This window comes from Pangasianodon hypophthalmus, chromosome 14 (assembly GCF_027358585.1).
Source record: "Pangasianodon hypophthalmus isolate fPanHyp1 chromosome 14, fPanHyp1.pri, whole genome shotgun sequence".
Taxonomy (NCBI): domain Eukaryota; kingdom Metazoa; phylum Chordata; class Actinopteri; order Siluriformes; family Pangasiidae; genus Pangasianodon; species Pangasianodon hypophthalmus.
In genome coordinates, this window is record NC_069723.1 from 2,662,113 (window position 1) to 2,806,291 (window position 144,179).

Here is a 144,179-nt window from a genome sequence, read left to right on the forward strand (position 1 = left end):
AAAGCAACAAAGTTAATGCGGAAAGCAGCAACGCTAATGCGGAAAGCAACAATGTTGATGCGGAAAGCAGAATCGTTAATGCGGAAAGTGGCAACGTTAATGCGGAAAGCAGCAACATTAATGCCGAAAGCAACAACGTTAATGCAGTAAGCAGCAACGTTAATGCGGAAAACGACAACGTTAATACGAAAAGCGACGACGTTAATGCGGAAAGCGACAACGTTAATGCGGTAAGCAACAACGTTAACAACGAAAGAGACGTTAATGCGGAAAACGACAACGCTATTGCGGAAAGCAACAAAGTTAATGCGGAAAGCAGCAACGCTAATGCGGAAAGCAACAATGTTGATGCGGAAAGCAGAATCGTTAATGCGGAAAGCAGCAACATTAATGCGGAAAGCAACAAAGTTAATGCGGACAGCAACAACGTTAATGCAGAAAGTAACAAAGTTAATGCAGAAAGCGACAACGTAAATGCGGAAAGTGACAAAGTTAATGCAGAAAGCGACAACGTAAATGCGGAAAGCAACAAAGTTAATGCGGAAAGCAGCAACGCTAATGCGGAAAGCAACAATGTTGATGCGGAAAGCAGAATCGTTAATGCGGAAAGTGGCAACGTTAATGCGGAAAGCAGCAACATTAATGCGGAAAGCAACAAAGTTAATGCGGAAAGCAACAACGTTAATGCAGAAAGCAACAAAGTTAATGCAGAAAGCGACAACGTAAATGCGGAAAGTGACAAAGTTAATGCGGAAAGCAACAACGTTAATGCGGAAAGCGGCAACGTTAATATGGTACATACAGTAACATTAATGCGAAGCATAATGTTAATGGGAACAACAACTTTTAGGCAGAACAAAAACATGTTAAGGCAGAACACAATGATGTTAAAGCAGAACCATGGTGGTGTTTCTGCTGAAATCAGATCATTTGCGCATATTTAGTGTTAATGAGGAAAACAGCAACATCAGTGCGGAACAGAACAATAATTAACGGAAACACAAATACATCAAGGCAGAACATAACATTGTGCTCACGCTTCCCACTAGACTGGTACACCGGTGCAAGGAATATTCCTTTAGTTCGTAATCACTTACAGTACATATATGTTACTGACATATATAAAATAAAATATACACAATAAAATATCCAAATATTACAGTACAGTAGTCCTAAATTGTAAATCTGGAATTTAAAACATGTAGCGTGGTTAAGGCTTGAGGTCAGAGAAAGTTCATAATGTCTTTTTGGAGTCGTTTGCCCAAAAAGTTTGGGAATCCCTGCATTAATACCTGTCTTGGATTCACACTCCTGTGTCACTGATACATCTCTTAAATCATAAAAAGTAAATTGTTAGTAATTCAGAATAAACATTCATCATTCATGGACATTTACTCTTCCCTCTGTCATTTAGATAAAATTCCTTTATACCTCAATTACCACCAATGCTTTTCTTTAGGCTTTACATCATAGATTAAGTGAACACCAGACTTGTGTTTTGTTATTTTATTCAACTTAATACAGAAGAATTACAATTTAACACGTCTTAACTGGTTTGTGTGTCATTGGCGCCCTCTGGTGGACAACAGATGATATTTCATGTGTAGTTTTTTTTCGCCACCAGATGTCGCCATTTCCTCACAAATACAGCAGGTCTGTAGCTCACTGCTTTTGTCATCTCGCCTGTTTCAGTTGGAAATGTCACCTGTCTCCTACAAAACAAAGAAAAATACTTTCAGACCACACAAAATTAAGCATGTAATGAAAATATTTTCTAGGCCAATACATAAAAGTGGCTCACATCAGCAATGTGGGATTTTCAAGCCGAAGTCACACCTCCGTTTGCAAATTTACTCCCATTAACAACAATTAAACACACACACACACACACCTACCTTATGTTAAATAAAGTTAAATTTAATATTGTGGAAAGTGCATGAAATAAGTTAGTCCCTGCTTTCACTTGCGTCGTAGTAGCCAACTGGTCGTTCCCTCACCAGCTTCTCCTTTTGTGAAGCATCTACTTGTTAAAATTAAAATTTTACAGTAAAGTTGGACAATAAAAGCATTTCAGATCTTTGCATTGCTGTGTCTGGGGTGTCTTGCTGCGTAGACGGTTTTGGATCCTCTGCAACAAGGGAGTTTGCTATGGAAAAGCGACGCTTTCTCTCTCATACAGAAAGCACCCAGTAACCTCACAGGCCATTTTTCTCACCTGTGGCCTGTAACATATTTATTTGTCTGCTGTCCAGATTCTGATCTGCTAACATGTGGACAGAGGTGCTCCTAATTCAGTGGATGGTATATGGCCGTGACAGAGCAGCCTCATTGCTAATTTGGCTAAGTATGTTTCCCAGGTAGTTTACGCCAATGGGCTCTCTAGAGTACCACAAAGACATGGTGTCCATCTCACTCTGAGGTTTGTGACAAGGATGGAGGTAGAAAGATGTTGCATTGTGGTGGGTTTCTCAAAATTTTGATCATTTACTTTATATTTATAGATACAGTTGGGGTCGCCATGGCAAATTATTGATCCGAGTATTTTGATTTGGCACAGTTTTTACGCCAGATGCCCTTCCTGGTGCAACCTTCCCCAATTTTTATCCAGGCTTGGGACCAGCACTGGATTGCACTGTCTTGCGCAACCCCAGTGGCTGGGGTTGGGACCCTGGCCAGGGGATCCAGAGATCAATATATATACTAATATAATATAATAAACACTGTTAATTCAAACTATTTACATGGCCATCATCTGGGACAGGAGGCATTGGGGCCTTGTTGAAGGTCAGTGGTTCAAGAGGAAAAGGTGGACGTTGGCTCCAGACGTCCAGCACAGCAGCTTGTCCCAAAGTATTCAGTCAGATGTTGATGGCATGGGCAGGATGCCCGAAAACCAGATTCCTGAGCAAGGGACGACACGTGGGACGCCCTGAACATCACCCAAAAACAAAAGGAGTAAAACGTATGGGTTTATTTTTTTTCTCAGTGTAACCAAGTAAGAGTACTTTTGTATATTGCAATAATACTCAAGTAGAGTGTAAATACAGAATAATACATTAATATAGTAACGATGTACAGTTATTAAAAAGATAAGCATTTGTTTGATTTTACAGAATCACACTGGTTGGATTTTATAGCATTTGAGAGTGAACAGGTTTTCTTCTTCCGCTCTCTGAATCCTGTGATCCGAAAGTGTTTATGCAGGACAGGAAAAAGCGGGACGCGTTGGAGTCTGGATGCTATCTGCTGGTAGCTTTAAGACATTACAGACTTCCGCATTTCTTGAATGACATTCATTGCCATTATGTTCGAGATAAAGTACTAACAGTAAAACATATTTATTTATTTATTTATATTTATGTTAGATTTATGCTTTACATGTACACAATTATTATATCTGTATTTAAATGTGCTTATAACTAGTCTAGACATCAATTGTTTTCAGATCAAACATACCGATATACTTTCCCTAATCCACTCTGTAGGTTAAATAAAGTTTCAAATTGACAAAATAATTATGTAAATGTTTGCAAATGTCAGCTTGCTAGATAAAGACTGCTATTAAATACGCCTCTCCATATTTCTGAACCTGCATGGACATGCTGTTATCTATAAACAGATTAAAAATCAATCTTAGCTCCATCTTAAATCCGAATCGCCGTTTTTGGAAAATATTAATTTTTGCTGAACGGAACGGAATATTGTTCCTCAAAGACACTAATTTTGCAAAATGTGAAGAATGTGAGATTTTGATTGACGTTTTGGCATTCCTCTGACCTTTGACCCTTTGCTCTCACCCATGACAAAAACCCAGCTGAGACCTGTGATTGCTGCTTGCGAAACTTCCTCTCTCCTCTGGTGATTTGACCTCTGAGAGATGCGTGACCTCTGACCCCGATCCACACACCAATCGGAGGTCTGCGTGAATTTGGGAAGCCAATCAGCGTGCAGAGTCTACAAACTGAGTAATATTACATAACCAGAGACAGAATGTGACATCAGACGGGAATTAATAAAATAATGCAGAAAGGTTTGTGCATTAACACACCACACACACACACACACACACACACACAGAGTCTGTCAACGACGGACAACATGAAGACACAAAACAAATACTGAAATTCCAGGACTTTCAAGCAACAGCTGTCCCCTTTGACACACACACACACAGACACACACACACACACAGACACACACACACACACACACTTTTAGCCTCTAGGTGTTTCTCTCCTTTCTTTCTCTGTCTCTCTCTCAAGCACTCCTAATTGGCCACACACTGAGTAATGTGACCAATGGGCTGCTGTGCTGGCGTTCTTCTGTGTGTGCCTGTGTCAGTGTGTATGTGTGTGTGTGTGTGTGTGTGTGTGTGTGTGTGTGCGTGCGTGTGTGTGTGTGTGTGTGTGTCAGGAGCTGATCAGGGTATCTCAGGCTCCCCTTGTCCTGTACAGAAGAGTTTTTGGAAGACTCTGACTCGTGTTACACTTGGACCTACAATTCTATAAAAGTTTAGACTTTCGACTTGTTGGACAAAAGAAAGACGAGCGTCCAGAGGAGACCAGCGAGGTGAGAGACACGATCTCGCAATACATTTACAATGGTGGAGGAGAACTTACGTCAAAATAGAAATAACTTTATGAAATATGAAGTATGAACGTACTGAGAAACTTTATGAAGTTTTAAACTATTGCACCAAAACAAAACGTTAAGAAATTGAAAGTATACGCATATGTTATAAAATTAGCATGAGTTCCTTTTAGAAAAAAAAGTGCTTATAACAATTTTAAAAAAAAGTATGTGGAAGAAAGTTTAACTATGTGTAAAAGTGCAGATAACTCAAAAACGCCTGAACAATAAGTATTCAAAGATTAAGAGAAATGTCTTGCAGTTGTAACTCTCGAATCAATTAAAGAAAAATTTTAAATGGTTAGAAATGTTCCAAAAAATTGAAGCAGAGCTCAAAATTTCTCAAAGCTGTAGTATTTATAAGTAAAAAAAAAAATCTCTAGTAGTCAAACCAGTACTCAAACAATTAGTTTAAAAGAAAAGTATAATATAGTAAAATATTGTCTAGTAAAAACAGTAAGTCTCAGTGAAAAAGATGGCATCTTAAAGCATATGTATATTTTGTTATCTAATTGTATTTTATCTATATTTGATTTATTATGTCTATAACAATGAAACAAACCCTTAAAGAACAAATGAAACTTTTCACATTTGTAAAATGTAAAGTATTAAATGTTATAACTGAATATTATAATCACATACTGTGATCAATGCAGCATATGGGGTCCTAGGTTCAAGTACTTAAATACAAATAAATATTACACACCGATGTGTAACGTTAACACTCAACTGCGCATTAACATACATACTGAACTTAATATTAAGTTGAATATTAAGTTAAAAGCTAATGTTTTGTTCTTGTAGTTCACTTGAACTGTAAATGTTCTGTTTATGAAACTAAACCAAAGACAGAAATGTACTGAAATGTTAAGAAACTTTATGAAAACATGTAAGATTTGAATTGAATACTGCTTAAGAATCAATATTATCTAAAAAAAAGTTAATTTTATGTTGACACTTAATTGGAATTTAAAAAAGTATAACACAAGTATGAATGTTACATCCTGACTAGTTATCAATATAATTTCAACTTTATAGCAATACTTTATAGAAATAATGGAATCCTGCCAGCCAATCAAGAATGAGTATTTTCCCTAACTATGATATCTATCTTAGATGGGGGAATGTTTTGTTAATCAATCTCAGTTTGTAATGTACATCCGGCAATCTTTGAAACTGGCATGAGTTCAAGTTTTTTCTTTTTTTTGTCGACAAGCACGCACGTGTTTAGTTAAGTATTAAGATTAAATAGTGAGTGGTTTGAGTGGTTTGAGTGGTTTCCCCACTTGCAGTTCACTCAGGTGTGAAATGTGCAGTTTATTGAGCTGAACCAAAATAATGACGTATGTTAGCTAAATATAGTGGTGTCTGAAAGGAAGGGTGGAGGAGGAAATGTCAATAATGTAATCAGGAAATCAAAAAATGACACGTATATAAATCTATAAAACAAATATTCAAAAATTGATCAATTCTCAAAAACATTGTGTAAGTAAATATGCTAACTTTTCCAAACTGTAGTACAAATACAAGTACAAAAATATGACATATATGGCACAAAGTTATTATATATACATACATACATACATACATACATATACACACACACACACACACACAAACATATATATATGATCTGTATCTGCATGATTTTATGCATTGTGCTGCTGCCACATGATTGGCTGATTAGATAATTACATGAATTAGCAGGTGTACAGGTGTTCCTATTAAAGTGGATGGCGAGTGTATACAGCATACAAGAGAAGTGAGTTCTGTTAGTGTATCAACTCTCAATAATCGAATTATTTCCACGTTGACAAGTTGAGTATTTCTTCTTATGCACAATCAAAAACAAATACAAATACCAGAAAGACTAGATTGAAAATACAGACTCCAATGTAGAAACTCAGTGCAACAAAAGTGAATACACCTGTGATCACTGACACACAAGTTAGAAAACCTGTGATCATTGAAACAAAATTGAGTACATTTGTGAACATGGTTATAAAATGACCTGTGAACACCAGAACTTTCTCAGTTTTTGAATTATGGGCTTTATGTGGAATTATGGGCTTCCACATGGAAAAGAGTTAGCAGAGGAATTGAAAAATCTGATTGTGTCACTTCGCAAAGATGGAAAAGGATACCAGAAGATTGGTGACCAACTAAAAATCAGTCTAAACACAATTGGGATTAGTAACAGTAATCAGGAGGTATAGAATGAGCCATAGCACCACTTCAGTGGCAAGTGCTTCAGACTTGGTGTAAGAGTTATCAATGGAAATCGAAGTTCCTGTGACAGTTCAGGACATTGAATAACGTCAACCTCTATGGATAGCGTCCAAGAAAAAAAAAAAAACCTTGCTCGCTCTTGAGAACGAAGCTGCAAGATTAAACTTTGCCAAAGAACCTGAAAAGAAACCTGATGAATATTGGAAGTACATTCTTTGGTCAGATGAGACCAAGATCAATTCGTTGGGCTCAGGTTGTGTCCAGGGTGTTTGGCGTGAACCTGGCCAGGACTACCACAGTGAATACATAGTCCTGACAGTGAAGCACAGAGGTGGGAGTGTGATGATACGGAGCTGCATGAGTGCAGAAGGTGTTGGGGAGATGACATTTATAGATGGCACCATGAAGGCCTGTGGATATACCAAAATACTGGCTGAGAAGATGACTCCCAGTCTCCAGAAGCTTGGCAGAAGAGGAATATTCCAGCATGATGATCCAAAAGCACACTGCCAATATCACGCAAGAGTTTCTAAAGAAGAAAAAAAGTTAAACCTAAAAAGTGACCTGGCCAAATATGCCGCCTGACTTGAATCCAACAGAACGCCTTTGAGGTATTTTGAGGAGAAATGTAGAGCAACACACCCCTTCCAGCAAAGAGCAGCTGGAACAATTTGTCATTTCTCCAGAAATTTGTGCAACACTGGTATCCTCCATACCGAGGAGGATTGAGTCTGTCATCAATAATAAAGTTAGACATACGAAGTATTGAAAAAATAAATGATTTGAATCTCAGAAATGAAAGGTGTATTGACTTTTGCTGCATTGACTTCCTACTGCGGGGCCTGTATTTTTAATATAATACCTCGAAACTGTAAGTAAAGCAAATACCCGACTGTTCAACTTAAAAGTAATCCAATTACTGTAAAGTGCTATAATTTTTGGCATATCAATCCTACCTGCTTTTGTTTTTCTTTTTATTTGCCTTACTGACATTTATTTAATTGCACCTGTTGAACATGAAGCAAGTGAAACAAGAGTTTCTGGTTTTTAAGCTCAAGTTAAATTTGGACTTCTTTCAAACATGTCTTAAACATCCTGTTGGTTTGGAACACTCTATTCCCAAATCTGAAGGCGTGGATTCATTTTCAAGTACAGCAGCTCTGACAGTAGTTCTTCCTGTATTTCTTGCTGTGATTGTGTAATTACTATACACTGATGTGCTTGATTATCTACGTTATCATTTCTATAGTAACAGCTCATTCACATCGACTTACATGGCAGCATATAATAATAAACTGACGAAGAAGAATTGTTATTTAACAAAGAAAAACATTGATATGGTGAAGCTTTCTGTACGAAGATGTTTATTTGAACATTGATGGAAGGAGTCTCCAGTTTCAGCGCTTTGTAACAGTCATGCAGGACAGAGTAGTTTCTATTTGCGATTTCTCAATAATGTAACATGCTGCGTTTTTTTTTAAAAATTTATTATTATTAACTTCTAGAGAGAAAAAAGTTAATAATTATAAATTTTAAAAAAACTGGCGAAGGAATGACTGTTTAGAGCTGCTATGACGTTAACGATAACTTGTCTCATTGACGTTCCGCAACATTAAACGGATAAAAAAAAGTATGTTATACATTAATGAATTCCAAACGTGACAAGAATCTTGACAAGTTGCTGTGGTATAAGAGGAATAAAACACTTCGGAGTGTGCTGTTATAGGAAACTAAATGACTTTAGGGTGGTAACAGTGACCCTGCTTTGCATGGGGCCACATCACGCTACCATGTCATGGATTATTTTCCTATAACAGCACATCCCCAAAGTTATAGAAGTTTAGTTTCTTGATGTCTCTTTGTCTTTAGTATGAACATTTCATAGTTCGTAGTATTTCATAATATTTCATAGTAGTAGTCGAGTGGTGATTAGTTAACCAATGATCTGTGAATGTAGTGTGAAAGTTGTGAGTGTGTAAATTGGTGTATGTAAAGATGCATATTCAGATTCGTAGCTTCAGGAAATTGTGAAATTTACTAAATTACAAGCCCACTTGCAGATCTGATTAAAGACTAAATCCCATTAAGGACTATCTGATTAAAGACTGATTAAGGACTAAATCCCATTGTTGCATTCAGGTATAAAACACCTTCATATCTAAGGATAAAGGGGCGACTGTCTTTCCCACGCTACAGTAACTAATCACGTTTGATAAATAGGTTACGAAGATCAGTCAGTAGATCAGGCAGTATTGACTACCATTGTGTGTTTAAAAGAGCACCTACAGGAGCGACTCTTCAGGCTAAAGGTGAAAATGCATGTGTGTGTGTGTGTGTGTGTGAGAATCGCATGTGTGTCTGTTGCCTAGAATTTTATAACTTTACTCCAATTTATTTCAGAATATCAGGTTTATGTGTTGTATATAAGTCTATATTTTGATTTTCTTTTCTTGTTCCTAGGTCTACACAGTGAATAAACATGCGTTTATATTTATAATTATAAACTAATTTTTATAATTAGTTATAGGATATACTCAGTACAGTTCCCAAGATTTTACTGTTGCACTTAATTCAGGGAAAGACTGATCACGCACAACCCGATTATCCTACAGGTATACTGTATATGCAGTCATTTTCTTAAAATGATATCAAATCCATCTCATAAACTATGATAAGAGTTAAAACTCTAATTAGACTAAATGTGAACTGTCTGAATTTTGATATTAGTGAGCAACTGTGAATGGTGGGAATGTTTTTAAAATGTAGTACAAAAAAATAACATTAAAAAAGGTAGTACAAGGTCATTTTCTTTGCATAATGTAATAATAATAATAATAATAATAATAATAATAATAACAGAAGTAAGGTAGGGCAATGGTACATCATGGTACGGCAATATAACTGCAAATGTTTTAAATCTAATTGTTAGAATGTATTGTGTGTGTGTGTGTGTGTGTGTGTGTGTGTGTGTGTGTGTGTGTCTGTGTAGGTGGTAATTGTTTGACATATTTTTAAAGAGTGTATAGAAATTCTCACTTGGCCAGAGGAAAGAAATTTCCTCATGACTGACCACACACACACACACACACACACACACACACACAATCACACCATCTAAGACAAACCACTGATCCCCAGGGCAAGAATTCTGCATGTGTGTGTGTGTGTGTGTGTGTGTGTGTGTGTGGGAGACACTCACATGGTCTGCTGAAAGACAATGACCACTTTGTGTGTAATAAGTGGTACAGTAATTTATAGATAATACCTTTAAAGATGAGCATTTCAAACCAATACTGGAACATACACACACACACACACACACACACACACACACACACACAGCCAATTCAGATAGACACCTGCAGCCCAAAGTTTCCATTCACGCTCAGGGTAACAGCCATAATAGTGAATCGGTGACTAAACAACACACACACACAAACCTGTATTATAATCCTGCATTATACATTACACACGCTAAAATAAATGTATCACTATGAGTTCATGCAAAACACACACACACACACATGCACACACACATGCACACACACACTAATATATGCTTTAACATATACATCACTATCTATTAATGTAGAACACACAGACAGACACACACTATTACTGATTCATGTGTAGAACACATACTAGCATGCACTCTCTCTCTCAAACACACACACACACGCACACAGATCATTCATATAGAACACAAACACCTTTAGATAAGGGTTCATAAGAAGATTTAATAAAGCACATCTGTAGATTTGTATTGTAAGAAATAAAACTCGAGGCATGCTGTTATAGAAAAATAATCCACAACAGGATGGTGTGATACAGCCTGACTCGAATCGGACTTACTGTTACCACCCCAAAGCGGATTATCTTCCTATAACGGCACGTCCTGAAGTGTTTTATTCCCTGGAAAATGACAGCAATTTGTCAGTGATTAAAACTGTTAATTTCTTAATGAATGACACATTGTGCTTTTATCCATTTATAGTTATATTTATCATTGTGGGACGTTAGTTGAAGTTAATAAGACAAAAATAGCTTTGTAACAGCTTGTCATGTTACAGAGAAACCACAAAGCGTAAACTCTCTGGTATAAAGCATCCTGACTGTTACAAAGCGTTGACACTGGAGACTCCTTTCAAAAAAATATTTAAAAAAAAAACTTACAGAAATTTTTACAAAATCAATTATTATTTATTTTACAACATCAGTTATTATGCAATTATTATTATTTTTCTTCTTTTTCATAAATAACACCACAATTTTAAATTTGTTTATTATTAGACTTAGATTATGTGACGTGTCGACATTACACGTGCTGTAAAAACAATAACGTATTAGAATGAGCGCATTAATATAAACCTGTGATTTGATTACTGTCAGAGCTGCTGTTATAGAAAATGAATCAACACCTTCTGACGTATCAGATTTGAAAATTCAGCCCATCATTTTATTAACTTATTAACTAATAAATAATGTAGCCTAACAATGGATCAAATATTATAACATACAATAATGAAAAAAGATGTGATAGAATAGATCAGACGTATAGATTGGACAGAGGTCTAACAGTATAGAGCGAATACTTGTCCGGCATCATGCCTCAGAGGCCTACAGATTTACACGAGTCCATTTTGCCGTGATTTTTCCACGCTAAGCGAGTTCCATGCTGTATGGCCCAGCAGGCGACCCGGGTAAACATTAGCTCAGCTGCGTGTGTCTGACAGATGCCGAGGAGCAGGGTCAGTCGTTTCGCTCTTTTTTTTCTACCCTTTTTTCCATCCGTCACTCTCGGCTCGCCTCCACAGGCCCTGCAAGAGGGACTACTCGGAAACCAGGCTTGAGAACTGTCGAGCGCAAGCAGCAAATTGTTCAGGAACACACAAGAAGTAATAAAACTCAACAACATGCTTAGCAAATGTTAGAGAGAGCTGGAACAGGGTCAGCAAACGCGCTCGTAATGCTGTACACAGTGGTCAAATTGTGAAAACAGTTTAAGGGGGGGATGACGGGTTCAAACTGTGAGGGACCCACCGGACTTACCATGGCAGACATCAAAAAAGTCTAGCTGCATGAGAAAATAATGAAGCGATCACTTCCACTGCAGGTTTATATTAATGCGCTCGTTCTAACGTTATCGTTTCCGTAGTAACAATTTACTCAACATAAACTGAATAAACATGTGCGTATCCGTTGATATGGTGAAGTTTTCGTTAAGGAGAAGTAAAGCTGTTAAACTTCAAGAGAGGAAGAAAAGAAGAGGCAGGTGAGAGAACGACTGTTTATAGCTGCTGTAACGTAAGTGAGAACAGGAACGAACTTGTTTTGCGGATGTTCCACAACGTTAAAAGTAGCTATAGCGGATAATATTCAGCTTCGTCGTTGTGTGACGCAGTACGATGCAAAGCAGAGTCTTTTACCACCCCAAAGTTCATTATGTTACTATAACAACGTGTGTTTTATTACTCTTATACCACAACAGTTTGCAAGCAATTGGATTTTATTACTAATAAAACATCACATCCTACTTATTATCAACTTATAGTTACATTTTAACGTTATGTCTCCGAAACAAATTAGTTCCTGTTATCATTTACATTATAGCAGCTATAAAGAGTCATTGATTATTTTTCATTATTGTGTTGTGTTTTATTCCTTACTTGAGTTTTCCTAAATTAACATTATTTACTGCACCATAAACTTCAGCCTTGATAAATAATGTAATGTAAGTAACAAAGGCATTTAGCACGTATTATTTAACATATATTTAATGAAATACACAGGCATTGGAAAATGTTTATACAACCCATGTACAGCAATTTGCAAAAATGAAGTGACAGCATGTTTCTAAATGTCGATCATTTACTGAACTCTGGTCTCCTGGAGTAAATATTGCAACTTTCTTCAGGCTCTGTTCTGAATTTTGTCAGTTAACAACCACAAACGTGTTCATGAAGGTGTTCATATTGTTCATATCTTATCTTTGAGTCAAGTAATGCAAATGCTAGTTACTTTGTTATCGTTATTTATGGTGTATTAATGCAGAAGTTCATGGTTAAACATGTTAAATTGCATCATTTAAGGGAAGCTTTAACTGTTATCTTCACACCTTAAGTGATAAAATGATGTTATTTTAAGGGAGAACTAAAAGGAAGATAGCAGGTTTGCACATATAATTCGTAATATATGAAGCTCAGCTTAGCACTCTATACTAAAAAAACTTTCAACTTTAATATCTACTCAAGTCACTTCTTGAAAACACATTGTAGCACTGTAAAGACATTTTTGTGGAATAACAAGTGATTTTAAGTTATAACTCAAAAGGTATGAGGAAAACATGACTCATAAAAAGTAGAGAAATTCATACATATAAAGATAAGAAGCTATTTCAAAAGTCCCGCCCCCTTATTTATCTCGAGCCGTCCAATTGGGCCCACCCCCTCAAAACATAGTAGTAGAAAGATGTTTCATAATCAGGCATAAAAAAAATTCGGTGATCATAAATATTGATTTGTAACTGCACAATGGATTTGTAGGTATAATAAGAAGACTGGACTTAAAAATCTGTCACTTTCACGGATCACAAACGAATTCGTAAACTGGACTTCCGTAAAAATGAGTTCAAATAAGTGTCGATAACAGCTATATGAGTGGTGTGTGTGTGTGTGTGTGTGTGTGTGTGTAAAATCTGTAAATTAGAAATTGACAGATTTAAAGGTAAAAAAGATATATTACGAAGCCCCGCCCCCTCATTTATCTGGAGTCATCCAGTTGGCCCCACCCCCCACAACATTAGAGTAGTGAGATGTTTCATAATCAGTCATAAACATAATCAAGGATTCGTAAATGCATACGAATGTAGCCGTACTCACGAAACTTTCAGAGTTACGCATTTATGAATTGAAGCGTACGTGTCTTATTGTTGCATTTCCAAACTACTTAAAAGAATTGTAGTGAAATAATAAAATAATAGATTCTGGATTCTTCAGTCACGTTATATGATCGTAGATCAGATTTCAGATCAAGGCCAATTTTTCAAGTTGTGTTCTTTCTAAAAAAATTCAGTGGGCGTGACTTTGACGTACTAGCTACATGAGTGCTGTGTGTGTATCTTGTGTGCAGTAACTTGCTGAGTAACAGCAGACTTGCTGAGTCACATATGTTACGGCGTCTCAAACACACACACACACACACACACACACACACAGGCACACATGCAAAGAGCCAGCATTGGTATTCTTAGCACACACAAACAGCACCGGATACACTCAGTGTGTGTGTGTGTGTGTGTGTGTGTGTGTGTGTGTGTGTGTGTGTGTGAGTGAGTATATTAGGCTCCCTCTGCAGGACTTGAACAAAAACTTTGTAACGGTCCATTTGGAAGGAGAAATTCTGAGGGCCATAAACATCCTCTCTTCTGTTTTCAGGTGACACAAATGTGACATACTTTTAATAGTTAGTTTCTTTTTTTTTTTTTTTTGGTGGGGTGAAAGGGGGCGGGGTTTCACACTGGGCCTCGTCGTCCAATGAGAATGAGCGAATTTGTTAAATAGTGCTGTGATGGTTGATACGTAGAGATACACTGAGTTACAGAGTTACAGTGCATCCCTATATAAAGTGGACAGAGAGGACTGAGGCACGAGTGTATGTGTGTGTGTGTGTGTGTGTGTGTGCGTCCCTGCACTGGCAAAACACAGAGACACTCCAGCGTACTGAAGGTATTTATTTATTTTTTTATTATTAACACTTTCATCATAGAATGTCAGAAATCTAGTTGTTTCTAGAATATTACAGAGTTCTTCAGATGTTTTCACTGAATTAAGTTTAAAATGATTTTTTGAAGGATGAATGAAATGTGTGATTGATCAGTGCTGACAGGTTGAGCGCTACTGTGTAAGAGCAGAGAGAGAGAGAGAGAGAGAGAGAGAGAGAGAGAGAGAGAGAGAGAGACGGCACAGGGAGAAAAGGTCAAGAAAAAAGAAAAACAAAGTTTGACAGAGAAAGGAAGAAAGATAGGAAAACAGAGAGAATGAGAGAGAGATTGACAGAAAGGGGACGTGATGTGGAAGAGAAACAGGAAGACAGACAAAGAAATAAAAGAAAGAGAATAAGAATTGGTAGGGAGTAAGAAAGCCAGCCATTGGGACAGGGCAAAAAAGAGGAAGTAAAAGAGTCAGAAAGACAAATAGAGACGTGCAGTGAAAGCTGAAAGAAAGCATAAATGAAGAGAGAGAACCTGTAGGATGTGTCAAGGAAAGAAGAGCAGGAAAAAAGGAGAAGAAGACAGAGGACGTAGAAATGGAGAGCAAACGAATGAATGAATTTGTATAGACAAAAATTGTAAAAAGATACAGCTGGGGGGTGGCAGGAAAAAAACAGAGAGAGAAAAAAAGAGAGAAGAACAGAAATAGGAAAGACAGAAATCACAGGAAATGTAAAGAAAAGAAGAGAGGAAAAAGAAAGAAGAGAATGAAGGGGAGAGCCAGTGAGAGGGTTAAGACAGGAGACACTGGGAAGGAAGGAAAGAAATAAAGTAAAAAAGGAAAGAAATGAAGAAGTGAGAGAACAGAGAGAGAGAGATCTTCTGTCACCCTGCAGCTAGTGTGTCACATGAAGGACTGTACATGAGACACACACACACACACACACACACACCTGCTTGCTCCCCTCTCTCAGCAGTCTCAGCTCTCTGTCTATCGCCCTCAGGGCATCATGGGCGTTTTGTGTGAAAGTTAGAAAGAGAGAGAGAGAGAGAGAGAGAGAGAGAATGACGAAGAATGGATGGATATTCCTGAGTAGTGCATTGTGTATAACTGTGAAGTGTGTGTGTTCAAGTCAGTGTGTATAAAAGTGAAGTGTGTGTGTGTGTGTGTGTGTGTTCAGGTCAGTGTGTATCTGATACCTCATGATATGTACATGTGTACTAGTTATACTGTTAGTACTATACTGGCTATACTATACTAAACTCTACTATATTAAGCTGGTTATATTACACTATACTGTATTAAACTGGTTATACAGTACTGGTCATATTACGCTATACTGTACTATACTGTACTATACTATACTATACTATACTATACTATACTATTCTATATTGCTTATACTAGTTATATTATACTAAATTAAACTGTACTATACTGGTTATACTGTAGTATGCTATACGGTTATATTACACTACACTATACTATACTATACTATACTATACTATACTGATTATTCTATATCATACTGGTTATATTACACTATACTATACTATACTATGCTATTCTATATTGTTTGTACTAGTTATATTATACTAAATTGTACTGTATTAAACTGGTTATACTGTAGTATACCATACGGTTATATTACACTATACTATACTATACTATACTATACTATACTGATTATTCTATACCATACTGGTTATATTACACTATACTATACTATACTATATTGTTTATACTAGTTATATTATAATAAATTATACTGTATTAAACTGGTTATACTGTAGTATACTATACTGGGTACACTATACCATACTGGTTATATTACACTATACTGCACTATACTATACTATACTATACTATACTATACTATACTATACTATTATATATTGTTTATACTAGTTATATTATACTAAATTGTACTGTACTGTAGTGGTTATACTATAGTATACCATAGTGGTTATATTACACTATACTATACTATACTATACTATACTATACTATACTGATTATTCTATATCATACTGGTTATATTACACTATACTATACTATACTATACTATATTGTTTATACTAGTTATATTATAATAAATTATACTGTATTAAACTGGTTATACTGTAGTATACTATACTGGGTACACTATACCATACTGGTTATATTACACTATACTGCACTATACTATACTATACTATACTATACTATACTATACTATACTATACTATACTATACTATACTATTCTATATTGTTTATACTAGTTATATTATACTAAATTGTACTGTATTGTACTGGTTATACTATAGTATACCATAGTGGTTATATTACACTATACTATACTATACTATACTGTACTACACAGTTTATACTGATTATACTATTCTAAACTATATGACATTGATGCTGTCCAGGTACTGTGGTATTGTGAAACGTGACACTGGTTTATACCGGTTCAGTTTATCATATCGTTACATATCCCGTTGATTTGCATGCAGCATACATGTTCCTGTAGAGCAATTTATATCAAGCTATTTATGGCTTTGCTTGTTTTACACACACACACACACACACTGCCATAGGTATTTCCTCCATAAGATGCATCATGGGATCTTCACATGATGTTTAGACCTTAAGCAAACACACACACACACACACACACACACACACACACACACACACACACACAAATACACACACAAAACAACTTCTTTCTCTCTCTGTCTCTCTGTCTCTGTCTCTGTCTCTCTCTCTCTCTCTCTCTCTCTCTCTCTCTGTCTGTCAGTTAAATTCAGCATAACTTTATTGGCCAAAGGATCTAGAACAAAGCAGAGACACTGTCCTTCTTTCTCTCTATCTGTCTGTCTGTCTGTTCACTCTATTCTTGTCTCACTCTCTCAATTTCTGTCTCACTCCTGTCTTTCAGATAAAAACACAGCTTTCAGTACAAATCACTTCTGCAGTGTTACACTCCAATGTCCCAATTATTGTAGAGAAAAGAGATTAAATTTTACGCATGCACACCCACCCACCCACGCACGCACGCACACACGCACACACACTCAGACAGACACACACACACACACACACACACACACACACACACATGCTGGAAAACATCACTAATTAAATTACCTGCTGATCACAGAAGTGCAGAACCATCTCCTTCTCACTCGCTCTCACTCTCTCTGTCTCTTCAGGAAATTAATTTTAGTTATATTCTATTATCATCATTTAAATTTTTAAGAATGCAGCAGAACTGATTGCTGACACATTTGTGTTAAAGTTAACCTGGAGAATGAGTTTCAGTTTTTTCTAGATTTTCCGTTGCCATCATCAGACTCTATTGTAATGTGATCAATGTTACAGTGGAAAACTTTATTATACATTTTTATAATACTAAATACATCACGTTGGTGCAATATGAAAAGTGCTCACATAATGGGAAAAAAAAGATTGAGATAATGAAAAAAAATTGCTAATATTGTGATCTTAATATTATGTAATATGTTTAAGTATTTACATTATTTTTAATAATTATAATGTGAAAATATCTCATATTTAATGTAAAATGTTAGTATGAAAAATCCAAAAAACTTAATTTACAGTGACATTTATATTATATATTATAATTTTATATATAGTTTAAATATATTATAATATTAATGCAAGCAAAAAAAATCAAGTGGGGAAAAATCAACTTATTATAATGTTAAAAATGTTTCATTAGTACAGTATGCAAAATAATGTGGAAAAAAAGGTTGAGTTAATATATTGGAAGAATGCTAGTATTATTTAATGTTAGTATAATGTGAAATACATTACAAAAATGATATAAAATGGTTTACAATGAAATTCATATAAGATATAATTAAATTAATATAATGCAAACATAATTAAACATTAGTTATTGAATGTGAGAAATGTGTACTTTATGCACCATTTTTGAAGAACGGTTCCTTTCAACAAGTCAAGTTTAGACAATATTCTAGCAGTTTCTGATGTGTTCTTGTCATCCGTGTCGTCCTCTTTGAAGACGTAAAGCTTTAAGTAGACGCAGTGATGCTGAACGCCGTGATACCGGGTTGTGCTTGCTATCATACTCTGAGTTTACTGTATCGTTACAGCTCTTTAATTTGCACACAGCGTTGTTATACAAAAGCTTTTTTTTTGTGAGGAAAAAAAAACTGTTTGCTTTAACACCTGTAGGTGTGAAATGTTGCAGAAATGATTGGAAGTGAAGTCTCACAGCAGAACATGGTGAAAATGAGCAGGGGCAGGGTCATGAAGAATGTGTTTTCATTGTCAAACTCTTTTTGCCGGTCTTGACACAGTGAGGGTCTGTTTAGGTTTCCTGTCTCTTAGATTTTTCTCCTGAGACAAAACACCAAAGTAATTTTAGTGATTAGTATTTGAATATGTGAAAATGTTATTTATTGATTACAGCTCAGGTCAATACAGTCATAACATCGAAACTGTGTTGAAAAACTCACACCCACCCTCTGGGTCCTGGACCTTCTAACCAGCAGAACTCATTTAGCCTGAATCGGCCACCACACCTCCAGCATACAGACTGTAAGCATAGGGAACCCCCAGGGCTGTGTATTAAGTCCTAAGCTCTAGACTTTCTTCATATACGACTATGTTGCCTCCCAGAACCACACCGCATCATCAAACTCGCAGATAATTCTCACTGGGGATGATGAGACAGCGTATTGAAGAGACGTGGCTGATCTGCTGGTGTGGTGCCAGCAGAACGACAATAACTGGAGAAGTGGAAAGGATGAACACCTTCAAATTCCTTGGTGTTCCCATCAGTGAAGATCTCGTCTGGTCCTACAACATGACACACCTATAATAAGAAACATCTGTACTTCCTGAGCAGGCTAAAGATATTTGACGTGCCTGCCCAGGAACTTCTACAGAGGTACCATTGAGAGCATTCTCACCAGTGGCTTCACAGTCTGGTTTGGAAGCTGCTCGGCTCTTCATCGAGAACGTAGAACTGCTCAAACTATCGCAGGAGCAGCCTAAACATCACTGGAGGACATTTATAACACCAGGGTCACCATGATATAGCATTATGGATTGACAGGCCATCAGGCTTGTTAATGACTGTCACACACTGCCACTAACGATACACAATATCGCTTTTACTGTACACGTTTACCGCAACTGTTTTTTTTATTTTTTATTACGCTATAGCCTACCTACCTCATATTAGTACTTGTAGTATATATCATATCATATCATACTTGTAATATACAGTATATCACACTCCACCTTACAGTGCAACACTTTCTGTACAGTGTTGATGGTTTATCGGAAGGAATGCAGAACTTCCTTGTACAGTGTAACTGCCTGTTTTATTGCGCATATGACAAACTCTCAAGTTCACTGTTAAGATTTTAGTAGCGATCTCAACAAAGTCGTACACTGAATGACAAGATCTGAGAACAAATATAAGCATACAAGCATACTAATGTATATTTTACACTATTATGACTAAGTATATTTGAAAAGAAGTGCACTAGTATACTTTTTACATGCTCATATTTGTAAGCCCACCTGAAGAGAAGTACTCTAGGTGCCAAATAACCTATTAGTTTACAGTTAGGAGTATTAATATGAGTATGAAACATATGATTCTAGTAAGCAGATTCAAGGTTTGCTTATTTAAGGTCCCCATTAAAATAGTTTTTCATGTGAGCAAGCTTCAATCCAGTTTACAAATCTGTCCAGAATACATTTTTATCAACCGGTTGTGATTCAGATTTTCGCACCATGTGGTTTAGACAAACTCGTTGACCTTATTTTCTTAAATCTGTCAGGTCCAAATCATCATCTTCATCACCCCCTACCCTCCCCGTTGGCATGGCAACCAGCAGCTCATCATCACCGCTAATGAAAACCAAACCTCAGCAGCAGAGATTGGTCAGCAAGGATGGGCGGAGTCTTATGCGCAGCCCTGCCTCCGGTGTACGGGAAACATGGATCGGGGCGTTTAAGGACATGTGGGGGGCGTGGCTTTCCCTGCGTTGGCGATGGGTGGTGTTAGCATTCTGTGGTTCCTTCCTCCTCCACTGGCTTCTCTTTGCTGTACTGTGGTATGTCTTGGCACGTGCCAATGGTGATTTGGGCGTGGACCATGACAACCCGCCACCCGGGCATACACTGTGCGTCAAATATGTCACGGGTTTCACTGCCGCCTTCTCGTTCGCCCTGGAGACCCAGCTGACCATCGGATATGGGACCATGTACCCCAACGCCGATTGCCCCACCGCCATTGCCCTTCTTGCCCTGCAGATGCTGCTGGGGCTCATGCTTGAGGCCTTCATCACTGGTACGTCTTTTTCAAATTATATTCTATAAACAAGTTTGAATGATTTAGATTTTTTCAGTGTAATGTTGCTTTTTAGGATTGTTGGATGGTACTGTGTGTGACATCATACTCTGCGTTCAATTTTCTGTCATTAGAAAGTCATTGTTGTAATAATGTTAATATCCAAAATGAACTTCTTTTAAAGTGAGTATCAGAATAAAATTATATAACTCATATTTTCATTATTTCTGAAAATAAGTTCTGTTAAAATTATATGTATTGAACAATGCATGTTTATAGACATTTAAAATACATTTTAAGTATAAAAGTTTGCAAAAAAACAGTCTATTTTTCCTAACTTTGCTGGATAATTGATCATTGATATTGTTAAATATTAAGAAAAACCTCTAGGTATTGAATAACTGTACATACACTGTAACTTATTTAAACATTACAGCTAGCTTATAACCCGCAACACCAATATAAACAAAAACCATGCACGGATTCTGTGTAAATGAGTTAATCAGAGACTTTTCTCAGTGACTCAACATGTGTTTGTCAGAAAACGTGGAAGTTTAAGTTTAAACTTGGCTCATGGCTTTTGTGCAACAAGCAAATCTCTTCTATTTAAATTAAGGCAATAGATGTGTTGAGTTTTATGAAACGTGTAAACCAACGGCTGCTGAACAGAGAGATCAAATAAATTCAGGCTAATCAACAAGAAAATTTGACTTCAAATAAAAAGAAAATTAAATAAAATCTTAATAAATGAAATGAAATTTGATATATATGTAAATGTGTAAAAGTGTAAAGTGTCTGATGTGAATATTACCTGAAGATCTTGACCTGTATCTGCATGATTATATGCATTGCACTGCTGCGACGTGATTGGCTTTTTGGATAATTGCTTAAATGATCAGGTGTATAGATGTTCCTATTGAAAACTTGTTTTAAAGCAAATTAATTTTTCCCCCCTTCCTTTATTTTTCTTCTCTCTCTCAGGTGCATTTGTGGCTAAATTCTCTCGTCCACAGAAGCGCTGCAGTGGAATCTTGTTCAGCCCTAAAGCCGTGGTGTGTGAAGTCGATGGTCAACGTTGCCTAATGTTCCGTGTGTGTAACCTGCTCTCGAGGCCGCTGGTTGACGTATGTGTGAGTGCCGTGCTCTATGAGGAACAGGACGATCACACAATCCGCCAAACCGCCCTGGATTTCCTGTTGGATGGCTTGGGCTCGCGACCTTGCCCCCTCTTCCTGTCACCTTTGACCTTTCTCCACCCCTTGACCCCAGACAGCCCGCTGATTCGTGCCATGCCCCCTTCAGGCCAGTCACAGTTTGAGCTGGTTGTGTTTCTTTCTGCTTCCCAGGAGGGCACTGGATCCGCCTACCAGAAGAGGACGTCCTACTTGGCTGACGAGATCCAATATGGCCGCCGTTTCACCAAAGCGGTCCTGCACGGAGAACGGCGGAACAGCGCTCAGGCCATGCGCTATTTCGACACGCACATTTGCCCACTTATGGGACCCAACACGTACAGCAACTCTCGGGACAAGGAGTGTGTGGTACAGGTCAACGGCGACGGTAACGATGCAATGGAATAGCTGTGTGTGTGTGTGTGTGTGTGTGTGTGTGTGTCGTCCATTTTTCCTCATCCAATCTGTGCACATGAAAGGGCATTTCACTTGAGAACAACACTCATATAACTCTTACATATCATTCCATTAATGCTAATCACTAACTAGAACTTGGTCAGATGCTAATCGCTAGCTAGTCCCTGTCTAGTTGCTAATCACTAGCTAGAATCTGACTGAATCCTAATCAAATTTCAAAACATCAATTTAAAAAAACTCTTATTTCACTCAATGGAGAAATTCTGTACTAATTGACAGACACGAAATTGCTAGGAGGACCCAAATGGATGCTAATCAAGAGCATGGACGCAACCAGGCACTAAACACAAGCTAAGTTCTACCTAGCTAATCATTTACAGTGATGACTTTCTTCAAGTTTTTTTCACACATCGTAAAGATACACAGTGAAACCAACAGCGTTTTATTCAACATCACAGTCTGATTTCTCAGATGTACCCCCTGCAACAGCCAGAAACTATACCATTTTGCATTTTCCCTTCTCCGAAATGCATCAACTTTGAAAATAAGCTCCTTCATGGAATCGAGATTCAGAATGGAGAGAAAGCTGGAGCCACCTTCAAGGACTGGATTTGAGCAACACTGTTCTTCTGAATCCACATCACACCATCCGGACTTGAAAACGAAGGAATAGCATAAAACGGGGATGAACATTTACTGAAATATGTGAAGTTTTGAGAATTAACGATAATAAGCGATGATTTTAGAGTACACTGATGATAGCTAAACACTAAATACTACTGCTTACAGGCTATAAATTAGCATCAAGGTGCCAGGTGATTGTGGTATCAATTAGCAAAATAGCATTAAAATATTAAAGCTTGGAAATATGCAGAATTGTATTAGCTAGCCACTTGAGGAAATGGGATCGCAGGTATATTTTTTTTCGTGGGGATTTTTTTTTTTTTTTTGTAAAATTCACAAAAACCTAAGCAACATGCTTAACTTTGAGTAATTAGATCAATTCTTTCTAAAAGTAAATAATTATACATGACACTAAGTGCTAATATACCATGCTATTATTAACACATAAGCTAAGAACACTGTAGTGAATTTTATTTTTTATTTTTTTCCCATTTACTCAAGTGGCGAAGCCTGGAAAGTTTGTTTTAGTTAGAAACCAAAGTCACATGAGACATTTTTTCCCACATGAAGGACGAGCAATTAATGGAATCTGCACCTAGCTCTGCATGATTATACTGATAGTCGCACACTGTATATTATTTTTTATTTTCCTATTAAAACCTAGATAACACTGTGCATTATTAAAGTACTTATCTTCTCTGAGGCTTTGCTCTGAAGGATTTTTATGAGCAGAGGTAAATCGTTAGGGTGTTATTTTTTTTTTTTTTCTCTTTAAGTAATCAAGCTAATATATCCTGTAAATCAGAAATCAGAGATTTTTATATCAGTATTGGTTATGTGTGTAAAACGTTATGATCCCTAAGATCTTTTTTTTTTCTTTCGTACCAAATGGAAGACGTTTTTAAACACCGACTACTGTTTGTACATTAAACTGTGTGGAAGGGCCTGTGTGGACTGTGAAAGAAGTACCATCATTTTGTAACATATAACATGAAATATGAATTAAATAATATTCTTTAAAAAAAAATGCATTTTAACAAGTTTTTTTGCTTTTTTTTTTTTTTTTTTTTTTTTTTTTTTACTGCTTAGCACCAAATGGAAAATAGAACTACATGATGTTTGATTTCGTCCCCATTCGCTGTCCAGAAGACAATACAATATAATAGATATATGTACTTATATATGCAGCGTGATCAGTCATGATGCATCATCTTCATCCATGTCAGCTTGGTGTAATATTTCCCAGCAGCGTCATGCAATTCTGTCCTCAATGGCCTTCCATAACACACAACACCAGTGATGGGCAAACTACAGCTCCAGCTAGTTTTACCCACTTGTTAAGGGCAAAAGGAAATTATTCAGTATTCAGTATTCACCACTTTTCACTTGTGAGCTGCTAATTTTAGTACTTCTCCTCATTCTTACCACTAGATGCTGCACAACTCTACACTAATTCATTCTCTGGAGAATAAGGATTGGAATTTTTTTATTTTCCCAACAAAAACAGCCAGGGGAACCTGTGTGAACGGTTGACGGAACAACTGTTATAACACGAGTGATGAGTGATAAGCAAGATGTGTTGTTGTTAATAAATAAAAAATTGCTGTTGTTGGCAAATCACTGTGGCATAAGAGATTTTATAATAAGACTTTCGAATAATTGTTTTAGGAAAAACAATCCATTTTGAAGTGGTAACAGTGATTATATTCATATAACACCACAACACTAAGTGATTTATTCTTTAATTATAACATTCTATCCAAACATGAGGGGAAAATAGAGAGAGAGAGAGAGAGAGAGAGAGAGAGAGAGTGTGTGTGTGTGTGTGTGTGTGTGTGTGTGTGTCTTCTTAACTTTGGCCTTATTGGCTTTCCATAATGCCACTCAAGTAATTAGCATTGAGCTGAGCTATATTTATCTGAAAAGTCATATATTCATAGTTTGAAGATCTACACATTACTCACAAGAAGTAACGGTGTGTTATAATTCATTATGATGTTCATTATAAAAGTGTCACTTTTTGTCTCAAAACAACACCTTAATAAGTTTTATTCAATTTTATCCCAAATTGGTGCCGTAACTCACGTAAACACTAAAACACTTTACAGCAGGAGTGTGTTCAGGACACTTGACGCCTTAGTTTTAATAACAGAATGACATGCTGGATCCACTGAGAGTTTAAGTGTTAAGCATTTTCAAAATGGCCAACGCTGTGAGCAAGAACAGCGGGTTAAAAACGTCAAGGCGGCCATTTTGTGTTGTGAAATCGGTAAGTGTTCCTGTTGGGAATGTTCTGGCAGCTCGGTGACGTGAAGTAATCTTGCTTTTACACTTATTTTACATTGTTACTGTCCTACAAACATCCAGGAAGGGATATTCTAACATGAAAAACGATTAACGTGGTTTAATTTACTAATACAACATCCAGGGAAAACCAATAGGTTTACGTTAAACGTTTTCACCCCATAGAAAACTGTTATAAATAAAACGCTTAATGTGACTTAATATATTAAGACAGTGATATTGGAGGACCAAATTCAGTACGCAATTGTTCACAATATCAGCTGATGAACCCAGAATCTGAACGCAACAGCAAAGTTTCACGTTAAGCGTTTTCTTTATAACGGTTTTCTATGCGAAAACTTAATGCTTAACGTGCAATTTAGCGTGTCGCGTTCCTATTCTGGGTTCATCAGCTAGCCTGACTGCTTATCAGTAGAGCGGAATAAGATTTTAATGTTTTTTGTTGTTGTTTTTTACTCATTGAGCCCACCCACATTTCCACCCATGCACACAAAGCTCCGCCCCAAAAACTTATGGTGGTTGCTAATGCTAACTAGAGTTATCATTAGCAAGGGATGTCATGACATCATTTCAAGCGCACTCAGATATTCAACTGCTTGAAAGCCAAGTTACAACTCTGTAAACGTGCAATAATTTCTGAGGATGCAAAAGGGTTTTGGGGGTGTGGCTTTAAAATGACAGACAAAAGGCCAATCCAAATATGAACAAACATTCCGGACCGGAAGACAGGTTTCCAAACTGGGATTTTTTTCCTATTTTTTTTTTATCCATTTCTACATAATTTTCTACATTATTTGTATTAGTAAGAAATGAAAAATATTGACTAATGCACCTTTAATGGAGGAGTCTAAGAATTGGTTACTCTGTGTGTGTGTGTGTGTGTGTGTGTGTGTGTGTGTGTGTGTGTGTGTGTGTGTGTGTGTGTGTGCTATAATTAAGATAAAGCCCTTCTAGTGGTGTGTCTGCACTTGAGTGCATTTACACATTCTGAAGTGTTCACTCATTTAATAACGGATTTTATTATTAATGGAATTTAACACATATGCTAATGTAAAAAAAAGAACATTAAAATTAAGATTAAAAAATTAAATTACAATACGAAATATGGTCATGATTTAAAAAAAAAAAAAAACAACCTAAAAACAACTTTCTAAAAAAAAAAAAAAAATCAAAGTGACCACATATTTCCCTTCATTTCTAAACCTAAAGTGACATGAAGTCGCTCATCATGCGGCCCACTTTAAATATTCATACATTACACCTGTATATATATTTATTTATTATTCATTAATATTGTTATTTACTAAATTACTCTCTTATATTAAACATTATTTCAAAAATAGAGCTAGTCAGAGTAAAATAGGAAGCTCACACGGTTAAAGCTGTGTGTGTGTGTGCGTGAGCTACTTTAGCTACAGTTACAGTGAGGCTTTACAGCTGTGCTTCTGTATTCATCAGTAGGAGGTACAGTGTGCGTGTGTGTGTGTGTGTGTGTGTGTGTGTGTGTGTGTGTGTGTGTGTGTGTGTTCAGGAGCAGAATGCAGATTGCAGCTCTTTGAAGGCAGCCCGTCGTTGTTTCCTCTCCTCCTCCATCCTCTGCTTCTCCTCTTTCTCCTCCCGGAGCTCCGCCTCAAACTTACTGCGTACTGACAGCACCTGAGCCTGTAACACACACACACACACGTGCACACACACACACACACACACACACACACACACACACACACGACATTTAACACAAACTATATACCCATATTACACATTATATGCACACACACAAACACACACACATTCCCAAAAGCTTCACTCTACTGCCATTAGATGGCGACACACACACATTACATGAAGCCTCACCAATGAAAACAGACACACACAGACACACACAGACACACACAGACACACACAGACACACACAGACACACACAGACACACACAGACCACCACTAGAGGGAGCCAGATGGTTGGACTGAACCTCAGTGAATCATCACTTAAAATGAGGTCAAGGGACACAAGAAACAGAACATGAACACGAACACGAACACACACACACACACACACACACACACACACCTTGGCCTCAAAGAAGTCACGTGCTCCCTTCACGCCCTCGTTGGACACGTTGATCTCTGAGAGACGAGCGAGTGCCATAAGAGGGTCGTCATCCTGCAGCTCCCCAGCTGCTGCTCTCCTAAAGATCAGGAGGAACTGAGAGAGAGAAAGAGAGACGGATAGATAGAGAAAAACAGGAAGAGAGACAGAGAGAAATATTTGTTTTGTTTATCTGGTTATTTTTATATGGGCTCTATTTTCATGCTGGCACAAAAATAACTTGCTAGTTTTTTTTTCCTTTCTCACCAGATATAAGGGTGTGATATAAGGACTTCAACGCATTCTCAAATCTCAAATCTGATTGGTCAGAAGGTGATGATTAATTTGCCATGACAGCAGCTCTGACTGTAGCGCAGCTGCAGATCACAGGTTTGTACTAATTTATACATAAATGCATAAATTTACACAGGGACTTGCATGGCCGGATGCTCCACATAACCTAAGCCTAATAATAAATCGATCTAAACAACAGTGTTTTTATTTACCAAAAAAAAAAAACGTGTAATGGTGAATTTTTCTGTAAAGAAGCGTTTACTTAGTATTCATGGAAGGAGTCTCCAGTGTCAGAGATAAAGCTATAACTAAATTTTCTAATATATGGGAGAATCTTGGAGGATGGAGAACTTGGTGCTTTTGTGATTAAACTTTCAACTTTAAACAGTTGAAAGTATGACGTGACAGTTATTAATATATTTTAAAATTTATTTCATCGTTGATGAATTACTGTAGTTCAATTTAGGATGTGCTGTTATAGAAAAATAATCTACTTTGGTGTAGTAACAGTGACTCCGCTTCATCACACCACCCCAAAATTGATGATTTTCCTGAAACAGCATGACACAGAGTGTTTCATTCTTCAAACCTAAATATCTATTTTATCTTTAAAAATATAACAACTTGAGTGACCTTAACCAATCAGACAGACAGCGAGAGACGAACTGAGTCAATTGAGAGCCTAATTGTGAATGCTGATTTCATGGTGATCTTAGATAAAGAGACTGTGTGTGTGTGTGTGTGTGTGTGTGTGTAATCTTATCCATATGGAATGCCTCAGTCACTGGAGAAACTGAGCGGAGTCCGACACACAACAGAGCCACTGTGCTCCACACACAGCTGCCCTTATCACCTGTCCGAGTGTGTGTGTGTGTGTGTGTGTGTGTGTGTGTGTGTGTGTGGAGGACTTTACAGCGCTTTTGTGTGGACCACATTTCCCCCCTCACAGATTGTTCAGATGTTCAGCTGAGTGGTACATGGCAAAATTCAGATCCCAAACATGTCTTATCTCATCAGCTACATTTAGGTTGAAAAGGAGCATCATGTAAATTTTTTGCTTTCAAATACACAGTGTCGTCTTTTTGAACGCAGCCCTGGTGTGTTCTCCTCCTCGGTTTGGTTCTTTAGGCAGGTGAGAAACTCAGCAATCACACTCGGGTGTGGAACAAAACTGAGTGAGGTAGTCTCAGTTCTTTTCCATCTCGACTCTAGTGCGATTCGTTTGCAGTGAGAAAGCGATTCATCTCTGAATCGACTCGAGAGCGGGAAGTGAATCAAACTTGCCCTGTGTTTGGGGTCGCAGCATTTGGTTTGTAGATGCGAGCTGTAAACTGAGCCAAAGGACAGAGCTGTAGTACCAGAATTCCCTAGGTTCTGGAGATTTGGAGTGATGAAATAAAAAAACATATTAAACTACTTATTCGTATAAATATGTAATCATTTATTTAGTGCCAGATCTTTCTCCATGTTCAGGTGATTTTTTTGCAATTTCTGCATCCACTTGGTAAAGTTTTGTTTAGCTTCTTTTTTGATGGATCAATGAAGGAGTTTTATGAAGACTTTCAGCCATATACATCTTTCACCCAACTTTTTTTTTTACTTTTCGGTTCATTTAATTATATGCATTGTTAATCTAAACCAAGGCGAACAGCAAACGAACCAAAAGTATCAATTTGACTCTGATTCGGACTCGACAAATGGACTAAAAGGTGTGAAAGCACTCAAAGATATTCTCCAAATAGCTGATTATAACACACACACACACACACACACCTACCTCTCTGTAGCTGAGCTTGCCATCATAGTCTTCGTCCACCTCACGGATCATGTTCTTCAGGCCGATGTGAGTCTGTGGAGCACCCAGCTTCTCCATCATCATCTTCAGCTCCATCAGATCGATGTAACCGTCCTTCCCTGAGTCAAATCTAACACACACACACACACACACACTTATGATAGGACTTCCAAGAAGAGGAGGCCCGAATACTAGTTTACGTCCATGTCAAATGATTGTGTCATGAAATAAAGTGTGAAGTTAAGGTACGTTATCTGTAGCTATGAATTACGCTACGTTCACGCTAGCAAGTCACAACGCATCTGGTTCTTCTTCTGTTTTGGAACAAGCAACATCTGGATTGAGATTTTCTCAATGGTGTGCAAATTAAGTACGACTTGGTAAAGTCATCTTATCCCATCATATACAACCTCGATTAAATGTGTACAGAGACATTATGAAGAAAAATTAAGCTTGGAAAGAAGTATCAGAGATCGTTGGTGCAACTGTTAAGTTTACGTAGCTTGTGCATTAGCTTGCTTTGCTAGTATGAAGCCTAGCATGTAACATCTTTTCAAAAAACTACTCTAAACAGGCCACACCTACAAGCGACAACATTATCAGTAGCTTCACACTCACAAGAGACAAGCAACACGAGCGACTTGTTGCCAGTTAGTGGCTAGCATATTAAGTTAGCGTTCTACATGTCTGTCATCACGCTTTAGCAGAGTGCTGACTTTCTGCCTATTAGCCAGTTACTATGCAGCCTAGCCCAAAGTCAGGACTGAGGCTAATAAGCTAACTTGTATTTGATCATTCAAGTCTTTTATAGGAACAACGTACAAATGCGAGGACAAAAGAAATGAGACAGATGTATCGGGAACGTCAACATTTTCTTCAGATGTGTTTATTAGTTGCGAAGGAAAGACTCCATAGTAAGAACACTTCTGTCAAAGTAATTTGAAGGTTGCTTACAAGAAGACGGGAGTGTAGGGAGAGCTGAAGTGAGGAATTTTAATATCACATTGTCAAGGAAATGATGGGGGAGAGAGAGAGAGAGAGGCACAGACACAGACAGAGAAACAGAGACAGACAGACAGAGATAGAGCGAGACAGAGAGAGAGAGAGAGACACAGAGATAAACAGAGAGACAGACAGAGACAGACAGAGAGAGAGAGAGACAGAGAGAGACAGAGAGAGACACAGACAGAGAGAGTGATGCTATTTTGGTTTAACTGATTTAATCTTTTAAAAGAAAGTAGGAGGTAATTTACACACACACACACACACACACACACACACTTAACAGACTGTCTCACATCTTCACTCTTGTATAGTGTTTCTAATCTCATTGTGTCTGGATTTAACCATCAACCCATCCATCAATCAAACAGAACCAGCCAATCCAATCACGCAATGTTAAGTTAAACCCCGCCCACTCATATCAAATCAGGGTGTATCTCTCTCTCTCACACACACACAGCTATACTGCTGATCAAAACAACTGAGCCCAGTACAACACACAGAGTCCAAAGAACGTCAACCAGACAGTGTGTGTGTGTGTGTGTGTGTGTGTGTGTGTGTGTGTGTGTGTGTGTGTTTTCTTTCTCATTGTGCTCTTTGGTTTCCTCTGGTATTTTTAGATACCAAGGATTGGGGCAGTGAGCCGGCCTTCAGTCAAACTCACACACACACACACATACACACACACATAAGGTCCTTTTATTGACTTGACCCTTGCATTTGGCCCAGTAACAAAAAAGGAAATCTTTTGGCTTTCTGGGTTTTTTTTTTTATAAGAATGCTGTGTTTTTTTGTAAACAAAAAAATTCTTGCTAATCTTAAAGCTAATCATTGGTTCCATAAAAATAGAAAAAACATAAAGTCAGGCGATTATCAGCCGTCATGTTGTTTTTGGAGAGAAAGCAGCGCCTCAGTGGACAGCTAAAATTAGCCAGCGCGCTACTTTGTTGTTTGCGAGTGATAAGCCACATTATGTTGACTACTCTTTGCAAACTGCTAGTTGTTTACAAGTTGTGCTAGCTTGTTACAGAATATTATTATATACTCAAAAACAACAAGTAGCACCTCCAAATACCTCAACTGACCAATCAGAATTCAGAATCAGAGACAAAGAGAGAGAGAGAGAGAGAGAGAGAGAGAGAGAGAGGTGAAAAGAATAATAAAGGAGGAGAAGGAGGGTGAGGTTGGCATGTCGGCACCCACTGCATGCCAAATGCATTCCAGCACAACACACACACAAACACACACTCCATAAACATGATGGTACACAAGGGCGAAAGAGACCATGGAGACCATGGAGACCCAGGAGACATAAAGCAAGGAGGAATCTGGGACAGAGAGTGTGTGTGTGTGTGTGTGTGTATATGTGTGTGTGTGGTAATGGCTAATGAGAAAGAGATAACTGTGGTCTGAATGCCGAGATGGTCTTCTTGACTCGAGGTATATATACTTCAGCTCTGTGTGTGTGTGTGTGTGTGTGTGTGTGTGTGAGAATGAGTGAGTGACCTGGTTTCCTTTTATCGATGACACAGATTTCCTCTCTGGCTTAATGAGTGTGGAACCAGACTGAAGTGGGTCATCTTAAACACTTTTCTCCCTTCCTTTATTACTCCATTTTTTCCCTTTTTTCCTCCCTTAGTCCCTTTTCTTTTCTTTTTCTGTATCTGTCAGTTCTACCGAAGGAGGTTTGGCCTCTGTGCTTGTCAGTCCCAGTGAAGGAGGCGTGGCCTCTGTGCTTGTCACTCCCAGTGAAGGAGGCGTGGCCTCTGTGTCTGTCAGCCCCATAGGGAAGTATTGAGTCCACACTAGAGATGTGTGTTTGGAGCTGTGTTTTTAAAACCCTAAACCCACACACTCCCACAGAAGCTCAGACCACACCCTCCCACAGAAGCTCAGACCACACCCACACCCTCCCACAGAAGCTCAGACCACACCCACACCCTCCCACAGAAGCTCAGACTACACCCTCCCACAGAAGCTCAGACCACACCCACACCCTCCCACAGAAGCTCAGACTACACCCTCCCACAGAAGCTCAGACCACACCCACACCCTCCCACAGAAGCTTAGGCCACACCCTCCCACAGAAGCTCAGGCCACACCCACACCCTCCCACAGACACTTAGACCACACCCTCCCACAGAAGCTCAGGCCACACCCTCCCACAGACACTCAGGCCATACCCTCCCACGGAAGCTCAGGCCACACCCTCCCACGGAAGCTCAGGCCACACCCTCCCACGGAAGCTCAGGCCACACCCACACCCTCTTGCACTGTAAGTAGAATAAAAACAACTAAAATAGAGAATTCATGGTGGCTTTGTTCCTCTGTATCCCAAGTTGTTTACTTCTGCATGACTGGAAAAACATCCCACGCCCATAGTTCTGTTACTGCGTCCTGCTGGAAACTAGACCCAGTGCATACGTCTAGTGTATACTTCATCACGGTCACTCACACTCACACACACACACAAAGCTGACATTGTTAGTGCCAGTGGGGATGCAGGACTTCGGCAAAGTGGCCCCTTGTGCTGCTGTAATGAGGCCGAGAGCCAGAGAGAGAGAGAGAGAGAGAGAGACAGAGAGAGAGAGCCAGAGAGAGAGGGAGAGAGAGACAGAGAGAGAGAGCCAGAGAGAGAGAGAGAGAGAGAGAGACAGAGAGAGAGAGCCAGAGAGAGAGAGAGAGAGAGAGAGAGACAGAGAGAGAGAGACAGTGCAGCAGCAAGGTTAGGATTGAATCAGCTCCATTAGTGTGTGATGTCACACCTTTCATCAAACATAATTCTCACACACACACTCACTCACACACACACACACACACACACTCACACACACACTCACACACACACTCACACACACACTCACACACACACTCACACACACACTCACACACACTGCAAAATCATTGCAGGGATTTCAGAGACCTTGTGTCCTTCACTCTCTTTCTTTCTCTCTCTTTCCCGTCTTTACTATTTCTCTCTCTCTCTTTTATCTGTTTATCTCTTTCCCCCTTTACTGTTTCTCTGCATCTCTCTATTTTTGTATCTGTCACTCTCTCTCTCCCCCTCTTTACTCTTTCTCAGTCTCTCTTACTCTGTCCATCTCTCTCATTTTGGATCTATGGATGATGGACCTTTCACTCGTCTATTATTCTCTCTCTCTCTCACACACACACACACACACGTCACTCTTGTGACAGATTGACACATTTTCATTCACAGAATTTAATTAAATGAATGTGTGTGTGAGAGAGAATTAGGCCGGACGCGGCGCACGCGCGCGCTCACCTCTTGAACATCTCCTCCATCTGTTTGATCTGTTTGCGCGTGAACTCCTTGAACTCGGTGTACGGGTTGAACACCTTCATCATCTGTCTGGGCCTCGCGCCGCCTCCGTCGATCTCCAGCCTGCGGTTGAGCTTCTCCGCGAGCTCGGTCGTGCACGAGTCTTCGTTAGCGGCGGCCGCGTCCTCGCTCTCGCCCTCGCGCCGCGGCTCGGTGACGGTCCTCGCCGGGCTCATTGCCGGGCTCATCGCCGGGCTCTCCGCCGGGCTCTCGGGCCGCTCCGTGGCGTCCAGCCTGCGCTGCAGTTTCCGCGCGAGCTCCTCTGACGCCATCGCGGGGGTCCGGTGAACTGCGGCGGTGCTGTCTTGGCGATCAGCTGTCGGTGACGAGGCCAGGCTCCGGTGCCTCGAGGAGAGAGGGATAGAGGGAGAGGGAGAGAGAGAGAGAGGGAGAGAGAGAGGAGGGGCGGGGCTGCACGCGGCATCACAGTCCGGTTTATATCGGGATGCTCGCAAGCTGCATGGCTGTGTTGCCAGCTCCACGGTTTTTCCGCAGACAAGCTGCAGAGTTTTGCAGATCTAAAGAATAAAACACTTGGGGGTGTGCTGTAACAGGAAAATAATCCACGACAGGGTGAACGTTACCTATAACATCATGTCATGAGGTGTTTTATTCCTCTTATACCACAGCACACACGTGTCAACGATTACAATATTTAATTTATTAAAGAACGACACTTCATGCTTTTTTATAGTCATTTTTTCATAGTTTTTCATGCTCATTTATAGTTACATCTAATGTTAATAAAGCAAGCCAGCTCCTGTTCTCACTTACGTTATACCAAAGATAAACAGTGTTTCCATCACCAACCTTTCTTCTCTCTCTCTCTCTCTCTCTCTCTCTTTCCTTGATATTAATAAAACAAACAAAACAAAAATAACAATCACGTTACCAAGAAAGCGCAAAGCGTAAAAACACCTCTGTCCTCTTAAAAAGCACTGGCACTGGAGACTCCTTCCGAAATATTCTTACAAAGAACTTCACCATATCTTACCATATCGATGACACGTTTTTCTTCCTTAAACAACTTTAATTTAAACTTTAATTTGTTTATTATTAACATAATCTAAGGTCGCGTTAGACTATGTGGTGCGTCCACAACACACGTCCCTGTGAACCAACTGATAGAAACCTGTTAGAGCTGCTGTTATAGAAAACTCATATAAAGTCAAATCTATTTTAACTGATTGAATGTATTTATTTATGGGTCGGTGAAATGATATCTGAATTCACATGGGTACACTTTATTCATGACCATACAAGGAGCTCTAATAGGAAAAGAAAACATTTTTGGATCTTGGTGATAATATAGTGTTTTGGTAGATATCCTTATTTCCTCATGCTCACTTTGAAGAAGAGCTTTTTTTTATGCCATTTACTGCACAAGCTGATTTCTGGATCAGAAGCAGAAGGTGGTAATTTTCTTTAATCGTAGATCTATCGTTAGAGGATCTTCTTCGTATAATCTTAATGTAATGTTACCATCTGTCAGAATCCAGCCAAGATTTTATGAGAATCATCTCATACAGTGTGACAAGTGATAATCTTAAAAGTCTTAAGTAGACTTTGTAGTAAGTCTTTACTACAGACTACTTTTTTTTTTATGCCTCAGATCTGGCAACCCTACTGAACAAACTGAAATGTCGCTTTCTGAATGGATTTGTTTAAACTGAATGATATTGGCTTATTTTCATATTGAAGCTTTCTGCAAGGTCAATAATAAGGCAGGACACTGATTAACTGCTTCAACAAGAGTGTAAATTAGTTGTGTTTAACTCATTTAATCCCATCATGCAGAATTGTAAGTGGAAATTTTGATCTGAGGTTTTGTTGTTGTTGTTATTGTTGTTGTTGTTTTTCCTAAAGGCAAGTGAAAATTCAATTATAAATTAAATGATGGGTAATACTTTATGTGAGATAATATCAGATGACCAAACCCAAGCACAGAACTGAGAAAATATACATAAATAGGCTATATAATTCAGATACAGCTGACACATTTGGTACATATAGAATATTTTAAGAGTCTATTATTTTATTATGATATTTTATTAAGATTTGTATTATCCTTTATATGCTTCACTGGAAAAAAATGTAGATAGATGTTGATCTGGTTCCACCATTTAGGCATTATTAATATTTATCTGCAAAAGGCATACAAGTAACAGTATGGGTTTAATTGTTTGAGTCTGTGGTTTCAAAAAATATATATTTTTGAAAAGGTATTCAGTTTTTTCCAAATAAAATTCATAAGAAGTTTTAGGAAAATTGGTTAGTCAGCGTTATGCACCTGGACTGATATGCAAAAGTATTAGGATTTCTGAGGCATACGATATAACAAACAAACAAACAAACAAATAGATTGATGGATGGATGGATAGACAGATTAGTAACATGTTGAGAAATAAAAACAAAGAATAAAGATGATGCGTTGGCCGGGAATCGAACCCGGGTCAACTGCTTGGAAGGCAGCTATGCTAACCACTATACCACCAACGCTTGAGACTATTAGCTAACCACGTCGCTTAAAACAGTGTTCTTAAAACAGAGAGCCTCCATTAATATTTATTTATTTAATCACTTTTTGTGAATATTCCGTGAATATTTGTGAAGGCTGAGCTACAAAACAGCTAACATTTCCACTATAACTGAATGCCTCGAGACTTATTCTGAGTTAGCCTACAGATTAGCTGTTGCTGTGGCAGCTGTTTCACCACAACGACTACCGGAAAATCACAACATATCACATATAATCACAAATGTGTAGTAAACAGAACATCTTTTAGACCTTAGTGAACACAATCGTGTAAATATGTAATACTTTAATATTTAATACTACAATCCATGCAGTAGTGTATTGAAAGTGCATCCGTTTTTCGTATTATCGGGTTATTCTGTTATAATTTTGGGATTAAGCTTCATTAACTGCTACCTAAAACACTTCTAAGAATATTTACCATAACTATAAAATCTGAAATTAGGCTGTTTTTATAAATAAATCATGACTTCCTCAAGAGTTATTACGAGATACGCTACAGAATTAGCTGTAATGCTGTTACTTAGCTAACTAGCTAACAACAACAACAAACTGTCATTAATAGCAAAGTGTTAATTAAGAATCACAAATTTAACTATATCACCATTTTCTGGTGAGTTATGGTTAGCCAGCTAACTAGTGCAAAAAAAAAAAAAACTGTCAATAAATGTAAATTGTTCACAAATTTAATTGTACAAGCAACACATTGTAAGTTATTGTAAGTCTTAATTCACAGTTAACTACTATATTAGCAATTAGCATCTACCTAAAACATTTTAAACCATTCACTGTATATTTTGCTAGTTATCAAAAAAAAAGTCATAAATTAGATTTTGTAACAGCTAGCTACAGCACTAATTGCCGAAAAAAAGCTGTCATTAAAACAAAAGTGTTCATTATTTGGCAAGAAATATAGTGTATAGTGTAAGTATAGTATAGGATTCTTGTTTGTTTGTTTGTTTGTTTGTTTGTCACTGGATTTAGTGAATGATTTTGTTTCTAAACACAAGTAAGAAGTGATTAAATGCCCCCTTTTTTTGCCTCAATAATGCAAAACTAGCGTCGGTTTGGACGTTAATCAGTAAAGAAAATCTTAGCACTCTTATCTCGAATCTATACTTAAGTAATTTTGTTACTCCTATCAAGTCTATCAGGTCAAGGAAGAATACCAGCATACTGTTACTATAGAAACGATAACATATTAGCACAACGTCTATGCTGACTTTGACACACGGTGCAAACGTTTGCGTCATCGTGGTCCTTAGAGAGGGATTCGTACTCGCTCCGTAGAGAAAGCGGAATAATTGCTGATGTTAATCTTGCGACTGCTGACTTACATTCTTCCATTTTGTCTTGACGCACATGTGAGGAGATTGTCATGTGTCCTGGTCGGGCCTTAGAGTAGATCATAGATGCCAGAATAACCTTAAGAACTGGGGGGTTGGTCACACACGTGTGTGTGTGTGTGTGTGTGTGTGTGTGTGTGTGTGTGTGTGTCGATATGATATCTTGGATACGCTCTTGTACATGGGATGACCTGGTTTAATAACAAATTTTTGATATCTGAATTCACTGAGTATCACAAAGTAAAATAAATAATTGGCATAAAATATGTAATACCTACATTTTATTTGTAAATAGATTTAAAACGAGTTATTCCGTCTGTTCCTAACTGTTTCCTTTGTGTCTGTTTCCCGACTCCTCTTGATAGAAATTATAGAATTTTGTCAGGATGTAAATAGTTTCGTGTAAATGGTGCCGTGACCGAAGACGTCTTTTTTTTTCTATAAGGCAATGTTATAAACTCTTATTTTCTATCCTGATAAAACTCTATTCTCTATTCTCTTCCTTCATGTAACATGTGGATATGCAAATGAGCACGACGATTCGATGAATATGCAAACAAAACCATGACGTCATCTGGCGCCTCCTAAACCCCTTTTGAGAGCATGCATTAGTGAGTTTCCCCTGAAAAGAGGCGATTGTTTACACCGAGTTTAAATAATCTCAAATAAATCTGGAATGTGATGTTCAAAAACTTGATTGGATTTGAGTGGTCAGGTGTCCACAAACTTTTGGCCATACAGTGTATTAGAAGTGTGTAGGTATTTTATATTTGTAGCTTTTATAAACGTTTTTATGCTGGTTTTTTTTATCTCAGAAGGTTACCAGCGCTGGGAAAATGGAAATAGCAGTAAAGCGCCATCTAGTGTTCACAATAAAGAGAAAACCGTGAACGTGTTCGAGTCAGGTTTTAGGACCAAATTTCACAAGTAAGAGCCACAACATTACTGCATTGTTGCTTTGAAATACTTTATAGGCATTGTATCTTTTTTATCTTTTGCTGTAGTGCTTATTTTGGTTATATTTTCTTATATTTCTATAAATATTTCCAGAGCGTATTACATGGCTCGTTGGTCTAGGGGTATGATTCTCGCTTAGGGTGCGAGAGGTCCCGGGTTCAAATCCCGGACGAGCCCAAATGTTTTTCTTTTCCTCCTTCTAACAATAATAACAACAACAACAACAAAAGTATAAATATACGCTGATTCGTCATATTGAGTGAAAACAAAGTTATTTTCAGCGCTTTTAATGTCACTTACAAATAAATAATTACAGTCCAAATGCTTTACAGGAAAAAGTTTGGTGTAAATGTATTAACTTATGACTTTAAAAAAAATAATAATAAATGAGATGTACATTTAAACCTTTTTTTTTAATAACAGGGGCTAAATATCCAGTGGCATTGTGCACTACATGTGCAATGTGACATGTAATAATCTAACCCTGAAGGCTGCTTCCCATTTAAAAGCATTATTATTATAATTTGAGTGAGATTTTGAGATGTTTATCATTTTATGAGTCTAACAGGCTAAACTAGCTTCCCAGTAATTAGCCATTTGGTAAGATATTAGGAAACAGTAAACACTGTTTAACTTGCACTTACCAGCATAAATTCCAGCCTTTTCCAGTTTTGTGGGTCATTTATCTTTATTAAGTTGTTTTATTTGTACAGATCCAGTTGCTCATGCAGACAGATGGAAAGATTTGTAGACAGTAAAACACTATCTGGTGTTATCTATAACTGGTGTCTGAAGTTTGCTGCTTTAGTTTTATTCCTGATGCTACAAGGCTAGTAAAGCTAACAGGTAAGAGAAGGGCATAACCTAAATAATCACAAAAACTTTCATTTTATTAATCAAACGCATACAATCTAAAAAAAATGGGGTTATTTATGAGTAACGCAAAGCATGCTGGGTAGGGGATGGTACCAGATATATTGATCAGAATTCATTTTCATTATTATTATTATTATTTATCATTATTATTCTGTAGCTAGTATGTGGGCAATGACTGTTTCTTTCAACATCAACAACAACAACAACAAAATTAAAAGCTGATTTGTCAAATTGAGTAAAAAAGTTATTTTCAGGGCTTTTAATAACACTAAAAAAAGCCTCATAGAACAACAGTGACTTCAAAAAATAATAATAAACCGTATTTGTAATGTACTTGTACTTAGTAAAGACAGATGAGGTGCACATTTAAACCTTTTTTTTTTAATTACGGGGCTAAACTTTTTTTCGCATGTAGTTTGCCCTGACATTCAGTGTTAGCCTGCTGACAGAAAGTACTGTATTTGGTGTTATTTGAGGTGTTTGTTTTGGGGAAAGTGTCTGGCATCAGCAGTATTTGTTCCACATAACCGATGACCTTTGAGACAGAGATTTACATGAAGAAAGTCTAATGAGTATTGTAACAAGCAAATCAAGGCGGAAAAGCGTTTGACCCCGACGTGATTTGAACACGCAACCTTCTGATCTGGAGTCAGACGCGCTACCGTTGCGCCACGAGGTCTCACGGGAAGAGTATGCAACAAAACCTGTATACCACAATAACACAGCGCAGATGTCCTCGCGCTAATACAGAGCCACTTGACCAGTTTGTTTGTGCGTCGTTTCACGGCAGTTAAACGTTACATAACTGACACGATCAGCTGTTTCAGCGCGAGACCTCGTGGCGCAACGGTAGCGCGTCTGACTCCAGATCAGAAGGTTGCGTGTTCAAATCACGTCGGGGTCAAAACTTTTTCGGATTACAGTCTGTTTTTTTTTTGTATTTGCAAACTTCGTTTTATTCTCCTTTGTATCATTTTGGTTTATGAAAAGATTCCCATTATTGTGCAATAAAAAAATCACATTAATTATTCAGTGCGTTTAAACTCGTATGTCTAATCCAAATATATCTCAACATACTTGCACAGTGACAATGAAGGTATTTTATCTAATCTGCAATTTAAACCTTATTCACTTTAGCAAGTGGCAAGTCACGTGTGCTGCTTGTGGGCGTGGCCTGTTCAGCATTTTCTTAGTTCCAATGAGAAATACAGTACTGTGTAAAAGTCTTTTTTTTTTGTTTAGTACAAATTTTGTTATAGATTTTTATTTTATGACTTCTACATTATTGATTCAGTACAAAAACAAACAGTTTTCCAGCACAAATGAACACAGAACTGTATATACAAGAAAAAGCTATATATCTTCTAAATCTAACTAGTTAAACACAAATTAAACAATTTACCAAACAGTGTGAAAACTGGTTGTTTGATTTACATTACATGCTACACTTTGTACTAACTTCAGTAGCAGATTAGCAAAGTAATCTAACTAGCTTGTACTAGCTATATACACTAATCATGCTACTTATAATGTCTCTCTACACATTTAACAAGAGGTCATATATGACAAGATAAGATGAAACCATGGTTATAAGTTCGTTGTTGCTTGGTAGTGTGAACGTAGTGTGAACGTAGTGTTAGCGTGTCCTGGATGATCTTTTCTGTTAACAGTTAATTGAGTTGGAATGAATTGTGTTGAGGTACATCCACATGGAATTGACCAAAATCGTATTAATTTACGTAAATCTACACGGCACGCCCTCCCTACAAATCGCAGAAGAAATCGTACCTTTATCGTTAACACAACGTGGATTTGCTGACTAAGCTAACTCCAGCTAAATGTAAGTTAACTAACTGCTAGAATATTTTAAGGCTATTGAGAAAAATATTCCAAGAATACATCACTGCTAGCGAATTAAGCTACCTACTCAAATTAAAGCATGTTTCATACTTTCTGACAAAAAGTACGGTAGCAAAAAGTTATTTGAGGCGAAAATATGGCTGAATTTGTCTTCTTGTATTATATAATACAAATCAGAATTTTTTGAAAGAAAATGTTAAAGATTAAATTCTCACATAATATTTACAGTTAACATTAACCTCATTTACGTAACTATATTACGTGCTAGGTTACTTGTAGCTAGTTAAAAATTACCTCGTGATCTCTGTAACATTATTTCAGATTACCTGCTAGCACTGGAGTCAAGTCAATCCCAGTCCTTCGCTTGATATCCGTCCCTCAGGATTACAGCAAAACAAAGATTAACTCGGGAGACACAGGATTTAAGGGTTTTAATAACAGATTTCCATATACAAACTTGATATTGTGATGTCGATTGCCACTTCATTGGTCTCAGGCATTACTGTGTAACCGTGTTAAATGCACACATACTCAGAAATAAAATCGCATGCTTATGGAAGTCGCATTGAAAGATAAGCGACGTTAAAGAATGGGCCATCGCCTGCAAGAGAGTCTTTCAGTGTACAGATTTAGGCATTGTCGTTGTTGAAATAGTGGTATATACTTTCTTACACGCGGCTGTTAGGACGCACACACACCAACGATAGATGGCAGCCATTTTTTTTCCAGATTACCAGCATACTCGCGTAATGAAATGGTTTTTGCTCAGGCAATAGCATTTTTGTCTTGTGCTAAAACACTCAACAAGGCTACAACATACACTAAATGATTTGGTCCGCTGCCTTTTGCGTGTTAGTAAACAGGGATGCACTGATTTAATTTCTTCAACTGAATATGAGAGAGGATCGTAGACCGAACTTCATGTGACATCACCACTAACTTAACTTGCTGCGTAACATAAAATACTGGTTTAATTTACACAATACAAAAGTTATCCTATTGATAGTAAGATAGCTAGAGCTCATTTTATATATTTACACAGCAAAATAGCCGGCCTAACACTAGCTTGCATGGAAGTGTACCTAGCTAGCTTCGTTAGAGCAGTGCTGTGTTTAGGTAGCTAGTTAACGTAGTGTTGCTAAACTATAATACTGAGTAAGTTATACCAGAAATTTATGCTAAGCAGTATGTCAAACTGAAGTTATCCAAAAGAAAGAGCAGTGGTGATGTTACATGATCAAATTTGCAATTGGCTGATAAAATTATACTTAAGTTTATACAAACAGCAAAATCAAAACATGCAGAAAAGATCAGTGCATCCCTGCTAATAAAGATACTTTTTGTGTAGTATGATAGCTATAGAAAGAAAAAAATATATTTAAAAAAAAAAAAAAAAAAAAAAAAAAAAAAGACCCCAAACTGTTCAAAAAATTGAAATTTAAAAAAAAGAAAGAAAAAAAAAAAACAACAATACAAAAGCACACAATGTAAATCAAGGATTAAAACACTGGTCACATTAGAAAATCCCACAACTTGTCTTTTCAGCAGGTAGGAATGATAACGGATAGAGAAAAAGTGCATCCCTTGCTTCAGTAGCTTAACGTAGCTTGGGCAACGCTTAAAAAATGAATCTAGTCCTGCATTCAAATACTGCTTTTAAACACGCCCTCGTCGACGCCCCCTTTCCATGTCTCCATCGATGAATCTCTGCTGTCATCTCAAGGACCGCTTGGTTACTGTTCGCCTGTTAGATGAAGAATCGAGTCAGCGTAAAACCATGCGATACCATCTCAAGCTAAGATACGGTTTCGGACGCAGACCTGCCAACCTCCAAGAGCAATAATTAGTAGTCTGGGAATGCGTGGATGGAATAAAAATGCCATAAACATTTGGCTGCCAAAAAAAAAAATAATCTTTTTGTTTTCATTCAAAATTTTCAGTTTTTTTTTTTTTCCCCCCAGTCGCCAAAATTTCGGTACATCTCTAATAAAATCTCTACTTAACAGATATTAGCTATATAGTTGTCTAATGTTAGCTAAGACAAATATACATTGATAGATCTCATAAATGAGTGAGCGTGCCGCATCTTTCAAGTGGGAAATTTGAGTCAAGAAGAGACTACCAGCCAAAATATTACTAATTTGAGATGGGGGAAGGGGCGGAGCTTCCAGGTGTGTCAGTTAATATAGGAGAGTTCAAAACACCTATGCGATTGTCAATCATTTCCTACTCCGATATTCATATATCGATTGGCTCATCTGGTGTTTTTATTTGGGCGGGGCTGCTCTTTTGGTGTATTTTTGAGTGATAATTCATAACAGCATATTCTGGTGTTAAAATGCAGAAGGCTGGCAGGTCTGATAATGGAGTTCAATCAAAATGGTGGACAAATCTGTTTATAAATGTAAAAAGCAAAGCTGATAGAGCTTAGTTACTTCGCCTTGTTAGCTAGTTAGTATGCTGAAGGATATACTGAGCGCATACAACTCCAAGCAAATCATTTAAGCCACATTATTCTTGCTGTCAATGTCAAGCGTGTTTCTGTTTAATTATTTGTTTCCCATTATCCACTCAATATTGACAGTTGGCGACACACACGATGAAGGCGTGTTAAACAGCATTCAAATGCAGAGAAGCTTTCTAGCTAAGTGTTTATCTTTTTGTTGGAAATCTTAGTTTCATAATTACATAACCTAGATCAGCAGCTGTTCTGGTGACTGTGGTGGTCCTCCCTACAGAGCTGGTCTGCTACCTAGCTAAGCTAAGATATTGAATGTAGCTAAGCTAAGATCAAATAGCAGGCTAGTTTGGTAGTTTGCTTCTGCCATGCTTTAAAACAAAGTACTAAGTCAAACCACTTAAATGAACACAGGTTTTTCAATACCTTAAACATTATTACTTAAACCTTATCTTTATACCAAAACATTACAAGCATAACCAAGACAGCTAGTTATCTCAGCACTTGAGCTTGGGGGTCCTCAAGAAAAAGTCCTTTAATAAGAATGATAATGGGGAAACCACCACAGTCAGAGTTACACTAATCCAAAATCAGTTAGACAGTAGGATAGTTCCACATTCCTCAAATGATTATGAATTTTGTCTGAAATTCTTATGTTTTCCAACTCGCTAGCTCAAACATTCAACCTTCTGGAAAACCTTCTGCACTGGTCTAATCGGCTAAAACTCAAATTGTCAAATTGTGCAAATTCTTGCAAGAGGCATAGCAGGTAAGACAAATGCTGCCTACTAGATGCTACAGTAGATAAATATGTTACTGAACTACAGTGACAAGTATCTTTCTTAGGTTAGCTAGCCTAATTAGCTAGCGAAATATCTTGTGTTCAACAAGGCAAGGGTTTTGCGAAGCCTAGTTTAATTCACTGAAGGACTTAAAACGTTGATTTTTGTCCACCAGCAATCAAAAAAACTGGAGTTAGCAACTTCAAGAAAGCTTAGCTTTGAGAAAGCTTGTAAAAACACTTCATTTTTGCTTTGGCTATTCACCAAACTTAAGCTAGTAGCATTTTAGCTCAGTACGTTGACCTTGTTAAACATGGAACTCTTTAAGACTGTGTTCACTAAGGGTCAGGAAACCCTAGCTGTCTGAGAAAAAGGCGAAATCTCAGTTCAGGCTAAAGGGAATGCAGCTACTTCATCAAATCCCAATGATTGGCCTTAACAGCATAGGTAGCACTAGCATACAGAAACGCTAAATCTTTAGATCCCCTATGTTTCACAAACATAACATTCAAACGCAACTGTTACTATGTACAATATAGGATTTTCATATATTAATTATTTGAGTTTGTTATTTCAATACATTTTGTCCTCTGCCTTTATAGAGTATTCTGAATATGTACAATATAAATTACTACAGTTTCAATGATAAAATAAATAAATAAGATACAATGGCCGTGGCATCTGCAGCGTTTTTTTTTTTCCCCCTCCCCTCTTGGCAAGGGGGCGATGGAATGAATGTCTCAGTCTCCTTTCCATCAAAGGAAAAGTGAAATGAACATAGTGGGAAGCTGATATGGAAGATAAGAGTATGTACATTTGTGTGGTTCGTGCCACCGTCTTTGTATATTTGTCTTCAGATAAGCTGCATGTGTGTATTTTGTGTTTGTGTGGTTATGAAGATGAGACGGGGTAACAACAGTGGTGACACTGTGCCAGACCAACTCCAGGCCTCAAGGACAGGAAGGCAAGCCTCTGAAAACAGGAAGCGTCAGTGCAGGTGAGTGTGGAAAAAAATTTGCTGCCGGCTATACCACCGTTCCACTGGGTGAGTTTCCGTTTTGTGTCGATAATGGTTGAGAAGAATGCTGCAACAAGAAGAGGACAAATAAAAATTCAGGGGAAAAAAAAAAAAAAAAAAAAAAAAAAAAAAAAAAATCAGCTTCCATTTACAGATACCATCCTTACACCTGGTCATTTCATGCAGCTTGAATATCGCAATTACATTTGCATAAATCCAGATTAAACAAGTTTAAGTCATAAGATGATTTTAGTCGTATTGTTATACAAATTTAATTCATCTGTGTCTCCAAGCCACATGCTTCCCAACATAAGACCTCCATGCCCACCATTTTATTATGGAATGCAAGTAAACACAAGAAACTGCTTATTCACAATAAGGGTATGTGGACTAGGTGTTGCAGCCTTCTTCTAAAGACTGACTGGAAAACACAACATGCTAAATTGCAAATTTGAAAACCACAACCCCTTTTTGCATAGAACAAATGGAAGCAAGGGGCAAGACGCTGGTTATGAGTGTACTGATTTGCATATTACAAATGATACAACAATCAAACGGTAATCTGTCTAACCGCAGACACATTTGACTACAAGTCTACTTGGATGTGGTCAAAATCTTACCAAGATCCTACCAATCTAAACAAGAGACATGACGCAACCAGGCATAAATGGGATCCAAAATGTCTCCATCTTTTTGCAAAATGTCAACCAAGGTCATTTGTTTTTTTTTTCCCCTGATCCAATGACCTGATTCTCCTTACTGGGTAAATACCAAGTCACTGAAGTCAAGTAATCATAAATAAATTTTTCAATACTCATAATTAAAAAAATGCCTTACAGATATTACCATCAATTTCAGGTCTCACCATTTTGCCCGGCCGTGCCCAGGTGCAGATGAGTCCCTCTTGGCATGCAGTGATGATGCAATCGTCCATGAAGACAAGAACTGTGAGCCTCTCATGTGCGATCTTCTTACAAACGAGAGGTTCTAGCAAAGGGACTTCATTCATCCGTGGACACAACGTTGTTCCCAGCACCTTAGAGGCATCCAATCGGTTGCTACGTGGCGCTACATTGATCTTGTCGTTGCTCTTGCTGATGTTCCCAAGACTGTGGTAGCGCTTGTGCTCCTTATCCCCTCCAGTGGCAGACTTGTCTGATTTGCGCTCTTGGAGCGACAGTGTTGCAAAACGTCCAATGCTAAAGGGAGCACTGCTTCCTCCTCCACTTCCTCCTGTCCCTCCACTTTCCGTCCCCCCTTGGCCTTTTGAAGCATTTGCAACAGCAGGATGTGGAAGGGAATTGGACCTTGAGAGCGAGCGAGGTAGAGGAAGGGGCAATGACGCTGTCTGATGGGTGTTGGAAGGGTGATGGTGACCTTCAACCCCTCCACTCCCGCTCGTGCTGTTCAATCCTGCACTAATGGAAGGTGGCGCGTTGGAGCCAAATGTGTTGGTGAGGGCACGGGAAAGGGGAAGTCGAGGATACAGGACGTCATCTGTGAGATCCCAGAGGCAAAACTGGGTATCTTGTCCGACCGATCCGAAGCGGTAGGAGACAGACGGCCCGCCGCCTTTAGAGCTGTGTCGAGAGAGACGGGACAAAGTGCTGCTGGTTCGGACACGACCAAAATTTAGTGCCCCCTGGCCCTGGTGGAGGTCCTCCTCACTACCGCTAAGCTCCATCGGTTCCTCTTCTTCTAAGCTGGTGGTAAAGGGGTCGAAAGCCACCACGTTGACCCAGGACTTGTGGCCGTGACCTCGTGCCACCACACGACTCTCTGCAAACGACCATACAGTGACCAAGTCGTCTTCTCCACCTGTAGCCAAATATTTCCCATCCGGACTCCATGAAACGCAGAGCAAGCCACCAAAGTAGCTCTTCATGACGCCATGCAGCTCCATTGAATCAAAATGAAAGACACGTAGGCAGCCATCTTGGCCGACACAAGCTATGTGCACACCGTCAGGCGAAAATGCAAATTCGTTCAGCCCGCCTTCCCCCACCGCCCATCTCAGAAGTGGATTACGAGGCGTTTTGGTTTTGCAAGCGTAAACAGCAAATCCTTCACCCTGCCGAAGCAGAGAATACTGCGGCGCTGTTGTGCCACATGGGTGCTCCACATTATAGAGGTAGAGGTGACCACTAGCATGGGAGGCCAGGAATAAGTTCTCAGATTTAGGGAGCCACTTGAGACAGGTCACTTTAGTTTTGTCTATTAATCTCTGGAAAACAACAAAGAGATGAAGCGGCATAATGTGAATATTAGTTACATTTCTAACCTTCCATCACCTCTGGTGAACATTGTGTTAGTTTCTTCACTTATTGTACAATATCACACTAAGTTTGGGTCATTTTGGCCTAAAGATATCATAAATATTACCATGTTAAAAGCAAAGTACACAAGACAACAAATTATTCTGGAACTTAATACCTCTACTGAACAACCTCACACACCTCTTCATTGAAGAGCTTGCTGGTCTCTTTTTTGATGGGGTCCAGGTACTGCACCTGGCCTGCCGAGAAGCCCACGATGAGAGCCACGCTGTCCGCAGTCGCTGAATACTGATTAAAGTCATGACACGTGGGTTGCGTCCCTTTATATATACGCTTATCTATAGGCTTACTAAGATCCACTGCCTATGGAATGGGAAAGAAAAAGAAAAAACACAATGGGTGGAGTGTAAATTGTGTGTAAACAACATTTGGAAAAGATCAAAAGATCAAAAACAGCACCTTTACTATCAAGTAGACCAAATGTGAAAATCTTGTTATTATCAGTTCTATAAGAAATTATAATAGGTTTAATATAGCACAATAGGTTTTTCACTACATGAATAAAACATCTCACAAGCACATCTCTCATTTAACAAGCTTCATTTGAGGTATTGAAACATTCCTTGAAGGAACAGATTGGCAAGAAATTAAATGTTCACGTTCTTCTTAGCCCAAATATAATCGATCAGCCAAGACCTATACAATATGGCCAAAAGTTTGTAGACACCTGACCATCACACCCATATGTGGTTCTTCCCCAAACTGTTACCACAAAGCTGGAAGCACACAATTGTATAGAATGTTTTTGTATGCTGTAGCATTACAGTTTCCCTTCACTGGAACTAAGAGTCCCAAACCTGTTCCAGCGTGACAATGCCCCTGTGCACAAAGCAAGCTCCATGAAGACATGGTGTGTGAAGGTTGGAGTGGAAAAGCTCGAGTGTCCTGCACAGAGCCCTGACCTCAACCCCACTGAACACCTTTGGGATGATCTGACTGAACCCCAGACCTCCTCACCAACATCAGCGCCTGATCTCACTAATGCTCTTGTAGCTGAATGAACACAAATCCCCACAGCCACACTCCAAAACAAGTGGAAAGCCTTCCCAGAAGAGTGGAGGTTATTATTAGCAGCAAAGGGGGACTAAATCTGACATGGGATGTTCAACAAGCACATACAGGTGTAATGGTCAGGTGCCAACTAACTTTTGGCCATATAGAGTATTCGACGTCCAACATTTGCACCAGGGTATAGTATCCCATAGACTGTAATGCAAAAGTTGATTGTGCTGTTTTTCATTGGCACAGTAGAGTATAATCTTTCCAGAAGCATGCACCCACAACCCGAAAAAAATACTGACAAGACGGATTCGGATGGGACTAAAATCCCAGAGATATTCTGGTATCTTTGATTTGGTAGAGGTGCTCATACAGGTACAGCTATACCATCTCAGAAATATCAGAAATACCATCTGCCGTGTACCTTTTAAAACCAGGGTCATCACTGAAGAGAATTATGGGAGACTTCTAAACAATAAAGATGATGAAGTGAAGATTATGGAGGCTCATATGTAGCACAGAAAGCAGAACAACTGAAAACATGGCCACCCTGGAACCTTCTCAAAGCACAGACAGTTACTGCTCGGCTGGCAGAACCATATAATCCTCCCAGATAAGATCCACAGCCTCCTCTTAATGTGGTTTTCTGGAGCACACCCCAGAAGCCATAACATCACCACTGCCTCGTCATCTGTCTCCGTCATACCCTTCTCATATTCCATTAATGTTACTGTCAGAGATTGTTCAAATCCCAAAAATACTACAGCATTCCATGGCTGGAAGCCAACAGAGCAAAATTGGCTGAGCTCTCTAAAGCAGAATCCTTTATTTGTCACATATGCAAGAAATTCTTCCTTCACATATCCGAGCATGTTAGAAAGCAGATGGGTTTAAGGGCCTTGCTCAAGGGCCCAACAGTGGGCAGCTTTGTGGTGCTGGGGCTTGAACCCACCAACATTCTGAACAGTAACCAAGAGCCTTTAACCACTGAGCCACCACTGGGTTGGCGATACAATGACCTACTCTCTCACCCCTGTCAATCACAGCGTCACTATATAATCATGGGCATCTGTGAGCTCATTATGCAGAAGAGGGCAGATAGTGCTTTCCTCCGAGTGTTAGGCTGCAATGTTTGAAATGATGCAGTTAGCTGGCTTCACGTGTCTCAGAGGAAGCATGTATTAGCCTTCACACTCCCTGATTGGTGGCTGTTGTATGACAGAGGAGAGCTGGCTGGTCGGTGGGAACTGGCAGATGACCAAATTGGGGAGAAAATGGGGAAAAATCCATGAAAAAACACAGTTTCATAACAAGTATAACATTATGTAATCTCTTAAAAAATGTAGAACCCTTGGTTGTACTTCTGGGTGAATCCTTACAACAGTGCTTCCCCGTTAGAAATGTAAAAGATAAGAACCCTTAATTAACTGATGGAGCCTTAAAGAACCCTAGAAGAACCATTTCTCAAAGGGTGTGTATTCTTTTAAAGGTGCATTAAGTAAGATTTCTCAAAATGCATTAAGAATAGGTCTCTATTGGTTAAGTAGGTGGAGCTGAATAAGATTTGAGAGATTTTTTTTACTCTTTGAGCCCACCCCTCTTTTCCCACCCATGAACACAAAGCAGTGGTTCAACTAGAGTTAGCATGCTAACTAGCATTAGCTTTAGCAAGGATTGTCATGACATCAATTTCAAGCGCACTGTATGACTTTAAACACGCAAAATCCAGCACATAATGATTTCTGAGAAGCTTGTTTGTATTATTAGTAAGAAAAAAATGACTTGTGCACCTTCAAATTAGAATGAGCGTGTTTCTGAATTTTTTTTTTTTTTATTGTCTGTTGGAATGATGGAAAGATACAGAAAGTGGATCCCCCTTAAGAGAAAAGCTGAAGATATTACAGTAACAAGTGTTCATTTTCTGAGGTCTTTTGATAACGCAAAGCTGTTTTAATATATTGAATATTTTAAGTATATCTAGTTTTTTTTTTTTAAAAAAAGAAAGTTATACAGTACTGCAACATGGTGCCCAACTTTGAGGGATGATGGAAATTTTCTTGAACAATTTATTTTTCATGACAGGACAATACATGTATAATTAATAAAACAATAGCTAGATTATTATTTATAATGGACTTTGGTCATGAATCTACATATATAATATTTAGGGGAAAAAAAACAACAGAAGATCTAATCTTTACTGCATCTGTTGGAAGTCGTGTCAACAGTCACTAGACTTAAGTGTAGATACACCGTTATGAATAAAATATGAAGCCCACAAATCGAACAGTAACTCAGACCACAGCAAATAAATTTCAGGTTGTGGAGAGAAAATTATCAGGGCACCAACGGCACCAACATTAAAACCTCCTGCCTAGTATTGTGTACATCCCCCTTGTGCCGCCAAAACAACTCTGACCCGAGGCATGGACTCCATAAGATCTCTGAAGGTGTGCTGTGGTATCTGGCATCAAGACGTTAGCAACAAATCCTTTAAGTCCTGTAAGTTGCGAGGTGGTGCCTCTATGGATCGGACGTGTTTGGCCGCCCATGACCCTTTTGCCAGTTCACTGGTTGTCCTTCTTTGGACCACTTTTGGTAGGTACTAACCACTGCATACCGGGAACACCACACAAGACGTTTCGGAGATGCTCTGACCCAGCCATCTAGCCATCATAATTTGACCCTGGTCAAAGTCGCTCAGATCCTTACACTTGCCCATTTTTCCTGCTTCCAACACATCAACTTCAAGAACTGACTGTTCACTTGCTGCCTAATATATCCCACCCCTTAACAGGTGCCATTGTAATGAGGTAATCAATATTATCAGGGTGTTGATTAACATCATCATAGTCTCCATTTTTAAAACAGAGCCAAACCTGTCAAAACACATCAAAACAACCAAACCAAAACTATTAGCTAAGTTAGCCAGGTAGCATAGCCTGTAGTTTCTGCAGCTAAAAGTTCTTTGGTACCACAGCCGTGATAGGCTCATCGTCTTGAACCTGTTTTGTGAGATCTTAGACATGTAAACCTCCCTGAATCAGGTCTACACATTAGCACTGAGAAAGTCTCGGGTTTAAATGATGAATGTGACTTTTACAGTGTGCTAACAAATATGACCCAAACACCAATTAAGAGTTATGCGAAGTTAGACTTAACTCAGAAGTGGAAGTCGAAATTATGTCATAGGTAGCTAATTTTTATTTCCTTTACATACCATTTACGATTTTTCATTTATTAATGAACATTAGCTACCTCTAATGTTGCGGAACATCTGTTAAACATGTTAGCTCCCTCACAAACAGTCGTTCGAAAATCTCACTAGACCAAAGTTCATATGTTCGTCATTGTTAAATAACAAAATGCTTTTTAAATTAAGGTATTATTAGGCTTATATTATGTGACGTGACCACCACACAAGTCCCTGCGTGAGCTGTTACTATAGAAAACGTAGCGTATTTTCACGTACGTTATTCATCAATTAATTTACATGAGTGTCAATTTTTTTTTTTAATCTCGATTATCCTGAATTTAAAATAACCTGATTACCGGATAGTTCACGTAGACTTTGAGTTTCTTTTAATCAGATTACTTGTACTCGTAAACATAGTCAGATTATTGCCAAAATCTGATTTCTTACGTTCCTCAGATTTCTTCGTACATGTAAACACACCCATTAACAAATCCATTAATTATGAATAAGCCATTAATAACGAAACATGAATGTGTGTTGATGATGTTATTGATGCTAACTACTCATACAGAATAAGATAAGGGTTTAAAAAAATGGCTGTTAAACAGGAAACAAGATTATTTTCTTTTGACATCCTGTCTGGAGTGAAGAGTGAGTTTCATATAATCTTGTTAGAATGGATGTCATATGACTATGTTCCAGATTTGCTGGAAAAATAAAAATAAAAAAAAAAAAACACCATAAAACAACACAGCCACATTATGACAGACTGTACAATTTTTCTTTTTTTTTTTTTTTAACATTTACAAAAGAATTAAGGTATTTAACAAGGAACTGCAGGGGGCTGCGGGGAAAACAACTGATACAAAGTAGATTTAAAGTCTAATCAGGGTCTTTTTTTTTTGTTATAATCATCTGACAGTATTCATGAAACTCAGCAAAAAATATCATAATCTCTTTCATATATATATATCACAATATACTTATAATTCCGTAAACCATAACATAAAAAATTAAAGAAAGAAAGAAAAAATAAAGGGAGGGATTCATTTATGTTTGGGAAGAAAACATTTTCACATGACTAGACTGAAAATTCATTAGAGGTTTTAATTTAATTTTTAAAAAAATCATTTATATTTTTTATTAAAAAATTACTAAAAATATTTTTTAAATTTTTTAAAGAATTTCTTCATGAAAGAAATAAAAGTTTTTTTTTTTTTTTTTTTTAAATACTGATGGATTTTTCATCTTATCCTGGGAGATTCAGAAATTTCAAAATAAACACAATTCTGATTGAAATTTCAGTGATGGAACTAATAATCCTAACAAACAATCTTTGAAACAGTGTTCAGCATTAATTATTTTTTTTTGGTCTGTTTAGAATGAAAAAGATTTTAAGGTACAGGCTGAGCAAACTACCAGAAGTGGTTGAATCAAGAGCCAAATTATTATATTAATGAAGACAAATAATCAGTGATGAGAAACAAGATGCTGCTGGATTCTGCAGAGGAGAAACTGTGACCTCACAACATCCCAGTCCTTTCACAGAGATAAGGAAAGTGCTTTATTTTTTTATTTATTTAGGAATCTGGTGATATATTTTATGTATTATTATATTCTGCAGGTGGATGACTGGTCGGCTCTGCTCATGTCAGGTTCATCAACTGAGATTTCTACCTCGCCATAATAATAATAATAATAATAATAATAATAATAGGCTCGGATATGATCACAGAGAAGAAACACTGGGATAAATACTGAATTAAATCGGGATAAATATACCCTACATTGCCTCAGACTGCTCGGTGTGGATGCGCACCTTTTTAATATTGGTGTACGTGTAGAAATAGAGCTCGCGGCCGACGTTGAAGCAGACTCGCTCGGACTCCTCGCTCGGGTCTTCCGGCTGAAGCTTCACCATGGAGACCCGCACCGGGGGCAGGAAGCCCGCCGAAGCCGGAGAGGAGCCGCCGGGTCCCGGGACCACACCGCCGCCGCCCCCCGGTATCGAGGCGGCACCGGCTGCGGCACCTCCAGCGCCGGGACCGCGCGCTAATCCGGCCCGCTGCTGCGAGTCCGAGAGCGTGAGCAGCTTGTAGAAACCCTCCCTGGTGCGGAACTGCGACTTGATCTCGTTAATATCCTTCAGAGCGCCTCCATCGCCGGCCATCTTTAGCACCAACGAGGCCGCACCGGAAGTCCAGTGCTCTTGACACGGAAGTGAACGCGATCAAAATAAATAAATTTAAAAAAAAAAAAAAAAAAAAAAAAACCCACTAAACCGGGAGGGCAACTATTATTAAAGTAGATCTAATGTGTAGATACGTGAGATACGAAGAAAATAAACACATTCTATCTATCTATCTGTTCATCTGTCTATTTTCTATAATACATATCTAACGCTATCTATCTACAGTATCTGTCTGTCTGTTTCTGCCCATTTATCTATTTTCTATAGCACACAAACCTATCTATCTATCTATCTATCTATCTATCTATCTATCTATCTATCTGTCTGTCTGTTCATCTATCTATCTATCTATCTATCTGTCAATTTCCTATAACACATATCTATCCTATCTAACCCTATCTATCTACAGCATCTGTCTGTCTACCTGTCTGTTTCTGCCTATTTATCTATTTTCTATAGCACACAAACCTATCTATCTATCTATCTATCTACAGATCTACGTGTCTGTCTGTCCGCCTCTCTCTGTTCTTATTTTGAAATGTGTGGTATTTGTGCATATTAGTGATAGTTCTGATTGAGACTGTATGTATGTATGTAATAAAGTCAAATCCCTTGATGCATCCTGCCTTGACTTCCTGTTTCAAGGGAATACACAACCATGTGGAATCAAATCATCACACTTGGTCCAGTCTGATTGAAACACAGCCCATGTAGCAGACACGGCGGCCATGTTGGAGCAGCATCGGCCCAGGTCTCTGTCCCTGATCAGAGAATTTCACTGATCCTTTTTATTCACGCATACTCAAACGTCTTAATAAACCACACAGATGCACAAGAACACACTCGGAACAGGAGCTGGTGTTATGTGTTTAATTAGCAGAATACTGTATACACACACGCACACACACATTCACATTCACACACATTCACACACACACAAAGTGATAAGAGATCTTGTTTTGTTTGGGATACACACAGCAGACGTAATGGGAGAGGTGTGTGTTTGTGGTGCACACACAGCTCTCCCCTTTTGTGTTGTCAGTGTTCATAGTTTTGTTTTATATGCAAAACGTGCTGGGTATGAAAGTGTGTGTGTGTGTGCATAGTTTTTGTGTGCATGTGCAGGTGTATGTGTGTATGTGTGTGTGTGTGTGTGTTTGTGTGTGTTCATGACATGAGGACATAATGCTCAGCGATCTCCAGAACATACAGATTCGAGAGGCCTGATTGGTCCTCAGTCTGCCGCGTCTCCAACACGACCATCCTGTCAAAAAAAAGCAACAAACACCTTTTTACAACTTCTACACAAGACTATAAAGTGAATATGTGCATTTGTGTGTGCGTGTGTGTGTGTGTGTGTGTGTGTGTTCGTGTGTGTGTGCGCACATGAGAGAGCGAGAGAGAGAAATTGGTGTGCATGAGTATGCAAGTATGCTAATATTCAAATATACTAGTATGCATGTAAGTTAGCATGGACACATGCAAGTATGCTAGTATTTAAGTATGCTAGCAGGAAGGTATGCATGTATAGTAATAAGCTAATATGCAAGTATACTGTGAATACAAACTAACATTAGTATGCGTATATATAACTATGCATTAATGCTAGTATTGCTAGTATCCAGGTATGCTAGCATGGACATATAGTATAGTGTATTCAAGCATTCTTCTATGCAAGTAAACTAGCTTGTAAAATGCAAGTATACTAGCATTTAAGTTAATGTGCTAGTATGCAAGTATACTAGAATTAAAGTATGCTAGTAGGTAGGTATTCAAATATGTTAGTAAGCTAATATGCAAGTATGAATATAGTCAAAGAAAGTAGTGTCATCATATAAACACAATACAATATATACAATTATGCTTGTATTCAAGTATGCAAGTATACAACAACTCTAGTGTCCAGATATATATTAGTAAGGATGTATGCTAGCATTCAAGTACAGTGTTATATAATTATGCTAGTTAACTAGCGTGCTAATATGTTAGTATCCCAGTGTTCCAGTGTACTAATATTCAAGTATATACTATCATGCTAGTAGACTAATGTGCAAACATGAAAGTATGCTGGTATTTAAGTATGCAAGGATGTTAGTAAGCTAATATGCGATTATGCATTATAAGTATGCTAGTGTGATTGCAATTATTATTAGTAAAATAGTGTGTTAATATGATAGTATGCCAGCTATCAAGTATTTGTAATATTCAAATACACTAGTTTGCATCAGTGCAAGTAAGATAATGTCCAAGTATGCATGTAATCTGTTGTGCTTGTATGCAATATATTTGCTAGGAAGCTTATATAATTGAGGTCAAACTACATTAGCAACATATCTTGGTGACTTGACTGTCAGTATAAACACGTAGACATTTTGCTAGTCATCCTTGGAGGCTTTAAACCATACTCTGCACGATTCACAACTATGAACTAATAAGATTATCTCAATGCCAGGGTCTAGGTTTAGACAATTCAGCCCGAAAGTGCCAGGGTAAACAGGTCAGGACAGCACTGTAAGTAGATGAAAGGTGTTGCAGACCCTTCCATCTGTTCAGAGATGGTTGTTTCAGTTTGATCTACATTGCCATATTTACTCCTTTGTCCCCAAAGTAGTGGCCCTGGTCTATCGGGGGTAAGAAGACACCTGAGTCCTGTTGAGTAAGTTTTGTCCTTGTGTGCTGTGATTTTGGGGGATTAAAATTCCCAGCATCTTTAGTCATGGACTTCACTCAGCAGGCACACATACCCCAAAAGGAAGGGATGGTGTCTTAGTTTAGTTTAGTGACATGGAAGGATGACAGGACATCTCCATACAAGTAGGTCTAGACTCTGCCTAACACGGATATAACCCTGGCAAAAAAGGATTAAACAACTCAAAGAAGCTCGGGCAATGGATTGTACCACCAGTTCTCAGGGAAGATCACCCCATTGCTGATACGATCTTCTTAAGTTACAAAATGTCTACACTGTGACGTAGCAAATTACCAAATATCAAGCCACTATCTTGCCCTGATTATCAGGAAACAGGGTACATCACCTACACAAATCTCAGCTCTACGTTAAAGTACGTATTTTTCTTTCACACAATGTAGTCAGACATGCAGAGTTTATGGTAATGTGGCTACGGGAAATCATAACATTTGCGTAAGACATAGCTACGTTTTTTGGCTCAATTTACTATATCATGATCTCAAATGAATGAAATTGTGCTCATGTTTAGATTTACTTTTGCTTAAGAACTTTTGCGCACTATTTAAGTAGGATAGACTTAAAGGGCCTGTAGAAGTAAACCCACATTATATATATATATATATATATATATATATATATATATATATATATATATATACATATATATGTGTGTGTGTGTGTATTTATATATATGTGTATATATATATATATGTGTGTGTGTGTGTATTTATATATATGTATGTGTGTGTGTATGTATATATATGTGTATATATATATATATATATATATATATACACACACAAATACACTTATCTATTCACACCTCCAAACCATGGTATCACATTTGTCTGATGATGCCAATGGTGTAAATCATACACTGCATCAAAATAGAAGTGTTTTTCATACTATTCAGTAGAACTGATGAGGCCTCACAGATGAGTAGCGAAAATAGGATAGTGTTAAATGTTCACATAATTAACCGATCCTCACAAAAATGCAATGTTTTTAAAGCGCTTTTTCATTCTTCAAATGAAAAGAGACAATTTTCTCTTACTGAAGTTAAGGTGTAGATTTAGATTTAGCAAAAGCACAGCACTATTTAGTTACAGTAGTTGTCAGAAATGTCAGTGGAAGGTCCTTACAAAAAAAATGTGTGTGTGTGCGTTTGACAAGGTTCTTATATGCTGGTGGGGACCAAATATCCCCAAAAGGATCTTACATTTTTTTTACCTTGTGGGGACATTTGGCCGGTCCCCACAAGAAAAACTTTTTTTTTTTAATACAACAAATGCAGCTTTTATTTTAAAAACTTAAAAGTAAAAAGTAAAAATGTTTCTTTTTGGTTCCTGAAGTTAAGGTTAGGGTTAGATTTAGGTGTAGGTATAGCATTAATTATCTGCATTAATAAATATGGAAGGTCAGTGGAAGGTCTTTACAAGGGTAGTAAGACAAATGTGTGTGTGTGTGTGTTTGTGTGTGTGTGTGTGTGTGTGTATATATACCTGTCTGATCCAATGAGCCGGAATATTTTCCTAGATTCAGTGATCTCCTGCAGGATTTCTGAGAACACTTCACCTCTCCTCTGCCAGCCATGTTTCCACAGAGCCAACAACGTGTCCTCAAAATACACTACACACACACACACACACACACACAATAGATGAAATGGTGAAATTAAACTATTAAACATCAAAAGGTAATGACATTTTTTAAAATGAGAATATTTTACATTTAGAAACTGCTTCATTTGCAGTCATGCTCCTGAGATTGTGCATGTCTTATTTAAAAAACTTCATTTTATCTGCTAAAGTAAGAGAACAGTGTGGTGAAGATGACACTCCTCCCTTACGAAAGGTTACATAAGGACCCTATCCAAGTTTCACAATTGAGCTAGTTTGTTATGTCATGCACATAATGTTTAGCAATGTCTCTTGGTGTAATGCCAGCTTACTTATTATGGACGAAATAGCACTTGGGGGCATGCTTTTATAGGAAAATAGTCAACACTTTCCAGTGCCACAAAGTGTTTCCCCTTATAACAATAGCAATTTTATTTACTGAAGAATTGTACAGTTACATTTAAAGTTGCAGAACCCCTGAGAAACAAGTTAGCTCCTGTTATCACTCGCATTATAGCAGCTATAAACAGTTGCTCCCTCATCAGCCTTTCATTTTTCTTTATTGCAAAAAAAACCCAGCAGCTTGTCATGCTACCGAGAAACCGGAAAGCATAAACTCCTCTGGTGTGAAGACTTTCCCGTGGTGGAAAACCTAAAGTCACAGCTGACACTGTAGACTCCTTCCATTAATATTAAATAAACCTTAAATCTCCTTACAGAAAACTTCTCCATATCAACAATTATACGTACGTATTTCTTTGTTATTAGTTGTTACTATGGTAACATATTTGAACATGCGCATAAATATTAAACTTTATTTTATAGAGTCATATCAGCTCTCTCCCAATCTTGCTATTTATCTATTTATTGTATGTTTAGCTACTCCTGTAACAACTGTTCGGTATGAAGCTAGCCAGCTACTTTTAGGAACGCAATGTTAGTAATTCTATGCTAACTACTGTACGTACATCCACGTACTAGATAGTCAAGTGTATTGTGTATAGTGTAAGAATATAGTCCATTGTTTGCAACAAACACAGCTTCTGTTTTTATGGAGCTATTAGCTAGCTAGTTAGTTATGTTTAGACTTTAGATTTTTTCAACTTCAGTGACAGCTACTCATTATAACGCTAAGTAGCTTAATTAAACGAGATGTTTAATTTAATTTAATTTCCGTCTTGTACATTAGTGTGATACCACGTGATGTTTGTGTAAGTAGTATACTGTCTGTTTGCGTTGGAGATTCAAACAAGGGGAAGATGTCAAGGGTGCATTAGGAATAGTGTTTGCATGCAGGACTGTACTTCCTGGACCGTGATAGCTTACCTACTGATTCTACCTCCAAAGGGAAGTTGACTTCTGCCTGCAGTTTCCTGGAGCTCTTCAGTGCCCCGTCCATGTTCACCACATGCACTGTATCTATGGGAAATAAGGATGGAATAATGTTTTATCCAAAACACTCGCACCATTACCAGCTACTTTCCTTCAGACGACTTGCCGAATACAAAAGCTTTGACTTCCTACAGAATTACTGAAAGGATTGCTCAAATTCAATACACATTCAATACACTGCCTGTTTTTTAAGCATGTGGAAGTTTTTCTAAATGTTTTTTAACAGTTTATACACTACTGGCAGTTAAATAAGGAAAGAAAATTTGCTTCATCAAATCCGTAAATCTTACTGTTCATCATCCTCTCTCAAATTGTAATGGGATTCTAAGTGCTTTACTGAAGTGCACTTGTTTGGTGAAGTTATTGTAACACTAAATTATTGTCAAGATTTGTCTTCAAGCTCATATTAGACAGTGTTTTAATTGTAACACAAATATACAAGGGTGAGGGTTTCATTTAGCATTGTTTATTGCAAATAGGTGTCACAAAAAATATATAATCTTTCTACATAATCTCCATTTCATTCAATGCAAGTGTTCTGGCTTTAATGAGCGTCTGGATTTGTCTAGAAAAAAAATTTGATTCAATTTTAATTTATGTTTTTAGATTTTCATTTGACTCACCCTCATATGTTATGTGCAACAAGAGCCTAATTAGAGTGATTCAGATCATACCTTTTCTACTAGAACTCATTTTTTCCCAATAAAATAAAATATTTCTCAGTTCACTTATTCTTATTTCTTACTTAGATTCTCTAATCCTAGAGGATTTTACTTGAACTCATATATTGAAGTTTAACCAAAATGTTAATACAGGGCGTTCAAATACTTTTGACAGGAATTGTATATCATTTTTATATGTTTGGCCAATGCTTGAATGATCCTAATGGCTGAAGAAATTGCACCCTTCCTTACATAAACTAAACAGACTAGAAAGTTCACTTACTCTCAATAAGAACAAGGAGTGTGTCACAGTCCAACTGAGTCACCTGAACTCTCTCCATGCTTCGGTTCTCTAACAAACACACGCACAGGGGTTATGTGGTTAATCTGGGCAGAATGCTCATACTCAATGCACATTAAATGAACAGGAAACAGGGACGGTGAGAGAGTCTGGTGAGGGAACGACTTTTTATAGCTGCTATAACGTAAGTGAGAACAGGAACTAATGTGTCTAGACGAAATTACACAATATTAAATGTAACTATAAATGCATAAAAAGTATGACATGTTCATTCATTAATGAAATACTGTAATTGCGAGCAAATTGAAGTGGTATAAGAGAAATAAAACATTTCAGAATGTGCTGTTATTGGAAAATTATAATAATAATAATAAGAAGAAGAAGAACAGCCTCTAAATTATACAGTATTATTAATAATGTTTCTAATTATGTTACTAATAATTGTGACCGTACTCCGAAGAATTATTATGATCGCTTACCGGCGCCGGTGCTGGTGAACCAGGACGTGTTGGAGTTGAGGTTGATGAGCTCCAGGTGAACAGGCTGCACAGAGTTCGCACCCCTGCTGATCCCGATACACACCAGCGGGTACTCCTGATCAGGAGCAAGCAACATCTCAAACACATGCAGGGGGGACGGCAGCGGGAAGTCAAAGTCCTGCAGCAAACAAGAAGGTTCACAATAAAACAAAGGCTACATTCACTAAAAATAATAATAATAATAAAGATTTGTTCTAATATGTTATCATTTCTATAGTAACAACTAACATAGGGACTTGGATGGCAGATACACATACAAGCTAACAAAGAACGTATATTCATCAATATGGTATGATGTGTTTTCTGTAAGGAGATGTTTATTTAGCATTTATGGAAGGAGTCTCCAGTGTCAGTGCTTTGTAACATCCAGAGGTAAAGCTGTAGCTTTAAGTTTTCCACAAAGGGAAAGTCAAGTAGAGAAGCTGTTGCACTTTTCTTATCTCATTTTCGTTTTACTCACTTCAAGAGGAAGTGAAGGAACGACTGTTTATAGCTGTTATAATTCAAGTGATAACAGGAAATACTAATTTCAGGGATGTTCCACAATATTAAATGTAACTTTAAACAGATTAAAAAATATGATGCATTGTTCTTTAGTATAATAGTTGGCATGAGATGAATAAATACGGTTCTATTAGCTAGCTAAAAATGTTAGCTAACAAGGCAAGAAGTGGACACAGACTAATTCGTGGCAACTATCAAGAACTCAAAAAAAAAATTAAAATGCACTTATTAAATTATTTCTTTTTTTTTAACATTTTAAACTAGTGTTAACTAACCTTATTTTTAGCTAGCTAGATGATAAGCTATAAAATTGTGATGTTTTGGTTTATTCTGAAATTGTGAATTCTAGCTAGAAGTGAGAATATGAAAAGTTTGTCAAAAAAATATCATGTAGCGAATTTTTTTTGACATAGAATGTATTTGATTGGGAATTTACAAAACACAGATATCTGCTAGCTACCTCTCTAAATAATTAGCATTAGCATTAGCCAAACATGCAAGAACAGATCACTAACTAGTATAAAGCAATTGTCAAGAGTTAAACAATCAAAAAATACACTTTCATAGTGACAAAACTGTCTTGAAAAGTAATTTGAAAAAAAAAAAAAAACAGTACAATAGAAGTAAAACTGCATTTCGGTCGCCAATCTGATATGCGTTGACTTGCAAGAATGGTTGCGTTGGAAAGGAATTAGAGTTACACACGTGAAAGACGTGTTAATAATGTAGGAGTTGAATGAGGTGTGTTTGCGAAAGTAAACAATAAAACATGCAGGTTACGTTGTTAAAAGTCACCAACCTTTATGAGCATGAACTTCTGCATGGGCTCGTACCACTGCAGCAGAACCACTCTGGACTCCAAAGCACCGCACAAGAACACACACCCTCGCTGACTGTTCTGGACTAAAGAAAGAAAGAAAGAAAGAAAAAAGGCAATAATAAATAATTTCTCTTTTTTTGAAAATGATCGTACGTACAGTATTTCGAAACACAACATAGTAGGCTTTAATAATATCAATTCACTACACACTGCAGAAAATGATATCAAGTGAAAATATCAAAAATGTAGGCAAATGTTTCTAATATTGCTCATTATGAGATTATTGTAAAACAAAAATAAGATTATTAAAAATGTTTCTAGACATATTTACTAATTTCAAGCTCATTTTATAATCAGATAATTGAATTTCTTTCTAAAATAATGCTTTAAATAGACAACATTATCTGCCTTATAGAATAAGATCTTTTAAAGAGTCAAATAAATTAAACAGTCAGAATTAATAATCTTGTTCTTGTTTTACTGTAGTATTATAATGAAAAATATGCAATAAAATGAAATATTTATTATATTTTCATTTCATTTTTTGCTTTGTATATGAGGAAACATATTTTAAATTTGAAGTGATGTGGTTTAGGGTAACACTTCTAAACTTTTGTCAGATCACTAGTTAAAAACAAAATACTAGTCCTTCTCAATATTTCAATAAATTTCAAAAAGTTTCAATATTTTCATATTTTCTACGTCAAATATTTTATTTTTGTTTAGTTTAGCAATTGACTTTATTCCAACATAGGTCCAACAAACATAAATATAATCTGTAGGTCAACATTAATTACTAAAGTTGACCTACAGATTATATTTATGTTTGTTGGACCTATGTTGGAATAAAGTCAATTTGAGTTTTATGTAGTAACTTCTTGTGTTTCTGGGATTTCTTGTTTATCTTTAGAGTAACCGTTATTTTTAATTTGTAAGATCTGAATTGGATGGATTTAGAGTGGTGTGTATATGAGTTTATGAGAGTTACATTAATGAGGTTTGTAGCTTGTAAGTTCACCGTAGTGTGGATTTGAGTTATAGGGTTTTGAGTAATATGTATTTAAGTTTTTAGGATTTAGAGTAATGTGGAGCTGAGTTTGTGAAATCTACAGTAATGCGGTTTTGAGTTTGTAGGATTTAGGTTACGTGGATGTGAGTAACATAAGTGTGAGATTGTGGGATTAATATTACAGATTAGAGTCTGCAGGATTTAAAATAATGTGGATTTGAGTTTGTGGGATTTAGAATAATGCAATTTTGACTTTAGGATTTCCTGTGGGACTGTAAAGTAACACAGATCTCCGTGTACACGATCTATAGTAATGTGGATTTGAGTTTGTGGGATTTAGAGTAAAGTGGATTTGAATTTGTGGGATTAAGAGTAAAGTAGATTTGAATTTGTGAGATTTAGAGTAAAGTGGATTTGAATTTGTGGGATTTAGAGTAAAGTGGATTTGAGTTTGTGGGATTTAGAGTAAAGTAGATTTGAGTTTGTGGGATTTAGAGTAAAGTGGATTTGAATTTGTGGGATTTAGAGTAAAGTAGATTTGAATTTGTGGGATTTAGAGTAAAGTGGATTTGAATTTGTGGGATTTAGAGTAAAGTAGATTTGAATTTGTGGGATTTAGAGTAAAGTGGATTTAAATTTGTGGGATTTCAGTAAAGTGGATTTGAATTTGTGGGATTTAGAGTAAAGTGGATTTGAATTTGTGGGATTTAGAGTAAAATGGATTTGAGTTTGTACAATTTAGAGTAAAGTGGATCTGATTTTGTAAGATTTAGAGTAATGTAATTTTGAGTTTGTGGGATTTAGAATAAAGTGGATTTGAGTTCGCAGAATTTGTAGGATTCAGATTAATGAGTATTTCAGTTTGTGAAATTTAAAGTAATGTGGATTTGAGTTTGTAGGATTTACAGCAACATAGATCTGAGTTTGTATGATTTAAATTTAGATTAATACGATTTAAAGTAATGTGAATTCGAGTTTGTGGGATGTGGATCTGTAAGTAAATTTCAGTTGAGTTTGTGAAAATTTGAGTGAAGTCCATTGGAATTTGAGGCATGCATTATCATGGAAGGTTGTGGTACTTCCTGCTTCCTTACCCACTGAGCATGCTCGGCATCCCTTGGTGTCTGGGATCTTTGTGGTGATGGCGAACTTCCTGTTAAAACAAGATGATTAAACAAAGAAGTTGAGTTCGTTTGGTTCTAACTGTGTGCAGTTGTGCATATGGATGCGTATGTGTGGTTATGTGTAGGTGTGTATTACTGTTTGTGAATGTGTGTGTTTGCTAATTTGCACTTGCAAGAAGTAATCATGGCATCATGTAGGTCACATCAGTGCTGATGTTTCGGTTACAGCGCAGCCGATTCGGTGTGGCTTCCACTTTTGCAGGTTATGCAGAACAATAGCAATGCGGCTAATGCTAGTTTAGTGCACCGAGCACTAAACTACTTTCTGTGTGTGTGTGTGTGTGTGTGTGTGTGTGTTAAAAGAAATCAACAATGTTGGTACTATGCTTCCATTGTTATGTATCAAGATCAGTTTCAGCACGCACAGTTAACACTTACGGGAAAATGTGAGAGGTATGAGCGTGTGTGTGTGTGTGTGTGTGTGTGTTTTGTCACCTGGGTATCAATCTGTGTGTTGGCAGTGCCACGCGATGTTCTTTTCTAGCCTGCTCGTACAATTCCTTGAGAGAGTGGGAGTGTAGCTGGGAGGACTTTCCTGACATACACACACACACACAGTCAATTAGCAAAGCTGCATTGTATAAAGCTGCATCATGCAAAAAAAAGCAGTGTGTAGTATGAAGTTTGTCATCAACATTTCAAATATGACAAAGATACCGGAAGACATGCCTCATACTCAGCTAAAGCTAGCTATTAGTTGGCATGAGGTGTGCAAATTACCGTAAAATTGTGACACACAGGAACGACGTCAACACATTCCTAATGTTCCGGTTTTTTTTTTAACAGCTTAGACAAGTAGAAATAATTGTTCATCATTTTTGTGCTATTCAACTAAATGATGCCTCAAAATAGTAAGTTACAGTTACAGTGCCGTGCATAAGTATTAACCCCCTGTGAACACTTCCACATTTTATAGTGTTACAACCTGGAACTAAAAATGGACTTAATTGCGATTATATGTCATGAAGCTACACAAAATAACCCATAATATTGAATTCTGGTATTCTAGTGCAACCAGAAGTGACACAATGAGTTAAATGGCATTCATATGTCCGCATGTAACGTGTCATGTGATCTCAATATAAATACACCTGCATGTATAAAGAAGTATCAATCAAGGTTTGGTTATAAAATTATCTGAAACTATGAATAGCCCAAAAAGTTCAAGGGGAGCAAATACTTATGCAAGCCATTAATCATGCTAGTTAAAGTTGAGTGCTTATTACATGAGTGTGAAGATTAAATAAATGATCTGAAAGTCACCAACAGGGGGAAATTCGGGTTTAATCCATACATTATGCTCAGGGATGGCTGAAGGGAGCACACTTGTAGGACACTTTGTGGACATTCCATAACAACGTAACTATAAATGGATAAAAAGTATGAAGTGTCTTTTTTTAATAAATAAATAAATAATTGTTGGTGTTGGCCAATTGACTGTGGTATGAGAGGAATAAAGCACCACCCTGCATCACACCATAATCTTTGATTATTTTCCATCGTGTTTTGTTTCTTACTTATTATGTAAAATTTGATTGTATTTAAGGTATTTCACTTTGTATCATTGTAGCTACTTTTTCTGTTTCCTGCTATTTTTTATGTCTTACCTGATATGGACATTAAGACGTTGCTGATGGTGTACACCCATGTGCACTTGTGTGGAAAAAGCTAAATATTGACAAAAAAGAGATAAAGAGAGAGATCGTAAGTTAGTGAAATGACCATAAAGTCGCCGATCCTCATGAGTTCAATTGGAAATCAATTCTGGCCTAAAATGGCCGCCATTACAGCTATGTCTTCAGCTATGCAATGTATTGTTTTGTTTTTTTTTTTAAATAGAAAACAATCAGAAAACAGGTTAAAAAAAAAATCTAAACAGTTTGACTTTTCAGCATAGTTAGCATCGCATTAAGTCAACGTTATTAGCTTTGGACATTAGCTTTAGCATTAGTGCTGCAACTAGAGAAGTACATTTTAGATACTAAACATAACTTGGATGAGGGACTGTAGGTGGTGTAAGTTGGAAATTTGAGTAAAAAAGTGTGGTTTAATTCCAAACTATTTTAAAATCCTGACTGTGTGTTTGTGGCTCACCAGCTCGAGTGTGGCCTCCGAGCTGTTCAGATTTAATGTGAAGATCCCTTCCTCGGTGCCCAGGATCAGATGGTGGTCTGGAGAGAAAGAGAAAGACAGAGAGAGAGCTGAGATAGCTGTGTGTTAAATGCTAGTTCATGTCTAGTTAGCATTCTCCATACTAGAAGGTTAGCCATTTTAAGAAACTGCTAGAACACCAAGTCCATTCTACCAAGGAGCGTTATTGTTGGTGGCCATGGAACTGTGCGTATTACCCATAAAGCACTGAATGTACATCAGTTTAAGCAATGAGTAAAATGTAGGACACAATTAACTGTACTGTTATCGTTATTACAAACTTTGTGTGTATCGTGAAGGGCTGCAAGAACAGAACCGCTTAACATACGTACATAATAGAGTGCATATGTAGTGAATACAAAGTCATTTGGGATTCGGCTGAATGCATGAAGGCACATCAATATTAGTACAAGCTGTAGACCTAATATCTATGAATGTATTTTAGAAATTAAAGCTAGAAAAAAATGAAGATAATACACGAAACTCTCAGTTTTGTTCTATAAAATAATCAGTGACGAGGTGCTGTGATTAAGTGGACTTACCGAAGTTGATTATTTCCCAATACAGTGTTTTATTTATTAAAGAAGGATACATCATACTTTTTATCCGTTAATAGTTAATATTGCAGAACGTCTCCAAAACAAGTTAGCTCCCGTTCTCACTTACGTTATAGCAGCTATAACAATTCAACCACTCTTTTTTTTCTCTCTCTCCTGAAGTTAATAAGATAACAAGTCGAACTCGACGCCACCAGCATCAATGAGGATGCCAAGTCCTTTCTGTTACTAATTTGTACACCTGAAATATCCTTAAAAAAGGAAGGAAGCTACTGAAGAAAAACTATTTCAGACATTTGACCTTGCTATGACCTTGACCCTGTTTGGATCAGTTCCCATCCAGTTATGATGATAATACCATATAAATCCTAAAACATTTAACCACTCGTTCTTGAGATATCAGAGTAACGAGAATCAGGGATGGATGGATGGCCGCACAGACACGCGAACAACCCAAAAATATAATTCATAAAAATAACACAGCTAGTCGTGTGATGTAAATAAACTTCTCCTTAGAGAAAAGGTCACCATGTCAACAATTAGATGTTTTTCTTGATATTTCTTGATTATAACATTGCTAGATTCTTCTGAGGTGACAGAACTCTAGTATATGTGGTAGCTCTAGCTCTATGCTGACTGTGGCGTTAAGCTTGTTAAGCTTTTTCACTCTATTTCATGTTCCACCCACATTAGCATTTGAGACACAGTCTTGTCTGCAGTATTTGACCTTCCACCTTTCATCTTTTACCTTTGGTGGTGGGGTGATCCCACGTCGTAGAGCAGTTGACTTTTAAAGGGCAGCCGTTAAAAACCTTTTTAAAAAATATCTACAATGAAGAAAAGAAAGAATGTTTAGTTGAGTGTGATTATATTATATTATATTATATGTGTCTATGTTATGAGATTCGGGGTTTTTATTAATTATTTTTTTGAGATTTGATTCATACCGGTAACTTCCTCTGTACTGGATCAGGCGGCTCCTGCAAAAACACACAACCATTCCACAGGATTTGTGCATATAACTATACACATGTTCCAATACTGACACTCCTATAATACTTACATGAGTGAAATTATTGATAATTTATGTATTATTTAGCAAGCAATTCCAGCAACGTTCAATATACGTTCAAAATATTTTAAACGTTAAACATCTCTTATAATGTTCGAGTTTAACTTTAAACAAAAGTAATGATTTTTTCCTAGTGCTAGAGGCGGGGCTTAATTCATTTGCATGTTTTTAATGCTCAACCGACGCTCATCAATCCCACACTAATGAGAGATCACCCAAAATTATGCTACGTAAATGTATAGTTTTAGAGGTCATGTCGTGGTGAGAGGTTTACTAGGCCATAAATAAGAAGCCGGAGAAAATAGCGGGGATTTTTAAACTTTGTTTCTACCACAGTAATGAAAAACGACCAAGGAAGTGGATTTATCTTGACACGTAACATGTTGCAAAGCTGCTGACATGTGGTCATTGTTTCCGGACACCATAACCCTGTTTTTATTCGTTATTATTTCATTTTCATGGTTGTCTATTGGTTTATTTTGTTTTGAATCCAGCACATAGGACTTGGATGTAGCATGAACCATTTGAGTCATTTGAGTTTTGACTAAAAATTGTTCATTTGCATTTTACGTAAACCAAATTTATTTGCGAAACATAAACGAATCGTTCCTGAAATGGACGTGTAATCTTTAGTTATTGTGCGATTCATTCGTTAGAGCTCGGAGATTCATTTTCTGACTATCAGTGAATAAATATATTATGCAAATTACCTGTACTGGACCAGCAGAATATTATCCAATAGAGATACACATCCAATACTAGTTTTTCTTTAAAAACGACTAAGATTTATTATGATTTTTTTAACTGCACAAAAAAATACATAGCTAAAACCTTCATTCTCTGATATTTCAGGCTAATTTGTTGTTTTTGCTGGACTGATACTGATCCTGGGTGTCAAATCAGTGCCGTCTTGGTTATAAACAAGTAACGCTATAATGCTATTATAACGATAGCTATAGCTATAGCTATATAACTATTTTCACCTGTACATCACACAATGTTTAGTTTTCTAGAAATTAATGAAATTATCCTAGAAAGAAAGAAATTATGCAGTCACGTTCTCTGTATTCAGACAACAAATACATATAAAATGACAGCTAATCGCGTTTTACACAAACATCCATGTTGGTAGAAAGAATTTCGTAACTTGTACGTCCCGTGTTAATTTAATCGCTGTCTGGAGTTTTTTCTCAGAGATGTTGAATAACAAATGTTATGACATGTAACACCCAGAGAAAATAATCCCTTCCAAACAGGGCTTAGTGTGTTACTCAGTGATTATGTCAGGATGTCTAGCTGTCTTTGAGGGGAAAAGGGGGCGTGGCTACAGAACAAAAGAAGGCGCTGGAGTTGGTGTTTAAAGGTACCTTAACAGGCTGTCGGCGCCTCCTGTCTGATTTGGGTGGTAATAAAGGAGGCTGATCTGCTGAGATTTCTGTCCTGAAGCCGGAAAAGGTCGAAGGGTCTGCCACAACACACACACACACACACACAGAGAGAGAGAGAGACAAATTCTTATTATGGCCTTTATCGCTTTATTAGAGTGCATGTGTGTGGTTGAGGCTGCATTTTTGCATGTGTGCATGCTCATATGTATGTTTGTGTGTGTATGTGTTGCTCACCCGAGTTGACGTTACGGACAGAGCGTGGCCGTGGCACAGGATGACTGCGTGTGTGTGTCCCGCTGCTGGTTCTCAGCAGTGGAGAAGGAATGTAGAGACTTTGAACTTTTGATCGCTCGTCCTCTGCAGTCACACTCTCTTCTGAACTGCTGCGCATCTTAGGCTGATCACACCCACACACACACACACACACAGGTTTGGTTGGTGTATATACCATTAAATACACTTTATACCAGTTTAAATAAATAAAATTTACCTTTGGAGGAAGTGGAGGAGGAATGTCATCAGCTGGCAGTGAGTTACTGCACAGAGAATTAAAACAATGAGTTCAGTTCATGTGTGTGTGTGTGTGTGTGTGTGTGTGTGTGTGGGTAGGGGACATACCTGCTGAACTGATTAAAAGGGCTGTAGGAGGAAGTAGGAAAACAGAACAAATTTTCATTAAACATTAATCCATGAACACAAACGTCAATTTTGTTTCGTCTGAAATATGGACATTATGGGAAATACCTTCTCCAACATTTAAAATGGAATAAATGCTTCGATCAGCTTCACTGATTAGAGTTTAATGTTAACTAGACTGTTAAAGATTCAGTGTTTGAATGGTCTGGTTTTCACTTTTTTTTTTTTTTGCTAACTTCATTCAGTCTTAACACTTATAATAAAGTCAAGCAGTGCTGAAAAATGAAAACTCGCCGAATAAAATCGAGACATATATGTCAGCCCTGGTCGCTTGGACAAACGTAGAACGCAAACTACGCTATAAAAAAAAGCTGCTGTGTGTTAGAAACAAAGTTATGCGTATGTGATCGTTTTAGCTAATGTGGTATGTGTTTAGCTAACAAAATATATCAAATAAACACAAATGCTTTGTGATGGAAATAAATCGAAACTTGGGAAACTAACAGTTCATTAAAATTGCTGTAGTTTAGTGTCAAATAACAATAACAAAATAACTAAAATATGACCACAACAATAACTTGTTTGTAATGAACATAAAAAATATGTTTTTGTCCAAAGTCTAAAATCCAAATTAGCTGCCAGAATGAACACTAAAGTGAATTTTAAGGCAGTTAATAAATAAAATTCGTACATTTCCACATCATCGTAGTCATCGTCGATGTCCGTGCTGTCCCCTCTGTCAAAAGCAACACATAAACATATTCATATAAGAACTCTGTATGACTACAAACCATTAACTCAACAATTCCATACCTTACATAAGGTTAAGGTGGTTTTTCTGATTATAGCATGACATATCTCTTTTCTCAAGCTGAATTTAGTATCATTGTTTCAGGGACAGAAACGTTTACCTGGTCGGACTTTTGAGTTGTGCGTCTGGAGAACCCATCCACTGACATCCAACTGAAGCCTGTAACTACATACACAAAAAAATACACAAAACAATTTAGAGCTAAATTTACACACAGTATTTATCCATATATGAGGCAAAGCCTAACTTGAAGCATATCTCAAATCAATACACTTAACCCTGAGCATAAACACAATAACAGACACAAAATGCAAAGACTAAACTAAATAAACTAAAATACGGACAGAAGATATAACTACTGACCCAAAAACGCACCATAACAACAAGAAAGAAAGCAGTAAAACAAATATAACAAGACAAAAGGGTTATAACAAACCAAAAGTGCAACACAAGAAAATATTTTTTTTTTTTTAAAAATACAAAGAAAGAAAGTAAAAGTAAAATTAAATTTGAAAAACATAGCAAGAACTAATACAATTAAACAAAAAAGGAAAGCCTAGACACGAATACAACCAAATAAAAACAAACAAACAAACAAACAAACAAATAAACAAATAATAGAACGTGCAAGAAATACAACCATAATCAGAGGAAATACATTCTTTGTCTCTTTTATTTTTTTAAACTGCTTTTTATTCTTTGTTTTGTTTTGTTTTGTTTCATAAAAGAACTAAATTTTGGAATGTAACATTTTGGTGTCATTGATAAAGATTCTTGTCTTCACTGATTAATGATTATTAAAAATGGATAGTATATAACATTATAATATAGTATATAGCATTATAATAGTGCTTATAATGCTGTGAATTTACTTCATGGGCTAATGGGTTTTTTTTTGCTAATGAACTGTATGAATTAAACACAGAATGCAGGGTGTACACACACACACACACACACACACACACATACACACTTACAGTTGTATCTGGTGACTCTTGTTTTCGGTTTACTGGTCTCTGCGTGTAGATCTGATTCACTGAAACAGGAAATACATATCAGAACAATAGAGAGAGAGAGAGACATACAGACAGACAGAAAGAGACAAACAGATACAGAGAGACAGACAAAGAGAGAGACAGACAGTGACAGACACAGTGAGAGAGAGAAAAAGACAAAAAGACAAATACAGAGAGACAAAATGAGAGAGAGACATACAGACAGAGAGAGACAGACAGACAGAGAGAGAGAGACATATATACATACAGAGAGAGAGACATACAGACAGAGAGAGAGAGACAGAGAGAGAGACATATATACAGAGAGAGACAGACAGACAGAGAGAGAGAGACAGACAGAGAGAGACAGACAGACAGAGAGAGAGAGAGAGACATATAGACAGAGAGACATACAGATAGACAGAGAAAGACAGACAGACAGACAGAGAGAGAGAGAGAGAGAGAGACATACATACATACAGAGAGAGAGACATACAGACAGAGAGAGAGAGACAGACAGATAGACAGACAGTCTCTTACAGCTGATGTCTGAGTTTGTCCTCTCGGCCCGGTTGTGTCGGTTGATGGAGTGAATCCGTCTCAGCACTGAGGTCTGTATGGACAGTATCACACACACACACACACACACACACACACACACACACACACACACACACACACACAGTGCGCACTCACTTATTTAAATACTCTGGAAATGCTGGAATTTACTCTAGCTTAGTGTTTCAGATAACAGCTTTTTTTAAATCCTGATTAAAATATACTTCAATTAATTTGTGGATGAATTTTATGATTTTTTTTTTTAATAATTAGTTGTGTGCGTGTGTGTGTGTGTGTGTGTGTGTGTGTATTTAGTAGAAGCGTGTACCTCTATGTCATCATCGTCTGGTTGTAAACACTCTTTGAGTTTCTCAGGATGCCGGAGTTTATCCAGCAGTTCAAGGGTTAAGTCTCGCCTCAAACACGGCTGAATCACGAACATATGCTGACAGAGAGACAGAAGAGTGATGATAAGAAGAAGATGAAGATGTATATTCATATTCAAATTAGTAGTAGTAGTAGTAGGACTAGTAGTAGTAGTAGTAATAGTAGTTTCAGTGATAGTTGTAGTTTTAGTAGCATTAGTAGTAGTAATAGTATTTAGTATTAATAGTAGCAATAGGTATTAGTAGTTTTAGTAGTAGTAATAGTAGTAGCAGTAGTACTAATATTATTATTAGTAGTAGTAGTGTTAGTAGTAATAATATTTAGGTAGTAATAGTATTTAGTATTAATAGTAGTAGTAGTAATAGTAGTAGCAGTAGTACTGATATTATTAGTAATAGTAATAGTGTTAGGAGCAGTAGTATTAGTAGGTGTAGTAGCAGTAATAGTTGTAATAGTAGTAGCAGTAGTAGTAGTACTAACTATTGTAATAGTAATGTTAGTAGCAGTAGTAGTAGTAATAGTAGTACTAATAGTATTGTAATAGTAGTGTTAGTAGCAGTAGTAGTAGTACCAATAGTATTGTAATAATAGTGTTAGTAGTAGCAGTAGTAGTAATAGTAGTAGTAGTAGTAGTAATAGTAATAGTAGTAGTACTAATAGTATTGTACTAGTAGTGTTAGTAGCAGTAGTAGTATTAGTAGTAGTACTAATAGTATTGTAATAGTAGTGTTAGTAATAGTTGTAGTAGTAGTAGTAGTAGTGTTACCGTGAGCATCTTTTTGGCGTTCGGTCTCTTCTTTGGGTTTCTGATTAACATTGACTTTACGAAGTTATAAAACATAGGTGACCTGACACACACACACACACACACACACACACACACACACACACACACACATACATACATTACACAGTGTTTAATCATCATCAACACCAGTATAGAACAGTACAATACAATGTGTGTGTTATGGTTCCTCGCGCAGGATGGCACACACACAAACACACACGCACACACGTGCACACATACACACACACACAACTACACTCACACATACCACTTAGACTTGTCTTTGAGTTTTGGAGGTTGGTATCCGCTCTTAGACATGAGAAAGAGAACCCTGAAACACAAGACAACACAATTAAAATTTAATTATCCTGTAGTAGATAAAAATGATAAAAATAAAGTGTGTGTGTGTGTGTGTGTGTGTGTGTATATATATCTTTCTGTGATCACCTGAGCGGATGAACATCGAAGAGCGGCGGCTGAAGCTCTGCAAGTTCAATGGCTGTGATTCCAACTGACCAAATGTCACACAGCTCGTTATAACCTCCTTTAATCTCCACTGCTGCCACCTCAGGTGCCATCCTGCGCGAGGAACCATAACACACACACACACTTCACATAAGGTGTGTATACTATAAGGTTTATTTGTCATTGTAATTCATCCACAAACCCAGTTATATTACATCCATTTGTTGTTGTATTTACGGTAGACATGCTACTCCAGGACTTATGGTACTTTTCTGCCCCACTGGAACTTCTGTCAGAATGGCACCAGCATAACACTTGAAATCTCCATAGTCTGACTTACAGACAGATATTTAGAACTACAGGAAATCGTGTCATCAAAAAAAAAATGCTTTTTTTCAGTAACAGAAGTTCCAGTGGTTTAGTTGTTTTTCGCCTGCTCAAGACGGACCAACAGGAACTAATGTTAATTAAGGCTACTTAAGGCTAGCAGGGCTGATTTTTGTTCAGTGGTTCTGTATTCGAACAACGCAAAAAACAGCAACGATAATAAGGCCTTGGCTTGTGCAAAGCAAAGAGAACATGGAGCTAATGGGTTTTCCTTCAGGCATGCCATGGTAGTTCATGGTAGTAATTGTTTCAAAACAAACTACAACTTGCTCCGGTTCTTGGTTCTCAATGTGCAGGAGAAAAACAACATACGGCAACACTAACGGGACAAAAACTGAAATGTGTTGAAATACAAGTGCCCATGATACTAGCAATACATAATTCCTGAAAGATGTCAACATTGTGGCTTTACTTGCTCTTACCAATATGGAGTCCCTATGAAAGACATTCGACGTGCAAACGTTGCTGTGATCTGCGCTGAGATTCCGAAATCCGCTAAAAATCAAGAACGATCATCAATTAAAATCTACAAATCTTAAATCTTACAAAACAGTCAAGTATAAAACAAAGTCAGTCTTAACGTGGCCATTTTAAATTGTAATACAATACAGTAAATCACCTAATCACTCACCTAATTTGACTTCGCCATTGTCGTTCAGGAGAATATTGGCACCCTGAAAGAAAAACAGCTTTAAAAACAAATACTTTATGGCTGTGTTGCAATTTTTTTTGTTGTTGTTTTTAACACCCTCGTCAACTCTCCCTCTGTGTTCAAATTTCAGTCGTCGTTTTAATTGCTGTTCAATTCCACTCTACTGAGAGTTTTTCACTTCTTAAAGGGATTCAACTTAGAATTCTTTCTAGTAGGGATCTAATAGAAACGACAGGACCAAGCCAACGATGCTAGATTTAAACTTTCTATCTAAAACTGGATTTACATTGAGCAATTTTGCTGTCATAGACAAAAATCATACATTGTAAAAAAAAAAATGTTTGGTCATAGTCAGCCAACGATAAAAGTTGTCCGAAATGTTTTATTAAAATCTCAAACTGCTATGACGCTCATCTAAAAGCCACCAATAGGAAGGTAGCATAGGATGACGCAAAACTTACAGGACTACCAACTTATGGGTAGTGGTGATGAGAAAACGTAAATGAAACTTGCTAATGGATAGAAAAAATATTCTTATTATCATCAGTCTTACTTTGAAGGTCGTTTGTATTTATTTGAGACAGAAACAGAACAGAAATTTCTGTAATCGGAGATTTACCGTTAGAGGATCATCATCATATAAACTGATATGGAGAATACGGATTATCTCAGTCTGTTATAGAATTTAGTGATTTTCTGATTTAACTGTTTTCAGTAACCAACCACACAGAAGGAAACAAAGCAACTGACAAAGCATTGTTACTTGACTATGCTAGTGAGCTAGCCAGGTTGTTAGCTAGCAAACACTTGAATCTAAAGCTAATCAAATGCAATTTGGTTAAGCTAACTCTATTAGCCAGTTAGAAACTTGGCAAGCCAGTATAAGTCTGTTTTGTTGCATTAATCGCCAAGGAATATGCTTCAGCTAGATTGTTCTCGCTGCTAAATTCGAGCAAGTTCCTGACAAAAATGATGAGAAAAAATTGACTAGGGCTTATTGAAGATGGTACTGGATGAGGATAGTACTGAAGACAGCTTGGTAAACATTTGATCTTTGTGACTCATTGTGCCACTGAGATGATTTCAAATTCTGTAACCAATATTAGTTATATTTGTGCTTAACACCAAACTTCCAAAGATTGAGAATAAATTCAGTAAAGCAAAGCAAATATGTAAAACTCAGTGCAGTATTCTGAAAAATATTTCAGCGTCAGCATGTACCTTGATGTCTCTGTGTATCTTCTTCTGACCGTGCAGGTAATCTAACCCCTGTTTAAAAAAAAAAAAAAAGTCTGGTCAGGATTGCCGATTTTGAAACATCTATCCTACAGTGACAGTTTAAATGCAAAACACATTAACAAACAAACCAAAAAAAAAAAAAAACAGAACCACAAAACCAAAAACACATTAACATTAAGTCAAAACAGTAAGGGGTGTGTCTTCATCGAATAACACATGCTCGTTGCCAACTGGACACGGCAGATGACTATCACAAGGAAAATTTAAAAAATTGTTATCTAGTTAGTCTAGCAAAAACAATTTCATGCAAAGTTACTCATGTCGAAAATAATTATGAAGAAGAATTCTTTCTTGAAATTACACATATTCATATTAATGCTGTGCAAAGATGACAGCAAATGAGTGTAGATATTTTTGAGCTCACCTGTAGCATCTCACGACACACGTATGCTATCTGTGGCTCTGAAAGAGGGCCAGTTACTGTGAAAGGGAGAAAGAGAGATAAATACAAGGGGTGAGTGATGGCAGAAAGAAAGAATGAGATGAGATGATTGACATAGTGGACCACAGGGCTACAAGCAGGAATTGTGACCAAAACTGGGAAAAAATTGTTCTGTCTGTGGAGATGTGAGGTGCTTGGGATGACCTTGTACACACATGCCCTTAATATTCCTTCTATATTAACTATTTTATGTAAGAGTATATTAACTATTACCAAATAGTGGCAAATTAAAGAAAAACCACAAACCAACAAACCAACAGAATCATTTCAGTGCACCTTGGCACTGATTTTAAAAGTCTCTGGATCTGTATTGGGGTGATGTTCCAAAAGATATTAGCTCAGTTGGTGTTTCTTGATGGTGGAGAGCGCTGTCACTCCGGAATTTCACATTGGTGTTCAGTTGGGTTGAGTGTGAAGGCCATAGCGTATTATTTACCTTATTTTCATCAAACCATTCAGCGAGCCCTTGTGCCCTGTAGATGGGGTCATCCTGGAAGAGACCATGCCCATCAGGATAGAAATCTCTTTAGAAGATCTTTGGATTGGGGCTCATGAGTGGTGCAACTGAAGAAGAATCGCCTTATTGTCAGGAGATCGCAAGGTCAAATCCCAAGGATGCCACAGCCATCCATGGCTGGGAGTCACAGAGAGCAAAACTGGCCCCATACTCTATGGCTGGGAGGGATGGAGGTACTCTCTCTCCCCTGTCAATCAGAGCAACACTAGCCAATCGTGGCACCTATGAGCTTATGTATGTGGACGAGGGCAGATAGAGCTTTCCTCTGAGTGTGTCAGAGTGCTAGGTGTAACCAGTTGGTAGCTATGATATGAGAGAACTAGCTAGTGGGTGGAACTGGACAAATGCCTCTTAGTGGCCAAGTGGACCTAAAACATGCTAGCAAAAATAAATAAATGTCCCCACAGCATAACAGATAACAGTTTTCCCTTTAATTTGTCACCCATTCATAGTCTCTACAGTAACCTTAAATTCCAATACTGTTTTTGTTGACTTGTCCTCCAACATGGATGTGTAAATTACTGAAATGGCACTATTCTCAAGCTCTCCACCAAGTAGCAAAAACTCTGTAGCTGAAATGATTTCCTTAGCATTTCACCCAGTTATTTTCCTTCAAATTGTGTCCAGAGTCATATTTAGTATTGACAGCATCTCTCGTGTGTAGGTGGAGGAGGTTAGTAGGCTGTGCAAACCAAATGTGACAAATATGAGAAAAGCAAATGTTAAGACTTATCTACTGTTTTTAGAGATTAAAAGATAAAGTCCATAAGTTCTGGGTAGGTTATCTAATGGTTACTTGACTTGGGTTGACAATGAAACCGAATGAAGGGCAGTGAAACAGCCCTTAACATGGAGGCTGGGGTTAAACTAAATGATTCAGAGAAAAGGAAAGTTGATGATAATTTGTTATAAAAAAAAAAAAATCTTAGAAAGCAAACAACAATAGATTTCACCTACCATGGTAGATATCCTGTAAGGAGCCCCCTCCACAGTACTCCATACAGATCCAGAGTTTATTTGACCTACAACATAAATACAAATTTATCTGTCTAAGTTTTATACATTTAATGCATCTATACCTGGCAGGGGTTCATATTAAATGTCTTGCAACACCGAACACTCAGTTTCAATGAAATTTTTGTGTAGCAAAGGTTTAGTTTGGCATCTTGCACTGTATGTGTGGTATTTGTGAAAATTCAAAATTTGTTCATTTTACTGCTGTGCTTAGATCTTTCTGGACTCAAGTACCAACATGAGTATGTTCTTTTATTAGAGAATATACCTTAACACCTGGAATTCAGTGGAGATTCATCCATCCTGAACATAGAATACTTTTAAATCCAGAGACAGGTCACAAGCTAACAAAGAGTAACTAAAGCCTAAATACGAGCTAAATAAAATGTGACATCAGCCTATGACACTGTTTATTTGATGTCAGGTACCTCAGGGGCTACAGTTCACTTTTAGTGATTAGGAGGTAGAAAACTTAAATCCTGGGACTGCCCGAGAGAGACTGTTGGGTCCTTGTGCAAGATCCTTAATTATTAACATTATTATCAAAGACCTTAATCATCAACTTCTCGACTGTAGTTCTATAGGTTTAGAATGGGTTTTGCCACTATGAATACAGGTGTCTGAGAAATAAACATTATAGATCATGATCTAGAAGAGCACAACTTTCCAATTGCCAGTGGAATTATCATATTTCCTGCTCAAACATACCAGGCTACCTACAACGAACTCTTTATAACCTGGAATGGATATGCTTGAATAATGAAAAAGTAGAACCATGAATATCCTGGATTGCATAAAACTAGAGAAGTTGTTTCTAGACCCAAAGATAACCACAAAAGAGGTGTGCATGTGATTTTTTAAAATCCCATTCCTGCTGTTTTTAAAGGAATTCTGACCAATCCCACCCACTTCCATAGATATTCATGACCAATCCCACCCACTCTATCAAACACTCCTGACAAATCCCAGCCATTCCCTCAAACACTCTTGACCAATCCCACCCATTCCCTCAAACACTCTTGACCAATCCCACCCATTCCCTCAAACACTCTTGACCAATCCCACCCATTCCCTCAAACACTCTTGACCAATCCCACCCATTCCCTCAAACACTCTTGACCAATGCCACCCATTCCCTCAAACACTCTTGACCAATGCCACCCATTCCCTCAAACACTCTTGAAAAAATAGTGTTTAAGGAAGTGGGCAGGATTGGTCAAGAGTGTTTGAGAGAATGGGTGGGATTGGTCAAGAGTGAGGAAGTGGGTGCGATTGGTCAAGAGTGTTTGAGGAAGTGGGCAGGATTCGGCAGGAATTGTTATTGTTTGCATCTGCATACAACTGACTTATTTGGTTCTATTTCTCAAAAAAATACAAACAAATTAGTGTGGCATGGTTGTGCAGCATGCCCCACTTTCACCTCACAGGGTCCCCTAGTTCGATCCTGAGCTTGAGTTACGGTCTGTGTGGAGCGTCACATGTTCTCCTTGTGTCCACATGGGTTTCCTCTGGGTTCTCTGGGAATGCTGGGAGGAGGACTGGCTATGCTAAATTGCCACTAAGTGTGAATGAGTGTGTGAATAACTGCGATGGACTGGCTTCTCATTCAGGGTGCATTCTTGCCTCATACCCTGTGTGCCAGGGATAGGTTTTCAACTCTGACAAGGATAAAGTGGTCACTGAAGATGAATGTGCAAGCATCCTATATGCTCTCCTGTTATATGCCTTCTTCTGGCAGTAAGAAAAAAAAAAAAAACACCAACTCTTGCAAATTTTTTGGTGGGTTCCGTGATATTCCAGTCTTAAAGCACACCTCTACTATAAACCCCCCAATGATACAAGGAACCATTTCTGGTTATACAAATGTTCCCTGCTTCCATCTCTGACCTGATGTAGCTGCCATAGTAGGCCACGATGTTGCTGTGCTTACAGCTCTTCACCATCACGATTTCCTGTTGGATCACCGAGAAATCATCCTCTGAGAGAAGAGAGGGAAACAAAAACCAATCATTAAGAGGACAAGGGTCTACACTGTATCTTTAGAACAAGGGCTGTCCATACCAAACTTGTTGGAACACCATGCAGCGGATTTCTTTATCCTTCCTGTTAGCACTCACCTGATTCCACTCGTTATCTCATACTGTACTTACTTTATATATTATAATTTTGATCAAATTTACATTACTGCATGTGGTTCTAAACGTTAGAGCTTTCAAAAGATCCACTAGGTGCATCTCATATTCAAATCACGAGTGGCTGAACAATCTTTTACAGTGTTCATTTGAGTCACTGTAAACGTAATTTCCATACTAGTTCTCACAAAAATTCCCTTACCAGGTTCCATCTTGATTATCTTTATGGCAGCCAGTTCTCCTGTCTGCTTATTCCGGGCCTGAAGACAGACACAAATACAGATACATAGTCATAATTAGCTGATGTGTTTTTAGCTGTCTGGGATTACTCATCTTTTGCAAGCGTAGATCAGCAATTAAGGTTCTTTGCTAGTAACCGGAAGCAGACCACCTTGATAAAATTATAATTTTGGTCATATGGAATCTTTTGTTAGCAATTTACCAGAACATCTGAGCTAAATGATGATATTCCTAATGGGTTTTTTTTAATCTCATTTCCACTGTCATTGTGTCTTCACGAAGTTAGTATAACGGACTTAATCGCTGTATTATAGCTCGCTATAGTCATTAGCCAGCCTATACTCAGTGGATATACTGGATTGTTTCCTGATTTCCTTGTTTTTAGTGTGTTAGCCAGTTCTACTATTTCTCTGGTACTTCCTGGTTCTGGTTTCCCCTTTAATATGGAGTATGACTTTGATTCTTGGACAAGCTGAATAAAAAGAAAGTAATGAAGCCAATGTTTAGTATATATACTACATTATGATAGCATTTTGTGTGTCGTACAAGACACTCCCTACTGAGAAAAAAAAAAAAAAACGATACACGATTCATTAGGGACTACATTAAAGCGCACAGTATGTTTTCTTTTGTTTACAATACAGAAAATTTATAATTATGATATTTCTTTTTCACTGCTGGAGATGACTCCATAGCATGACCCTGATTGGCATTTTTGAGTTTCAGCATTTGATCACTGAGGAGATTTCGAAATTTATTCAATTCAATTAGAAAGTTGTCATGGAACGACGACTCAATTTCTGTAATCATTATTATTGTTTTGAATTATATTTCTAGTAGATGATCTTTTCACTCTCAGCGTAAGTGATGGGGACAGACCACGTGCACACCCACTGTAGTGCGAGTTAAAAATAGGTGTTTGACTTTAAGAGTGGAAAATGAAGTAGTTGAGCCGCAGGACGAGGACGGAGAGATCTGGGGGTTAACCATGACTTAAAAATAGATACAGAGATGAGAATGGCCTACAAACAAACAAAAACACACAAACAGTGACTTTTTGAAAAACAAGAGGGTAAAGTCAAAAATGATGATGACAGCAGTGACCGCAGACACACTCACACACGTGCGTCAGTGTCCGTGATAACACATCATTTACGAAGCTGCTCCGAAAAACAACTAAATGTTCCGAAAGAGTTTTCGATTCACCAAGTGATGCAATAACACTTAATCATATATCGCATTAACGCAATTTAGGGCTTTGCGTAACTGTATTACTGTTTCGGAACATTTAGTTGTTTTGGAGATGCGTTAATAATAATACGAGAAAGAGTAATGTTTTCAATGTTCTGGTTGTTCAAGATGGCAAGCCCGTAAATGGAAGCAGCTCGAGGCAGATATTATGAATTTAGCTAAGATAAGCTGAGGATAGTTACATTAGCATTCGTAGCTCCAGCGCGAAATTAAAAAGACAAACATCAGACGCAAAACGCATCTTCGATTAGTTGTATACGAATGGTCTGTTTTTTGAGAAACGGGACTGAGAAAACCGCCGGAGGAGGACATTTTACATTTTACAGGTCAGGCTACACTTGTTAAAGGTCAGGGCAGAGGTGTTTATTCTTCTGCACAGATAGAAGAGGAAAAAGGTGACAGCAGAACATTAGCGATTCTCTCTCACATCAGGAAGAGGGTTAGGTTTAGGTATCACGCTTGGTATTCCGTGCTCTTATTTCCAATACTGCCTTTTCTCTCGTTCATTTTAATTACACCACAGTGCTGTTGGATTCTTGATTCTGATTGGTCAGATGGTGTTTTCTCTAACAGCAGTGCTGACAGTAGTGCAGCCGGAAATCTCAGGTATATATTAAGGCACTGTAACTGCACGTAACTGCAAATTCACAGGGACTTCTATGGCAGACACTCCACAAATAGGTTTTAAAATCACGCTGTTATTTAACAAACACAAACCTATAATAGAGTATGTAACTTTAATTCAACTTTGCAGTTTCTCTGTAACATGGCAAGCTGCGTTTTTGCCTTATTAGCTTCAAAGGAGAGAAAACAGGAAGCTGGTGATGGAAGGAATATGTTGCGCAAGACTGAGTGTAACTACAAATGGGTAAAAGTGTGATGTCTGGTTCATTAATAAATTAAAATTGTCAGAAAACTGCTGTTCAGGATGTGCAGTTTTAAGTTATAATGCAGCTAGGAATGATTTATGAATCCTTAAGTAACTAGAACATAGTACTATGAATGAACGCATAGAGATATGAACACACACACACACACACAGTTGAATTGAGCTGTGATTCCACTTGAATTTAGTCATCTGTAACATTATCCTATATACTTAGATATTCACAATAAAGTATTTATATAGTTATTTTGCATTTTTAAATGGTTGGCTGACATAAATACGCATCAAATACATATATTACAAATCAGGAGCTTGAATTACATGGAAACTCTCTAATATTTTAATATTTTATTAGACTCTAATAAGTCTTAATACATATTCATCAATGGTTAATTAGTAAAACTTATTACACTTAATAAACTTATTATACATTTGTTTGGATTGAGAACTGAATACATTTTAATAAAGGTACCATGATGACTTTCTAACTACATTTTAATTAATGTTGTTAATACTAAGCAAGGTTAAGTAACTTGTGTAATTATTTAGTAACCATGTTTGTAATCGTATGCATTTATCTTTAATTAGCATTATTATATACTATATGTGGAATTAGCATGTTGTTGAAGCTACTAATTTAGGCAGCTTGGTAGTTCGTTAGTATTGATTTTGGAAGAAGGTTCGTAGCTAAGCTTTAATAAAGACTGTAAGCATGAATATGTAATATGTAATAGAATTTCTATGAATTTAAGATAGTTAGTACATAGCTAAAATGCTATTTAATTAGCGCATAATCATGTTTCTTTAAGTTCGCTTGCAGAAATTAATTAATTAGCATTAATTAGCACATAATGAAGCTTGAATGAACTTAGAATGCTTTTCCATTTTCCATTAATATTACTTATTAATTTGTGCATGAGTTTTAATCTAATTAGCATGCATTTCCATGTGATGAGCAACTGAACTTAAAATTACTGGTGATGGTATCAGTTTGGGCATGAGAGATTTAATTTAGGCTTGACCTTAACTTCTTTGAGAATAACAGACATGTGGGTGAGGAGAGAGACAAACAAAGAGAGGCAGTGAGAGAAAGAGGGAGAGAGAGAGAGAGACAGACAGAAAGAGAGAGGCAGAGAGAGAGGCAGAGAGAGAGAAATGGACAGAAAGACAGACAGAGGAAGGTATACGTAGGCTTGCTGTAGATAATAATCTCACTTCTGTATTTTCCCTCTACAAAGAGCACCTGTTTACATACACAGACTACACACACACACACACACACACACACACAAGACCTGCATATTAATAGGTTAGCCCACATTATGGATTGATTGACAGTTATAATAAATTTATAATATACCATATAAGACATAAAAGCAATTTAATATACAGTTTTTTATGCAATTAATAAGCAATTAAGGTTTAAATAAGCTATTATGCATCAACTAGTATAACTAATTAGTAAAACTAATATTAGTTTTAATATTATTTTGCATGCACATATATCTTATAATGTTTTTGGTAACTTTGTATTGAGATTTTTTTCTGGAAATTAATTCACACAGCTATCTTTTAATAAAATGACCATGCATTCATGTGTGACTTTCAAGAAACTGATTTGCATTTTTCCCTTTCACTTCATATGCAGTCATTATGCTAGCATATTAGCAAAGTAATAGCTAATGTATATTCATAAAGCTGTAATTTATGTAGCACATCTCACAGTTTTAATAAAGTGCTAGCAGTAGCATTAGTAGTAGTAGCTAAAAGTGTATAATTATATTGTTAGCTTTAGTTATGTTTTTATTTAGCATGCATTTGTGTGTGTAATAGAACACGGTCACATTTTTTAAATAAAGTTGAGATGCACTTATGTATTAGCGTGTAAGTAAGGCGGGTTTTTTTATGTAATGAAGTCAGGGCACATACTGTATTATAAACACTTGATAATATTTTATATAGGTTTATGTGAAATGGTATCTACATTGTCATTGTAGCTCCAGTGCAGCATGAGTATCAAACATCACACACTACAACATGTCTGATTTTTGCAAAATTACGCATGCATTATGTGTACTACGCATTCGCATTGTTGTGCAATTAAATCGGTCTAGTTTGTGTTGTTTACTCAGAACTGAACTCAGTGGGCAACGGAGAGATTACGGTTTGCCGTGTAGGTGGAGGGAGACGCGTACATCACACTGCAGCCCACTATGGGTGTTTCCTTCTGCATACACACACACACACACACACACACTCACACACACACAGACTCACTCTAGGCATTGAGTACACAAACCTCCATTACACTGAATCCTCTGCTTCTTTTTTACCTCTCACTGACCTTTACCCTTCTTCATACTTACATTCACATGTGTGCACTTTTTAATAAAAAGCGAAGAATTGAAACTGAAAACACACATGCTCACAGGTCTTATACGTCTCACAGTGTATTAGTGTATTAGATATACACAATCATGTCCTGCATCACAAGTGTAGTTCAGCTAATCAACTAAGACATGTTTGGTGTGTGAGGTCTGCTTTGGAGTTATGAAGCTAATGTAGCAAACTGCTTGTCTATATCGTTACATCTTCACCTCTAAAGACATTCTTTGATATGTTTAATACGAAATATAACGGACAATTCTGTTTGCAAACCTTAGACCTCGCCTCCTAGTTGAGTCTGATTCTGCTGAGCAAGTAATTTTTTAGCTTCAAGATGGAGCTACAACAGTTGTTAGCTCGTTTTATTCTTTTATATAGATTATAATCTGTCATACAATGTCAGAAACCACATCAACAAGTCGGTTTCACACAATAAACAACACTATAAAGCAGTTTAAGGTAGGCATGTGAAGATACAGACACAGTTTGTGCTAAATAAGCTGTTTTTTTTGCAACCAAATTACAGCTGGATAAACACAAACTAGTGGCTACTAACATCTTCAAATGTGTTCATTGTCTTCATTAGAAGATTCTATGGCTAGTTGTGAAGTTGTGAATACTTCACTTTTGTGGTATTCACAACTTCAAAATCATGGCAGAGCCCATGAAAGTTTGGTTAGCAGTTGATGCTAAGTGTAATAATGTCGTAATTTTAGTCACGCAGGGTTTTTTTTTAGGAATTTACCAACACGTCTGAGGGAAATGTTGATATTCCCAAATGGTTTGGTCTCGTTTTCACTGTCACTGTGCATTTTCATTGTTCTTATAACTAAACATGGCTACATGCCAGCTAAGTACAATTCATTTCTTTGGTTGTACATAGCCTTTAACCCACACATCTGGAAGAAATGTTGATGTTCCTGATATTTTTGTCATTTCCACTGTCACTTTGCCATTACATTGTTCTCAAATGACTAAATGGCTACATGTCATCCAGCCAAAATGGTCATTTTAACCATACAGAGTTTTTTCTTAGTAATTTGATGTTAATATTCCAGAGAGTGTCTTATTTCCTCTCTCACTGTGCCTTTGCACTGTCACTGTAAAAGAATTGGCTAAAAACAGCTAGCAAAAAGAGTAATTTTAGTCATATGGGGTCCTTTTTTAGCAATTTATTAACACATCTGAGGAAAATGTTGATATTCCAGAGAGTGCTGTGTCATTTCCACTTCCACTTTGCCAATAGATTGTTCTCTAAATGACAACATGTCATCTTGCTAAAATTGTAATTTTAGTCATATGGGGTCTATTCTTAGCAATTTAGCAACACATCTGAGAGAAATGTTGATATTCCTGGCATTTGTGTATCACTTACACTGGCTATGTTCCAGCTAGTTAAAATTGTAACGGTTTTTGGTGTTGTTGTTGTTGTTATTGCTCAGAGTTTTTTCTTAGTAATTTACCGGCACATCTGAGAGAAATTAAATAATGTTGGTAATTTTCTTACCAATTTATCAACACATCCCAGGGAAGTGCTGGTATTTCTGATGGGTTTGTGTCACACCCTAGCTAATATTGTAATTTTAGCTATATATAGGCTTTTCTAATAATTAACGGACACATCTGAGAGAAATGTTGACATTTTAGACATTTTTGTAGCAAAATGTCACCTTGCTAAATTGTAATTTTAGTCATATGGGGTCTTTTCTTAGTAATTCACTAACACGTCTGAGAGTGATGTTGATATTCCTGACAGTTGCGTATCATTTCCATTGCCACTGAGTTATTACATTGTTTTTATAAATAGACTTATAAGCTGCCTACATTCCAGCTAGCTAAAATTGTACATTTTTTGGTTGCTCTGAGTTTTTTCTTAGCATTTTACCAGCACATCTGAGAGAAATGTTGATATTTCTGACAGCTTTGTGTCATTTCCAATACTACTATTCTTTTACATTGTCCTTATAAATGACTTGGCTACATTCCAGGTAGCTAAAATTGTCATTTTTGTCATAAGAAGTCTTTTCTCAGCAATTAACCAAGGCATCTGAGGGAAATATTGATATTCTTGACAATTTTGTCTCATTCCCGCTGTTACTGTAACTTTACATTGTCTACAAATGAGACCTTCTGGCTACACGATAGCTAGCTAAATCATTAGCCTCTTTTGGAGTAACAGCAAGGAGCCTTTGGGGATCCATATTGCCCAACCTCATAGCAACACTCAATTCTGCTGACTTTAACCACTAGAAGCATCTTGTGTCTTTGACATCCTATTAGGTTTTACCTTAAGTATGACATTAAGCATCATCTGGTGTACTGAGACCTATTTTAGCATTTAGTGTATGTACAATTCTAGGTCAGCTTTAAAGTATATCGTCCTGTGATGATATCAGGCTTTTTCCTATCCATTTGCGATGAAAGATGCATGGCACGTGTAAAACCTCAGATCAAAAACATCTTCATTTTCACACTTTACTTACTAGACTTTGTAACCATCCAAGCAAAGAAAATTCGCCCCCTCTTCCCTACGCAAACATATAACATCATGTGCTTCTACCTCATCTGCCAGAATGCAAATTCTAACATTTGTAAGGTTAATGATCAAATCAGGTTCTGTAGTAGGCTAAACAGTTTATCATTCTTCTCGGTCTCTCTCTCTGGGGAGGAAAAGGTCCCACATCCCCTCATTTGCATTTTGCACACTGCTTTAACACAACAAAGCTCCTAAAGAGGTTGAAAGAAAGAAGTGAGACTACAGAACATGTCACCTATAATAGGCTTTTTGTCGTTCTTTATTTCGGAGGAGATACTATATACTGGCTCATGTTAAATACACCATTGTTGTATCTACACATTATAGTGTAATGTAGTCAGTATTAACAACTAAAATTCTGAAAGTCCAAAACATGGTATCACACTTACTAATAAAAGTTTATAAATAATATAAGAATTTGGACATGTCCCAAATCACACTCCCTATTTACTATTTGGCAATATAAACACTAACTCAAACATCTCACTATCATTAGTGAACTGTGGATATGTCCCAAACCACACAGTGTACGTGTAGTGGATGAGTAAAGTTGGCAAGTATTAAATCCAGTTTAATCACAGCCTCAGAAGTTTTTCCCAAGAGCTACAAAGTGACTGATACCTTTTGCACACTTTTCTGGCTACAAGCTTCAGCATCGTGCATCTGATTAGCTCTCCTCGAGTCCACGTATATGCATTTCCCTGCCTCGAGTTTTCCATGGACAAACAAACATCTGTACACAGCAAGTTTCTTGGAACACGATGTAGTCATTGGACTGAAAGAAAGTTCACAGAATCCCACTTCTAAACTTTATTAGTATAAGTTTTATTTGAAGCAGATTGTGGTAGAGATCTATGAAATGATCCAATATCCCAAACCGAACTTTCTTTTCACTATATAGGCCACATAAACACTATCACAAACATCTCATGATCATCAGTTCAATGTGGGCATGTCCCAACCACATTAAAACATGATGATTCCCACATAAATATATAAAGGTTAGGGCTTCTGACACAGACGTCTTCCTTTTTCTCTGCCCTTCTTTTTCTCTGATATTTATCCCTCAGACCTCACCACTTCCTCTTACATTCATCAACACATTCAGCTTAATCATTTCCTTAGTAAACTGATTCTCTACACATTATGTGGAGCGGTATTTAGCCTACTTAAGCTAGCACTTTATCAATGTGGATAATGAGAGCCTTACAATGTGTGCCCTGCAATTATACGTCTTCTGTATACTGATAATTATTTAAGTAAGAGTCAAATATTCAAGCTTGCAGAGTGTGATGTTCTTCACAGCTGTGTGCTGGGGTGGGAAGAAGAAGAAGAAAAAAAGGAGCTGAACAAACTGAAAAAAAAAACTTGTTAGGAAGACAGAATCAGTAGTGAGATGAAACAATGACAGCCCTATGAGAGAGTAGAATAAAGGACAAGCTGGACTTATTCAGGACAAAACACTTTGTGGACTTTTGCAATGGTCATAGAGTGTGACACATGCTTCCAAAAAAAACAAGAAAAAAAACAAAATGTAAATATCATAGTGCATAATTATTTAAAATCAACACACTGTGATTCCAGTAAAATACTGATTCATGCCAAATATCATAAAAATCAACAAGCAGACAAAGCTCTTTTTACACAATAGTGACAAAATTAACAATTAACAGTATTCCCTGTACAACTGTAACATAAAATTAATACCATGTCACAATAGCATGTTTTTTTTTCACTCCAATATCCAATCCAGGATTTTTTGTTTTTCTGCAACTGATACTGGATATTGGATCAGTGCCATGGATCTCACCACTAACTGCTTCAAATAAATTTTTTTTTTTTTAATTCTGTAACTTTTAAAGCTAGTGATTTAAAATTCTGCTATTTTTTTCAGTACACTGACTACAAGATGTGTTTCTGGAAAAGCACATTATGCCACAATGTCCAATAGTTGATTTTCCAGCTGGAAAAAGATACATGGAAGAGAGGAGAGCCAATCAAACTGCAACCTTCAAGATCCTGAATCTTGTAGCCAGAAAAGTGTGGAATAGATATCAGACTCTTTGTGGGCAAAGCATCTGAGGCTGTGTTTAATCTGGGGTTAATTCACACCAATGGCACTCATTTACTACGCAGTTCGATGAAAATAGTCCAGGAGCACTTTTACCCAATGTAAAAGTAGTGCAAACTCATGAATTCAGGCTTGTCATGATGAAGTGACGTAGTGTTGAATACCACAAGAGTAGGCCATTCATGTAGAATCAGATAAACTTGCTTAACATGGTGGTATTCTATAATAAATTTGGTTTCATAAGGAATATGTAATTATGTCAAACCCTGTATTTAAAATGGCACAGTCAAATGGATGTGTCCCAAACCATACACCCTACTCAATATATTAGTCACAGAAACACTGTGGATGTGTCGCAAACCACTCAAATATTTCTAGGTCAAATAAACACCATCACAAACACCTAGGTCCTCTGAGTCCACTGAGGACGTGTCCCAAATCACGCATCCTATTTGTTATATTGGCAACATAAACACCATCACAAACGCCTCACTGTCATCGGAGCGCTGAGGACGTGTCCCAAACCACATGGACTATTCACTTTATAAACCACATAGACACGCTGATCAGTCCATTCCGGATGTGTCCCAAACCACACATCCTATTCACTATATCGGCCACATAAACACCATCATAAAATCAGACCATCATGAGTCCACTGTGGACATGTCCCAAACCACACATCATATTTCCTATATAGGCCACATAATTCTAATCCTAAATGCTAATTCTAAAGTGTGACGCTAAATGCTATCTTATACCACTTGCTCTTTACTACAATCTTAAAAACTAATGCTAACCCCTAAGTCCTAAGCCTTAACATTAATATTAATGCCTACGTTTAAATGATAAATCCAATCCTAAATTCTAATTTTAACCCCTTACTGTAACCATAAAGACTAACTAAACCCTAAACCTAAAACCTAATTCTAAAGTTAAGAATGCTAATCCAACCCCAACTCTAACCTTAAACTATAAATTTAACCCATAACTCTAAATACTGTAAATGTTTTATTCTAAACCTTAACTAGAATCCCATATCCTCAACTCTAATCTTAATCCCTAACTCTAATACAAAATTTCAGCTTTAATCTTAATCTATGTGCTATTTACTCTACAGGCCACATAAACACACTCTTCAGTCCACTGTGGATGTGTTATAAACCACATGCTCTATATGCTCCCTAGGCCACATAAACACCATCAATGAACATGAACATGTCTGAACTAAACATCCTATCTATCATACAGACTACAAGCACACATTATTGGTATTCTGTACCTGTGTGTATCAGCGTGCATGGTTTGGCAAGTGCATGGGGCATTGTGGGATTTCTGATTCTCAAGGGATCAGCCTACGTCTTACTGTGAAAAGACAGTGGCAAGTTTGGTTTCTTTTTTGTCAACATGACTTTTACACAATGCTATTTATGTACGAAACCAACCCACAACTGAGTTAGCAAAAGAGGAACTTCAGGTTCTAACAGTAATCGTTTGCCATTTCACATTTGGTCTCACTGCCGTATCCACAGTTTTCTCTCCTTCAACACTTTTTTCTTCACCAGTTTGCCATGCCACTTAGTCTTCTTACGAATTTGGAAGTGCATGAATCATTTCGGCTTTCTATTTTCTGTTTCTCAGAATTCACTATTTACCTGCACAGGTGTGCACTGCACACTGACAGTTTCCTGTCAACCTCATACACACACACACACACACAGAGAGAGAGAGAGAGAGAGAGAGAGAGAGAGATTGAGAGAGAGAACCCACAACTCTAAACCACTTTTTAACCTTAGTCCTAACGCCAATTCTAAAGCCTTCAAGCTAATCTTAAACTCAAATCACAAATCCTCACTCTAATCCTAAACTTTAACTAAAGCCTAACTCTAATCCCAAATCACAACTGTAATCCTAACACTTAAATCAAATCATAAACTCTCATTCTAATCCTAAGGCCTAACTCTGATCCTAAACGCTAATGCTAAAGCCTGACTCTGATCCGAAACCCTAATCTTAAAGCTCTGATCCTAAACCATAATCATAAAGCCTACCTCTGATCCTAAACTCTAATCCTAAAGCCTGACTCTGATCTGAAACCCTAATCTTACAGCTCTGATCCTAAACCATAATCATAAAGCCTAACTCTGATCCTAAACTCTAATCCTAAAGGCCAACCCTAATCCTAAAGCCTAACTATGATCCTAAACTCTAATCCTAAAGCCTAACTCTGATCCTAAACTCAAATCCTAAAGCCTAACCCTAATCCTAAAACCTAACTCTAATCCTAAAGCCTAACCCTAATCCTAAAGCCTAACTATGATCCTAAACTCTAATCCTAAAGCCTAACTCTGATCCTAAACTCTAATCCTAAAGCCTAACCCTAATCCTAAAACCTAACTCTAATCCTAAAGCCTAACCCTAATCCTAAAGCCTAACCCTAATCCTAAAACCTACCTCTAATCCTAAAGCCTAATTTTAATCTGAAGTCATGACCCTACATGCTAACTTTAACCCCTTGTTCTAACATTTTACTACATTTTAAACTCTAAATCTAACCCCTATATTCTAACCAACAATTCTACTTCTAAACTCTACTTTTAACTAATAAATCAAATCTTAAATTCTAATTTTAACTCCTTAATGTAACCCTAAACCTAAACCCTAATGCTAAACCTACAATGCTAATTTAACCCCTACTCCAACCTTAAACCATAACTGTAACGCCTAACTCAAAATACTGTAAAAGTTTCTTTTCAAACCTTAATTCGAATCTTAATCCTTAACTCTAACACTAAAACCTAACAGAAAACGTACCACTAATTCTAAACCCTAATTCTAATGTCTAATTTAATTACTAACTCTAATTCTAATACACACATTTCATGTACAAATATCTCACACACACTCCTAGGTGTGTTGTGGCCAGCAGAATCTTCGACATATACTGTGTATCAACTCAAACACTAAATCACATGTTTCACACACACACACACAAATATATACACACACACACAAATAATTTTCGTTCAGGTGTGACCAACACGAGCACCCCACTCACACACAGAGAGAGGCCTCAGGGGGGAGTCAGAAGGGCTAAAAAGTACCTAGAGTTCAGTTCTGTACTGAACTTTCCATCCAAAGGAATTCTGGAGGTTGACTCCCCCCCTTTCACTGGTATAATGGAACAGTCTGGCATGTAGGAAGATTCGCCATACACCATGTGTGAGGGGAAAAAAATGTACTAAAATTCACTCTGAACAAGTAATGGTGGTCAAGAAGAAGCGACTAGCTTCTTGCTAGCTCAGACATTTTTGTTTCAAAGAAAAGAAGTTATATTATGATAGAAAGCCGAACATCGATCTAACAAGCATCATTAGTCACCTCGCTTTAGAGTGTGTGTGAACCTTATCACCATAAACATCATGGGTCCAAACAATCATTTCAGTTAGCGTACAGTTAGATATTTAGAGAAAGATCTTGTCTCAGGACGCAAAAGTAGTTCACAGCATCACAAGTTGATTAAGACGGTGAGTAAACAAGATACTCTCGAGAGTTTGCATTATGTTCTGGGAAAATTCGATTCAATCCAATTTTATTTATTTATACAAACAAAAGTTTGTGATTGGACGGTTGCAACGTCAACGTCCAGTGACCTAATCCTTCCTGGTAAAGCAGGCGATTGCACTCTTGGCTGCATTTAGGTCCCAGACTCTAGTGAATATTAGAGGTCTATCAAGAGAAACTCTTGGCTAGTTAGTTGTGGGTTAACAACTATTAGTGTACGTGCACAATTTCACTTAGCAATAAAAGATGCTTAGTAACCGTTGTAGATTTGTTTTCACACAGACATACACAGCCAGGACTGGTCTCAGTTGTGCCGAGGCGTAACTTTACACCGCTGGTTGGTGCAACAGAGTAAAAATATGACCTACGTAAAAGCTATTTCGAGATGAGTCCTCATTTCACTATAAAAAACAAACAAAAAAAACAGGGGCCTCTTTTTTCTCACATGACAAGAATAGAAAAATTAACAAAAACAGAACCACTGACACACTGACACTCGAAAATGTGTTGTTATAGGAAAATAATCAACACCCGGGTGGTGTGATGCGGCCTGACGTCAAGCGGAGTTACTGTTACCCGCACCTTACGTTGATTATTTTCCGATAACAGCACATCCTGAAGTGTTTTATTCCTCTTATTCCACAGCAATTTGCCAACATTTACAATGCTTCATTTATTAAAGAGTAATATATCATACTTTTTATCCATTTATAGTTACATTTAATGTTGCGGAACATCTGCAAAGCAAGTTAGTTCCTGCTATCGCTTATGTTACAGATTCCTTTAAGTTACAAATACATCGTTCCCTCACCAAATCTGACCTATTTAAGACTTATTTAGAGCAACTGTGTGTGTGTGTGTATGTGTGTGTGTGTGTGTGTGTGTGTGTGTGTGTGTGAGAGAGAGAGAGACCATAATAATCAAAACCAGCATAATTATTCACAATGAAAGGTCATTAATGAAAAAAGAAACAAGAAAAGAGTGTGTGCTGTGACAAATGAAAATGGAACCACTGACACACACACACACACACACACACACACTGACATACACACACACTGATGCACAGCTATTGGGAGCACAATAAAATTGTGAGGCAAGGTTTAACAACGCACAAAACATCGATTGAAACTATAATCTTCGTAGTAGGAAGAAAGGGAAAGGCGGAAGTGGGAGAAGAAAGAGCAATCACAAAGTTCCGGGAGAATGGCGTTCCAAACTTTGGGGGTAATCCCACAAAAATATCTGCACCCCATTAATTTCTTAGGTTGTAGGCACGACCGGAAGACCAGCACTGGTGACCCTGAAAGTCCGAGCTGGGGATTAGTCCTGCAGGAGCTACTGTGATGTACAGCACCAAGTGGCTGTTTATGACTAGTTTATGTTCCTTGACTAATAAATCAAATATTAAAGAATGTTTTCTTGATTTTTTTTTTTTTTCGGAAAAGTGTGCTTGTGGCACAAATAAGCGCAAGTTCAGGTGAAAAAGCGCCACCACTTCAAAACAACAACACCAACAAATTAGTCATTTTTACATCTCACACACTCGCACAAGAAAAACTCAGAAACAGCACAGCTGATGAAGGACTTTTAGTCTGAAACAAGCTGTCACTTACATGTTTCATTCTGACAAGATGTGCTGTTCTTAAAAAAAAAAACAAATCAACACCAAGATGGTGTGATGCGACCTGACACCAAGCGGAGTTACCGCATTTTTTCAAGAACAGCAAGTCCTGAACCGTGTTTTATTCCTCCTCTACCACAGCAATTTGCCAGCAATTGCAATTACAATGTTTTATTTATTAAACTATGACAAATCGTACTTTTTATCCATTTATAGTTACGTTTAATGTTGTGAAACAACCGCAAACCAAGTTAGTTCCTGGTATCACTTGTGTTATAAATTCCTTACGCTACAAATACGTCGTTCCCTCACTTTTCTCTCTCTCTCTCTCTCTCTCTCTCTCTCTCTTAAATTGATAAGAACGCAGCTTGTCATGTTACTCCTTCATCCTGAAGCCTTACTGTTACTGACTGTTACAAAACTCTGACACTGGAGACTCCTTCCATAAATGTTAAATAGATGTCGCCTTACAGAAAACTTAACCATATCAATGATTTTTTATTGTTAAATAATAAAATTTCTAAAATTTGTTTATTATTAGGATCAAATTACGTCGAGGATGCACCACATGACTGAATGAGTTGTTACTATAGAAACGATAACGTAATAAAAAGCTATAAATCTACGTAAGAGTTAGAAGGTCATGATGACTCTACACTGTAATATATATCGCTTTTCGTTACGTATAATGATAGAATTTTTTATATAATATAATTTTATCTATTTAATGGTATAATTAATTTGAGATTATCCTGATGTATCGTCACACTGACATATCAACACAGCCTTAATAAGACAGATCCATTCATTTCCTGCTTTCTTTCGTGTCTAGCTAGTGAGGTCTCTGATACACAAATGTGCAACAAAAAAATTTAAAAAATCTTGCTGTAGCCTAGTGCTGACCCTCTAACCTTTGACCTCTGACTAAAAATTCTACCTCCCAACAACTGTACACTCAAAATGTGCTTGTTCCTTTCACTCTTTCACTCACAGATTCCTCCATTACAAGCTTCTGCTTCAAAATGCTAGCATGAATGATATTATTTTATTCTTTTTTATTTCCTTTTTCTGTCTTTCCTTTCTTTTTTTTTAAAATATGTTCACCTGGAAATGACTTCTCAGCTTGCACTCTCAAGCACCTCTGTTCTACAAATTGTTACACATATGAAGTATGCTCGTTTCTTTCTTTCTCTCTCTCTCTCTTTTTTCTTTGTTTCTTACTTACTTTCTTTCTTTCTTTCATTCTTTGTTTCTTGCTGTGTGTCTGATCAGAAATAGCTACCTTGGAAGACACGGCCTACAGATTATAAAAAACAGGAAGTATGCCTTTCTTTCTTTTTTCATTTTTTCGTTCTTTTAGCTCAGAGCTTAATTTAGTTGGCACTTTAGTTTCTTTTCTTTCAGTTTGTCCTTCTCTTTCACATCGTATAAACTGTTAAACTAATACAGTTAGTTTGCTATTCTTTCTTTCTTTCTTTTCAAATTATTTGCAGTCAGTTTTTTTCCTGTTGACTCTTAAAACTACGAAGAAGGTTTTTGCCTGTTTTTGTGACATATGTAACTATACAATACCTCTCTGTCTCTTTCTGTCTCTCTATCTATATTTTTTCTATTTCTCTTTCTCTGTCCATCTTTCTCCGTGACCTCTGACCTTGTACACTTCTCCGTATGTCCCTCCTCCGACCCGCAGCAGCATCTCGAAGTCATCCTGTGGGTTTTTGGTGGAGATGTCCAGCGCTGCTCGGTGCTGAGAGTCCATCGTCACGGCAACAAACACACCAGCATTGGACACACACTCTTCTGCATGTGTGTGAGTGTGTGAGAGAGTGTGTGTGTGTGTGTGTGTGTGTATGTATGTGCGTGTGTGTGTGTGTGTGTGAGTGATGTTCTCTTGTTCTTTAGTGCAGCAGATTCACTCAGTTGCTCTCACATAAAAAATGAGCTGTATACCTTCTTCCTTCTCACATACTGGTACCTCCCTCTGACATACACACACACACACACACACACACATTTACACACATTCACACTCTCTTCTCCCCTCCCTCTCTATGTGGTTCATTTAAATCTAGTTTGGTTTTATTTCCTGTTTGGCATGCACATTTGTGTGTGTGTGTGTGTGTGTGTGTGCACTTTGCAAAGCTGCACTGCTAAATGTTTCAGTTTCCTGTAGTGCGGCGAAGTGAAACAAGAAAACCTCCATCTGATCTCACAGTTATCACACACACTCACACACACACACACACACACACTCACACACACACACACACACACACACAACTTTACTTGAATGGACAGTAATCTTAAATCTTATTGCATAGACAGATAAAGATAAAATTAAGCAAATTAGAATACATTTCTGCAACAGACTTTTTATTACTGAATTCATTTTATATATTTTATTTTTAAAAAAAAAAAACATAAACTTGTGTATTCTTAATTCTCTGGCCCCATCTGATGGTCTGAAATTGCTGCATTATTAGAATAAAAAATCTGAATTGTTTTAACTCTCTTACACCACCTGATGGTCTATAGTGAGTATCATCAGGGTTTGATCATTTGAGAGAAAAAAAAAAAAATCTTTATGAAATAAAATAAAACCAAATGTGGGGGTGTGTTTTTCCTAAAAAAAAAAAAAAAAAAAGTGTGTTTTTTCCCCGTTAAATTTCCTGAGTAAGTTTTGTGGTGAGAGCACTGTTAAGAAATATTAATCATCTTATTATTAAATTGTATAGTTAAAGATTTTCTAATAATTTATCAGATAAAGCACCAAACTGAAAAATGCTTTAGAAATGTAAAATATTTCAATATATTTCACCACTGAGGTGCTGAGTGTTAATGTAATAATGATTCAACACAACCAATAGGGGGCAGTAGAGCACCATGTTGATCTCCACCAATCCAGCTGTTTAGCTCAGAGCAACAGTATCCCTAGTTACTAGGAGTAGCAACAATACACAAGAATTAATATACAGCTAATACAAACAATAAAAATAAAACAAAATGAAAATAAAGTAAATGAACATAGAATGAACAATAAACAAGTAATTCAAGTAATAAACAAGGAAACAACTCAAAAAGCAAGCAAGACTTTATTAATTAGGCAAAGAATGATGTAAAATGTTTCTTAAAACAATTGTAAACTTTATTGTTAGATATCTACATTGTATCTAACTCTTATTAGATTATATTATATTCAGAATATTATGCATACAACTATTTAAATATACACTAAATATACTGTACAAGTTATATGCGAAATATAGCTACAGGTCATTCGGATATTATTTCAGAATTTCATTTAAAATTGTGCTCATTGAGCTGATAAATGTTTAAAAATACACGTTTATTGCCACCCATTTAATAACGTTTTAACATACGATAATGTAACACATAAAACATATCATATATTTACTATTTATATATCCAATTGATATAGCAAATATATAAATTATATTTTTAAACAGCTAATGCTAGCAGACAGTGCTGAATTCCTAAGTGAAAATCCACAAAGCGTAAACAGAGACATAAATAATAATTTCAAATAATCTGTCCTAAGATATTATTATTATTATTATTATGTCTAATTGTAATATAATATAATTGCTAGTATAACTGCTAGTGATTAAACCATGAGAGCTCATAGCTACGGATTTATATTTACTGACTTTTAACAGTACTTTAGTGAATGAAAAACTATACTTCCAGTAAATCTGCTTTATTTTGGACACATTTGGACAAAACATCTTTAAGAATTACAGCCCAAATATGAGAATTACATATCACAAATTACAAAGAAAACAGGTTAATATTTGTTATATATTTGTTGCTAATTATATCTTAGCAAGTGAAAATATCTTGAACATAGTCAAATATTTCTAGTGTTTCCTATTATATGATTACAACAAACTATTAAACCTATTTCTAGACATTTTAACTAATTTCAAGCTTTAAATTTTCTTATTCTATTGCAAATAACTTTGCTTCCTGCTAGAAATAAATGCTTAAAATTTGCAAAAATTATCTGCCAATAGAACAAAACTATTTCAAGTTAAAAGTATTATTATTTTTTTTTTTTTAATGTCTAGAAATTGGTTTAATAATCTTATATTTGGATTATTGTTATCTTATAATAGGAAATTCTAGACACATTTGACTATTTTCAAGATATTGTCACTTATTGTAAGATGTAATGTCACAGTGTATAAAGTGTTAAACTAAATTTTTGCATCATACTTACAAAACACAAAGTATCAGAGTCAGTGCAATTCAGTGCAATGCTCCTCACACACACACACACACACACACACACACATACAGTCTGAAGGGCAAATGTAAATCCTATCGTAGCTTCAGGGCACTCTTATCTGTAACAACAATAAAAAGAAAAACAATTTCAGTGTCATTTCATTCTTTCTTTTTAATATGTCATTCATTATTATGTTCCATTACATTTCTAAAATTTGGTTACATTTTGTAAAGAAAAAATCCTGAAATTCTATTTTTTGTCTTTTATATTTTAAACGATTAAAATTATATAAACAGTTATCAAGGCAAGATAACATTGCAAAACATATGCAAAATTGTACTAGATGCCTCCCTAAAAGTGTTTTTTTTTAAGTCTGTTATTCTATAAACACACATACACACACATACACACACATTGTTTAAAAAAAATTGGGAAAAACTGAAACAGCAAAACCTCAGTGTAATTATTTTCTTTTTTCCTAGAATGAAACTTCACTATGAAGGAAAGAGAACTTGAGTAATAAAGGCGTTTTCCTTATATGGGCATTACATCCTGTTCTTGTTACCCTGTTGCCATGGTAATTGATTACTCTAACCTATTGCTTGCTTAATTTGCTGCAGAATGCAAACTTTTAGTTTAAACCAAAGGGCAAGTGTGTAAGTTTGATGAAAGCTAGTTTCTGGTGGTTGAAGATGAAATTGTACAGTTTACTAAATCTGAATTATCTAAAAGTTTATCTAAATTATGTCCTTATGTCCCAAACAATCAGACAGTTTCTCAAAATGGTGACTTATTAGTTAGTTTAAATGTTAGCCTCAGCGTTCAACAGTAACAACGTCACCGTTTGAATTGATGGTCGTTGCTATGGCAGCAAAGAAGTGAGAAAACTTAATGAGAACAAACTCTTCTTAGTGTGTGTGTTTGTCGCATACAATGTCTGAGCAATGTAATCATACGTATTATTCATTTCACATTTCTGAATACTGAAGACAGTGTGTGTGTGTGTGTGTTTGTGTGTGTGTTTGTGTGTGTGTATCACTGCTGACACACTGTTGCATGCTAAATCCAGATTAGTGTGTCTAAAACAGGCTGGAGAAATCTGCCACCCAGCTCCTAATACACAGCCCTCTGTCAATCTTAATAACACACACACACACACACACACACATAATCCCCTACGCCATGATCACACACACAATGTGCCAGATGCACACACATACAGCACTTCTCACACACATCACAGTACACAAAAATTACAGACACACACACACACACACACACACACACACAGGACAGACACACACATTCTCTTTACACCAGTGTTTTTCCTGGAAGTCCACAAAAGTTACATGAATTCATGTAGAAGTGTTGCTACTGCAGTGAGTCACAACCGCACATTTAGTCCACACACCACAGAGTCCACACACACACACACACTACTGGCACGACAGCACTCTTCATTTTAATCAAGCAAACTGACAGCCAAACGCACAATCAAACATGAACGACGGCGACGTTGTGCACTGACTGATGAACAGGCTAACAATTAATCTAGCATTGTAGTAAACAAGCTAACGTTTAAACTGACTAGCATTATATTAAACAGGCTAACATTTAAACTCCCTAGTATTATAGTAAAAAAAACTAATGTTTATTCTAACTGGCTTTACAGTAAGCAAGTTAATACTTAAACTATCTAGCATTATAGTAAACAGGTTAACTTTTAAACTAGCATTAAAGTAAACCTAGCATTTAATCTCATAATTAGAGAATTTCCCTCAATCCTGACAAGCCTGCCATTTCATGCTGCTGAAAAAAATCCCCACAGCATGACGCTACCACCACCAGGCTTCACAACATGGACAGAACAGGCTGTCTGATGAGCAGTACCCCGATTTCCTGCAGATTAGCCTGTTTACTATAATGGTATTTATCTTAAATGTTAGCTTGTTTGCTCTAATGCTAGTTTAAATGTTTGGCTTGTTTTTTATAATGCTACTTAAACGTTAGCCTTCTTAATGTAACACAAGTTTAAATATTATGCTAGTTAGTTTAAATATTAGCCTGTTTATTATAAAGTTAGTTTAAATGTTAGCCTGTTTATTATTATGCTAGTATGATTATTATGCTTATTTATGTGTGTGTATGTGTGTGAATTGAGTGAATGAGTGAGTAAGTGTGTGTGTAATGACTTGAACTGAGAGAAAATGTGTGTTTTTGTGATTTCATAGCACATGATGCTTTAGCTCTGTGTGTGTGTGTGTATGTGTGTGTGTGTTTGTAACAGAGCTCCATTGTGCGGTTGGGTAAGAGCTTGTTCACCAGTGAGTGCTAATTAGACACATTCCACAAGATTACACTGCCAATTAAGCATCAGAGGACCATTGTGTGTATGTGTGTGTGTGTGTGTGTGTGTGTGTGTGTGTGTGCGTGCGTGTGTGAGCCCAAGAGTGCAATCAAGTTCAACACCTTGTTCGACTGTAGCGCACAAACAGATAGAATATGAATCTACACAACGGAAGATGAACCCTCGCCCCAATCTGCCCAGTCTGATCACTCTTGACCAACTCGTCCTAAAGTAGGTCTCTATTCATCTTCCCCTCCATCTTAACAAGTCTTCCATTCCTGCTGTTGAAAAACATCCCATAGCATGATGCTACCACCACCACATTTCACAGCATGGGTGGAACTACCCGGGTGATCAGCATCACATGGTTCCATCACACTATAATGATCTTGTCTGACAGTTTTTAGGTTGTTTTACCGAGGAGTGCCTTCTGTCTGCTCACTTTTCCATAAAGGATGCAGAAACAGTTGTCCTTCTGGAAGGTTCTCCTATCTCCACACACAGAATCTCTGGAATTCCACCAGTTAACTTCAGGTTCTTTGTCACCCTGGACCTTTGAATTGTTTTTAAGAATGATGGAAGCCAATGAGCTCTTTTTAGGGCACGGTGGGTTAGTGGTTAGCATTGTTGCCCTCGCACCTCCGGGGTTGGGGGTTCAAATCCTGCCTCCGCCCTGTGTGTGTGGAGTTTTCATGTTCTCCCCGTGCTTTGGGGGTTTCCCTCTGGGTACTCTGGTTTCCTCTAACCAGTCCAAAGACATGCGTTGTAGACTGATTGCATTTTGTTGTACAAATTGTCCGTAGTGTGTTTGTGTTTGTGTGTGTGTGTGTGTGTGTGTGTGTGTGTGCATGATTGTACCCTGCTATGGGTTGGCACCCTGTCCAGGGTGTCCCATGTCTTGTGCCCCGAGTTCCCTGGGATAGACTCCAGGCTCCTCATGACCCTGTGTAGGATAAGTGATACAGAGAATGGATGGATGGATGGATTTCCATATTTATATATAAGCTAGTTATTCTATAGAACCACTCATAATGACAGTATAGTATAATGATCCCCCATGGTGATCTTGCCAATTCCTTCCCTATCACACAACAACTACCAAACAGGGAAGGTAGGGCAAGCATGTGCTTCCACCAAGATAGGTGAAACCAACCTCTACATCTTTTGGAACTGCTGCTCAAGCGCAACATACTCAGGAGGAAAGTGCTAACCGCCGTCTTCGGCATACCTGCGCTCTACAGTTGCCCACGACTGCCTAGTGTCACTCTGATTGACAGGGAGAAAACATGCCATCCCGCCCACTCTGAGAACACAGCCAGTATTGCTTTCTTGACTCCCAGCCACAGATGGCTGTCGCATCATCGGGATCCGACCATGCCATCTCCCGACGATAGGTTGCTTCAATTCTTTGAAGCTGCTGACATTTTTCTGCTTTAACCTCATGGCAGAGGTGTCCCTTTCCCCAAACTGTGCCCAATTTTACCAGTTGATTGGTTACAGCTGATTTGAAAACTTGAATCAAGTTGTACAAACTTCTCAAGTACGATCAGTGGATGATCAGCGGGAGCTCAATCAGCCGAGCTCAAATACTCTTGTAGCATTTTATCTTATTTTGTAAATAAACAGATAGATGCAATCAGCTAAAAGGTAAAACTGTATAAAATCAGAGAATGTAATTGAAATATGTTTGGAAGATTTTAGAGATTGTTGTGGCTGAAGACTGCTTTCTGCATTTCACCATCTGTACCACTCACCACGATGCTCTTAACGTTATACTTGAGACATTTGTCGTAACAGTTTAAGACACACTATCGCCATCTACTGGCCTGGCATGCTCGTTAGCTTTTTCAAATTGTTTTTGTGTTTCTTGGGGTTAAATACTAATCACTAATATCCATACATGCATAAACAGACCATTTTCTTTTTTAAGTTAAATACAATATATGTTAGAACTATAAAAGTATATGTTTATTTTTAAGAAATATACATTTGCATATATGATGATATATATATATATATATATATATGATTTCCACACACTACATATTGAGCTGCTGTGTTTATTACTGAATTGAATAAAAGAGCAAAAATGGAACAAATATTAACTGAGTGTAATTAGATTATTATTATTATTATTATTATTATTATTATAGTAGTCGTACTGTAAATAATAGAATCTATTTTCTAATGTTAATGGTGTTATAGTATTATTGTGTATCATCTGTGTGTTTAACACAGTGCGTATTGCAGCCTTTGGGCAAACATTATTGTGTTTGTGGACACGTGTGTGTGTAGTGTGTGTGTGTGTGTGTGTGTGTGTGTGTGTGTATGGCACGTGGCTGAGTGCAGAGGAGGATTATTCAGCTCAGGCTGCTGTACCACTTCCCTCATTACTGTGCCCTCTCTTTGCTGATGCCATATGGACACACACACACACTCACACACACACAAACATATATACACACATTCAAGCATGTGCCACAAGCTAGACCCCGACCCCCCATGATCTCACGACCCCTAGCCAGCACTCCACCAAGCGTTCTGCCACACACACACACACACACACACACACACACACACACACACACAGACCTGTATAGCCAAGCACAAAACAAAGCTGATATGTGCAATGAGGCATTCGGCCATTTTGCTCTACATTATTGAACGCATGGCATATGTGTATGCTTTCGTGTGTGCGTGTGTGTGTGTGTGTAAGAAGAATGCTTGATGGAGTGTTGGTTAGGGGGTCATGAGATTTGGGGTGGGGGGAGGGGGGTTCATGGGCTAGCTTATGGCGTGTGCTTGAAAGTGTGTGTGTGTGTGTGTGTGTGTGTGCACATGTGTGTGCACTCAGGGATTAGCAACCTTACTATCTATCTATCTATCTATCTATCTATCTATCTATCTATCTATCCCAAGCATCACATATATAATAGAAATATTATCACTGATATAGTCTTTTTTTTTTAATGTATAAATAGAAAACTTTTTATCTATCTATTAGTGACTAGTGACTACTAGTCAGTGTCTAGTTCTTCAGAAAACTTTTCATTTTCTCCCCAAAATTCTATGATTCAGTGGCGCTCAAGTTCTGAACAATTACACACTTTAGCATTGCTCCTTCTCTCAAACACTTGATTCATTACCTGAATTTATCCCATAGCACTGTTGAATTCTGGATTCTGATTGGTCAGAAGGTGCTGATGAATTTTCTATAACAGCAGCTCTGACAATAATGCAGCTGCATATCACAAGTTTTATATTAATGCGCTCCTTCCAATAGGTTATTGTTTCTATAGTAACAGCTCATTCACAGGGAACTGTACCGTGGATGTATTTTTGTCTAATTTATTTCAAGAGAGTGAAAAAACGAGAGGCTGGTGAGGGAATGACTGTTTATAGCTGCTAAAACGTAAGTGAGAACAGGTACGAACCTTTGTCATGTATGTTTTGCAAACATTAAATGCAGCTATTAATGGATAAAAAGTATGACGTCATTCTTACAAAAAATTAATCTTTAAGTGGAATACAACCATACCGGAGTGCGCAGGAGCACATATGGGAGAGAGGGGACAGGTTTGTTCTGAAGACACAGCAGGTGTTAACCTGCTTAACCTGCACACACACACACACACACACACACACACACACAGTTGTTGCTGATATGCTGACCCACTCAGACACCCACCTGCTGCCGTCTGCCAGGGATTATCAATCTGTCTGACTCAATCCGCCAGGGAGGGGCTCTGTGTATGTGTGCGTGTGTGTGTGTGTGTGTGTGTGTGTGTGTGTGTTACAACTAATCATTATACAAACTATATTTGCAAACTGAAAAAAAAACATTTTTCAATTAAAATTAAGGAATTAAAAATTTAGAATAAATGAAGGAATTCTGGCTAAAGAGCTAAAATAACAGCGACATTGATTATTTTCTTATTAATTTTCATCTTAAAATGCAAGTTACAGGTACAAAAATTATTTTTTGTAATACTAGCTTGAATGTCATGCACTAATATACAAAAAAAAATCCACTAGCAATGAAAATGATAAACTAAAATTTTGACTAATATTAACAATGGTACTGAAATTCTAAACAAATCTTATGCACATTGAGGGTAATTTTTAAAGCTTTATCACATCTATCTATAAAAATCTAGATTTTTTTCCTGAGACCGAAAATTATAAGCTGTAAATTTCTCTAACTTTGTCTGAGACTTAAAATTTTTAATTTCTTCTTAAATTCTTAAATTCTTCACTTTGAGGGTGAAAATTTTACAACTCTTGAGTCAGACTTAAAATTTTAGATTTTTATATTTCAATGCATTTGCATTTGCTTGCAAAACATTTGCTTTCTCTAGATTAACTCTGTGTTCTGTCACAAAGATATTTGTTTTCTCTCATGAACACAAATATCTTTGCAAGAGAACAAAATGTTTTGAGAGTGAACACAAAGTATCTTGGGGAAAAGCCAAAGTTTTGCGAATGAACGCAAAAGCAATTTTGAAATTTGAAACTGAATTTTCCTCCCATCTCATATTTTTTCCATCACCATGTCCCCTTAGAGGCTTTGGATATTTCTGATTCCCAGTGAGACTAACTTTTTCTTTTTATTCAATTTTAAAAGACAACATGAGTATGAAAATTCTAATATTTATATTGTATCTCATAGTTGTCTTACGCAATAAAAATACTTGTTTTTAAATGAAAAAGGCTCCTGGAGCAATAAATTATATTAATATTTAATATTATATATTTTAAAATGAATACCAAACTGCCTATCAGTATATAGCATGTAAAACATAAGATGTCGAATATGTTTTTTTTTTTTTTGGTCAAAATTCTAGAATTTGGAGTCATCTGGAATTTTAAGTCTGTTTTTAGAATTAGAGTTCTAGAAGGAATACAATTTTCATAATCAAAGGTATAGAATTTGCCTGAAAATTATAGTAGTTCTAGAATATTTGCCCTCAAAGGTATTGAATTTTAAATCTCAGCCAGTTTCTAGAATTTTTATCTTGAAATGTATAGAATTTTCATCCTCGGCCTAAGTTCTAGAATCTTTGTAATCAAATATATAGAATTTTCTTTCTCAGCCAACATTCTAGAATCTTTGCCCTGAAAGGTATAGAATTTTTATTTATAGCTGGTAAATGTGCAATTTTCTCAAGAATTACCGAGGAGTTTTGTTTACGCTCGATATTGTAACTACTAGAGGGTCTAAATTTATAGTTATGACTTTAAGCTACTTGATGCCAGCGATATTTTTTCAGCAGTCTGTATTCAGACTAGGCTATGATAGATCCTACATTCTGCTGGAGTTGATTGTATAGTTTAGGAAAGATCATACACTTTTCCACTTATTTATACATGCTAAATGCTAAACTAAATGCATCATCCCAATGTTATTAAATAGCATTTATTAATAGAGAACACTTAGCTTGATTTATACAGAAATAAGCCTGAAAGCACACAAACACACACACACACACACACACACACACACACACAGAAACACACAGAATCACCGAGCACAGCAAGCCCAACCCCTTCAGAATGCCCCCCTTCCTTCTCTGATTTGTTCACTTCCTCACACAGATTCTTCCTAGTTTTCTCCACATACCTGCTTTTGTTTTCCTGTCCTCCTCCAGACACTTCCGTTTCTTTTCTCTGTCCATGATCTGTCCATTCCGGATATTTACAGATCAATAATCTGTTCATGTGAGTCACTCCACACTGCCTTTGCTCACATCTCACATCTCAGTTCCTTACATGAAAATGTTATTCATATCTACAACTTTACTTTTATCTCTTTTTCCTCTCTCTATCATTCCCTCTCTCTGTCTGAGCAACTGCCTTGTTCTGTCCATCCTGTCCTCTGTTGTCAATCTGAGTCCAAACCGCCGTTTCCTCTCTTTATCCCGAGGTAAGATACTTACTTTTCAGATAAAGCACATTATGATAAATCGGCTGAACTTTGTGTGTGTGTGTGTGTGTGTGTGTGTGTGTGTGTGTGCCCTGTGAGCATGCATCTAACAAATACCATAGGTCTGTGTATGTATGTATGTATCTGTGTCTATCTATCTATCTATCTATCTATCTATCTGCTCAACGGCCACATTAATAGGAACACCTGTACACCTGCTCATCTAATGCATAAAATCATAAACATTAATGTTCACATCAGACATGGTATGGTTGTCATCACCTCAAGGTTCAACGTGTTGTGCATTCTGAGATGCTTTTCAGCTCACCACGGCCGTAAACTGTGGTTATTTGAGTTACTGAAGCCTTCCTGTTAGCTCAAACAGGTCTGGCCTCTGACCTCTCTCATCAACAAAGTGTTTTCACTCGCAGAACTGACGCTTGCTGGATATTGTTTGTTTTTTGCACCATTCTGTGTAAACTCTACAGACTGTTTTGTGAACATCCCAGGAGATCAGCAGTTTCTGAGATACTCAAACCACAATGCTGTGATCGAAGTCACTGGGATCACACCCCCATTCTGATGTTTGTTGGGAACATGAACTGAAGCTCTTGACCTGTATCTGCATGATTTTATGCATTGTGCTGCTGCCACGTGTCTAATTGCATGATAACTGCAGGAATGAGCAGAGCTTCCAATTAAAGTAGCTAATGAGTTTGTCAAGCACTTTCTCCAGTTATGTACGTTAAATCACTATATTCACATTACTATATTATACACATACATATCAGATAGATAGATAGATAGATAGACAGACTGATGGACTGACAGACAGATCAATAGATTGATAGATAGATAGACAGATCGATGGATAGATAGATAGATAGATAGATAGATAGATAGATAGATAGATTGACAGACAGATCTATGGATAGATAGATAGATAGATAGATAGATTGACAGACAGACAGACAGACAGACAGACAGATAGATAGATAGATAGATAGACAGATCTATAGATAGATAGATAGACTGACAGACTGATAGATAGATAGATAGATAGATAGACAGACAGACAGACAGACAGACAGACAGATAGATTGACAGACAGATCGATGGATAGATAGATAAATAGATAGATAGATAGATAGAAGCTTCTGCTATTATTGATGCAAATGTGGTAGGACTGTGTGTGTGTGTGTGTGTGTGTGTGTGTGTGTGTGTGTACAGATTAGATACAGTAAGCCTCTTATGAGGTTGCCGTGTCCTTAATTTCAGTCTCTGCTGGGTCCTAATGACCTCCAGGACATTTTCAAAAGGTGCAAAACCAGAAACTGGTAAATGTTTTCACTGATGTAGAAGCCGGAGCGCCGGGTTTTATATATAAGTTTGAAATTTCTGGTTGTTTTAAATCGATGTGACGTCGCAAATTAATGTTCCAGTCCAAATATCACATTTTAGTAAACTGAGAAACATATGCAAAAATAAGCTGGCGGGCTTTGGGCGAAGGAGATAGCGAAGGTCACGTGACTGCAGGGAAAAAAAAACCCTGAAGAAAACAAATTCCTCTTTTTGTGAGTTAATGGCCCAGTTTGATATTTCAGTTATACCAGTTATTGGACAGATATCTATCATCTTGTTTTTATGGTGCTTTTTAATAATAAATGTTTTTTTTCCAATCTGATGCAAATGCAATGTTTTCTTACATTTAGGAATTTTATTTAATATTTGACATTTCTGTTTACTTTTTTTGCAGCACAATATTTCCCACATGAAACAGCATCTGGATGGATTCAGGCTGCATTGCACATGTTGCAAATAAATTTTATTTTATTTATTCGATATTTGCTCAATTTTAATTGATTTCAATTTAATTAGTTAAAGATATTTTATTTTTAATTGATGAAAAAACAATTAATAAGAATGTTTTTACCCCTATTCCCAAAACTTCAACAATTTAGTTGTTTGTTTATTTGTTTGTTTGTTTTACTAAACGTCAATTTCTTCATATTCTAATTATAAAATCATTGTATTTTTATTGGGGAGGTGAAAGCTCGGCTTACCTGTGGGAACTCCAGCAGGTGTGTCAGGATAAATTCCTCAGGTGAAAAAAAAAAAAAAACGCACTGCACGCGGACAGATGCTGCAGCTGTTTTTAAAAAATCTTTTCTTTCAGTTTTAAATGTGAAAATTCCCCGTGAACGAGGCTATAGTCAGAGAGCTGTGTGTGTGTTTAGATCTCCGCAGTGGCTTTGTAGATTCAGATAAACCCCTTATTGCAGTTTGGATTTTAAACTTATAATAAATCCGATTCAGTTAACAAAGCGCGGAGAATCGGCTTTGCACGCGCTCAGTTTGTAGCAGAGCTCAGGGACAGAACTTCACTTTACTGCACAAGTTTCTCTTTTTGGGAAATTTCACTACTACTACGAAAAAGAAGAAGAAGAAGAAGAAAACAAATGAGTGTAAAAGTTATAAGTAAAAAAATAAACTGTTCAAAATCAAAGAATTGAAAAAAGGGGGGAAAAAAACAAGAATTAAAAGAATTAATAAAAATTAAAAAGGTCAGCCTGCTATTTTGGTCTAACTTCCTTTTCAGCTTATTTCTTATTATTATAATATTATTTTTTTACAGAAAAAAGTTAAATGAACCCTCATATATTATACGCTATATATGTTTTTTTGTTTGTTTGTTTGTTGATTTTAAATAATTAATTTCATTTTTTTTTTCTTTTTCAAATGGACAATTTAAAAATAATTTCATTTTCCTCAAAGCAAGAAAAAACTGAAATTAAAGCATAATTCTAAATCAGTAGAGTTGTAGTGTGTTTTGTTCTTAATTATTTATTCTTTTACATAAAAATCCTACATTACCATATCCTGATTAATAATTAGTATGAATAATAACCTAAGATTCAGTTCATCATGCATGATATTAGCAAGAAGTAGAAGAAAAGAAAAATAATTTAAAAAAAAAAGAATAAAAAGACGAAAAAGAAGAATTATGGGAACACGTGCATGGGAGAGATGAAGCATGGAAAATTATTATTATTATTATTATTATTATTATTATTATTATTATTTGTGTGATTGTGTGTGGATGAGAGAGAGGATAAAGTTCAAGGGATTTGAGGAAACAGAGCTCGGTTTGTGTGTGTGTGTGTGTGTGTGTGTGTGTTTAATCCTCCTCCACCCCTCTGCTGCCTCGCGCGACTCTGGAGCTCCAATTATTTCAGCATTTTGCAAGAATATTTGTTTGTATAATCCACATGTAGTCTATGAGATTCCTGCAATATATGCATATTCTCCATCTGTACACCTTTTCAACATATTGTTAAATCTCTCACACACTGCTGGTCAGACACTCTGTAGCACTGACATTATTGTCATGTATTTTTGTAAACAAAAACTATATTTAATGCGATACGATATCAAGAGTGCAAATTAAAATATATATATATATATATATATATATATATATATATATATATATATATATATATATATATATATATATTTAAATTTGCAGAACTAATGATTTTAACATGTGATTATTTTTATTTCAGCTGTTTTTTTATTTGTATTTTTTCTCTACAACTTTGAGTTTTTTTCTGGAGGTTTATTATTGCTGAACAAATATTCAATATTTGGTTTCTTTTTACGGTTTTGTAATGTTCTTTGTTCTTAAATTTAAAAAAAAAAATACTGTTTTTGTACTGTTTTTTTTTTTTTAAGTTTGTTACCATTAAGCTTTTTTTCCGTTTTACATTGTTGTTACTTTAACATTATTTCACTCTTTTGAAGGATATTTCCTGTATGTATATTTATATTTCAATTAAATGCATTAATTAATCAATCAATATTTATTTAAATAATTGTATTTCATGCGCACACTTTTATAATGCAAGCTTTTTGTGAAGATGCTTTGAGACTGTTTTCAATAAAATACAAACAAAATTTACTTTATCCAAAATTCGAAATTGTTTTTATGCAAAGCAAAAAAAATTTTTATGCAAAGCGACACACAGCTGAGCAGTTGAGGGTTAAAGATGTTGCTCAAGGACACAATAGTTTAATGATGCTGGGATTTGAACTCACAACCTTCTGCTCAGTAAATAAAAGCATCAATCACTGAACCGTCAACATTTAACATGAAGATTAGAGTGTGTTGCTTTTTAATCTTTACTCAAAGCAGAATCATATATATATATGTGTGTGTGTGTGTGTGTGTGTGTGTGTGTGTACATATATATCAACATTAAATTATACATGTTTGACTCATTTTCTCTTAAAAAAAAAAAAAAGGAAAAAGGATAAATTTACTGTTTTGGTGCAGCGGCCATTTTGAAAAAAAAAAATGGTGAAATATAATTTGACAGCAACTATTTTTTAACAAAATACAACAAATTCACCATGTTCACACAGTCTCACTGTTCCCAAAAACCTGATATATATTCAGTGTTGGTCATTTCAAACATTATTTACTGTCTCAGCTGCTCAAAATGATTATTATTATTATTATTATTATTATACTGTCATTATGAGTGATTTCTAATAACTAACTTATAAATATATGTGTGTGTGTGTGTGTGTACGTATATATATATATATATATATATATATATATATATATATATATATATATATATATATATATATATATATTCCTTTGTGTGGTGTAAAAGTGGCAGTAAACAAGACCTTAAAGATTAGATATCAAGTTGATGCTAAAATATCACGTTATTTCAGATTCCAGTCAAGTCTGAAATATTTTATGGTTTATTATCATTTCTCTTGCAAAAGTCGACTCAAAATGTAAAGTTATGTAACCACTATAGATTCTGATAATTATTCCCATTATTAACACATATGACCTAATCAAGCCTGGTTATGTGATTTTATGTTTTATTACGAACCAGTCAGAATTGACAGAAATTTCTAAATTAAAACAAAAAACAGTCAAAACTTAATAAAAACGTATTCATTTATTAAAAACATATAAACTTTAGTTTGTTTAGTTCTTGGAATAAAGCTTTTATTTCTTTCTTTCTTTTTTGTCTCATCCTTGTTAAAGAGCTGTCTGATTTGTTTCAACCTCTTTGTAAGTAATAAAATTCATTTTAAAGAAGAATACCTGTCTTGATGAAGTGTGTTAGATTTGTGATATTTTTATTGTTCCATATATGTGTTCATTCAATCATTTTGGGGAAAGTGGGAAATATAATGAGTCACGTGATCCAAGTGGACGACTATAAGATATTTAAGAGTCTCTTTTGGAGTGAATGGTGGAGGATTGAGAAAGGAACGCTACCAGGAAGGTCAACGGAGAGAGAGAGAGAGAGAGAGAGAGAGAGAGAGATTGAGGAGGGAGGGGTTTTCTCCACCTTGGCTTCTAATTAGCCCTCCTCTTCCTTGGTGCTCTCAGTCCTCGGCTGTGTCCCAAACGCAACACATCCCTCAGTCACTAAGAGAGAGAGAGAGACAGACAGAGAGAGAGACAAACGGAGAGACAGACAGAAAGAGCCTGTGTGGGTTTTTTTCGTTTGTTTTTTTCCGGGGAGCGTTTTTGTTGAGACAAAACCAGGTCTAGAATTAGTTTTAGTTAGAGGACTGAAACTGTTTTTTCTTTCCTGTGATAAAGGCGAACAGGAGAGCTAGCGCGAGAGAGAGAGAGAGAGAGAGAGAGAGAGAGAGAGAGAGAGATTAAAGGCAGTGCAGGCATGATGTCCTACATTAAGCAGCCTCATTACGCAGTGAACGGGTTAACGCTGTCCGGCCCGGGCATGGACCTCCTCCACACCGCCGTCGGCTACCAGAGTAAGTGATTTTAAACTTAATTCAACAAAATTCACTGATTTATTTTTCTTATTGATATTATAAGCCAATATTTCCAAAGTTAGACCTCTTATCCTGGAGCAGGACGCGTCAAAATCCAGTTCTTCACCAATCTACAAGACAGAGTCAAATGAAAACATTATTATTATTATTATTATTATTATTATTATTATTATTATTATTATTATTATTTTGCATTCTTTATTGTAAAACCCTTGTCACTAAAGTGTATCAGGTTTAATGCAGCAGTAGAAGGGGCTACTTACTTTTGCAACTACAAACTTACTTCTAACTAACTTCTAGTTATTAGCCTGTTTGTTTGAATGATCCAAATCTAAATAACTCAAAAAAAAAAAAAAAAACATGTAATCTCAACTTAAATATAATTTTTAATTAAAAAAATTGTGCTCCATAATTGAGGGGGAAAAGGAATAAAAACGAATAAAAACCCAATGTACACATTGAAATAATATTTCTCTGTAAATAACATGTGCTTAACATTTCGCTAAGTAAATCAGATGGGGTGGAATTTATTTATTTATTTATTTATTTATTTATTAGGTACTAAAGAACCTTTTAGATCATGCATTTTCAGAAAAAAGGGTACTAACCTGTACCATGGAAACGTCCATAAATGTTCATCCTTAGGGTACATAAATGGACCGTAATTAGTTTTCAGAGTAAGATTTAAAGGTACCATAGTTTTAGGTAAAGCTACAAAAGGTGCACACTTGATGGTTCCACCCCAGCAGCAAGAAAAGGTACAGTTTAGTATCTTTTCTTTCTCCCTGTGTGGTTCTTTAAGCATTATTTTACTACTGCTACATTGAGTACCTGAGTAATGATTTCCTACCATAAAATGTAGACCAGATTTTAGTGGCACCAAAAAAAAAAAAAAAAAAAAACAACCTGATAAAAAGAACCTGACACATAATGAACACATTCATGGTGGGCAATAATTCTTTAATTATTTATTGCAATAACAATATCAAGTTAACAAAAAAAAGTATCATTTTTAGCCAAATAAAAAGCAAGCAAAAGACAGAAGTGACTTTTTACTTTTCTTTTTGTGTGTTTTTTTCTTTTTAGCATTTTTTTTTTGTTGTTATTTTGTGCTTTGTGAAGTTTCAGAAATGTGCTATATAAACAGCCTTCTTCTTCTTCTTCTTCTTCTTCTTTAATAAGTATTATTATTACGGTATTATGGTATTTTCAGCAGTCATAGTGGTACAAGTGGTGTGATTAAAATAACATTAATAACCATTTTAAAGAAACTTTAACTACCATATCCTGTTCGCATCGACAAGAACAGCGAGTTATGTCAAATACTGATAAAGATCCATAACCAGAAAGGTTCTTTAAGAACTAAAGCTGGTTAAATCACCAACTAATTCCATGGACCCAAATATGGTTCTATTCAAATATGGCATTACAGCACATTTTTTAAGCACTTCGTTTTGTTTTTGACAGTGCACTTTATTTAATACAACTCATTAGCCAGTGTCCAAGGCCTTCATGAGCTGAATGTAATGTCTCAGAGGAGAGAAAACACAAATCCTTTGTGTTTGTGAGAATTGAGTTCTGTCCTGGACCAAATCAACAAGACACAAAGTCCTTAACGCCTTTATAACCTTTGATCAAAATCTTTTTTGTTTTTGGTGACTAGAATATTTGACTTCATACATTCTAGAAGTAGATTTTATTATTATTATTATTATTATTATTATTATTCATGGTTTTATTTGTTATTTGCTTTATTTGTTAGCTTTACTTCAGAACAGCAGTGTAAATTTGTTGCAAAATCACATTACATACAATTAAACAATTTTAAAACCATTTACTTCCTTATCATGTTTGCATGGACAAGAGCAGCGATTTATCTAATGTAAATGTAAATCATCATCATCATCATCATCATCAACAACAACAACAACAGCAGCAGCAGGAGCACGAAATGAAAAACAAGCATGAAAAGAAAACAGTTTAAAAACAACTTTTAAAGGTTTCCTTTGAGGGACAAACCCAAGAATCTTCCAAGGATCTAAATTATTTTTTCCTAAGTCTGCACTCTTGGCAAATGTCCATGTTCGTTATAGGTTTAAGATGCTGTCTGAAGTTTAGTAGTTTGAAAAGTTTTAATATTCACCTTCAGAGTTACAGTTTCTTAAATTGTTTCCTTTCCAAGTGCAAAATCCATACAGTTCTCCTGATGCTCTTGCTAACAGATTACATATTTCTGTTTTTTTGTTTATTTATTTGTTTGTTTTACCAAATACCACTGACATAACTCTTTGTTTGTGTCCCTGCAATCAGGATACAGAGGTTAGTGGTGTTTCCTATTGGTTTTAATGTAATTTTAATCACACTACTACTAATACTGCTGTTGCAAGTAATAATAGTAATAATAATAATAATAATAATAATAATAATAATCTTAAACAACCGAAATGCTGACATACAATCAGTAGTAGGTAATACAGAAATTACACTGAAATTTAGACAGAATTTTAGACTTAATTCCAAAATTACCAAAATTTAGACTTTGAAAATCTAAAAAGTTGACTCATTATTTCCTCGTTAAGTAACGCTTTACTATAACAATGATATAATTTTAAATTTAGGTCTACACACACGTACTCAAATATTATTATATACAAGTAATGAACAATTCAGCAATTCACCTACAAACTCATTAAAATAAGCTCTAAAGCTGTATTGTTTATTTGAAGCCTATAATAAGGACCCAAGTCATGGCAGATCTAATGTCTGTTTTCTTTGTGTGTCCACGTTATAAATCACTGACTTTATAAAGCATCCTCAAGCTTGAGTTTTAAGTTTAATTCCACTTACAAATTACTAGCAGGTGGAAAGCATAAAATAATAAAATATGCAATAAGCGCTTTACATAATATCAGTGTGAAATAATCAGAGAGATTATTAATGTTTGCACCATAGACCTTGCAAATTAGAATGTAAGAAAGATGCTAATGTTATTATTAACTATAAATTATTCTATCAGTATAGACATTTTATCTTGTAATTTTGATGTTTTGTACAATTTTGTAAAATTGTATTTTTAAAAAGCTGAATATAAAACATTTGATTTATTGTTATAAACATATTAAAGCCAAGATTGCTGAATAACAGAGGAAGTGTTTATTTGTTTGTTTGTTTGTTTGTTTTGCAGACACACCCCGGAAGCAGCGGCGTGAGAGAACCACATTCACACGTGCGCAGCTCGACGTGCTCGAGGCGCTGTTCGCTAAAACACGTTATCCTGACATCTTCATGCGCGAGGAGGTGGCGCTAAAAATCAACCTGCCTGAGTCCAGAGTTCAGGTGAGAAGTTCAGGATAACAAGCCAAAGGTCAAATAAAATGTATAATGTATAATGTTACCTATTTTAAATTCTGCATTCTGATTGGTCAGAAGGTGTTGATTAATTTTCTCTAACAGCAGCTCAGACAGTAGTGCAGCTGCACATCACAGGTTTATATTAATGCGCTCGTTCTGATAGGTTATCATTTAGTAACAGCTCATTCACAGGATATCCAATAATAAACAGATTAAAAACATTCTGTTATACAACAAAGACCAGTATATTATCGTTGATATGGTGAAGTTTTCGGTAAGGAGATGTTTATTTAACATTTATGGAAGGAGTCTCCAGTGTCAGAGGTAAAGCTGTAGCTTTAAGTTTTCTGACACAGAAAAGTCTTACTAACTTCAATAATGGAACAGGAACTAACTTGTTTCGTAAACGTTCCACAGCGTTAATTGTAACTAAAAATGGATAAAAAGTATGACATGTCATTCATTAATAAAATTAAAATTTGTACTCATTGACAAATTGCTGTGGTATCAGTTAGGTGGTATGTGCTGTTACTGGAAAATAATCTACTAGTTGGTGATAAAACAATTCAACACTAGTGAGGTTAATTAGAATTTAAATGTTAATTTAGATTTCAAAATGCAATAATTTTTTTTTTTTAATTTACAGGTCTGGTTCAAAAACCGCCGCGCTAAGTGTCGGCAGCAGCAGCAACAGAGCAGCGGACAGCCGAAACCTCGGCCTCCCAAAAAGAAATCATCCCCTGCCCGAGAGACGACCTCTGACCCTGCTAATACTAACGCTACTGCTAATGCACCCTACAGTCCAGTGGCTCCGCCCCCTCCAGCCCCACCTACAGCCATCACTCCAAGCTCCACTGGCACAAATGCTAATGCTAGTGTCTCCATCTGGAGCCCTGCGTCTGTCTCGCCATTGGCTGATCCACTCTGCGTGTCGAGTAAAACCGCATACGCGATGACGTACGCTCAGACTCCAGCCTACGCTCCGGCCTACGCAACTTCCTCGTCTTATTTCAGCGGCCTAGATTGCAGCTCGTACCTTTCCCCAATGCATGCACCGCTCTCAGCCACTGGGAGTGGCCCCCTTAGCCCTATAGGCTCCTCATCCTCCATGGCTCTAGGCCAATCACAGGTCTCGCAAGGTTATGGCCCCGCCTCCCTTGGTTTTAGCACCATTGATTGTCTGGACTACAATAAAGACCAAACAGCTTGGAAGCTTAACTTCGGTGCAGCAGATTGCCTGGACTATAAGGACCAAAATTCCTGGAAGTTCCAGGTGTTATAGGCAGGGGGCGCAGTCGAGGAGGGAATTTTGGACAAGCTAAAATTGTTCCTAATTGTGTCTTTGAGTTCATTTAATTACATGATTTCCTGTGTTTCTTGTCACTGTAAAACAGCAGATGACATAAACAGACACTTGCTTTAACTGAAGTATGAAGATATATGACACAAAAATGTTTGCACTAAAATTGTGCAAGGTGAGGCGTCAGATACGCAAATTCAAAATATTCTGATCAGAGTTCAGTTTTGTTTAGGTCATAAATTAATAAAATACGATAAGCTTAAACAGATTCTCATGGTCACAAATTCGTACAAATTTACTCAATCCAAATTGTACGTAAAATTACAGTTAAATTTAGAGTGAGTGTGGGGTGTGTTTAACGTTCGTAGCTTATTTATGATTTTATTCCTATGTAATCCCATAAAAATACTTTTGCTCTTTAGAATTATTATGAATTGTGCATACAATGATGTGGGATTTTTAAAAAATCTGATCTTTTTTTTTGGTACTTTGGCACTAGAAATGTGTAAAATTTGTAACAAACAGTTTATATCATAATGATTTAGTGGCTGTGGCTTTGTTTTTACAACTTCATTCAGATGACATTGTCCATATTCACCATATCAAATAATTGCTATAAAATTTTGAATATGATTGAATTGATTCGACATACATTAAATATGTTTATTTAAATGTTTTAAGGCATCTGAGAAGAAGTTTGCAAATGTCTCGCTTTTTTCTGCTTACAGATTGACTTTTAGTTCTTCAAATTTCTAAAGAACTGAAACTTTATACACAAAAATATCATATAAAAAATGTATGGCATAATTTTAAATTCACTTTCTTGATCTTTTGTCTTTTCTCTTTTGCGTAGACCGTAATAATTCGTTGTTTTCATTGCAATTGTGAATTGTTGCATTGTGCTTAATTTGTGTTCAGTTAATAATATCATCATGTTGTTCAAAGATAAAGTTGATATATCCATTTCAAAAAATAATTTTTTGGGTAATTGTATTTTTGCGTGTGTGTGTGTGTGTTCCTGTCCTTGTTGCTTCTTCTGTAAATATTAAACTGTACTTGAAAATGGCAATCATGTCTAATACAATAGTTTTGAATTAATGTGTAGAAAACTGCCAACTTTTTATTATTGATCTTAGATTTTCTCTTTTTTTCAAACTCAGGGGTTAACCTGTAAATGTAATAGTGTTCTGATTGTGTGTGAAAGCCATAAATGAATCATTTTTACTCGTTAAAATTCCTTCCTTATTTTCTTTCTTATTTTGATCCTTACAAATTTTTGGCATCAGTTGTTTCCTCTTGTTTTTCCCTACTTTGTGTTTGCTTTTTTCCAACAGAATGTGATTGTTTGTTTAGAGACATTAAATTAAGTTCTAATAAAAGAATTATTGATTGTTCCACTTTTGTTCATGTTCAGCTCTTTATCAATAATTAGGTAGATTAGATCAATTTTGGCAGGAAGACAGACATGGATGTAATCACTGATATGGTGAAGCTTTCTGTAAGGAGATGTTTATTTAGTATTTATGGAAGGAGTCTCCAGTGTCAGTGCTTTGTGACAGTCAGAGGTAAAGCTGTAAGTTAAGTTTTGTGATACAGGAGAGTCATTAAATAGAGGAGTTTAGCTTTGTCATTTCTTGGTAACATGCCAAGCTGCCTTTAGACCAAAAACAGAAATATTGTAGATAGATAGATAGATAGATAGATAGATAGATAGATAGATTGCTAATCCCTGAGTGCAGCATATGGCCGGATGGAGACAGTGGACACACACAAGACTTAAAAATATGATACATTTCTTTTCCCCTAATCCCCGAAAAACCAAACAACAAGCTGGCCACTGGTCTGATCTTCCTGACCACACACACACACACACACACACACACAGAGAAAGAGAGAGAGAGAGAGAGAGAGAGAGAGAGAGAGAGAGAGAATGAGCCCTAAACCCTACTCCTTCCACAGCCTTCTCATCAGAATACACAAAATATAAATTAAAAAATATAATATTAATGGAAAAGGAGACGAGTTAGAGATCATGGATGGAATGGAACAAAATTCCAGAATTTCTCTCTCTCTCTCTCTCTTTCTCAAGGCTATTCTGAGCAGTATTAAGCCCAGGACCACTGTTTTATTTCAATGCTTATCTTGCTTACCTTCCTTTATTTCAATGCTTATCTTCTCATTCAAATATCAATGAGTTAGTCTTTTTTATATTTCATTCTTAAATTGCTTTTATTGTACTTCATATTACATTTGACAGCAAAGAAAAGAAACCTGTTTCCTTCTTCAGTCCGCATTTTCTATCCCTGATGTTCAGATTTAAAAGTGAGTGTTTGTGTTTAAAGGCAGTTGTCTAGACACTATTGAAAAATCCCATCTTGGACGCTTCTATTCAAGAAAAATCTGGCAACCACGTAGGTGTAAACAACATGCAGGTGATTTTAATAATGTGAATATGAAGCGTAAAGCATGTGCCTAACCCGGTTCAGAATACACATAACTTAACCATGGACAAAAAAGATGTTGCGAAGCTATAAACAGTTGCAGCAGCCATTTTAAAGCCAGAGTCATTAGAGTCAATAGTTTGGTGTCACTCAATGCCAGAATCAGGCACAGGTAAGAGGCGTGGTCTAAATTTTAAAGCAGAATTTATGTTAGAAGTGATTTTTATTCGTACATTTAAGCTAGTTTGCATGACGTATTAGCTTTGCAGCTCCATTGCAAAACTACAGAAGCAAAATTCAGACAATGATTAAGTCTTGGCCGATACTACCTCAAATACACTTAAGGTAATAAGAGGAGATCCAGATGAAGAACTCTTGATCAAGAATTATAAATAGTCACTTGCTTCAACTCTATAAAGTTGGAATAACTGTCTTTCTGTCTTTCTCCCTTGTCTCTCTCAGCCACGTCTTGCTTTGTGTTATTTATACTGATCTAATTTAAAGACAGTTCCAATCCTCTTAGTGTCCTGCCCTCATCACATCACTAAGTGAATTAGTCAGGATTACGCTCTCTCTCTCGCTGTCTTTCTCTCAGTCTTGCAAACAATAGTCTTTTTCCTCAAGTCTGTGTCTCCATCTACATGGCGTCTCCATTTTTTGGCTCCATTTTATTTTAGATGATAAACACATATTTTCCCACCTATGTGGCTTTCTTATCACTCTCTACTCTGGAGCTGATCTAGATGATGATCTGAAGTTGCTTTACAGAGTCTCCATATCCTGAAGATGATCCAGAGCTGCTCCAGAGATTCTGGAGATGGTGTAAAGCATCATTAGATCGAGATGCATCAAGATATGCTGGACATATCTGAAACAACTCTAAAGATTCTTGATCTGAGGATAGCTCTAAAAATTTTTTCAAATGCCCAAATATGCCCTAGAGGTTCTGGTGATAGTTTCAAATGCTCTAGATGTTCTGGATATGATCTGAAGTTACTCTTGAGATGCCAGAGATCTGTTCTGGGGATTCTAAAGATGATCCAGAACTGCTCTAGTAATTCTGGAGAGGTACTACTCTAGAGATCCTGAAGATGTGAAGCAGTTCTAGATGTTTAAGAACTGCTCAAGAAATGTTGGATATGTCTGGAACAATTCTTAAAATAATATGAAGTTGTAATCTTCATATGCCCAAGATGTTCTTTAGAAATTTTGAAGATGATTTGGAAAGTCTCTAGCTATTCCTTGATATGATCTGAAGTTGCTCTTGGGATCTGAAGCTACTCTGGGTATTCTGAAAAATTTCAGAAGCTGCTCTAGAGATTCTGGGGATGATGTGAAGTGATCACATCATGTAGAGATTCTGAAGATGATCTGAAGTAGCTCTAAAGGGTCTTGAGAGTGCCCTAGAGATGCTCTAGAGATTCTGTAGATCTGAAAATTCTAGCTATTCTGGATTTGAGGGACTCGAGAGCTGCTCCTCAGATTCTGAATATGATGGATAGCTGCTCTAGTTATTATAGAGATGATGTGAAGCAGAAATTGAAACAGTATTTCAGAACTACTTTAGAGATTCTGATCTGAAAAAGCTTTACATATTCTGCAGATTATCTGAGGTTGCGTTAGTGTCTTGAGGTGCCCAAGAACTGTTCTGGAGACTCATAAAGATATCTGGAACTTCTCTAGAGATTCTAGAGGCAATATAAATCAGTTCTAGATATTCTGCTTGAGAAATACTGGACATGCAGGGAACAAATATCAAGATTCCAGACCTCTAAAAGGACTTGAAATGTCCTAGATGTGCTCTAGTGTGTGAGAGTCTGAATTTATGATCTGAAAATTCTCTAACTATTCTGGATATGACCTGAAGTTGCTCTTGAAATGCTCAGGAGCTGCTCTAAAGACTGGGTATGATGTGAACACCTAGCACTCATCTAGAGATTTCAAAGATGATCTGAAACAGCTCAAAAGGGTCTTGAGGTGCTCTAGAGATTCTACATATGATCTAAAATGCCACACCTATTGAGAGAGAATAAAAATGCTGAAGAGCTGCCCTGGAGATTCTGAAGATGACCTGTAGCTGTCCTAGAGATTCTGGGGATGATGAAAAGCAGCTCTAGATATATTAAAACTGATCTACATGCCTGGATTCCGTAGATGAGCTGAAGTAAATTTAAATTTTTTCGAAAATATGATTGAGGTGCTGTAGTGTTTTGAGGTGCCCAAGAACTGGATCTGGAACCGCTCTAGTGGTTGTGAAGAGAAGCTGCTAAAAGGATTCTGGATTCTGGATCTAACCTGTTCTAAAGATGGTGAAAATTATCTGGAGTTACTCGGGATTCTCTAGAACTGTTCTAGAGATTCTGTGGATTATAAAGATGCTCTAGAGATTCTGGAGATTATCTGAATTTACTCTGGAGTTTTTGGAGATGACCTAGTGCATGCATTTGAGATTTTGAAGCTGCTCTAAAGAATGTTAAGATGGTCTAAAGATGCTCTGAATAGACTCTCTTGTGCTAGTTTTCACTGTGTTGTTCTCAGAATGCTTGTCTCTATGGCCATTCTTATTAATAGATTCAGAAGATTCCAGAACGTACTGATTTTGGCTCTAGGCTTTGAAAAGTGAATCCTAGCTCTGGGAAGTCTGTGTGGTGCAGGTAATTATTCTGGTGTCTCTTTAGCCTCCATGTTTCCGAAGATGTTCTATAGATATTCTACACACAGCCTGGCTGTGGTCTCAGAAGATACTCCAGGTGTTGATTTGGAGTCTGGAACAGCTCTAGAGATTCTGGAAATACCTAGTCCATTTTTATATCTGTATACAAGAATCATGTTTTTTTTAAATTCAGGAACCAGTGGAGGAAACAAAGCAATGGAGTGATATGGTTGAAGGTTGAAGACATTCTGGATCAAGAAGACAAGCAAGATTGCAGAAGTCAACTCTCAAGATGAGGAATGACTGAACATGCACCTGGGTGGCCTTCCTGGAAATAAATCCTTGTGATGTTGTACAAACCAGTGTGATTGTGAGATCTGTGTGTCTGAGGCAATGCTTCATACATTTTAACAATAATATTGTGCATAAATTTTACATAATTGTAATAATAAAGCATGTAAAGCATGCAGGCAGATGTTGAAGGTTACTACCAGTCGATAACTCTCTAACATGGGTCCATTCTTCTCCTCCACCTCTTGCACTTTCCCTCCCCCTATTTTTCCCCTGTTTTTGTTTTCCTAATAGCTTTCCCATCTCTCTATTCACCCTCCCGCACTCCCTCCATTCCTCACTTTCAATCTTACCGTTCTAATCCAGCGATGACCTCAATCCTGTGATGTAATGGGTCACATGATACGGAATAGAAGTGGCAACGGAGGGAAAAACACACGCTAATCCAGACAAGTGCAGGCCATTTCGTCCAATCAGAGCACTCTATCATGGTACATCTTGTTGGGGGGGGGGTTGTTGGTGAGGGGGCAGAGGTCAAAACAACATGTTTATTTGTTAATTTTTTCAGAACTGAAGGACAAGAGTGGTTGGATTCAGCAAATATTGTCTTTTCCAATGGTGCTTTGAAGTAGTGGTGTCTTCTGGGGTGTGGGAAAATCACAGTGGAAGAGAATGAAGTAGAAAACACCTGAAAGAATTTCTTTTCTAAAGATTTCAAATCATGTTAAAATGGTAAAGGTATGCTAACATCATCGTATGCTAAGTGCCCAAGTGGTGCCCTTTTATTTCATCACCATTTTCAGAAAAGGTTATATTTCCCGTGTACAAATGAATTCGTATGTTCTGTAAACTTGCAGGTTCTTACAACTTCAGAAGTCAGCCATTTCACAAGTTGTGACACATGGTTGATATTTCTAATTATGGCACAAGCCATGGAAGTTTACTTAGCAATTAATGCTAGCTAAACTGTAATTACTGACTAATTTTATTCATAGAGTCTTTTCTTAGTAATTTACCAACACATCTGAGGGAAATCTTGTTGCCTAGCAACAGTGTTCTCTCAACAATAATGAACTAATATTATTATTAACTAGTGTCATTTAGTGTAACCATATTGAAAATCCTAATTCATTCACAAGTTCCATTAAAAAAAAAAACACCATTTCTGACTAATTGACAATTTAAAACAGTCAATACAAAAAGTAGGTCTTACCTATTGCTCTCTTATGATACTGTATGACAAAAAAAAAATGTTTTTTCCATGGCAAAAACTAAATCCTAACTGAAAAATAATTCATCTTTCTACTTAAAATACTGTATATACTAGCTAGCCAAAACTAGCATGAGTTACCTGATGGGCAGTGGGTATTTGTATTCATTATATTTGTGAAAGTCAAGAGAATTGTAGGTTATTTTAAATATTTTGTTGAACTGATTTGGTCAGAAAGGAAATAAATTGTAAATAAGATAAATGTAAAATAAATAAAGATTTGTAGTAGTTTGTTTAAAAACTAGCTGGGACCAGCTGAATGTGCCCATGATGTCATGTTTTCCAGTCATTAGGAGGACCTTTGGTCCTCACAAAGTGTTTCTGATAAAATGTTTTATAATTTTGGGGGAAAAAAGCACTTTTTGTAGTGTCTGTTTTGTTAGGCTATATAATTCTAGCTAGCCAAATCTAGCATAAATTACGTGATGGGGAAAGGCACACTGAAGTTGCTGTACTTGTACAATGACAACAAAGGTATTTGTATTCGTTTGACACTCGCCAAAACCACTGAAATTTATTTACAAGGGTGAGTCAAATCAAAACCTTACTTTTTAAAATTTAGCATTGTTGTCACAAAAGTGTATCAGATTTAATGTAGCAGTAGAAGGGTCTACTGAGAACGATGCACCAGTAGTAAACTTTTCTTTTTGTAACTATAAACACATTTTTTTTAAGTTTTCATTCGACTCACCCTCATACATTTATCAAGTATATTCAGCGTAAAAAAAGGTTCACACAAGTAACAATTAATGTACCAATGAAGAAGCCATGAAGGGGCTGCTGTACGTTAGCGATTCGTTAGTCACAGCCGTATGATAGAAGGAGAAAAGACTTTAGTATTGGCCATCTGTTTTTGTCAAACAGTCTAGCATTCCATAGAAACTTAAAAAGAACACTTTGGGGAAAATTTAGGAAAAAAAAAATACTAAAATGTTTTCATTGATTAAAGCTTTTGTAGTAATAAGTCAACTAAATCTTTGCTAACGCTAACAGTAATGACTAAAATAAGACAAAAACTATAAAAGTATTTTCTTGAACACTAGTATGAACACTATGAACACTAGTATCCATGAGATATATGTGATTTTTTAAAAACTTTTTGTTTTTTTGTAATTATACATAAATATATAGCATAACATTTACAGAAGTACTCAATTAAATCTCATTGTCAATGTTTTTGTCATTCTTTCAAAGTCTTATACTGCTTTTAATCTTTTGTCATTTTGTTGGTTGGTTTATGATTTGATGTATTAAATTATATTAATTTATTTAATAATATAATTATTTATTTATACATTATTCTGTAAAGCCCTGTGAAATAAATTTGTGCTAGTGATTATTTAAGGATGACTATTACAGGAATGCTTTATACACAAGGATTTTACATTTAAGAACATATCTATGAAATCCAACAGAATTCTAATTTATTTTACATTTCTTGCTAAACTGAAATGTTTATAAAGGAAGTAAAACGTAAAAGAGAAATAAAAAATAAAGATTATTAGTAATTTGTTTAAAAACTACTTTTCTTTACCATCTGAATGTCTCCACAATGTCAGGTTTTCAAGTCATTAAGAGGACCCTGTCATATGGTCCTCACAAAAAGCTAAATACATGGTCTCTCACACACACACACACACACACACAAATTGAAATGACCACACATACACACCAACCAGCAAGTGTTTATGAGGAGTGTCCTCACAGAGCCTTTGTCCCTGACTGGTACCATTGTGTGTGTGTGTGTGTGTGTGTGTGTGTGTTGCGGCATGACTGCAGAGCTGCAGGTTGAGCTCGTGGCTGAACAAGGTTAATCCCTCTGTGCACTATGCTGTACTAATCACTGGGCCTCACTAATCTCTCTCTCTCCCTCCCTCACACACACACACACACATACACACACACACACACTTTATAGCCTGTCTCTCATCTCTCCCTTTCTGTCTCTCTCAAAAAGAAATGTAGTAATACAGATTTAAATGAAATTGTCATATTTGTGAAACACACACACACACACACACACACACGGTAGTGCTTTTAGCATCCTCTTCTAACCCCCCTTCTAGACATCTGCCCTCTTTCCTACCCTCTTTCTCTCTCACTCTCCGATTAATCTGCGTTCTGTTGGTCAGCATTTTGCGAAAGCAGACAGACGGCTCGCCAGTAATCCTGCTGCCTACGAAATCACACACACACACACACACACAAACCTTGGAGAAGGTGAACTTGCATGAGGAACTGCATACACACATGCATATCTAAACACTATACACAACTACTGTCATAAAATACAAAATGTACATACACATAGCAACAAATGTGGACATTTTAGTAATGCACATCCCGTTCAGTTTTAAAGTTTCAAAGTTTCTTTTTCTAAGAATTGCAGAATTCTTTTAAACAACGATTTTAAACACCCCCCCCCCCCCCCCCCCCTTGTTAGAACCTGAAATGAACTTTATATATTTCATAATAATGTTTGTTATACATTGTGTTTTGTTGGTATGCTGTACACTGAGCTTGTATGACTAAATACTCACCTTCATACTTACCTAAATAGCTCTATAGCGGGTGTACCGGTCACTGTGCGCTTCCTAGATCTAAGGGAGTTAAAGGTGAGGCAGATTATAATGGGGTGTGATCATTCAAACTGGCTAATAATTATTCACAAACCAACTCTGAGAACCACTGAGAACCTGAGTCAGTTGAGTTGTTGTCATAGTAACCCAACTGTGAACATGATTGAAGAATCAAGGAGGCATTGGGTAATTTGGGATGCACCCATTGATCTGACACATCCATTTACACCTCATGAAGTGTGCTAATAAGCAGACGAGTTGAAGTAAAATGTGCAGTTCTGATGTTTTTCTATGCATTTGGTGCCACCTGGTGGTCAGAGTATGAACTTCACACTGAGCCATAACAAAAAGCAGAAGAACAGTTTTGTTGGTCTATGTGTTGAGTTTTATTTCAGTGATGTGCTGTAAGTCAAACGGAGTCTTTAATAAAAAATAATATATCTATACCTATAAAGATATACATGTATATTATCATCAAATTCCTCTCAGTGAAGTTGTTTTGTCTCATCTGGGACTCAATAAAACTGCAACATGATGTGTTTCTTATCAGAAATTATTATTAGAAAAAACAAAAAAACAGCTATACTGAAACATGAGAGCGGGTTCAACATGATGACCCCACCCACAGTGGGAGTGGTTTATAAAGGCACGCCTACTCCCTCTCTGCTATCGCCACCAAGTGAGTCTCGATCTCCTCCTCGCTTAGAGTTCTGAGAGAGAGAGAGAGAGAGAGAGAGAGAGAGAGGGATAGAAATAAAGACAGATAGATAGAGTTAGTGAGACATGTCCACAGACACATTCTGACACATTTGCCAATGTAGAAGCATTTCACTGGTTTAAAAGCTAGGTACAAAAACTAGAGAAAGGAAGGAAAGAAGGAAGGAAGGAAGCACTGAGGCAACAAAGAGAATGAAAGAATTAAATAGCAAGAAAACTTAAATAAGAAAGAGATTGAAGGAATGAAAAAGAAAGAATAGTTAGAAGAAAGAAAGCATTGAGGCAAAAAGAAAGAAAGAAAGAAAGAAAGAAAATAAAAAGTGAGGGAGAAAGGGAGAGTGAGAAAGAAAGATGAAAAGAGATTGGAAGAATGAAGGGAAGAGAAGTATACAATGGGATAAAAATGTTCAGGAAGAAGAGAGAGAGGAGGGATAGAGGGATGGAGATGCTTCGCTCTTCACAGAAAAGTGAGAGGAATTACAGTAATAATGAACTTGATTGACAGTTATTCGTACTCGGTGCACAGACATTACATGGTTTAGCTTCATACCTGAATTTGGGCTTGTCTTTACTAACCACGCCCACCTCCAGCTCAGTGGCCTTAAAGTCCATCGATAAGACAGACGAGAGGCAGGAGATCGCCAGCTAGAGGACGGGAGGAGAACACAACACTCAAAGACACACCGATCATGCGTTCTGTCACTGTTTTCAGTCAAAGGTTTGAGTCAACTATCATTGTAGACTTCAGAGTGTAATTTATCCAGCTCTAATCAGCAAATCAGGAAGTTAGTGAACTGATATGGCTTTGGATGCAAGTTTTTGTGCTCAAATGAATCTTGTGAATTTGCGCTTGCGATATGGGCGGGCAACACATTTGCCATTCTTGCAGTTGAAGTCATAGGAACGGTGTTGCTAGGCAACTGAGGGTAATGATTCAGCATGTAGCCATAATGTCCTTTAAGGCCTTGGTGTACTTCATGCGGAGATGATATCCGGTAACATCTGGCTCAGCGTGTCGTGCTCGTGGCAGGTAGGCAAACTCAACGGACAAACACGATACACGACTAAGCCTGTGATTGGTCGTTACAAAAGAGGCGTGCCCAATCAGATTCACGCCAAGATGTAGAGTATGAGACTAATTTTCGTATGTAGACTTGAAGAGCGGCAATCTTTTTTCTGTAGTCATGGAAATTGTTATAAAATTTTAATAGTGCTACCTGCAGTATTGGAGCACTTGTACGTCTAATACGAAACTGCAGAGAGTAAGCAAGCTTGTAACCTCACAATGGTGGTTTCATCTTTGGTGGTTTCATCTTTGCTGAGGCCTTTATTTAGACAATGCATGTAATGGTGCAGTAACATTGTAATCAAGACAAAAACAGTTGGAAATATCAACATTTTCCTCAGATGTGTTTGTAAATTACTTTCAAAAAGACTTCATATGACTTAAAATACACTGCAATTAAACCAAACTTCGTATTCTGCCATACTGGAAAACATCAACATAGTGACACTCATGAAAATGGAGCTAGCTGCATAATTTTTCTAGAAATACGACCAGTTACGAAGCTAATGAGGAATTTTCTCATTTGGCCAGGAGTGAATTCCTGTTGCAAAATCACAGTATTGAAACACTGGCAGCATTACGTTATAAAGAATGCTGTTCTACCTCTACTGTCCTGTCGAAAGTAAGCTCTGGTCTTTTCTTCATTTTCTTCTCCAGGTAGCTGTTGGCCTCCGTCTGCTTGGCTCCAACAGCCGTGGCGTGAAAACCGCAGAAATACCCGGCTGGGTCGCACTTATACAGGACGGGGCCGTGCTGAGGATCCACAGCTATCAGCATCATACCTGACGCAGGTCAAGACAGGTTTCGTGATTTTGCACATGAAATAAAAAGGAATAAAGTAGTCTCATGCAGCTGGTCTTGAAATAGTCTAGTCTCATATATAGTGTTTGGAGGTGGCTGTATCAGTATTAAGGGCTATATTCTGTAGACTCTTTAAATATAATCCTACTTCACTCCATTTCAGTTCCAAGTTGTGACGCTACAAAATGTTTAAGCAGGAGCATACTTATGCACTGTAGGATACAGCAATAGTCTCTAAGGCTAAGTAGGAAATAGTAAGGAATGAAGAGGAAGTGAACTCACAGCATCCCAGAGGCCTCATCTCAGCATTCTGTGTGTAAACCTGCGAGATATCAGCGATGCGTCGACACAACATGTCCGCCGTGATGTCATACCCAAACTTATACTTCCACTCAGCGGCCTCCACGCGAGCACGGTGCACCTGAGAGCGGCTGTCAGCTACAGAACACAACACATCAGTCTGTGTGTGTGTGTGTGTGTGTGTGTGTGTGTGTATGTGTAAAATAAGAAGATGAGAGCCTCACCATAATGTCCAGTCATCACACAGCCGATGCGTGGTGTGAGGCGGAACATGTTTGTAATTGTAGAAGCGTCCAGAAGCTTGTCCTGCATGTGTGAGAAGAGAGAATAACCGAAAACACACACACACACACACACACACACGAGCATAACAAAATTACTCTGTTGCAGAGTGTAGCTAAAGACCATTCTGCTTTCTCTCTCTCTTTCCATTTTTGTCTAATTCAAAAGCCTGTCTGAACACTGAAATCTAAATGAAATATATCTTATCTTTCTTACTTACAAATGTTGGTGTATGAAGTTTGCTTAATATCTCTTTACTCTATAATTTATTGTCACAATATCTCAGTATAAACTATCTTGATGGAAATGCAGCCCTGAATGCTTGGTGGCAAGTGTGGGTGCTCAGGTGAGATTAGAAATAAGGGACTGATGAATTGGGACGTCACCTTTTAATTTGAAATTGAAGATCGTGGTAAATTCTACTCCTATTAGCTCATCCTCCTGCTTTTCTCGCTAACTTCGAGCATCATTTATCAGTCTTTTAGTAAAGTCACGTGTCAAAATCTTCGTGGTCAAACCAAATTAAAAACTCCCAGCAGATTTACAAAAGTCTGGTTTTCTTCGTAATCATGTGCGTATGTTGATAAACACCAGTCAGCCATAAATGATCAAGCGTGTTCATGGCATAGCGGATTTGCATTTAGTGACACCCATAAAACTCCATAAAAGGCAAAGCTCACAGAGAGCTGAAAATGACGAAGTGGTGACTAAATGGTGAAAGAGAGCCTCCTAAATGCAACATGCGCTAAATTGTCCGGTAATTCAGCTACCACCAGCTACCAAAGACACACGCTGACTCTTGCTCCTTTTATAGGGCACCATTACTTTTGTCCTAATTAAACAGCTAGTCGTATTTGTCTGAACTGTTGGATTTGATTTGGACCACTTTCTTTCAAGTCATTAATATAAAACGACTCAGTTTCAAGACTGTAAATATAAAATCACAGTAACTCACTGTCAGTTACACGATTTGAATCAAATCACATTAGTGAGTTTCCTAATACGTAACTTTACACAAACTCAGGAGCTCTCCTAGGATACAAATGTTTTTACTAACTTCATTTCCATTAATACCATATTTTCTGACTTAATGTTCCTATGAATGGTTTACGAATAAATTAGCTTGTATCTAACTTAATACTCATGGCCCAATATCTGAATAAATGAGAAGTAAGAGACTTCTGGGTTTAGTGGCACCGAGACGTACCGGAACTTTCTTCTGTGTGACAACGACGGTGCATTCTTGTCCTCTGATGCCCACAGAGGTCAGTCCGCTCTGAGTGATGGCCTTAAAGGCGTACTCTGGAAAAAAAAAAAAACACACCCACACACAAGGCTAAATAACGGGATGTCAAGATACTTTTTATGTAATTCTCTCAACAGATTGGACATAAAGTGTATGCTACGTACTGTACGAAGGACGGCATAGAAACAGATGTGATGCCGTCCATGATGGAAATGTTTTTCCCACATTGCCCACGATTTTTTTTTCTTTTTTTCTTTTATTCACACTCACTAAATTATTTAAATTACTAAATTAACTAGCTGCAGTTTCGTTAAGCTAATATTACAATTGGTCGACTGACTGCTCTCAGGGGAAAAAATGGTACTAAACTGTAGCTTTTTGCTTGTTGCTGGGGTGTTATTCTTATCTTTTGTACCTTTGGTACCATTCACCTGCAAAAGTGAATTTAGTGTACCTTAAAAAAAGTTTTAACTCACATAATTGTACCATTTTTCGAGTCAGGTTTTAACTGTAGACTAAGTGCATCTTTCTAGGTTATATAAATAAATAAGTATACACACACACACACACACACACACACACACTAAAGATACACAAAAGGGGCACAGTGGTACTACCCTAGTGACAAGGAAAAGTACACTTTAGTACCCTTTTTCCTGAAAGCGTAATTCACTATCTAGGCTATAGGAGCCATTATTTCATCTAAATAGTGAACTTATAGTGAGTGAAGGATCCATATGGGATTCAACCAATGAAATATTAACAAATATAAACCAAACACAATTCAGTTATTAGTTGAATTGTCTTCTGACTTGCTAAAAATTATAGTTATCTGCAAATGTCGAGAGGCATAGCCTGTAATGCTAGCTAAGCTAAAGTTTTGTTAAACTGTAACTAGCTAACCAAAGCTAACCAAACAAAGTTACAAATTGGCTATTGTGGTGCCAATGTTTGGGACATTTTTATTAGTTCATAAAACTAACTGACTTATGTATGACTTGCTAATTTTACTAGCTCACTAGTCATGTTAGAAGGCTAAGCTAACATTGCAACTGTTAGCCTCTAACCAGCTAGGCTAGGCTAGCTAACCTGACGATGACATGACAGACCAAAACTGGGCTAGATCTGGATGGATCTGTGGCACATAAAGTGCACTAGAAAGCGTGTAGAAGAATATACTGGTTCATATATTTATTTTATTAACAAACAGTCATTATTACAAGTGGGTCTGTACTCCCTAGGTATGTAGTGCACTTATGAATGGAGTTTTTGGAGTTTTTTTTTTTTTTTTTTTTTGCACTAAGAGCACAATAGACAAGCAGGTGTGTGTTCACCTGCCTAATAAACAAACCTAATCCATAAACAGACAGAATGTATAGCCTAAAAAAACTAAGCTTCACACACATCTCATGTTTGCTGGAATTAAAAAATAATAATAAATGAAGCATGAAGCATGTGCAAATCGTATTCTCCATATCATAACCCCTAGGTAGTGTGTTAGGGATCTTACCGACTTGATACAAGCGCCCTTCTGGAGAGAAGATGGTAATATGGCGGTCAAAGCCAGCGTTTGAACCCCGAGACATTGCGGATAAATGTTCAAAATACAGATTATCCTAGACAATTTAGAGTTTAAACATTGAGAGGAGAGATCTCTGAACCCTTGTGTGCTCAAAGCGGCTTTCCTGATTTTTTTTTTTTTACTTTCACTTTCTTTTTAACTGCCGTTGCCGACGTATTAGAGCGTGTGTTTCTCATACTTCCGCACTAAACAGTACGCTAGAATAGTAGCCACGCCTCCACCTAGCGTATGACATGTGCGTACTACTTAGTAGGTTAGTATGCGGTTTTAGATTGCTCTCATGTAAAATAAAACGAAGTCAAGAACTATTACAAGGAAGTGTGAATATTAAAGGTAGCATTCATCTCTAATGCCTAGTGTCTTCATGCATAGACTATTAAAATAAAATGTATACTGTATTTATACATAATTTAAATTTTTTAAACTCTAAAAAAATATTTATACATAAATGTATAAATAACTTTAATATCTTTAGTATAATCCTAATTTAAATTATGCAAATTACAAAATATATGAATTAAGTCGCACAGGTAACATAAAATTGATCATTTAGACTATAAGGAAACTTATTGGGATTTTTTTTTAGTCATATAAACCACACTTTTTTTATACCAGAATAAAATGAGTGACTACAAAAGAGGTAAAGAGTCTAAATAGGTTTATAATCACTGCATTATGCATATTATTCCTTGCGTTCATTCGTTTTTCCTTCTTTTTTTTCTTTTTAGCCATCTATTTCTATTCTTTGACTGTTTCACATTTGAATATTAATGTCAGAAAGTAAAATATCGGCTTTCATTAGTTAGAAATTCAACAGTAAATTGAGCAAAACACACTTTTTTTAATAAATAGGCTACTATGCATGTCATTTTATTTTTATAATAAAATATATATTTTTAAAAATGCTAGCTTCACTAATCTGGAATAAACCTTCTCTCTAACTAACCTAAATAAACCTTCTCTCAGCCTTCTCCGAGTTTCATAGTTATTCTAGTAAATTTACACATAGCTCAATAAATAAAATGCAAAATAGTATAGCAAATTAGTGTTTAATCAGCAATAATTATTTTTATAATTATTAATTCTTTGTTAGTTTTATATTTTGATGTTCTGCACTGTAACGTCATAAATAAACAGTAAATAGTCTATAATTTTTTTTTCACTTTTATTACTGTTTTTGTGCGACATTGCAATACTGCCGATGTAAACACTTTATGCAAATTGCAGTAAATTTGAATATGCATTAGGACTAACCTTTGGCTCCTCCTCCTCTGTCCTGAGCGCCTGAGCATCCTGGTGTCCACTCTACTGCTTTGTCTCGGAGCTTTTCTGCAGGTCGGACACCGGACATGGCGAGCCGGAGAGTGGGCTTCTGTCTGAGTGTGAAGAAACGCCGGAGGATGAACCTGAGCGCGTTCGCTCACCTGTGCGCGTGAGAAACGGAAACCTTTTTTTTTTTTTTTTCCCTTGAGTTAATTAACGGAAGTTTTATTGTAGATTGTAGTGCATTACATGGCGTATAAGGAATCCACCATATTATACAGGAAGAAGGAACATCTCACTGTAGCGCATTAATTAATGTGATGCATTTTTATAGAAAAGCCTAGTGGACTCTTTGCTGCACCATGTAGTACACTACATAGGGTGTAGGGTGCTTTTTATAGTGAGCAGGACGCTTAATAGGGAGTAGAAGCTGATCATTTGTAGTCAAGGTTAGAAGTCTTTAAAATTCACATTGTTCTTTGATTGGATGCCTAGTGCACTACTCAGGGTGTGACGTCATTATTTCATACCGTTTGCACGTACGTATAAGCACTAGAGAGTTTAAAGTAGTATATGTAGTATGCATACACCTAGATGAGTGTGCTTATATAAGCTATTAGTGAGCTGAATTACACTCCCTATTGACCATACATTGCACTTATTTCATATCCTATGTATTGCACTTATAGGCAGTAGGGATGCATTTTAATTAGATGTGTAGTACACTAAATAGTGTGTGTATATACAATGTATTTCTCTATTATAGATTCAGTAGAATGGACAGATATGTTGGTATTAATGTGGTCATGTGGTTTCTAATTACAATACATAATGTAGTATTTCACAGAGTATTCTAATATACAACATATACCCTATTTAGTGTACTAGATGTCTAATAAGAAAAAAATAATAATTAGGACTCAGCTCCAGATTCCCAATACATATATTATATATGCATTGAGGTCCAACAGTCTGACACCACATTGAAAATCTGCGATTTTTTTTGTTTTTTCAATTTAAAACTGCGCTCCTGAGTGGTGCAGAAGCATGTTCTTCCTATTGCCCAGAGATCGTGTTGGGATTCAGAGTATATGAAATAATGAAATTCATGTAAAATTTGAAGAATATTGTACTTTAGACTCAAGTTGTTGCTGATATTATTTGTAATGGAAAATTATGTATTAAATTAGAAATGAATGTAAAATAGAAGCATCTTCACAAGTGGCCTCATACATTTATACCCCACTGTATTTCACAGCATATGTACTGCACGTATAGGGAACATAGAGCTGAATCCCAACTAGCTTTTTATTAGACATCTATTGCACTAAAAAGTGTATATTAATAATATAATATAATACATAGATGAAGTAGAACAGACAATAGTAGATAGCAGATGTTGATATTAATGTGGTCATTTGGTCTCTCTTTAGAGGCAGAGGTATTGAGGTGGTTGAGGTAAGTCTATGTTAATAGCTCATTATTTTTAGCAATTATATTTGTTACTTAATTATACATTTACGTACTTTGAGTCAATTAATGAGTCCATCAACCAAAGAGTCAATCAATGAGTCAATCATTGAGTCAGTTACTAAGTCAATCCATTAATGATTCAATTAATAAATGAGTCAGTCAAACAGGGAGTGAATAAAAGTCCAATAATATGTAAACCAATGAGTCAATAAAACAATGAGGCAATCAATAAGTCAAACAATCAGTTCATCAATGTGTCAATTGGTGAGTCAATTACTGAGTCACTCAAGGAGTCAACCAAACAATGAGTCAATCAATGATCCAAACAATTAGTCAGTCAATGAGTCAATCAGTTAATCTTTTATTAACTCAATCAATGTGTAAATCAGAGAGGGAACCAAACAGTGAGTCAATTAATGAGCCAAACAATTAGTCAATTATAGAATCAAGCAGTTAGTCAATCATTAAGTCAAACAATTAGTCAATGAGTCAATTATTAAATCAATGAGTCATACAATGATTCAAACATTGAGTCAAGCAATAAGTTAAACAATGAGTCAATCAATGGGTCAATCAATAAGTCAAACAATTATTTAATCAATTATTTAATCAATGACTGAAACAATGAGTCAAACAATTAGTCAATCAGTGAGTCATAGTCAGCTGTCTAATGATGGAGTAGGAGCTAGTAGTCCTCAGGGTAATAGGAGTAGGATCTAGAAACAGGGCTTGGGGTAAAAATGGAGGTAAGAAAACAAAAAACTGAGTCATAAATGTCAGTGCTCAGGTCTAAGAATAAAAATATGGTTCCCCGAGACACCAGCACCTGTCTATTCACTGGTCAACAAACTTAAAAAACAAATATCATTGTTCACACACACACTCTCTCTCTTTCTCTCTCTCTCTCTCTGTCTATTGCAGGTGGCTTTGCTTTCATTCCTGTGTTCACTGTCACAGACACCTGCAGCCACCAAATCTACAAATCTCACAATCCCTCACACACACACACACACACATTGTCCTAGAATCCATGTCTACTTAAGGTTTTTCCAATGTAAGATAATAAAGTGTGCAGTACAGATATTGATCAGTACTGCGCATTGTCCTCCATTTTCTCTTCTGATCAGGTCCCACTGATATTTTAAGTCTTCTTGACAACCACTGCTTGTCTGAGAGACACATACTTATTTTTCCACTCAGATAGACCTGAGTCGGCCGATGGAGTCTCAGGGCCCGTTCGACATCATCATACACAAACTCTCTGATGTGATTGTAGAGGCAGAACATGACAGCCAATCACAGCAGCTTCTCGACAACTTCCAGGTAACGCAGCCAAACACTGAAGTATAACTTTGCTACACAACATTTTACCTAATATAACAGTTATATTGAGTAAAATAATTAGACTCTATTAAAATCACTCCATGGAAAGTGAGACTAGAAAGTAAACTCACTGAGCAATCCACTCATCCAATCAGATTATCCAATAGGTCACCTAATCAGACAATGCAGTCAAATCATCCAATCAGATAACCCAAATGATGTCTGATTTGATTCTCCAATAGGTCACAAATCAGACTATCTGATCAGGACATCCAATTAAATCATCCAGTCTGTTCATCAATTAATTAATCCAATGAGATTGTCCAATCAGACCCTCCAACAAGTCACCAGTCAAATTATGCAATAGGCCATCTAATAGATCACCAATCAGGACCATCCAACAGAACAAGCCAAAGAGATCAGTCAAAAGATCACCTAAAAGTCATCTAACTAGTTTATTCAGTTAGATCACCCAACAAGTGACTGATTAGATCCTTCAGTAGATCACAGGACAGAGACGCAAACTGCATCATCAATTAGATCATAAGATCAGATCATCCAGTAAAACATGCAATCAGTTACTCCAATAGGTCATCCAACAAGTGAACCATTCACATCATCACATCAGGTGACTGATTAGAGATTCTCCAGTAGGTCACAAATCAAGCTATCCGATTTGACCATCCAATTAGATCATCCAGGCATCCAATCAGTTTATTCAATTAGTAATCTGTTTAAATTGTCTAATCAGGTCATCCAATTAAACAATCCAATTGGTCACCCAAAACACATCACCCAAAAGTCATCTAATGTGTGTAATCTGTGTGTGTGTATGTATGTGTGTAATGAGTAGTCTCCTCTGAGTGATAAGGACCATATAGTGTGTTTTTATTTTATTTCAGACTTACGTGTCCACACACCCTCACACTGTCCTGCTGGATCCACTGCCGGCCATGAGACAGTTACTGGACCGCTTCGCCTCATACCGCATCATCAGCAAACTACAGAACACACTGCGAGGTCCAACACACACTCTTCACACACACACACTTCAAATTAAATCTCATTTGGTTTATGAGTATATAACGTGGTTTAGACATATTGTTTAACCGTAAGTTATACAATTTGGAAAATAAAGCATAAAGTTAACTATGTATATTTGTAACCTATTACCCAACATCCCCGTGTTCTGTGTCAGGAGTTAGCATGGGGTTAAAAAGAGATTAGCACTTTTATATAGAGCACTAATTTAGTATGAATCCCTAATTATAATAAAATAGCTAATTTTGCTAAAATATTTTTTGTTTCAGTAACTTTCCTTTTTGTTGCCTCTTATAAAGGAAAGAGTATTTGCTGCCCACCGTATCTAGAAATTAACACCACCGACATGTCCGCCATCCAGGAAGCAGTGGACAGGAAGCAGCTCACTTACCCTTTAAGTCAGTCAAACTCATTGTGTATATATATATATATATATATATATATATATATATATATATATATATATATATATATTGTACACACATTGTTCACCGCACACACATTGCTCATATACTTTATAGAGCTAGCTATATTTCTGGGGAAAGTTTTACCTCAAAACAACTTCTAAAAATGAACTATCATGCTATTTATGAACAATTTTCCTAGCTAACACTAACTAGCCAACTAGCTAACAAGCTTTCTGGGTAAATCAATTAACAGTTGTTAACAAATTAACAAACTTGCTAGTTATCAATAAAGTTTCTAGTTTATAACTAACCAGCCAGTTAGCTACCAAGCTAACCCTAGCAAGTAATTTCTAGCATTCTGGGTAAATTTTTACTTTAAAACCACTAATGAACACTAAACACTACAAACAAATAATGAACAAGCGTACTAATTATCAAGAAATTATAAATTATATATATATATATTGTTTATATTGCTTATATGGCTAGGTTGCAATCTGGGAAAGATTTTATTTTAAACCTACTAATATAAATGATAGTTCCTAGTTATCAGGAATGTTATAAAATAGCCAACACAAGAACATGCTAATGCTAACATTTAAAAGAGAATATTGTACTTTTTTCCTATTATTAAACTACTATTATTATTAAAATTAAAAGCACTAACAAGCACTAACAATGCTAGTTAGCTAGCAAACACATAATAATAAACACTTATTGGTGGTTTGAACCAGTTCGTTTTTTTCTGACCTCCTGCTTGGAGCAATTCTGATTAGCAGTTTTTATTAGCAGTTTTTTGTCCAGGGATATTGTAAAAGGGAGAAAGTGCCTGAGTATTGTTCAAAATGGCAGCTGTTAAAACTGTAGTAGCTGCCATTTTAAACTTAAATTATTTAATAATAGATTTATTGTTTAAATATAGAACTTTACCAAGATTCACAACACTATTCTTTGGTGAGAAACTTCCTGGAATGAGGAGATAAGAACCTAAGATACCTAAGCTAACTACCATTTCCTGTTTGCTAACATGTAGTTTTTTATTTTGTAGTCTGTAAAACCAGGGTGGCCCACGGATCCCGCTCACATGAGGTGTGTTCATTAAGTTCAATTAAGTTTTCAGTAATTTTGTGTTTTAGTTTGAGTGTTATACTATAACCACACGTCTTTCACAAACGCCATCGCTGTACTCTATTGGGTCAGTTGGGTGTGTCCCAAATCACCTTATTCACCATTTAGGTCATGTCAAGTCAACCGTTATTTATAGCACACATTTAAAAACAACAGAAGTGCTTTATAAACCAAAAATTAATCAAACAAACAAGCAATGTCACCTTCAGATGCCACAGTGCATTATGGGTATTCTCTCTCTGTAGATGTCTTTAATCTTCAGTCAGGCCGGTCTGAGAGACGCTCGTCCTCCCTGTGTCCTCCAAAGTTTTGTGAATCACGGTGCCGTGCTGCACAAGGTGTTTGTGGTGGGTGAGCAACACTTCACCGTGGAGCGACCGTCGCTCAAGAACTTCCCCACTGGACCCTACGGTGAGTGCACACTACTACAGTCATGTCCGTCTTATTATCATGGCTTTATTTCAGGACCATTTTCAATATGCCGTTGTCAAGTCAGCATAAGTACTCTTCTATTACTTTATCAATCATACGTTCACACTAGAAAGTGGGCGTGGAGCAATCACTACTATTGTCGTTTGTGGGCGTGGCCTGCCCAGCAATTTCTTAGTTCCGATGAGAAATGGTAGTAGTTATAGTATATATATCTTCTAAAGCTAGATAGTTAAACACAATAATTAAATAATGCACTAATCAGTGTGAAAATTGGTTGTTTGATTTCCATATTATATGCTAGTGTTTGTCTTAACTTCATTGGCAGATTAGCAAAGCAAGCAAGCTCTACTAGCTACGTACTCTAACCAGTAGCACCAACAATCTACTTCCTTCCAAGCTTTATTTTTCTTCATAATGTCTCTCAACATCACATTATACGTTGTATGTTTTTCTTCCATTTTTTTTTCTATCGAACAGTAAACGAGAACTAATCGCAAGTAGGAACTAAAGTTGTGAGCAGGGTACTGAAAAATCGATGCACCACACGCACATAGGATTAGTCCAAGGAATCGTTCAAGCTAATTGTTTGGATTTGTGGTTTTACAGAGTCACACTTAATTTGCATAGAATTGAGAAAGTCTCAATTCAACTGGTGGACGAAGCCTAAAAAATGTATTGTTTGATTTGCTAACTTCCAACTGTGTTTTCTAGCTAGCTTTCATGTAACAGCTGATTTTGCTTTGCTAGATAATTAGCAAGCTACCTTACGATACTTATGATGGCTAGTAGCAAATACATTTAATTAGCAAGCTAGTTGGCTAGTTTACAGAAATGGAAGATATAACCCAGAGTCAATACTTTAAAACAAAGCACACATTTTTATATTGATGTTGTTCGGGTGTTTGTGCTTAGACAGGAAAACGATCTTCTTTAACAGCCACGAGGTGTCTAAACCCGAGTCCTGTTCCCATCTAACTGCAGTAAGCAACCATTATTTTAATAGTCTGTTGTCTAATTAGTACAACTCATGTTAGCATTATAATTAATAAATAATTTACTATTATTTTCATTAGTAGCATTAAATATTTGCTTTGTAGCTCATGCCTTTAATAATTTTATATATAACGATTATTATATTTTACAACTTTAGCACTTGATAAACGGTGAGTGATTTCCTCCTAGCTGGACGACACGATGCCTCGAGTCCCCGCCCCAAATGATGACGCGATGGTCGCCATGGTGAAGGAGCTGAGGGCGGAGCTTGGAATGGCTTTGTTTGGAGTGGACGTCATTATGAACATAGACACACACACACTCACCATCATCGACATCAACATATTCCCTGGTGAGGGCACGCACAAATCAGACCAACTCACCCTGAAATCAATAAAAGGTTTAATTATTCGCATCCACATCAGATTATTTAGTGTCTTAAGATGGATTATTTTGTAGTTTTTTTGCGGAAACGAGTGCAACAGCACCACCAGTGGTCATAATCAAAAATGGTGAGTGTTAGTAACCCTAGGTTGTTCGAACTTATAAAGAAAAAAAAGTAAGCCACAAAGTTAAGTACTTAATGTGCACGTAGGATTCTTAATCGCAGCTACTCATTTATTTCTTTTGATCAAATTAGACTAAATAGTCCTGTTTTTTGTTTCTCGCAGGCTATGAGGGCGTTCCAAAGTTCTTCTCCTCTCTCCTCAGTCACATCGAATATCTGCTGGACACGTCACATGATACCAAACATCGAACATCTCAAACTACCACTAATCCATGATGACTATCTGTTAGCTAGTGTAATATCATGCTAACTGGAAATGCTAGTTCGTTGTTCATACTGTAATGAATAGGTTTATATGGAAAATGTTCGTATAGTTTATTCTGCGAACTGAACACAAACTACAGCTAGAGTTTCATACGAAAAATAAAATAAAGTATGTTTACATGTAAACTTATTTGTATAAAATTTGAGGATGAATCCACTTGGAGTGAAAAAAGAGCAAAAATTTCTACACACCAGTGATGACAAACAGATAAAGATGATTCAGTGTTTCAGGTAAAAACCAAGCCCGCTTTATTGAGTGGGATGGTCAGGGATTTTTTTTTCATTTCAAGGTCATTTGTGTAGTACAAGTGTACCACAATACATATACTCATACACTTCAATGTCCTCTTCATGATCGCCATGTTTAATCCTACACAAGGTTTTAAAGAGAAATTTACAGTTCGATGTCTGTATGTAATGAGGACTCAGGACATTAGGCAAGGACATTTCAGGACATTTCTCCTCCCTGCCAGCAGAGGTCGCACTCACCAGAATACTAACACAACCTCTTTCATTCACCTCCAGGTTACACCCTGGTTTTAAAGCGTGTAAACAGTTAAGTTCATTGAACCATTGCGAAGTCTTGCCCTTCAAACAAGACTGATGTTAAAGTCCTTTTTACTCATTGTTTTTGTTTAGCTGCATAATACCAAAGTGTAAATATAGGCTGAGCCTAAACCACTATTTATGCTTGTTGTCATGGTTACACTGGTATAATTAAGGAATAATACACAACAGCACAACAGGGTGGTGTGATGAAAATATATAGAATATAGAAAATCATACAGAAAATTAACCCAGACTTTCTGACCAATCAGATTGTGATAGCACAGATGATACAAAGGAAGAGTCTGAAACACTGCTGTCTCCACGTGTTCATTGTGTTTTTTTATTTATTTGAGAGTTTAGTCATATTACACACCAAATTCATCTTCTTACAATGAACAAATCAACATGGCTGCCCTCTCAAATGACCACTGATATGTTACACTTATACTTATTGCCTTCTTTCTTCAGATCTGC

General features: G+C 36.8%; 8 protein-coding genes and 4 non-coding genes across 15 annotated transcripts in view; 5 read left to right on the plus strand and 7 right to left on the minus strand.

Annotated features, from left to right (window-relative positions):
- Positions 1-4,391: 4,391 nt before the first annotated feature.
- kcnj13 (potassium inwardly rectifying channel subfamily J member 13) lies at positions 4,392-24,738 on the plus strand. 2 transcript variants are annotated; one of them, XM_034310943.2, is made up of 3 exons: positions 4,392-4,569; positions 20,397-20,908; positions 21,890-24,738. In XM_034310943.2, exons 2-3 carry the CDS (start codon positions 20,440-20,442, stop codon positions 22,486-22,488), a joined length of 1,068 nt encoding a protein of 355 aa, XP_034166834.1. In that variant the 5' UTR covers positions 4,392-4,569; positions 20,397-20,439; the 3' UTR covers positions 22,489-24,738. The 2 variants fall into 2 exon arrangements, with proteins under 2 accessions (XP_034166834.1, XP_026799101.1); XM_026943300.3 differs by lacking the exon at positions 4,392-4,569 and adding an exon at positions 14,440-14,582.
- A 1,686-nt stretch (positions 24,739-26,424) lies between these two features.
- efhd1 (EF-hand domain family, member D1) lies at positions 26,425-37,736 on the minus strand. Its single transcript, XM_026943513.3, has 5 exons — positions 37,707-37,736; positions 33,891-34,465; positions 29,585-29,732; positions 27,496-27,630; positions 26,425-27,087 (listed from the first exon to the last, which is right to left on the minus strand). The coding sequence occupies exons 1-5, from the start codon at positions 37,734-37,736 to the stop codon at positions 26,953-26,955; spliced, it is 1,023 nt and encodes a 340-aa protein (XP_026799314.3). The 3' UTR covers positions 26,425-26,952.
- trnag-ucc (transfer RNA glycine (anticodon UCC)) lies at positions 36,375-36,446 on the minus strand. The gene has a single exon. It is a non-coding gene; the product is annotated as a tRNA-Gly (tRNA).
- A 1,155-nt stretch (positions 37,737-38,891) lies between the features above and the next one.
- trnap-agg (transfer RNA proline (anticodon AGG)) lies at positions 38,892-38,963 on the plus strand. Its single transcript has one exon. It is a non-coding gene; the product is annotated as a tRNA-Pro (tRNA).
- Positions 38,964-40,269: 1,306 nt separating this feature from the next.
- trnaw-cca (transfer RNA tryptophan (anticodon CCA)) lies at positions 40,270-40,341 on the minus strand. Its single transcript has one exon. It is a non-coding gene; the product is annotated as a tRNA-Trp (tRNA).
- A 153-nt stretch (positions 40,342-40,494) lies between these two features.
- Positions 40,495-40,566, plus strand: trnaw-cca (transfer RNA tryptophan (anticodon CCA)). The gene has a single exon. It is a non-coding gene; the product is annotated as a tRNA-Trp (tRNA).
- A 1,370-nt stretch (positions 40,567-41,936) lies between these two features.
- zmp:0000000529 (WD repeat-containing protein 20) lies at positions 41,937-54,497 on the minus strand. Of its 2 annotated transcripts, none has more exons than XM_026943607.3 (4): positions 54,131-54,497; positions 48,237-48,419; positions 46,646-48,004; positions 41,937-45,847 (listed from the first exon to the last, which is right to left on the minus strand). In XM_026943607.3, the coding sequence occupies exons 1-4, from the start codon at positions 54,479-54,481 to the stop codon at positions 45,788-45,790; spliced, it is 1,953 nt and encodes a 650-aa protein (XP_026799408.3). In that variant the 5' UTR covers positions 54,482-54,497; the 3' UTR covers positions 41,937-45,787. The 2 variants fall into 2 exon arrangements, with proteins under 2 accessions (XP_026799408.3, XP_053095893.1); XM_053239918.1 differs by having other exon boundaries at positions 46,627-48,004.
- An 858-nt stretch (positions 54,498-55,355) lies between these two features.
- On the minus strand, positions 55,356-97,987 carry LOC113544616 (mitogen-activated protein kinase kinase kinase kinase 5). Its single transcript, XM_026943520.3, has 32 exons — positions 97,680-97,987; positions 81,674-81,731; positions 81,227-81,317; positions 79,283-79,347; positions 77,731-77,786; positions 77,289-77,336; positions 76,047-76,089; positions 75,838-75,910; positions 75,011-75,142; positions 74,832-74,894; positions 74,543-74,624; positions 73,718-73,834; positions 73,372-73,444; positions 72,814-72,872; positions 71,937-72,001; positions 71,717-71,761; positions 71,008-71,028; positions 70,880-70,925; positions 70,624-70,786; positions 70,369-70,466; positions 68,877-68,909; positions 68,678-68,756; positions 67,316-67,392; positions 66,829-66,889; positions 65,657-65,756; positions 65,132-65,190; positions 63,008-63,111; positions 61,645-61,822; positions 61,148-61,216; positions 60,137-60,229; positions 58,694-58,820; positions 55,356-55,766 (listed from the first exon to the last, which is right to left on the minus strand). The coding sequence occupies exons 1-32, from the start codon at positions 97,785-97,787 to the stop codon at positions 55,670-55,672; spliced, it is 2,583 nt and encodes an 860-aa protein (XP_026799321.1). The 5' UTR covers positions 97,788-97,987; the 3' UTR covers positions 55,356-55,669.
- A 15,866-nt stretch (positions 97,988-113,853) lies between these two features.
- On the plus strand, positions 113,854-120,385 carry otx5 (orthodenticle homolog 5). Its single transcript, XM_026943529.3, has 3 exons — positions 113,854-114,364; positions 117,570-117,721; positions 118,383-120,385. Exons 1-3 carry the CDS (start codon positions 114,268-114,270, stop codon positions 119,016-119,018), a joined length of 885 nt encoding a protein of 294 aa, XP_026799330.1. The 5' UTR covers positions 113,854-114,267; the 3' UTR covers positions 119,019-120,385.
- Positions 120,386-128,622: 8,237 nt separating this feature from the next.
- Positions 128,623-134,402, minus strand: psma6l (proteasome 20S subunit alpha 6, like). Its single transcript, XM_026943494.3, has 7 exons — positions 134,193-134,402; positions 132,644-132,738; positions 131,379-131,460; positions 131,137-131,292; positions 130,657-130,835; positions 129,538-129,632; positions 128,623-128,980 (listed from the first exon to the last, which is right to left on the minus strand). The coding sequence occupies exons 1-7, from the start codon at positions 134,266-134,268 to the stop codon at positions 128,923-128,925; spliced, it is 741 nt and encodes a 246-aa protein (XP_026799295.1). The 5' UTR covers positions 134,269-134,402; the 3' UTR covers positions 128,623-128,922.
- A 1,130-nt stretch (positions 134,403-135,532) lies between these two features.
- Positions 135,533-143,884, plus strand: LOC113544625 (inositol-tetrakisphosphate 1-kinase). Its single transcript, XM_026943532.3, has 10 exons — positions 135,533-135,696; positions 136,961-136,985; positions 138,201-138,323; positions 139,226-139,343; positions 139,664-139,762; positions 140,820-140,860; positions 141,145-141,310; positions 142,244-142,311; positions 142,514-142,676; positions 142,996-143,884. The coding sequence occupies exons 1-10, from the start codon at positions 135,614-135,616 to the stop codon at positions 143,106-143,108; spliced, it is 999 nt and encodes a 332-aa protein (XP_026799333.1). The 5' UTR covers positions 135,533-135,613; the 3' UTR covers positions 143,109-143,884.
- Positions 143,885-144,023: 139 nt separating this feature from the next.
- LOC113544504 (cilia- and flagella-associated protein 251) overlaps positions 144,024-144,179 on the minus strand; it is a 6,783-nt gene continuing 6,627 nt past the window's right edge. For both annotated transcript variants that reach the window (XM_026943345.3, XM_026943346.3), the window contains exon 6: positions 144,024-144,179. This exon is cut by the window's right edge and continues 1,957 nt beyond it. The gene's annotated coding sequence lies outside the window, so the exon portion shown is untranslated.

Bases quoted from the DNA above. Each gene is read 5' to 3' on its own strand.
- LOC113544625 (XM_026943532.3), top strand. From the start codon at position 135,614: ATGGCGAGCCGGAGAGTGGGCTTCTGTCTGAGTGTGAAGAAACGCCGG. The intron at 141,311-142,243 runs GTGAGTGCACAC...GTTTGTGCTTAG, and splicing joins CTTCCCCACTGGACCCTACG to ACAGGAAAACGATCTTCTTT. The intron at 142,312-142,513 runs GTAAGCAACCAT...ATTTCCTCCTAG, and splicing joins CCTGTTCCCATCTAACTGCA to CTGGACGACACGATGCCTCG.
- psma6l (XM_026943494.3), bottom strand. From the start codon at position 134,268: ATGTCTCGGGGTTCAAACGCTGGCTTTGACCGCCATATTACCATCTTC. The intron at 129,633-130,656 runs GTAGAACAGCAT...CCCGTCCTCTAG, and splicing joins CTTTCGACAGGACAGTAGAG to CTGGCGATCTCCTGCCTCTC. The intron at 128,981-129,537 runs GTATGAAGCTAA...TCTCTCTCTCAG, and splicing joins AAAGACAAGCCCAAATTCAG to AACTCTAAGCGAGGAGGAGA.
- otx5 (XM_026943529.3), top strand. From the start codon at position 114,268: ATGATGTCCTACATTAAGCAGCCTCATTACGCAGTGAACGGGTTAACG. The intron at 114,365-117,569 runs GTAAGTGATTTT...TTTGTTTTGCAG, and splicing joins CACCGCCGTCGGCTACCAGA to ACACACCCCGGAAGCAGCGG. The intron at 117,722-118,382 runs GTGAGAAGTTCA...TTTAATTTACAG, and splicing joins TGCCTGAGTCCAGAGTTCAG to GTCTGGTTCAAAAACCGCCG.
- efhd1 (XM_026943513.3), bottom strand. From the start codon at position 37,736: ATGACGCAAACGTTTGCACCGTGTGTCAAA. The intron at 34,466-37,706 runs GTCAGCATAGAC...TTTATTCTTTAG, and splicing joins CGTTTGCACCGTGTGTCAAA to ATCTGCAAAACTCTGCAGCT. The intron at 27,631-29,584 runs GTAGGTGTGTGT...TCTCTCTCTCAG, and splicing joins GCAAGCTCAGCTACAGAGAG to TTCCTCCTGATCTTTAGGAG.
- kcnj13 (XM_034310943.2), top strand. From the start codon at position 20,440: ATGGCAACCAGCAGCTCATCATCACCGCTAATGAAAACCAAACCTCAG. The intron at 20,909-21,889 runs GTACGTCTTTTT...TCTCTCTCTCAG, and splicing joins GCTTGAGGCCTTCATCACTG to GTGCATTTGTGGCTAAATTC.
- zmp:0000000529 (XM_053239918.1), bottom strand. From the start codon at position 54,481: ATGGCCGGCGATGGAGGCGCTCTGAAGGATATTAACGAGATCAAGTCG. The intron at 48,005-48,236 runs GTGTGTGAGGTT...GTTGTTTTCCAG, and splicing joins GCAAGCTCTTCAATGAAGAG to AGATTAATAGACAAAACTAA. The intron at 45,848-46,626 runs GTAATATCTGTA...TTCTTGTTGCAG, and splicing joins GGTGAGACCTGAAATTGATG to CATTCTTCTCAACCATTATC.
- LOC113544616 (XM_026943520.3), bottom strand. From the start codon at position 97,787: ATGGACTCTCAGCACCGAGCAGCGCTGGACATCTCCACCAAAAACCCA. The intron at 81,732-97,679 runs GTCAGAGGTCAC...GTCTGTCTTCAG, and splicing joins CATACGGAGAAGTGTACAAG to GCCCGGAATAAGCAGACAGG. The intron at 61,217-61,644 runs GTAAGCGATCAT...TGTGTTTGTTAG, and splicing joins GTTCACCAGCACCGGCGCCG to AGAACCGAAGCATGGAGAGA.